The sequence below is a fragment of the Telmatherina bonti genome (assembly GCF_933228915.1).
Source record: "Telmatherina bonti genome assembly, chromosome: 5".
In the NCBI taxonomy this organism is placed as follows: domain Eukaryota; kingdom Metazoa; phylum Chordata; class Actinopteri; order Atheriniformes; family Telmatherinidae; genus Telmatherina; species Telmatherina bonti.
Window position 1 is genome coordinate 32,459,181 of NC_136623.1, and position 144,179 is coordinate 32,603,359.

General features: G+C 39.9%; 1 protein-coding gene across 1 annotated transcript; it reads left to right on the forward strand.

The window, feature by feature from the left end:
* Positions 1–8,262: 8,262 nt before the first annotated feature.
* Positions 8,263–117,719, forward strand: me1 (malic enzyme 1, NADP(+)-dependent, cytosolic). Its single transcript, XM_079239986.1, has 14 exons — positions 8,263–8,581; positions 52,378–52,511; positions 55,907–56,056; positions 87,822–87,897; positions 93,978–94,139; positions 101,016–101,119; positions 113,003–113,112; positions 115,521–115,618; positions 115,954–116,067; positions 116,255–116,360; positions 116,538–116,680; positions 116,781–116,954; positions 117,033–117,131; positions 117,221–117,719. The coding sequence occupies exons 1-14, from the start codon at positions 8,453–8,455 to the stop codon at positions 117,386–117,388; spliced, it is 1,767 nt and encodes a 588-aa protein (XP_079096112.1). The 5' UTR covers positions 8,263–8,452; the 3' UTR covers positions 117,389–117,719.
* The last annotated feature ends 26,460 nt before the right edge of the window (positions 117,720–144,179 follow it).

Sequence of the window (144,179 nt, forward strand, 5' to 3'; positions counted from 1 at the left end):
TTCATAAGCTTCTTCTCCCGGCTCCCCTCCTCCCCCTCCAGCAGCGCATACCTGACAGCCACACCCTGCATATAAATAGCATGTTAGGATGAAAAAACAAAGTAATGAAGAAGAAACTCAGAATGCAATCATGGCTGAGAAAACACAGGAAGGATTTCCCAATCCAGCTCGGTTTATTTGCTTCCTCCTGCTAAACAGCCGAAAAAGAGGAAATCGTTGGTGGAAATGTTGCGCCCTCCACTCCGACAGTTTGGGAGAGGTAAGTGGTTATTTCTTAGTAAAATAAAGAAAGACGATGTCTTCACTTCGTTTCACTTTTATTAAGAAGAACACGTCATCACTGTGCGACCGTACAACACAATTCCCTGCTGGTGAAAAACGATCAGGTATACAATCATCAAACTCCTACCGAATTGTAAATATTTGCACACATTACTGATACCTTTTCTACTGTATTGAATGTTCCCAGTTGTGGCCATTATCAACAATGCAGTTATAAAATATACATTTTTAACCTCTTAACTCCTGCCTATCCACCATCAACTTTTTCAAATGTGTACAACACATAAAATGCTTTTACAGTCTGTAACCTGTCACAGGAAAAGGTGCGTTTAAAAAAGCCCTGGATTACTCAAGGAGCAGAACCAGAGGGGAGGAGCCAATACAGGGGGAGGAGCCAAGACAGGGCGCCACTTTCAAATTTAGCTAACTCCCCAACATTACCTACCCCAGCTTTAAGTTTATTAGTTTGTTAAAGGGGTTCATGTTGTTAAACTTGTAAAAGCATAATTTTAGCCTTATAAATGATAGTTTAATCAATATTTTCATGTGTGTCCAAAACTCTTTGCCCATCATTTTTGTTTTATTTGCAAAATAAATAAAAATATAAAGAAACCAGCCCTGGGATGGACTGGCGAGCTGTCCAGGGTGTACCCTGCCTGTCGCCCAAAGCCAGCTGGGATAGGCTCCAGCTTCCCCGCAACCCTGAATTGGATTAAGCGGTTTAGAAAATGAATGAATGAATGAATAAAGAAACCAGAACTTTCTGTCAACTGATATGTTCATTATATCTTGATATTAGGTCACAGATTACAGCTTGTGTGTGTGCTGTAGGTCAGTTTGACAACGATCCTTAACACTCTCTGATGCTGATTAGATTGTCATTAACCTTAAAAAACCCACCGATAGTAAGGGCGCTATTAAAGTCTTATCTTGCTGTAGTTTGGCTGATAAACCATTTTCTTCAGAAAGAAATCTTTCAGCAGTATTCAGCATCGTTTCACCACATCTAACAGACTGAGCAGAAGCAAAGGGCCACTTCCTGGATTCTGTTTCATTTGGTGATTTCTGTTCTGCTTTCACAAAAAAAAAAAAAAAAAACGCTGCAGAATGGATTAAGGTGAAAACTGAAGCAATCAGCTCCATAAGTCCAGCGGGAAGGACACTCCAGACTGAAAGCAAAGACGAGGACATGATCAGGGCAGCAGCAGGAGGACAGACAAGTCCTGCTTTATGTGCAACAGATGAAAAAGCTTGAGTCATACCGCTCTCAGTGGCTTTTGAAGATTAGTAGGTAGGCACAGATTTGCAGATAGAGCTTTGTACGTCATCAACACCAGAAGGCAAACAGGAATCGCATGCAGGGAATCGCTGATTGTGGCATTTTTAAGTCTGACCCAGACTTTCCACAGCTCAAGGAGAACAGCCCTTAGAAACATGAAACAGCTCTTGAGCCAAATGTTCTTCTCTTAAAGGTGACATTTTGTGCACTTTATTCCCAATCTGAAACTATTCTCTGACATCACAAATGAATTTCGAAGCCCGGCTTTGATCAAATGGACCCTTAATTTGAGAGCAAACTAAAAATGTAGCATAATTTACTGTTTAACAAACAGTATCTGTTTAATCCTTACAGATAATAGGCTTGCAGAAGCTCAGTCAGCTAAAGCAGAACCACTCAGAAGACTGAGTGGTTGTACGTTACTGCACTGTCCTGCAAATAAGGACAGAATCACCTGATGTTGGTGGACAGTCCACTGGCTTCAGGCCAGGCCTTGATTTAACCTGGACTTTTCGCTTGTTTTTAAGTTTCCTTGAGCTGTTTCTCAGGATGTGGCAGGTGAAAGAGCGGACAAACGTTTTTTTTTTGTTTGTTTGTGTTTTTATTGAATACCCCCTGGTTTATTGGGTTGATCAGGAGCGCCTGATTGTAATTTACCTATGCTCTTGTTTCTTTGTTGTATTATTCAAATTACTTTCCCTTGTTACAGAAATAAAGATTTTTTTGTCTGGATTATGCATCTGGCTCCTGGTCGACTCAGCCAAAATGAACTCGGTACATTTGCAAAGTGACGGTTCAGTTTTGAGATGTTCCTGTTTCACTTCTCAGGGTTTGTTGTCCTAACAGACAAAAGTTCGATTCTACCCTAAGCCAAATGTAAGTTTTTATACATACAGTGTCTGAAACATTTTGCATCACTTTATGGCAGAAACTTGTTCAAAAAATTGTTAAATACAGTATGATGTATGTCTTTTGTCCAGCAAATAGCAGCTAAAAAGCAGAAAATTACATAATAATAATAATAATAATACTGGCATGTCATGTGGTAATAAATGGTGAATAACCTTGTCACTTTATTTTTTTACATTTTATTAAAATGCCAAATAAAAACCCTGTATTAAAGAAATAGGTACTTCTTTTACCATCTTGTCATGGGTTGGACTTTAAAGGGTTAAAACTGAAAGCTAGTATTGAAATCATAGACTGTATATAAAAGATAGGCGGAGCCACTGTAACATCACTGAAAAGCTGAATTGACACAGTAGGCGGTTCCTGTCATCACCATCTTACCAGCATCACAGGTTTCATCTATCCTGGAAATTACATATATGGGCAAAGAGGTGGAGCTAAGAGGGGGGCTGTGAGCATCATGGTGGATGATTGACATCTAGCAAACTCCAATCTGCCTGTAGCTAAGAGCTAACCTCGATATAACGGGAGCTAACCAGCTAACAGAAGTAAGTGGGCTCAAGCTAAGTTACGCTGCTAACCTGCTAAAAACTGTTGTACTACATTCCTATCTTGATGTGGGGGATTGGGTACCTTTCAATCAAAAGGACTAACCCCTAATTATGCCAAATTTTGAGATGAAATTATTTCTAAATGGAGGAGTTACAAAAAAAATCTCTCTCCCCACAGTGTCATGAAGGTAAATCTGACCTATTAAATCTAAAATGGATTTTTATACCTGGCTGTAACCATGTTTATTTCTGCAGTGAAGTTGGCCTTTTTAACATGGGAGTCTATGGAGATTTGCTCGGTTTTGGAGCCCCTAGTGGATGAAGGGGGAACTGCAGTTTTATACACTTCCACATGAGTTTCACTTTTTACCGTCCATCTTTTATATACAGTCTATGATTGAAATGAGGTGACGAAGATGCAGAAGTAGTGCTTGAGTAATGTGCTTGTGCTGGCTGTTTTTCTGATGGGTTTCTTAACTCTCTAACTCTCATCGGTCTTGTTGCTTTATAAGGTAGAAGTCATTGTTCCCAACATGGCGAGAAGCATCTCGGCTGTGTTGATGTTGTTACCAGGCCGTTCCCACTTCCAACTTATCACTTCAACAAGGATATAACTTACAGTTGTGGGATATGTAAAAATGTCAAAGCTTTTTTTAAAAAAAATATTGAATACCATGTTTTCAAAACCTAAACAAAAATATCTTATTTTGTATCTAAACAAGTCCTTCTAATGTATGAAGTATTACATTAGTAGATTGATGGAAGTCAGAGTAAAGAAACTTGTCTGATGTCTCCTCTTTTAGTGATGCTGCTCCTTGTGGCTTTTAAACAACACCTCAGAAATAAAGTGTCAAACTGAATTAAAATTAAATGAATCCCATGTTACAGGAGGTGTGTGTGTGTGTGTGTGTGTGTGTGGCGGGGGGGGGGGGGGGGGGGGGGGGTCTATTCCTTTCCCCTCTGACCACTCTTCCTCATATTTTCCTGTCACTTGACACCATGAAAAGAAACCTGCCAACATGCAGCAGTTTCTTGTTTTTTTTTTTTTTTTTTTTTTTTTTTTTACATATATTCCTTCATTTAAAATCTGTGACAGGTTCATGTTTACCATTATGTACCATAACTTTTCCTTTGAACAGCACTCAACAGGCATTTGGGACCTGAGGAGATTAATGGTTGAACCTTTTGCCTGTGAGGCCTTGTCACTGATGTACAGAGATTTCTCCAGATTCTCTGAATCTTTTGATGATATTATGGACTGTAGATGATGAAATCCCTGATGTCCTTGCAAGTGTATGTTGTTGTTAAACTGCTGGACTGTTTGTGCACGCAGTTGTTGGGTGCACCTTGTCACTTTTATACCCAATCATGATGTGCACCTGTTTCCAATGAACCTGTTCACCCGTAAAATGTTCCAGAAATTCCTTGAGTTTCTCGGCCTTTTGTTGGCGCTGTCCCAGCTCATTTGGGAACACATTACAGGCATCAAAAACAAAATGAGTAAATATATGCAAAATAAATAAATATATAAATACAGTTAATCAGGTTGAACAATAAATATCTTGTCTTCATGGTGTGTTGAGTTCGATAAAGGTTTAAAAAGATTTGCAAGTCATTGTATTGTGTTTTATTTACATGTTACACTACAGTATGTCCCAACATCACTGGAACTGGTAGAGTCTAAAACACCTGCAAAAGCGTGTCAGGATGGGTCTTGGAGGAAATAAGATTGTGTTGTTTAGACTAAAGAGACTTGTATTTGGGCAACCTATAGGTAATTTTATCATGATTTTGGTAAAACCTCATAAATTATTTTGTAAGAAGCAATTATGTATAAAAGCTGTAAAGTCAGAAGTGAATGCTTTCATGAATACTTGGTTTCCTAAACACTTATTGCTTGTTAGTTTATGAAGAACTTGGCACAAAAATGGTTTGTGTTGAATGAAATGAGCAATTAACACATCACAAACAGAGACAAACAGTTTATTGATAACAATAATCACTTTTTTAAGAGCTTGACTTTTCTCTCATGGTTTCAGTACAAGCTTATTACAACATGACAAGCAGGTGGGAGACTTCCTCAACAACCTCCAGCTGTTCCTACGCTGGGATCACCTTCCGAGGGCGGGTTCTCCCCCAACCTTTATGCATTCCTCATGCCATCCCACTGCCCACTGGCATCCAACCTGACCCTCAAAATAACCTCCAGCCTCTGACACAGAACCAGATGTCAGATGTTGGTCATATAGATTAACTCTTCCAACACAGCGAGTGAGCCTGATAAACAGGGTGGCTGAGGGGGGGGTATATGTGGAAAGACTGATCAATATCAACCACTGACCCCTGAGATACAGCTGCTGTCGGTGTGTATTTTGCAGGATTCAGGACAATAACCGCTTTCAGGTTTGTTTGTTGGCTTCAACATACTAAACTTCAGTACGTGGCTGCTGAGTTTCTGTACAAGTTTCTGGAGAAAAATTTGTTTTTCTAAGTTTTATCTGCACTTCTTTCAGAGATATATGCATCAATACCAGCTCCACGCCACATTCATGAAGGCCAAACAAAACAACAAAACTCAATTTATGAGTGTTCAACTCGAGGATAGCACAATCGCCTCTCTCCTCTGAGCTTGTCAGGCTTACACGACGAATCAAGTGGAGTCAGTTGGGTTCATTCAGCCCCTCTGTCAGAAGAATCACGCCATGCAAACACGACATGACACCATATGAACCTCAGAAGAAGAAAAATGAAATGTTTTGATTTGTCAGACAACATGGAAAGTTTCCACTGAGCTGCAGCAAGTTCTCGTTTTCTTTTCTAATTTGTGTCGGAGAGTTTTATCTTCAGTGTGCACATGGGTCAACAAAGCATGGCTGGGTTTTGTTCTTTCCCATTGCAAGGATAAAAAAAACCCTCTTAGACATTTAACATTTGTTGAACATTTTTTCTTAGGCGGTTTTTCAGAGCTGTCGTTTGACTTTCCCAGTCTTTTATCCCACCTGTCACAACTTTTCAAAAACATATTAAAATAAAAAATGACAGATACACTAAATAACACACAACAAAACGATGGTGGACTTTTAGAAAAGTAAAAGAACTTGACAACATGAAACAGGGAAAAGGTCACGTCTAAAGGTTAACAAAGCTCAGAAAAGATGCAACGTGAGCGTGAAAGTAAAAAAGAACACTGATACTGAAGTTTCAAGAGTGTTTCTTCTTTTATATTACATGACTTCATCCACCATATAAAGCCAAGTTGGATGGTCATATCTTATCAGACAAGAAGAAAACAAGAAGCTTCACAAGCTGAAACAATGCAAGTGAGCTGGGAACGTAAACATCCATCTTCTGTGATTCCAACCTGCTGGGATGACATCATCGTACTGGACAACCATGTCCGCCTTTCAGAGGCGCTCCCAAATTATGACTAGCAAACTGTAATGTTAATAAGGACGCTCGAAACCTGTTATCACTGACAGGTAAAGCCTTTACTTTTAACCTCAGGCAATGAAAAGCGAAGCCTATGTGGAAGTGGAAAATATTACAGTTCCCCCTTCATCCACTAGGGGCTGCAAACCAGAGCGAATCCCCATAGACCCCCATGTTAAAAAGACTAACTTCACAGCAGAAATAAACATGTTTACATCAGAAATAAACATGTTTACAGCCTGGTACAAAAAACATTTTTGGTTTAATAGGTCAGGTTTGCCTTCATGACAACTGTGGGGGGAGTGAATTTTTTTCTAACTCCTCCATTTAAAAGTAATTTAATCTTGAAATTCATCATATTTAGGGGCGTGTCTTTTTGATTGACAGGTACTTGATCTCCTGCTTTAATTGAGAAGAACGTAGAAGAGTTTGAATTAAATGTAAAAGTGTTAAATAAAGCCTCAGTGTGTTTTTAATAAAGCAACATGGTGGTGTAGTGGTGAGCACAGTCACCTCAAAGTAAGAAGATTTACAGTTTGAACCTCTGATGTGGAGCATGTTCTACCCATGTATGCATGGGTTCTCTATGGGAACTCCAGCTTTCCGAAAATATTCATGTTGGGTAAATTTATATTTCCAAATTTTCCCTATGTGTGAGTGGTTCTTTGTGTCTCTGTGATGGTCGCAACCTGTTCAGGGTGCACCTGCTTCCCACCTGACAGGGGTCAGCCTTCAACCTTCCTGCCAACCTTATTATAATAAGCAGGTATAGAAGAAACAATGGATGTATGTTAATTTTTTTCTTCATAAATCTTTCCATCCATGTTGCAGATTCCGTTGATATGAACACATAATTGTGATATAATGAAAAATATTCTGTTACTTAAAGTTTACAGGTTTGTACTAGTATTTTATATACATTATTTTAGCATCTTTTGAATATATTTATAACACAGCATAACATGTGAAGTTGCTATTTCTATCTCAGAGTCTGAACAAAGGGGAAAAAAAGTACATGTGCATTTATTTAACTTTATGACCTTTCAAAGTTTTCAACATTCTTTTCAGCTGTTACTTTTGAGATAAGTGTGTGTATCAGTGTGGCCATCTTTTACACTCTCAGCACATGCGCAGTCCTCCACAGACAAGACAAGTCATGCAACATGCATTTTGGCCTACTTCTTTTTCTCTGCAAGCACAATGAATGAGGATAAACAGACCAGGAAACAATTAAAAAATGACTAATTACTCATTGAAAAGTTGATTAGATTTAACATGAAGTTGAAAATCCCTGCTCAGAAAGTGCAGATCTGGAGAATGTTATGAATGTAATCTCATCAGTTTGAAGCTGTATGAGCTGACGGGTAGAATAACCTTTCTCCCACTCCAAAAATGCTACGTGGGGTGTTCCTTCCAGACTTCACTGCTGTCTACAGTTGCAACACTCTGTAACAGTGTAAAGGCTGGAGGTTGGCCTTGGCTTCACATGTCCTCTCCCCTGTCACACCACACACACTCAGCATGTTGTAAAATGACCTTAGCTACAGTGTGTGTGGTAAGAAAAGCAATGACTCAATATAAACATGGAGAAAAATTTAAGTATGAGCTTTTTAAAACCTGTTTTGCCTAAAGCGTTTCCTAAAAATGCTATAATTGCCTGCTGTTATCATAAAATGTGTATTTTATTAACTGCTGTTGCTCAACTTAATTGTTGTTGTGTATTTTTCCTGTTTCTGTCTACAAAAATGATACTAATAAAGTTTTCCATCTGTTGTGTTTTTGTATCTGTTGCACTGTTAGGTCACACCACACAAGCTGTCACTTTGCTCATATCCTGACCTCCAGTGAGTTACAGAGAAACAGCTTCGCTGATAAGGACACTCAGACTCTTCTTAAAGTCCACGCGCGACCAGAGCTGGATCTGCGCGCATCCACTTGTTGCGTTCAGGAACAACTCCCCAGAGTCGCTCTATTTAAAGAGGCAACAACACCGGCAAACAACATGGCACACGGGCTTGTCAGGCGAGAGTCAGTGGAAACGGAGATGCACAAGTCCGAAGACAAAGGGAAAATGTTCGTTTACACCAAGAAGAGGGGCTACGATGTGACCAGAAACCCCCACCTGAACAAGGTGCGCGCGCTCACACGTTTGTGTCAGTTTAACGTTTGTTTCAGTGTAATGGGGCTGACAAGTAAGCTGCTGCCTTCAAGTGCTGTAGGAATTATTAAAACTTTAGTCAAAGCTTAACGGTCATCCGTAATTATTAACTTTATATGATTTATAAAGAGTGTATTTTCTTATGATATCACTAGTCACGATCTTTAGCTAACTTTCAGTGGGTGTAGAGTATTTTTAATGTCTAAACTACAATTAAAACATTTACTTTTACGCGGCTTGACTGCAAATGTAAACGTTCCAGCTTAGTGATATTAGCTACAGCTATAGGAACTTGTTACTTGTACCCACAACCACAAACAGACTCCGTGTTTAGTTCAATATTTATAACATTTATCGTGTTTTAATCAGTTCGGTTCGTGTTAGTTTCAGACATGGACGTTTTACAGAGTCGTGGAGTAACAAGTGAACGTTACATCAGCCAGGACGTTTAGGTATCAGCTTTAGACGCGGTTATATTTAGCATTTAAAGAGACCCAACGCTGCTGCCACACACACTCACACACACTTAGAGTGTGTTATTTAACTTAATCTTCAGCTGCTTTGCTTTAATAATATAACTTAATTCAGAATGTGTTAACATTATTCTGTTGTAATGTTTTGCTTCCTTCTCTTTCTAAAAGAGGAGCAGTGTTCTAGTCAAAGTTGCTTAATCATGCAATAAATAATGCTGACTAGCTTCCTTCTGAATCATAAGACTCTATTATTGAAGACAAAATGTCACAGGGTTGAAGTTTTTTATGCTAACTGCAATAATTGATCTTTGCTGTTGCCTTTGGCTGTTGTGTTTATTCCAGAACCGTTGATAAATCCATTGCAATGACTGTCTGGTGGCTTTTGGGTCTTTCCAGTATTTTCTCCTGGTTTAGTGGTGGAATGGGGCCCCAAAACAGAGGTCAGGCTGTGGCCACGTCTCTATCCATGGTGCTGACTGACCCTCAAAAAAGCTGACTTAATTCAGGTTCACTCTGAGGTCAAGAGTGGCCAGAAACACAGGTCCTGCTGCTTTTTGTCACTGTCATTTTCAAAATACCCCGAATCCCACCTCCCAACCACCCACCAGCTGTTTTCTGGTCTCTCATTGGCTGCTTGTGTTTTTACAGGAGGCTACAGCTAAAAATGAACAACTATTTGTCCATTCATTCCCAAAGAATACGTACAGTATATATTCAGAATGAACGCTGGTCAGCAGTGATAAAGGTTGCAGTCCGTTGTAGTCAGCAGAAAGAGCTTCCAGTCTGAGCTGATAAGTCAGATAGTGGACTTCAAACAGGTCATTATCAGTAGAGTGATGGGTGGCGAGCTGTTGGCTGTACAAAGGTTTTGAAATGAAACTAAACTCTACTTTAACCCTGGAACATAAACTAGAGTAACACTGAAAAGATTACTATACTTCATTTTATGCTTAGTCATGCTTAGTTTTATTACTCAAGGCTTGTAGTGTAAGAATCTGCAGCATGAATGTTGCAACATCCTCTGTAACAGCCAGTGTGATTTCACTCTTTGTTCAACAATGACACATCCTGAAGAACCTGCACAAACTGATGGTTGTTTAACCAGCAAAAGTCACAAGAGTGAAGTGGAAGCAGGGGTGTAGTCCAGGGGATACGCGGGTATATGGAGCATACTCATTTCTTTTTCAGTCAGCATTGAGTATACCAACTTCTAAACCCCCTGTGATGCTGCTCATACAACTACAAACGTCCGTACACATGTAGCTACATCACCCAGCAGCTCAGCTAAGGTTACCAGTATGCTGCACTGGTGCAGTTAGCTGTGTTAGCTTTAGCCTGAACATAGACATAATGAAGATATATGTATATATGTCTATGAGCCTGTCTCTCACTAGTCTGTGTGCCAGTATTAGTTTACTATTTCATAATGTGAAATTACAATGAGCAAAAATACTGATGGATTTTTGGGGTGAACTAAATAGAGTTGTCTTCCATGTCACTTTTTCTGAAACAGTGTTTTTCTGGGCTACTTTTTTTCTGTTTTTAAAGAAAGGGGCAAAAAAAAAAAAAAAATGAGAGTATGATATACACAAGAAGTTGTTATATACCAATATACCAATATGTATATAATATACTATACACCAACTTCTTGAGGGACCACTAAGCCACTGAGCATCACATAGCGCAGGGTTCAGGGTCTGTGCCTCCAGCTGGGATTTCAGGCTCTAGGCCTGCAGGTTTTAGGTGTTTTCCAGCTCAATCCCATTTCTATTTAATGGATCCAAAAGGTTGTTAAAATCTACATAATGACTAGTTAACTTGAGGCATTTGAAGCAGGAAAACTTAAACCTGCAGGACAGCAGTCCTCCAGGATAGAAGTGTGACATCCCCAGACTAGAATCCCTTTTTTTTTTTTACTGGTCTTTGTTATCCCAGTTAACAGTTTCACCTGGTCTCTGCAGCCCCTACATCTCCTGTCTGCTTGTTCCAGTCCCTGCTAACAGGTTTTAGTTGCCTAAATCTTCTAGGAATGTTGTTTTTTTGCTTCTAAGTTTTGGTTACAATGAAGTTTTCTCTGATATCAGTTCAGCAGCTTTTAGTTGCATGTTTGGTTCTGCTAATTTCTCTGAAAGTCCACAAAGTGGGACATTTGGGAAACCTTTACTGTGTATTTACTGCGTCGTAACGTGGTCCAGCTACAACAGCAAAACTGCAGCACGGCTCAACATCATCCCAGCAGGCCACATCCTGCAAACCTCAAAGTTAGAGTTGAATTTTATGTAGTTTTTTTTTCCATCTAAATAGTCTTAATTTACAGTAATGTATTTGTTTTCATTGTAACCTGATGTTTAGACTAAGAGATAGTGTGGAGGCGTACAGCTGCTGCACTTTGACATGGCTCAGTAAATTGTTTGTTTATATCTCAATTTACAGCTTGGGGCCCTGAAGGGACCCAGTTCACAACAGGAGTCTCATACAGACCTATAGACCTAAACTCACTTCTGAGCAGCTACTAAGGGGTGTTACAGAACATTTTTTAACTTTTTAATCAAAATGTGCATCGAGCTGGACCTAAAACATTAAACTCTGGTGTCTGAAGACTGACGCATTACACTACTGTTCATACCCCCCTCCTCCCCCTTTCCTCTTTTCCCTTTCTCCTCTTCTCCTTCAGAGTGGCGTGAAAAAGAGTGAATGTTATGAGAGGCACGGTTCTTTGTTGTTTTACAAGGTGGCTTTTCATCTCACTGTAAAGCTGCGTCTCCTAAATGAGCTCACAGTTTGTGTTGTTACTTTGTTTTGGAATAAAACGGCGTTTTAATAAGATTGATCATGCAAGTCCAAAAGCGTTTATAAGGAGACAGAGGAGGAGCTTGCTGTGTCTGTTTCTGCTCAGCACAGTTAGTAATGTGACAAAAAAATAAAATAAAACAGTATATTGGCGATTTTTTTCTTTTGCTTTACAAGGACACAAGTCGCAGTTTTCGGGCTGCACCCAGTGAACTTAAACACTTTCAACAGTCAGCCAAAGTGACCCCAAACACAGGCTTCTTCAGACACACAGGTGAGAGTAACAGCAGGAAAAAAAGGTTTCTTATGCAGCCAGGTGAACCCTCCACTGTCAGACCTATACATGAACCGGGGGCAAGGAAATTGGAGGAGAAGGTAGGAAATGACTGCTAAGCGCGTTAGTGGCCAGGCACAGGCGGGCTGTTGTGGTGCAGGCAGTGGCACATTGTCGCCCTCCCCCCTGATTTCAGCCAGCCCAGGGGGATGAAGTGTGTTTACCCCTCTCAGCTGGTCCACTTCACCCCTTACAGGGGCCATACACAGCACAACCTGCTAATTGATGCTGAGGGATGCAGCGCTGAAAGCAGCCTGTCCTCACATCCACAGGCTGCCATTGCCCTTTAATCTCCCTCCGCGTGCACATGCGTCCGTGTTGCAGACGTACGAGCACACACACTCGCCTTACTCCCTCTTTCCCGAGGTGGAACCGGATATTATAGGTGTGTTTTGCGTGTGCTCGCCGTGCAATAAAGAGATGAAGTGGGGTAGGAGGTGTAGAAAGGGTTCTCTGTGGTGGTGAGCAGAGCGTTGGCTTTGCTCCACAGAAGTCCTCTGTCCTTCAGCTTGATCACACCTTAATGAGGCATCTGTGTGCATCTCGGCTCGCAGTCCGTCGCTCTGACGCTCGGTTCCACCAAAAACAACAACAACAACAACTTTAAAAAAAAAAAAAAAAAAAAAACCTTCGTAGCGCCCAATCAGGGATGCAGTTTCACCTCCAACACTGAGCTGCCGGTGTGTCGGTGGCCACAGATGCCCATTCACTGGATCAGTCGGGGAAAGCAGCTGGAACAAGTGCAGTGTGTCGCCGAAGCCGGGGAGAATGAGACCTGCACCTTGCCGTCTTTTACTGCGCAGTTTCACACAACTGTCTGACTTTCTTTTAATAATAGTGAGAAATTGTGCTGACATTCAAACTTATAGTCCTAAATCCAATCCAAAACCTTCACTGATCCTCTTGATTTTGTTTATTGAGGTCCATAAAAATCTGTGTTGCTTCAGTCTGAGAATGATACTGAAATGGAGCGCTCCTGTCCAGACAGCGCTGCAGATAAAACCACAGACTTCACAGAGGACATTACAAAATAAAACACTGAAATGAAGAATCTTTGCTTCTGGCAAGCAGCGAGTTGCAGTGAACGTTGTTGTGCATTCAGGATGTGCTGGTATGCCTGATGGCGGCGATCCTGATAACCCTCAGTAGCAACTGGTAGTTATTATATCTGCTCTGGTTTGGCTGCTTCATTTAGAGTTTTGCTCACATATTTGGTATTTTTCTGCTATTAGGTTTTCATCCTCTTTTAGATTAGACTGATAATATTGATGTTCTTGTGTTACTCCTCCTTGTTGCTCTGACAACAGCAAAGTGTGGACAAAGTTTGATTTATATACATTCATGACATGAATCCTCAGCGCTCACATGTATCGGTGCTGGAAAAACATTGCAGCAATGCCTCATATGTGCTGGAAGCCAAAGTTTTTCTGGGTGCAAGTATTTTTATTTTACATTTATCACTTCTGGAGCTCCCTGACTCTTCTCCAGTGTTCAGTCAACATGTTATATCCAAGGAGGAAATCCTCTGTTTGTGTTGAAGGAGCAGTGCTTTAGAATTATTTAAGTGTACCTTTAGTTGACAAAAACAGGAACAAACACAAAGCTCTTAATGATACCAGTTCTGACAAATGACATGTTGTATCCTGTGAATCCCCAAAAGCCTTGCAGTCTTATACTTTCTGTAGGCCTATTTCCATTCTTTATTTGGAAAAGTTGTAATAAAATCAAATTTAGTCTTTAGATTTGTGAAGTATTTATGACTAATTTAATGACAAAAACCCGTATTTGCCCTCTGTAATGAGAATGAAGTGAGGGGATTGGCAGTATACCCATGCATGATGAACAGAATAAAGAACTAGAGGTATTTGGAGCAACAGGGGGGGCTAACTTAGAAAAGCAAAATCTTCAGTAACTGTAAGTTATTTTTCCAGGACAAGGAATGCTTGCTGCATGTCAGCTATCTATACAATAGATCAGGGGTAGGCAACTCCGGTCCTCGAGTGCCACAGTCCTGCAGATGTTAGGAGTTCCCCTGATGCAACACACCTGATTCAAATCAATGGCTAATTAGACTGGTGCAGTTTGATGTCAAGCTCTGCACAAGCAATAGATGGATTAAATTTGGATTAGATGAGATTCATTATAAAGATAGGCAGATTATTAGATGCTAGTGGGCTAATTATTTATCTACACTAGCAGTTATTAAGTCTGGCAAATAAATATCTTGACAAGAATACAAGAATTTATATTTATATATGTTCCTTGTAGCATAAAGCTAATGAACTGGATGTATGTTTGGACCGATATGTTCTTCATTAAATAAAGGTAATTCAAAGATTTTAAAGATTCAAAACATCTCTTGTTACATGTAGAGAGACAGAGAGACTATACAACAAGTTAAACTATGCAACGTTAGTGTCAAGATAAAAACAAACCAGTGTTAGTTTTGATCTTAATTATGTAAGAGTCAGTCATTTCCTAAAAAGCAGATTTTTTATTGGACAGGTTTTTAGGGTACTGCCAGCAGAACAGATCATTAGCAAATGAAAAAAGAGACACATTTCTTCACATATTTTCTTCTAGTACAGTGGTTCTCAAACTGGGGGTCACGACCTCAATGGGGGTCATCAGATCATTATAAAAATCACATACATCAAATAAATCTGGGATTTTCACCAAGACTGTCAAAATTAAACCATCCATGCAGAGAAATATAAAGTGAAATTAATCCCTTAATGTTTTAACACAATGAAAATAAAAACAAAACAACAAAACAAGCAAACAAAGTAATCAAACATGTCATATCAAAAACCTGATTTGGTCATTATCTCTGTGAGAGGAGCTCGTTGTTGGCATGTAGATGCTAGACACAGTGATGAACTAAAAACTCCATCCTCATTCATGAATATTCTGCCAGTTTTCCAGCCTTACAATAAGAGGACGGCTGCAAGTTGACCCATCTGATATATAACACACCTACTCAGCCATCGCATCGGCGTAGCGAACATCTGTGTGTTATCTGGGAGGTCATGGCTGAAAACGGAGAACTGTTCTAGTAGACAGTAAACAGCTTGCAAAACGCCAATGAAGACCTTTAAATTCCAGTTAAATAGTCTTTAATGTGCAGAAAACATTAGCATCATTGCTAGTTAACCTTTATATGTCAATCTGTTATGATATGTCTGATTATTGAGCTTTGCAAAAAGGGATTCATACCATTATAGATCAGATAGCAGGTGTTCCAGGCAGGTGACATTGCAGTGTGTGTCTGTGTGTCTGTGTAAAACTTATGTGAGATTAAACAGAATTAATCCAGGTTGTCAAATTACAAGTTTTTTGTTTAACTGGGTGGTGAAAATGGCACCAGTCCATCTCTGTTCAGGCCTATCGGAGAACATCTGGACTGCTGGACGAGGACGGCCACGGAGCTCAATCCATGTGTCCATCACAGATAGATCTGGGCTTTGCCAGGTGTGGCCAGGTGTTTCAGGTTGACCACACACATTACCGTTGACCAGACATTCCTCTGATAGACTGGAGTGGATCGACCAGACAGATAGAAAATGCGCCCTTGTTCCCCTCCAGTGCTCAGCCTCCTAACCCAGGCTGTACACACACACATACACACATGCATTTTTTTCTTTGTTAACCTGCAGCAACGTAGGTGATTTTATTTGAGGTGGAATTTGATCATACACTCAGCTCAGCTGTCTGCACTCCCACACACACACACACACACACACACACACACACACACACACACACACACACACACACACACACACACACACACTTACTCATCTGATGCAGTGTTTATTCAGCTGCAGGACCTTCCACATAGTCCTCCCTCTTCACATCACCTTTGTGCTTTTTTTTTTTTTGGTAAGATTGGTCCTCATTCATGTGAATACAACGGAGAAGCCATTAGCTTGTCCCAGACAGAATGAAGGAGACTGTCTCAGGCTCATTACCTGCCTATGAAGCTCATCTCAAGAATCCCACCACTTTCAAGCTGGCCTCGGCTTCTCCTCCTCCTCAATGCTGCTTTTGTCTGTTATATTGCAGCAGTGGAGCCCATGTCATGTCCTCACAGGGCAACATAGAAACAACTTCTAACAAGTTCTTCTTTTTTGTGTTTTTTCCACAGCTCTATAATATAAATGGCAGAAATTTAAGGATTTCCAGCATCTGCTGACAATGGGAAACAGTTGAATTTGGTTGAAATCCAATTAAATGTCAAATATGGCCACATATCTTCCAAATGAAGTGCAGGAATTGGAGAATGAATGGTTTTAAACTGTAATGACCATCAGATTGTAATGTGTAGTGTTAATGGATGTCAGTGGGGCATCTTTGTCCACAAAGGTCACCAGCAGGAATATCTGATATTAAATAAAAAATACTTAAATAACCAAATAAATTCTGCTGCTGATCTTTGACATATCCAATACACTACTAAAACACAACCACTTTAACTCTCTTACAAATAATAGTTCATGTTTTGTAGTTTTTTTGTTTAATGAATGGTTAATCATTCATGTATTAAAACTGCATTTAAAGTCTTACAATGGTTTAAGGTTTGGTCGTTTTGATCAGGTCTGAAGTTCATGTGATTTATGAAAAACACAGATAATGATTAAGATGCATGATGATTTTTCTGGTACGTATGCATCTTTGCAACAAAGGTCCCCAGAGTATCTGACACATCATAAAACACACAAATGCAATCAAATTAGCATGTTTTGCTAATCTTTGACATGTTTGAGACTAATCCCCACCAAACACTCATCATTCTAATATTTTCATTCATTCATTTTCTATACCACTTCGTCACATTAAGGGTTAATGGGGAAGCTGGAGCCAGTCCCAGCAGGCATCGGGCGACAGGCAGGGTACGCCCTGGACAGGTCGCCAGTCCATTACAGAGTCACAGACAAAATAATTTAGCTTTTGTTTATTTTGTAATAAATAAGAAAGACCAAAGTGGAATTTAATGAATAAAAGAATATTTGGCAGTTATGAGCTGGTTTGAAGTGGCTTAAAGTTTTATGAAAAAAAGTTAGAAAAATATTAATGTATAATGATTTTATAGCCGTTTTCATGCGTGGACATTTTTGGTTGGGAATTGAAGGTCTCCAAAAGGCACAAAATGCATCAACAAAGTGAACAATAATTTCAAGAGAAAAATAAACTCAACTATAATGAAGAGTTATTTCCATAATGCATTTCACTGAAATGATCAACCATGCACACGCATTGGTCATTGCCATTCAGTCAACTCCCTCTGTAGAAGAAGGTATTTATTGGTACAGCCTCAATCTGTGTTGATAGAAATATATTACCCATGTAGTTATACCTGCTTACTGTAGGTGCTGCTCTGTAGCTGCAAGGCTACGTGCTGCTAAGTAAACAGTAATGGCTATGGCAAATGGCTGTACTGATATCTTGTTTTAGTCAAGCTGACCACTTAAATGGGTTTTACACTTTGTGTCGCATTACACACACACTCTCATACAGTCCATCTATTGATATATACTAAGAGCTTATTCATCTCTCGCACACGTTCATGCCCGAGCAGACATTTAAGGAGGCAACTTGGAGTTTAATGTCTTGTTCAGAAGCATCGATCCACTGATTGTCTGTTCGGTAGACTGCCAGCCACCGAGAAGAGATAGACATAGAGCGGTACTGGGGAGATAGAGCTGTCATTTGCTAATCAGAGAGCATGTAGGATCTTCTGTATTGATCCATCTTGATAACGATATTGAGCTGGTTATTACTGTGAATTTAGAACGTGAACTAATAAAAGGTTTTTCCTTTCCTCTCACAAACTCCTGAAAAGTTTCACGTTGTATTAAACAATGGTTCAGAATTTTTACGAAATCCAAATGACTTCCACATCACTGATGTATTGGGACCTTATTTGTCAACTACTTGAAAGTTTCAAGCTCAGCTCTGTCATTGGATTTCAGTGTAGCTACAATCATTCTTTGTGATGCTTCTGCTGAGTTCCTTTCAGCATAGAACTGCATTACTGCCAACTAGTGGACTGGAGTGAACTAAGGAATACACTACCAGCTCTGTAGATTGATCGACTGCATTATTATTAGGGTCCGAGCCATACGAAGTATGGCAAGGCCCTATTGTTATTGAAATGTTTATTCTCCTCGTTCTCAGCACAACTCGGCCATTTTTGACCCCCTTAGACCCCGTGAAAAGTTGCGAAAATTGGCACATACCTCAGTTCCGGTGAAAATAGCGATATTCTGGGGTCCGCATGCACGCCAATGCAAAAATGCCTCGACAGCGCCCCCTAGAAACGCCAAAATATGGCCCGTAGAATGGGGTCTCAAAGGTTTAGTTTGACGTAGGACGACGTAATTCGGTACACATGTCTATCACCTCAAGACAACCAAAAAAGTCAATCGTAGACCTGTTGTCATGGCAACAGGCTGTCCGCCATCTTGGCGTTTACGACCATATTTTTGCCCGTTTTTGTCAATTTAGGCGCATCGCATTTGAACGAACTAGTCTGAGGGGATTCATGCGATTGGCTCCACATTCACCATGGAGCTTCATGACAAGATGGGGACAAAAAGTTATTCAAATCTTTTTGATAGGAGAAAGTGTGTTACCGTGGCAACCCATGGAAAAAAGCGTTCTCGCCATGAAACACGGTTCACTCATATCTTCGCAGAAATACATCCGATCGGAACCAAAATTAAAATAATTCATCTTTGGTAGGTCCTTCACGCATTGTAATATGTATTGTGGGGGGGGCGCATTTTTTGGGGGGGGCCCTAGGGGCGCAATAGTCTACTTTGAGCTAGGGCTACGAAATTTGGCACACATGTATAAGTAATCAAGACGAGCAAAAAACTCAATTCAGAACCTGTTACCATGGCAACGGTGTGTCCGCCATCTTGAAAAAAAATCCTCCTCGCCATGAAACACGGTTTACTCATATCTTCGCAGAAATACATCCGATCTGCACCAAAGTGGAAAGCATTCATATTTGGTAGGCCCTTAACATATTTTAATATGTATTGTGGGGGTGGCACATTTTTTTTTGGGGGGGGGGGCCCTAGGGGCCCGATTGTCTACTTTGACGTAGGGCTACAAAATTCGGCACACATGTGTAACATCCCAAGACAAGCTAAAAAGCCAATTAAACACATGTTGCCATGGTAACGGGCTGTCCGCCATCTTGGCGTTTACACACATTCTTTTCTCAATATGTGAATTGTATTTCTCTATTAAAATGAACTGTCTCTGCGGGTCCTTCACATGTAGCATTAGGAGAACCAGGACTCGGGTGGAGGGTTCGGCATGAGGCGAGGACAGGATGGATGCCGCTTGCGGCTTTAATTATTATTATTATTATTATTATTTTACGTGCTTTTTCTGGGCATATGTGAATGACAGCCATTATGTTCAGTTGCATATTTGTGGTTTTACTGAAGTGTGCCTTTTTTTTGTTGCATTTTAAGGAATGTTAAAGATAAGTCACAGACACCTGTAGCATCAGCAGTGCCCATCCTTCCCAGTACTGTCCTGACCGTGGTCAGTGATGCCAAAGCACCACTAGCCAGGAGTGCACATTTGAATCCAGTGCTTCTGAGATTGCTGATTGCTTTGGACATTTTCCCAGCAACACTCAGGCTCCTAAGGGACCTGGACTGTGCAGCATGAAAAGGGCTACCTCAAGGGAACGGCTGCCTCCACCCACTTTAAGGCTGCCCTCCTTAAGTCAACAGCAGCTCAGTTTTCAAGGCTATTTGACCAACAGGCATGTCTGTGCATTCACAAGTTGACACCTCTTGATTTAAGGAGCCCCTCGTTGGGATATTTGCTTGAGATGAGGAATTTAAGAAGATCCATTGGTTGGTCTTAGAAGTCAGTGTTGTTAGGTGGAGGTCATGACTTATGAAGTGAGGAGTGAGGCGGATGCAGAGTTTGCCAGCTTGCTATGAGTGGAGATTTGGTCAAGTAACCCAGTGCTGGAGTCAAGCATCTTCTTTAAAGTTTTAAAGACCTTAAAGGTGTCAGAGGATCTTCACAGAGGACATTTGGTCAACATAGAAGTGGTTTGGAAGCTAAAAATCTGTGTTTGATTGTAGAGCAGGTGCAACATCTTCAAGACTTTCATATTTTTTTTTCAAATTACAAAGAAAAAAACCCCCAGCAAATTTTAGCATTTGTTGGTTTCCCCACCCTCCACCACTATCCCCCACCCATTTCCCCCTTTTTTAAATAACACTTGCAGTATAGGGGTTTTTGTGACTAATTTCTAAGCTCTAAACTTTTAACACACGTTAATGACTTTATCAGTCATTTAACGCTATCTTTAACAAATCTGTCACTTTTGTGTTAAATGCTTCACGTGCCTCTTTCCGGCATGCCAGTGAAAGTGACAGGAAGTGCCATGGCTTGTGTGGGATATTTGATGTGTGCATGAGACCAGAGAACATATCATTGTGTGGAGTCACAGTTTTCTGATGCATCCTGTCAGCATAATTTCACACAAGTTTATCACACAAGCTTGCCAAGTGTGCAGTGGTTCAGTAGGACATGATGTTTGTGGATAGAAGCATAGTGAAATGTGACTTTTTTTACATGTTTAAGCTTACTGAGCATCAGTTTTTTATTCATGACACAACAGTAACAGGATAGTTTTTGTCGCCTTTGGTCAAGAGCCCGTCATGTAATTTCAATGCATAGGGAAATGTTTGGAAACTACATATTGCCAATTCTTCAGTGGTGAATTTGTTATTGTGATATTTCAGTAGGCATCTGGAGATGATGTGAGCTTTGTGACATGGTGCATCATCCTGCTGGAAGTATCCACCAGAAGATGCTACACTGTGCTCAGAAAGGGATGGACATGGTCAGCAGCAATACTTGCTTGGTGTATAAATGATAAGTTGGCACTTAGGGGCTCAAAGTGTGGTAAGAAAATATCCTACACCCCCAAAAACACCCTTAGATGTTTCTACAAGGCAAGATGGATCCTTGTTTTCATGTGTTTTCCAGCAAATTCTGATCCTCTGAATGTGGAGCTAAGACAAAGAGTCATCAGACTTGGAAACATTTTTCCATCTTCTATTGTTCAGTTTAGGTGAGGCTGTGGTAATAGTAGCCCCAGTTTTCTGTTGTTAGCTGACCTGAGTGGCACATCTGCTTTAAGGTTGAAGTAGTGTGCATTCAGAACTGGTATTCTGCAGAACTTGGTTGGAACTATAGACTGTATATAAAAAGATGGATGGATTAGCCGGTTAACAACATGACTTTGCTTTAGCCCGCTTACCTCCGTTAGCTGGTTAGCTCCTATTATCTCCGGGTTAGCTCGATTAGCTCTTAGCTACAGGCAGCTTGGAATTTGCTAAATGTCAATCATTCACCTCCACGCCCACAGCCCGCCTCTCTTTGCCCATATTTGTATTTTCCGGGAGAGCCGACATGCATGCCCCTGCCAATATGGCGATGGTAGGAACCGCCCACCAAGCTTCAGTTCAGCTGTTCAGAAAACCTATGGGTAATGTCATGGAGGCTACATCCATCTTTTTATATACAGTTTATGGTTGGAACCAGAGGCTGTTTGACTTATTGTTTCTGTAGAAGCCATGTTTTCTTTTAGCCCACGCATCATTAGCTCAAAGAAGTACATTTAGTAAACAGAACCAAGCTATTGACAACCAGTAACTGCATTGTGGATGTTAATGGCTACACTTGCCCTTTTACCATCTCCAAACAGTCACATATCACCTTTAACATCCGCAAGGCATTTTCATCCAGACAACTTCAGTGGTGCTGCTCTGTCCTGATAGATAGATAGATAGATAGATAGATAGATAGATAGATAGATATGAGGTGATGTCATATCTATTTCTACCTTCATCACTCATTCTGCTGTCAGCATGCTATTTCTCATCATGTTTATCTGACAGTATTATTAACCACACCGTGCAGAAATGTTTCTGAAGAAAAAACACCAGTTATCTTACTGATTAGTGCATTTGGCCCTCTGACCACAGTTTTGACTGCTAATGACTGAATTCAGGAATGAGAGAGAAAAGGCAGAACTTACATGGCACATTTGTTGGGAAAAGCTTAGTCAGGCTGTAAGATCCTGGGGAGAGACTGATTGGAGCTGATGTATGCTCTTTCTCTTCCTCCTAAGAGGAAAGGATGGATTTAACAGGTATTATTGCCAGGACAATCCTCTTGAGCCCTGCTGTGGTTGCCACTCTAGCAGGAAACAGATGGGGGGCATCTGGCCTTTGCTGGGAGAATCTACATGCTTTGGACACAATAGAGAGACCTGCATCTGAGGCCAGCTTCACAATGACAACAAACATACTGGGAATTAAAAATTGGGCCTACGTGGACCTAACGTATCACTGAAATTACTTCATTACATGTCATTTATGTCAAACATTTATGCGTCTTTATGACAGCTATCTTACAGTAGACTCTACACAGTAGAGTTTGTCAGATTTCCACCACTGAGACCAACTAATCTGATCATAACATTAACACATTGATGCTAATCTGAAATGCGAATGGTTCATTTTGCACGCCTCATAAGACCTCCATGGCCTGCACATTCCTGAAGTGATCCTCCTTCCTTTTTATGGTGCATGAACAACCTATGAATGTAAAGATTAGGAACGGGCAATAAATTCTTACCATCCTGTAGCAAACGCCGTGCAATAGCAGCTGAGAGGGTCAGAGCACTGACACATGATCTCCTGCATATCAGTGAGATTTGACTGCCATCGCACGTTTATATAAATTAATTTGCAGGTCTGCCTTTAAGTAAAAAAAAAAAAAAAAAAAAAATCAAAATTCTGGAATTGTTTTTGTCTCAAATCTTGTATTGAACAGCCCATATGTTTGGTGCTTCATACAGGTGGTCTGGTTGTCCTCATCCTGGTGCTTTTATTGGGCTCAGTGAGGTGTAATGCTAGTTTCTGACCACCAATGGTGTGCAGAAAGCCTGATGATACTTTGAAGTGTGCATGTTGCAAATGGAGAAAATGAGGGACATTATAAGTTGCGCAACCACAGCCAACATCCACTGAAGCTCCTGTTCCTGTTGTCATGAAGCCACTTTCCTCCCTAAATCACACATGTTAATCATGAAGGTAGCAGGCCAATGATGTGCTTTCATGGTAAAAAAAAATCTGCTGTGTACCGTCCAAATTCAGGAGGAGATAAGGTGTGTTTTAATTAATCTGTACGCCTCGACAGGACTAATGGGTGTCATTGTTGTGGAATTTCACTTAAAGAGAGAAACCTCCTGAATTTACGCATTTTAGACCAGCCTGCAGGCAGCTCTGCAGCGTTTCATGACTCCCCTCATATGCCAAGTGGACACACATGCTTCCTCTCTTTTTCTCTCCCATGCTCATGCGAATGCATTCACGTGCATTCATGCAAACAAGTATGCTCATAAAAACACATTTACACCAGGTTGTGCAAACTTTTCCATTCATCAGTGCTACACCTGTTAGCACAAGGCAGAGCCAATAAAAAGCCTCCTGCTTACTCTCTGTGGACAATTAGGCTTTTCATTTATTGTCAGGGTTTGTGCTTTTTTCTACGAGGAGAAATAAAAGACTCACATCTTGAACTTTAGCTGTCATATTGCTGCCTTGAACCTTTTTACCTCCTCCTGTGCTTTCCGTTTAACTCCTATGTTCCCATTTGCTTTGACTGAAATATATCAAAACACATGTCCCACACAACAGGCTTTCAGCAAACGGTGTATATTCTTCTAACTTTACAGCCGTTTTGCTAAGCATTTGTCAGTCTGTCTGGCTTCCAGTGGACATATGCTTACCGTGTGTGAGTATATTTGCTCCCCTTACTCAGCGAAATAATCTGCAATTTTCTCCCAGCTCCACTTTCAGGGGAATCTCGGGACTTTTTACATTTTTTTTCTCAAAAGAAAGCCAGACAGATTATTATAGTTTTTGAGTTTGTCCCTGAAGGTAAAAGCCCAGCCATGACTGTAACAGAAGGATGTTTATTTGTGGAGAGTGGGTCGCAGATCGCTGTACGGCTGGATGGAGAAATGATGAGCAGAGTCATAGTATATCATCAGGGGAATTGTATCATCAGTGCAACTAGCGTATGACAGAGTTTCAGCCTGACATTTTCAGAGATTTAAACCTCTTGTTGCAGTTTTCTGTTTTCTAGTCAACATTTTCAGAGATTCGGACATGGCATTGTTGTCCCACCACATCAGTTAGCAAGAAACTTTAAAACTATGTAATGTAACAGCCATCCCACCCGCAGTGACCCCCCCACCCTGTTGCAGACAAAGCTTCTGGTGGACTAGGAATGGACCAGACCACAAAGAACTTTTGTCTTTTTTTTTGTCGCCTTGAGAGCAAGAAAAAACATCTCACTATGTACTAATGTATATACATGAACACCTGGTTTCACTTCTACTACAGGCTTGTACTTTAAATACTCACATTTTAAAATCAGATGGTATGATCTACAAACCAGAATAAAAACAATCCCAGCCCAATTCTGAAACATGAATAGTGACACTTTTTACACTGCATGATGAGTTTAAAAAAACAAAAGCATTTATATGTGATATTTATAGCACATGCTAATTCTGGTTCATGTTGACATGTGGTATGACGCCGAGACGCTGCCCCGCTCATATTTCTCTCAGCAGACACAGCAGGACAAGTGTGTGTCAGGATAAATGGCTTTCTAATATTGCTGCTGTTTCCACTTGATTGATGATGCCTATGGAATTTATATGGTGTAGGACGTCTGCTTCGGCCATGTGGAACAATGAGCACTGTGATGCCACCAGACGTGCTTCCTCAGAAAGCGTAGGCCCAACATGTCGCTGGTTTCAGGTTCGCCTCAAGCACATTCAAAGCAGACTGTATGTAGTCTTCTGTAAATGGCAACCCTGATACTTCCCTTTTGCCTGAGTTATATCCCATCATTCAGTGCAACAACATTAATACTCTCTCTGCTGTACTTTTGAAGCCTTTCTTGTAGAAATAAGAGCGTTCAACAGTTGGAGAAAGTTTTTCTCTGAAGAGGACCAACATTTCTGGAGAGAGTTAAAAGAGGATGGACCATTAGTCTCAGCATTAGAGTCATTATTTGTGTTGGACAGGAATGAGAGCGGCGCTCACCACTGTATGGATTCATGGCTGTTGTGTTGTGCAGTTTAAACTGAGGACTAGTGTGAACGCGTACTGGCACACCCCAGCTTGAAACAATAGCTGCATGCACTCCCTCTTTTTCTCTTCTTTTTATCACTCATTCAACATTTAACCACTTATTCTCATGTAATTTATAAAAGAGCACCTGTGAACACACCATAGGTCATTGAGCCCGTCCTGTTCAGCTCTGCCTGCTGCATAACGACTGCACCACAGAGACTGAACACCTGGTTACACTCAGATTCTGTCAATTTCAGTGTGAGCGTGAACAAATTGTCTCTGATGGCCAAAACTAATGCTTAAGTTTAAGATACTAATGATAAATACTTTTAAGAAATAAGAGAATTAATTATTATTATGAAAGATACACACCATGCTGACTCAAACAAGGGACATCATGCGACTGATATTTTGAATGGGGGGACATGAAGTGCTGCTTTTACAATTTGCTGGGGTGCATGGAACAACTATGGAGCAGATTAACAAGTTTTAAATTATATTAGGCATTGCAAAAACTGTAAAATATATTGAATAAAAATATAATTAGCATATTCTGCTGATTTATACTGTAAGACCTTTTAGGAAGACCTGTTCAACTACTTATTAACACTAAGAGATAATCCCCTGCAGACATGGTCCAGATGAGTCAAACTGAGCACCAGAATGAGGAAGGAAGCGGATTTAAGGACTTCGAACGTGGCATGGTTGTTGGCGCCGGAAAGGCTTGTTTGTGTTTCAGAAACTGATGATCTACTGGGATTTTCACATACATCCATCAAAGAATGGTTTGAAACATAGAAAATATCCATTGAGCAGCAGTTTTCTGGATTTAAATGTCTTGTTGGTGTTAGAGGGGAGTGGAAAGACTGGTTGGAGATGATAGAAATGCAACAGTAAATTAAAGAAAAACCCTTCTTCCTATCAACATTTGCAGAATACCATTTCTGAATGCACACAGGCTGCCTGAGTGCTGTTGCTGACCAACTCCATCCCTTTATGGCCTTCCAGCAGGACGATGCACCGTGTCACAAATCTGCAGAGCAGCTTTGGGATGTTATGGAACGGGACACTGTGTGATGGTTTTAGCATAAAATACATATCAAGTTGCCAGTAAATGTATGATCACCTACAGAACTTCTCAGGTAGTGAGTAAAGGAGGGTTTTTACACTTGTGGGGTGTCAGCGTCAGGTTGGGCCTGTGTAGTGATGCAGATGGAGTTTTATTTACACAAGCGTATATGAGGGTAACCAGAGCTTCTCTCACCAAATGTGGGACAAAGACTATGAAAATGTGGGACAATGTGTGATTCCACTCTTTCATGACAAAGTGCTTCAAAAAAGAAACTTTAAAATCTGCTCTTCGATAATAAAATTACTATCCAAACATAACCAATCTGTCACCATATTTTTTTAAATTGAAATTCAAGTTCTCTGACAAATGGGAACAGTAAAAGCTTGCATACTATTTCCTTGTCCCTTTCACGTTATCAAGAATCAAACAGAATTAGCAGTTGAGGCTTCCTCTGAGTAGCCTCTTGGATTTTTGGTGCCGTTTCATGTCATATTCTCCGCCGTGTGACACGGAAAAATGACTCTGACAAACATCACAAAATACCCTCACAGTCTCCTCGAACAGGTTTAACCCAGGAGTATATGCTTTATATGCTGAATATTCATCTTTGTTAGTGGGTGCATCCCAGATGTGCATTAAGTCCCACCTCCTAGTTTGATTGACATGAGTGCAACTCAGATCAGCAGGCGGTGTGATGCGACCGCCATCAAATATTTTGCCACACACAATTAGTAAAAGCCTGTTTTGTTTTGTTTGTTGTTTTTTCCTTCACAAAAGTGAAAACTTGTTGTAACAATGCGGGACAGCGCCCCGTTTTGTGGGATGTGTGAAAAGTAATAGAAATGCGGGACTATCCCTCACAAAGTGTGACATCTGGCCACCCTAGCGTAAACTAGTGTAGGGTCTGCAGACGGCAGTGGGGCGGGTTTGTGTTTTTTTGTGTGGCTTGCTTCAGTCCTGGCAAATATTTTGTTTAAAAAAAAAAACAATAGCAGCCTATGGCATTCATTCAGCCATGGACATATATACATACATACACATATATACATACATATATGGTATATGTATATGCAAACATCCAGACCCAAACGTCCGGAAAAACATAACAAAATTCTGCCCATCAGAAGGTATTACGTCTGCGTAGCTGCCTTTGCGTAGTCAGGATCCACGTCGGGTCTGAAGAGATGCGTGTCAAATTTCTGCAAACTTCTTGAAGCCTATGGCGGTCACATCGGTTGCAGAGGTTTAAGGTTTGTGGCAGTTACGACAGGTAGGCGGTTGCGCTGTTTGCAGCATAACCAACCTGATGCAGATGCTGCATGCATATAAACCGTCCTTAACTGTTACACTGGTTCACCATGCAAAGACACCTGACCTGATGATTATCTACATGGAAGAGCCAGAGTATCCAGAAGGAACCCACGCATACATAGAGGGAATATGCAAACTCCAGACAGAAAGTTCACTGTTCAAACCTCCCCCCCAGGCCAGTGACCTTCTTGCTGTGAGGTCACTAACCACGATACCACCATACACCCCTAATATCTAAACATTCATTCATTCATTTTCTGAACCGCTTATTCCAATTCAGGGTCGCGGGGAAGCTGGAGCCTATCCCAGCTGGCTTTGGGCGACAGGCAGGGTACACCCTGGACAGCTCGCCAGTCCATCGCAGGGCCACACAGAGAGACAAACAACCACACTCACGCTCACACTCACACTCACTCCTAGGGGCAATTTAGAGTGACCAATTAACCTATCATGCATGTCTTTTGGATGGTGGGAGGAAGCCGGAGTACCCGGAGAGAACCCACGCATACACGGGGAGAACATGCAAACTCCACACAGAAAGGCCACCGACCAAACCAGCCAAGGATCGAACCAGCGACCTTCTTGCTGTGAGGCCACAGTGCTAACCACTGCGCCACCGTGCAGCCATATCTAAACATATTTATAAAAAAAAAAAAAAAAAACTCAATATGACAAGATAGAGGTTATGACAAGGAGATAATCCCACACTAAATCTAGACTAAATGTTGAGTAAAATCTTTCACTTCATAGTTGATCTATTATTATCAGAATACTTCCATTTATTTGCAGGAAATTACGTGTGACAACAGAAAGCTTACTGTCTCTGGGGTGCGTGTAACAACATGGTCCATACTTATAGACTTGAGTCATAATAAAACTCGTCTGCCTCTTTTGACTCAGTAAATGCTGCTCCTCTCTCCTCCTTAAAATTCCCCTTCCTCTCTTCTCCACATCTCTCATCTATAGGCCCTCATCAGTCCATTTACAAAGCTGTTGAATCGCATCTATGCCGCCATGCTCTAGTACCTCTCAGCTCTCCAAAAGTTGACTTAACAGCAACAAAAATGTCATGTTTTGCAGTAATCTGTGAGGGGGATGTCCAAACCCTCTGTACAAACACAGATACAGCAGATACAAGGTGTAGCAGGACACCTCTGAGGAGCAGATGGGAGTTAGAGCGTCTCTCCCCACCAGCCTGAGAAACCGTAACGTTGTTCTGGTGGTTCTCAAGCCTCCAGTAGAAGTCTCTTGGGCTTTCCCACTTAACATCCATGTCTCCAGTTCAGAAGCATTTCTGGATATTTGAAGTCATCTTAAAACTATGCATGTTTATTTCCATGAGACAAAACAGAAACTCTGGTTGTTTTCAGCTCTTATGCTAAAAAGTCAACTTTCTCTTGTTTTTGGTAGTAAATGAGTTCACCTTCTGATGCGAGCGGGGTCTCTGTAGGAAAATAAGGAAGTTATAGAACAACTTTAGAAGATTTTCCTGTGAAACTGCATGATTATTGCATGTTCTGGCATGCTAGTGGACTGCTATTCCTTTTCTGACTCGTTCCCTCTATGCATCTAAGTTGTAAAGAAAACAAACATATGCAACATCAATAACAATCATTAATGACTAATTAGCCCAGCAGGTCTTCAGTGAGGTGTCAGTAACACAGTTTCTAGTTAAATAACCACATAAATACGAAGCATTGAAAATCTTGACAGAGTAGCAAATTACTGCATTTCAGCTGCAAAAAAAATCTGGCTGGATGAATCAAATGGAAAGTTTTCATCATAGTTTGCTGATAACCTGGATTTATTTTCTGTCTAATCAGGCCTGATTTGCACGGATGACGCAGCCTCCAGCGCTGTACGCCGGATTTCTCTCTCTGTCACGACGTGGCAGCACCAGAGGCAGTCTGAGCTCATTGTACTGGTGGGGAGAAGTTTGGGAGTTTTGTTGTTATATAACAACACTGGTCAGCTGGCTGACTGAGGACTTAGGGAGCTGTGAGTATTGGCCTGGTCGGGCTTACCCATTACGTCCACTCAGCCAGTCACCACACCGACCAGACGCCAGTTTGATCAGTTTGTCTTTTCCCTGATAGAGTCCTCCGTCCATCCTCCCACTTTTTTCCCTCTCTCTCTTCTGGTCATTTCTTTCTAATGTAATTCCTCTCTGCGCTTTTTCTCTCATCTTTTGGATCAAGCTCTATCCTCTAATCCCAGCTATGATAACTGTGGGATGAATCTGTCATTCTCTCTCTTAGCCACACCAGCTGTTTTCATAGTGTCTAGACACACATGCCGCTATTGATAAAACAAGAGGATGGCACGGCGCATTGCTGCACGATGAGGACATCATGGGGTGTGGTTCTTCTCTTGCTGCAGGATATGTATACCCACTGCTTTTCTTTCTTTCTCTGGATCAGTGTTTAGGGCAACTTTGTGAGGCCTTTATGCATTTATGAAGCTTCAGACAGTGCACCTATAAGTATTCATCTCTCTGCAGAAGCATATGGCAGCGTGTGTGTGTAAGAATCCTTACTTCTATCCCCATTAGCATCTCTGTTTTTGTATTGTGTGCAAGTATTTAGAAAAGCTGCAGCCGTGATGGAGGCACAAAGGCGAGTGACTCAGTCTTTCCTCCAGCTGTTAACCAGAGCCTCCCCCAGTGCAGGTCACCCCGAGCCAAACCAGTCAACTCATCAGGAAGCTTCCTGTGATAGCAAGTTTCTGATTCAGTTTCTGTTGACTCAATATTCACCAGCCTCCTTCACGTACTTTGGTTTCCTGGGGGCACGTGTTGTGTTCAGGGTCAAGTATACGTATGTATATCTGAACCCTCAAAGCACGAAGCTTCTTTGTTTCATGTTTGCATCTTTATATTTAAACAATATCCAATCAAACTGATGATCTACACTCATATGTTTAACAGAGGTGCTGCCGTATCTGCTGCATATGCAGTGCAGTGTGTGAGAACACGTGGCAGTAATAGCGAGGTAGAGTTGATGGTGGTGTTTATGGGAAGAACCTCAGCAGTCCAATGTTCCCTGTTTGGTCAGCTGCAGAGGAGCTGCTGCTGGTTTGAGGAGCGCTGACTTCACCAGAAGAAATGAATCCAGATCCGTGGGTTAAGTGTAACAGCACTGTGGGGGAAGTCAAACACAGGCGATGACCTTCTCACAGCTGTGCTAAATGTTACTGAAACGTTACTTCTCCGCAGAGGAATTTCAGGTTTTCTGAAAGTTCACTGGCAAATGATGAAGAAAAGCTTTTTTTTTTCTTTAGTTGTTATTTTCCCTGCAAGTTGTGACATTATACAAAATACTTACTGCTGCAGACTTTCAGACATAATGTAGAATTTCCTGACTTTTCTCATGGCTTGCAGGAGGAGCCTCCTGTATGAAGCTGGAATAAAAGCTCCAGGTGTGAGATTTCATTTGTCAGCTATCAGATGAACGTTTTACATGCAGCAGATTGAAGAGCTGAACTTCCACAACCTAGCCAAAACACAACCTTATAGACTTTACTAGTATTTATTATAAATAACGGGGTTCTTGATCCTAACTTTCACTCTGTTTTTGTATTTACGTGCATCAACAATGCTGAGTTCAAATGTTTTTTTAAATGAAAGGTGTTTTATGTGTACACAAAAACAAATGAGGGTAAACAGTATTCAGCTAACTATCACTATACATCAGTTTTGCCCATTAGTTTAACTGAAACTTGTTATACAAGAAGGCTGCATTGTGTACTGCTTTTGTTGTGTCTCTTTTGAAAGGAAAGCCCTCTCCCTCTCATACAACCTTGAATAGACAAGTTCTCTGTGGCCACACACGACTCTGCCAGGCTGTATCTCAGCGCCAAGCATTTGAGGCCTGTCCCTGTTAATGATCCGCAGCTTTTGTCTTCACGTCGCGTCTGAAACTGCAGATGAGAGAGATTCAATGGAAACAGGCTTTTCTACCATGTTAGGCTCAGGTCTCTCTCAGAAGGGGCTTTAATTCCCAACCAAAGGTCATTTACATCCACAATCTCATAAAAACAGGTGGGATGAGGAATCATTCATCAGATTTGACAAAGGTTTCTTAGGAAATGGAATTTGTGTTTGGAAACTAAGTGGCTCTAAGACTAAAAATTTTGTCCTCTTGTCTCATCTGGTAATCTCAGAAACTTAACCAGAAATGTTTTTTTTCTTTCAGGAAGCTGCCAAGGTTTTGAATGATTGAATTTATGTGTTAGTCTTTCTGTGTCGCTGAGGGGAAAGATGAGACACCATTCATTGTGAGGGTCATTTACTTCACTGTCCCATGTGATGTCCTAGATTATTTCTTCAGATCATTTGAAAAGTTGAAGCAAATTCAGTAATTCTTGACTCATTTAACTCGTTATAATTGACAGATAAGTGGGAGGATTTACCAACATGCTAGTTTAGAAAAATGTTGGGAAACTGTGTAAATAAAAACAGAATGTTATGATTTGCAAATCACATTAAATCATGTTTTCTCTGGTCCCTTGCCAAATTTAATCAGCGATGACATGTTTAGCCGCATGTCATCTTTCAACCGCTGGTTGTCTAGGTGGTGTCCCGATAACGTGGGTTTTATAGATAATTGGAGCGCTTTTTGGGGAAAGCCTGGTCTTATTAGGAGAGATAACATCCATCCCATGTTGGATGGAGCCGCTCTCTTATCTAGCAGTATGGACTCTTTTATTAGTCAGCTAAATTGACAACTCAGGGTTGGGACCAGGAGGCAGAATTGTAGTCCTACACACTTTTCTACAGCTTCCCACCTGCCGCCGCCCACCCAAAACCCCATTCCGACCTTATACAACTCCCCAGCAGTAAGAATTAAACAACACAAAAACACTTTTGGGGTTAATCGTGAAAACCCCATAAAAAAACAAACAAACTATAGATCTAATAAAATCTGAAAATAAGACAAAGTGTGGCCTACTGAATATTAGATCCCTCCCAAATAAGTCTTTATTAGTCAATGACTTGATAGGTGATCACCACGTTGATTTATTCTGTCTTACGGAAACCTGGTTACAGCAAGAGAATTATGTTAGTATTAATGAAGCTACGCCAGCTAACTATTTAAACTTTCACATTCCTAGAACTACAGGCAGAGGAGGAGGGGTTGCAGCTATTTTTCAGTTAGAATTTTTAATTAATCCTAAGCACAAAACTAACTATAAATCCCTTGAATTCCTGACATTAAATTTATCTAATCCAAAATGGAATTCAGAGAAACTGCTCCTTTTAGCATTAGTGTATCGCCCACCCGGACCTTACTCCCGAGTTTCTGACCGAATTCTCTGATCTCTTGTCTGAGTTAGTGCTGACTACTGATAAGGTCATTGTACTAGGTGATTTTAATATTCATGTTGATGATGAAAATGATAGTTTAAACATTTCCTTTAGCTCTATTCTAAACTCAATTGTGTTTTCACAAAATGTCAATGGAGCCACTCACTCTCATGGTCATACTCTTGATCTTGTTCTAACATATGGTATTGAGACTAACAAGCTCAAAGTATTTCCTCAAAACCCTGTCTTGTCCGATCACTTCTTATTAACCTTTGAATTCACTTTATTTGATTACTCACTGACCAAAAATAAATTCTACTATAGCAGATGTTTATCAGACAATAATATTACAAAATTTAAACAATCAATTGAATCAATTTTTTCACCTCTACCATGTGTTAGCATGACTGAGAGTCCCCCTTTAAGCCTTACTCCTGCTCAGATTAATCAACATGCTGATACTATAACAGCTTCAATGCGTACAACCTTGGATAATGTTGCTCCCCTAAAGAAGAAGAAATTAGGTAAGATTATGAAGGCTCCCTGGTTTAATTCCCAGCTTCGAGCTCTAAAACAGGCATCAAGGCGTTTGGAAAACAGATGGCGTTCATCAGGACTAGAGGAGTCTCACTTAACCTGGAAAGAAAGTTTAATCGTATACAAAAAAGCCTTACGTATGGCAAGAACAGCTTATTATTCATCATTGATAGAGGAAAACAAAAACAACCTTCGGTTTCTTTTCAGCACTGTAGCTAGGCTTACTAGGAGCCGGAGCGCTGTGGAGCCATGTATTCCTTTCTCACTTAGCTGTGATGATTTCATGTATTTTTTCAGGAATAAAATTGATACTATGAGAGATCAAATTCACAATATTTTTCCTTCTACCTATAATGTTGAGCCTGTTGTGGTCTCCGAAGCATCCTTAGAACCAGGATCTGACTTGTGTCTAAATAGTTTCTGTACGGTCCAACCCTCTGAATTAACTAAAATAATAGCTTCATCTAAACCATCCACCTGTATCGTAGACCCTCTCCCAACGAGCCTCTTTAAGGACATTTTCCCTTTAATTAATACATCACTACTAAATCTTATCAATATGTCTTTAGTGACAGGATATGTACCACAATTATTTAAAACTGCTGTAATCAAGCCTTTACTTAAAAAGCAATCTCTGGATCCAGAGGTGATAGCAAATTATAGACCTATATCTAACCTCCCGTTTATGTCCAAAATTCTGGAGAAAATAGTTTCCGCTCAGCTACATGCCCACCTGAGCAGAAATAATTTATGCGAGGAGTTTCAGTCAGGATTTAGAGCTCATCATAGCACTGAGACGGCATTGGTGAAAGTTACTAATGACCTTCTTATGGCCTCAGACAAAGGACTTGTGTCCGTACTTATCTTGCTTGATCTTAGTGCTGCATTTGATACAGTCGATCATAACATTCTGTTACAAAGACTAGAACAGGTGATTGGAATTACAGGTACAGCGTTAAGATGGTTTAAATCATATTTATCTGATAAACTTTCATTGTTATGCAGATGATACTCAAATATACTTATCCTTTAAACCAGATGAAACAAATCAGCCCAATAGGCTACAAAATTGTCTCATAGACATAAAGACTTGGATGTCTAGAAATTTTCTCCTCTTAAACTCAGATAAGACTAAAGTAATTGTTGTTGGATCTGAAAAACTCAGAGCTAAATTTTCCGGTTTTGTAATGAACCTGGATGGCATTACTTTAGCTTCCAGTGCTACAGTGAGAAACCTTGGAGTAATATTTGACTTAAACCTGTCCTTTGGCCCACATATTAAGCAGGTTACTAAAACAGCCTTCTTTCATTTACGTAATATAGCCAAAATTAGGGACATTCTGTCTCAGAGTGATGCAGAAAAACTGGTTCACGCTTTTGTTACTTCGAGACTAGATTACTGTAACTCTCTATTACTGGGCTGTCCTACATATGCCCTGAAAAGCCTTCAGCTGATCCAGAATTCTGCAGCCAGAGTCCTGACCAGAACCAGCAGGAGAGATCATATTTCTCCAGTTTTAGCCTCTCTTCATTGGCTGCCTGTTGAATCTAGAATAGAATTTAAAATCCTTCTCCTTACATATAAAGCCCTCCACAACCAGGCACCACTATATATCAAAGACCTCATAGTTCCTTATATACCAAGCAGAGTACTTCGTTCGCAGACTGCAGGCTTACTTGTGGTTCCTAGAGTCTCAAAGAGCCGAGCAGGAGGCAGAGCCTTTGGTTATCAGGCCCCTCTCTTATGGAATAAGCTCCCATTTAGTGTTAGGGAAGCAGACACCCTCCCCACCTTTAAGACTAGGCTGAAGACTTATCTTTTTGATAAGTCTTATAGCTAGGGATGGTTAGCATCCCTTAGTTATGCTGCTATAGGTTTAGACTGCTGAGGGGCATTTCCTGATACACTGAGCTTCTTTCTCTTTATCTCTCTGATTTATGCCCCCCCCCAAATAACAGTGTTGCATCATTAACATGTATGTCTCCTGTCTCAGCAGGTCTCCCTGGCCGGGAGTAGCAGTTCCTGTTGTCTGTTGTCTTTCTGTCCTCTTCCCCCCACACAGCAGAGGCAGATGGCTGCCTGTACTTGAGCCGGGTTCTGCCGGAGGTTTCCTTCCTGTTAAAAGGGAGTTTTTTCCTTCCCACTGTCGCCAGTGTGCTTGCTCAGGATGGGAGATTGAGTTGGACTCAACTCAATCTGTTGGTTTCCTTATATAGGCTATTATGAATTGGCCTTCATTATGTTTTCCCCTCTGTCTGTAAAGCGTCTTGAGATGGCATTGCCGTGATTTGACGCTATATAAATAAAGTGGAATTGAATTGAATTGAGTTTTATTTTCAAGAGAAAATATCGTGTAAAAACTGAGATTTTACCATTTTTACCATTTTGAATTTGATGATGGCAACATGATTGGAAAAGGCTGATACAACAGCATGATTTCACAGTGAACTGTAAACAGAGTGATTTCTGGAACTGTTTTTGAACCTACACTGGGATTTTTAGTAGAGAATCACGTCTGTCTTTAATGTAACTGACCACTCAAAGATCACAACTATCCAGCTTTAACCTTTTCGCACAGAGATTCCTTCTGATTCTCTGAATCTTTTCATAATATAATAAACTGCGTATGGTTAGATTTTCAAAGTTTTGGAAATTTAACAATTAAAAACATTTTTCCAACATTTTTCTTTAATTAATCTACAGTGTGTGACAGCTTGGTTTACGTCAACCCATCTTGACATCTCAGAGGCACTGCCTCTATGAAATGCTGCTTTTACACCCCCCATGTTATTGACCTGTTTCCAGTTGTTCGACTCGTGTTATGTTTTTATCAACGTTTATCTATTTGTTGTTTGTTTGTGTTTAAGATAACTCAAAAGATTATTGATGGATTGTTGTGAAATGTTCAGGAGTGGTTGAAAATGTGAAAAGGAAGAACTGATTTCATTTTGGTGCTGATCCGGATCACTGTTTGGATCCAGGAGATTTGTTGGTGGAGGTTTGCGCTCTTCGAGTGCTTTTCTAGTTTTAAATTTTTGCCACTTATTTTTTCAGCCTTTTGTTTTCCCTGTTCCAATTTTTTTAGACATGTTTCGGCCAATAAATTTCAACTAATCAAATATTTTTCATGGAATCGTAAAATGTCTTCAGTTTTACCTTCTGATTTGTTGTTTTTATTCTATTAGCAATAAAACATAGGTGTAATTCTAGTATTTTGAGTTTTGTAAATAGGGGTTGTGATTTTGAGCACCCAAGTGAAGTCCTTTCTCCATTGTGGATGAGGTACTTTGGGCTACTTTTAGGGCTCTGAAACCTTCAATGTCCCTCATGTGGTTCAGATTTGAGATAAGCAGCATCGTTGGTTATTATTGTCAGTATTTTCTCTCCTCTTCACAGCTTAATTGCTATATTTACATGGGAGTTTTAATTCCAGTTTATTTCCGAATAAAAATTATATCCGCGTTAAACTGATGAAAAATGACAATGTAAACACTTAATTCCTAATGCAAATTTCTATTCAGAATTAAACTTGTAAGTGTCTGGTTTATTCCCATTTTAATTCTGAACTATTTAATTCCTCTGTCATGTAAACCTTAATTTCGCTCTAAGTTAATTCTGGTCATTCTGAGCATGCTTGTTACCTTGTCCTGTCCCGATGACGCTGTTTTACCTCCCGTGTTTGGTGGTCTATCTTTCTTCTTCTTCTCAGTTGCTGCAGAAAGTGAAGTAGTATGCTAGTGTTCAATTCAATTCAATTCAATTCAATTCAATTCAATTCAATTCAACTTTATTTATATATTGCCACTTCACAACAATGTTGTCACAGGGCACTTTACATACACGAATCAACATACACATCATTTCAAGCTGGTACTTCAAATTCACAATAAAAATAGCGGCGAAACTGTTTACTCATTATGTAGTTTTTACAAGTTACGACTGAAAAGACGAGAAGCAGGGAGCCAACTTTGTTTTTTTCCAGTATATGTCATACTTTACGTGCACCCTCTGTCCAATCAGAACCCTTCCCAACCCGCCGCTCTAAAGAGGAATTAAGTGAGAACGTGTTTTTTTTTATGTAAACCTTCATTTGAAATTATTATTTTAATGTAAACTCACAGGAAAATACGTTAATTCCAAATGATTTAATTCTGAATCATTAATTCTGAATTAAAAAACTTAATGTAACCGCTGTTCATCGTATTCTTGCTTGATATCATTAACAAATCAAACACCGACTGGATTCTGAATTATCAGGACGAAGGTGAAAGCTTTGAAGCTTTTAGGTCAGCTTTGCTCTTTAGGGCTTCATCTCACACATTAACAGCTTCAGCAGAGCCCCTAAAGGACACATCTGTTTTCATAAACTAGCAAGGACTCTCTGACCTTTGTGGCGTTTTTTTTGTCAGACTGCTGAATGTAACTTCTTATTTCAGTGAGTTTTATCGCTCATGTTTGTTATTTGTCAGCGCGTGTTGTAAGAAACACCATCAGATAGGCTTCATACTTTCCACACAGAGAGTGAAACATGTCAATATCATGGCAGAAAAGTGTGTGAGAAAGATTGAAGGATGGTGTTATGTAGGTGATAAGAGGCCCCTTTTCTCTGGTGGCATTGAGGAATTTCTGTAAAGCAGGGAGAGGCCTTACTATCAACCCCTTGAAACGCTTGCTGTTGGTTGTGTGGCTGCGGACGTGGAAAATTAAAAGGTTGAGCTAGCAGAATGTTGAAGTTTTCTAAATGTTCACGCTGAAAAGCTGCTGCTTTGAACTTCCTGGAAAGAGCCAAAAGGCATTTTATCAGTTTCAAAGAGTTTGCTCTTTGATCAGTCTTGTTTGGCCATCTGGTAAACTAATTAGCTGTTTCCTCTCTCTGCTGACTGCTTTGGGGTGGGCATGGCAGCAGCCTGAGGTTCAGCCTGGCACTGCCCAGTGGGGAGATTACAGGTTTAGGTGCCTACACTGACTTCTGGAACACCAGGCTGCGGGCATCGCATGTGTTGGGACAGGGTGCAGGCACTTCAGATGTGGTCAGGGCCATGTGGAACCTTTCTTGGGTTTATCCTACCCAGCCCAGTTTAGGTCTCTTCATGGGAAAGAGCATGTTTTACAGCAGTCAAACAGTCTGAACCCTGTATTCAGACAAACAAACAGCGGGATGGTTTATGTGTTATACTTGAGTGTGTATCCGTTTTTGTGAGGTTTAGGCTTTGGGTGTTTGGTAGAGATGTATGTTTGCCACCATAATTTGGTTTTAAAGAACATATACTAAAAAACACAGCCAAGAAAAATGTTGATTTGTTCTACTTACAATCTCTGTTGCATTTTCTGCCCAGTTAAGGTCTTACTTCTTATTGGCAGCCAATTGGGGTTTTAGGGAGAATTAACAACCTGGCAGAGCAACATGCCGTATATGGATGAAAAGTTATAAATATTGCCAACTATGATGAAAAAATCTGGCTGGATGTGCTGTTTTAATTTGTTTGTAAGACATTTTATCAGCATTTAGATGAAGGGCGTTCCCTGTTTGAACTCTGTGTAGTTACTGCAGAGGAAGATTGGAAGGATGAATGTTTCATTTTGTTAATCTTGAATCCAGATTTCTTTCAGTGTTCGCACTGGCTTGAGATGAAACAGCTTCCCTCTGCGCTTTGGGAGGAAGACAGACTGACATGTTGACTGAAAGACAAATTGACCTTGGAGTTAAAGAGATTGGCCGTTCTATTTAAATGCTGAGAACGGGAGCATTGCAAAGCCAATATTCAAGTAAAACATCAATGAATTGTTAAAATGATGTCAGCAGTTCCCACGCTTTCCAGGCTGAACTTTCTGAACCGTGCAATGCTAATCTCATTTTTTGTAAACCTCCCTTAACCCCCCCCCCCACCACCACCACCCAACCCGATCTGCCCCTGTCCCTTTCTTCCTCAGTGACTGCGGTCCAGCTCTGACCTCAGCAGCCATGTCCTTAATCAAAAATGCACTCTATAGCGCAGGATTTCCCCCTCTGGACAGCCACCAACCTATCTGCTCTTTGTAAGGAATGTTAATGGGTTATTTGGGGCCAAACTCTATGGATGGGATCTGTTTTATATATGCAGCACGAAGCCTTTTGGTAATTATCCTAAATGAAGCATGGCACATTTTCATGCCTGCTTTCATTTACATTTCAGAGCCATGATAAATTGAGCGGTATATAGATTTAATCTCTACACTGGTCTGCACTGCTGGACTACTCGTGTATTTTGATGCCTTTTGTGCCCATTTCTGTCATGGGAAACGTCAACTCGCTGCCAAACAAGTGAGATGAACTGGAGGCGCTTATGAGGAACCAACGGATTTGCAGGAGCGCAATTTGATTTGTCTCTCTGATTCCTGGCTGAATGACACACTGGACTCATGTGTGGATTTACCCGGCTTCATGGCTGCATGAGTACATAGAGATCTGAAGAGGAGCTGGAGGTGGAGACTAGGGGTGGGAAAATCTAATAAAAAAATCAAGTATCTGATATTTTTTTCTTCACAATTTTAAAATTGATTTTTTTTTTTTTGTTAGAAAAATCAATTTTTGGCCTTTTTTAAAAATTGTTTTTATTGATATTTTTACTTGTCTTATCGGGTATTATAGCAGCAGAATTATGGTCTGGTTACTATGTTGTTTTTTCTTAATTGAAATCAAGGAAAATTACAAAAAAAAATGTACAAAACTTTTTTTTGCTTGTTTTTAATCTACAAAAATCAGCAATATCGAATTAAAGAATCGCAATTTAAATCAAATCGGCACCCAAAAAATCTGAATCCAATCAGGACAAAAGCATATCTTCACAGCCCTAGTGGAGACGTTATCCTACTTTTTAATCAGAGATGGGTAAACCCCTGGAACATGACTGCTAAGGAGAAAGTATGCTGTCCAGACACTAGACTGCTTTCAGCTGGTTTCCAAGCGTACGATACGCCACAGGAACGCCCATAGGGCGTCATCATTGTTGTTTTCATTCACCGAGAGCAGCACCTTCAGTTACGTGTGACATCATACATGATGCAGTTGCTAGGATACAGAGCCAGCACCCAGATGCTTTCATAGTGATCATGAGGGATTTCAATCACGCCTCTCCATCCTCCTGCCTGTCCCACTTGCTTATGTGAACTGTCCAACACGTGGAGATAAGAAACTAGATCTGTTCTATGCCAACCTGAAGGAACCGTACAGGCCTGGACCTCTTCCACCACTGGGCAGGTCTGATCACAGACTAGTCTAGCTACAATCCACGTACAAACCTTGAGTACAGAAGCTTCCAGATCTTTCATGGTCACCAGAGCCAAGGGATGCACTGAAAGACTGCCTTGATTGCATAGTGGATGTACTGAGGAGCAGAAAGACGGGAGAGTCGACACCATTATAGACTACATCACTCTCTGTAGGGATCCTCTGATTCTGTTGAGCTGCTATCCAATAAACCCTGGATCACCAGTGACATCAAGGGCCTTCTGAACCAGAAGACGACGCGTGTGTGCAACCAGAGCTTAAAAGGACTCTGAGGCATACTAAGATGGAGGACAAGAGGAAGGTAGGAAGACAGCTGGAAAATAAAAGCACTAGTGAGGTGTGATGAAAGTCATCACTGGTAACAAAACCGAAGAACTGTCAGTCTGTGGGAGATGACGTAGACAAAGCCAACTTCTTCAACCAGTCAGGTTTGACATTAGCGCCTCCTCTACATCTGCTTCCTCCATGTTTACAGATGCTTCCTCCACTTCCACCTCTGCAGCTGCTTACTCCACCTCCGTGGCTGGACCCTTCACCTCTGCCTCCCCTGCTCAGCTGCTCCACCGCCTCTGTAACGGACAGCGACACCTACGCAGGACAACTAGCTGTCCCTCCTCAGAGCCTCTGCAATATGAGCCTTCAGATGGAAAAACGTATTGGTGCTGTAGAAGACCTCCCCTCTCATACCAGGACTCAGAATTGACATCTCACATGAGGAAGACCTCAGAGAGACTCCTTGTCATGAAACTGCAGGTTGCTGAGGATCTGGACCCCCTGCAGTTTGCATACCAGGAACATTTAAAGTTGAAGAAGTGTTCTTTTAGATGTTGCACCAGGCATACCTGGATGTATCTGGTTCTTATGATCATGAATGCAGAACTAATAGTCTTGCCACATACATAGGTTTTCAGACGATACAGCTGTGGGATGTGTAAGTGGCAGACAGGAGGTGGGTAGCCGGGACCTTGTGGAGGCTGTCACAGACTGAAGTAGATAGAACCTTCTTTTCCTTTTAATTCATTTATTCATTTATTACTAAGTTTAATGGCGATGGAAACATACGTTTCTTTATTAGTCGTAGGTTTTTATGTTTTTGTTTTCCTGGGCATAATCAGCCGGCGGGCAAAATGCTGCGGTCCGCAGGCAGCACATGCGATGGATGAGTCAATATCCCCCCGAGCTTGTCTGACAACTCATGAATTGACTGCGGTGGCTGGTGTTCACTCCTCCCTATCAGCAGACATGCAAGCTAAGTGTTTTGTTGCACGGTGAGGATGCAAAAGCCTGGCAACTTTTCATACCTGACAAACCTTGATACGGCTGAGTAAAATGAAAAACATAATCCAGTAACTCGTACCGTACAGTCTGAGTTTGCGTAGGAACATGCAGTCTTGTTGTAGGAGACAAAACAAACATTTAGCATGGACTTTTCAGCTGCTACACGTTAACAGAACTTGTTGTCTTTTGTCTCGGAGGCTTTTAGTTCTCAGTTTTTAGACACATGTTGCAGATTTACTTTTCTTCTCCTCTTTTTATCCGTTTAAAGAGTCAGTTGTAGCAGGAAGAATGTTCAAGGCTGCTCCAACTTTCTTTGCTAAATTGTACATCTTTGAGGACAGACAGTCAACAGTAGCCTTCACTTTGATTTATGTAGATTTTACACACTCAAAAACAGTCATGTTAATACAACACAAACCCTACAGTTAAATTCCAAGAACAACAACAAAAAAACACTGATCCTATGTAATTAACTGTGAATATAAATTAAAAGAGTGATTGTTAAGTTCTCTGAATACCTTTAACAAAACTGTATTGTTCTTCTGTGAAGTCAGATGTTTTTTTTTTTTTACCAAACACAAAATCCTTCTGTATTCATGCCCACAAGCATATGTGTGTGTTCAGTTAAAGCCATTTCGCGTGCTTAAACTAGTGCTTAACTAAGATAAATGCACACTTTCTTTAACTCCTCTCAAGTGGTAAATCTGCAGTGAGGAATGAAAATCAATTCTGAAAAGCCTGAGAGCAGGAAAAGCTCTTGAAAAAAGAAATGTAAACACAGAATTGTGTGGGCCAATTACAGCGAGGCTTGTGTGCAAATCTGTGCAGCTAATAGGTGCAATGAGGGAACCGTCTGTCCCAGAGGAAGGAGAAGCCCGCTTGAGTAAAGACTGTTTGCTTTAGAAAGTTCCTGCTTCTTAAAGAAATTAATACCCAGTGTTGATTTGTATCAGAAGTGGCTATTCTACTTTCCGTAAGCCGACACAGAACGCAACGCGTTTCTGAGAGAATCTCAGTTAATGAAAGAGCAGCGTGAGTCTGTTTTTACAGCCTCACATTAAGCCTTGTGTATTTTAAGACTCCTTTCTTCCATCCCTCGCGGTCAGCTGCTGCGGACTGCACAGCGGCGGTGGCCCAGCTGCTGTTCCAAACAAACCAGTCTGATGTGAACATTCGGCTTTCTGGAAAATGAAAAAATATCATTTTTGACAATTGAGGAAGGTTGTAATTGAGAGCTGCTTGTGTCTATTTGAGGTCCCTTAAGTACAGACTGTATCAAGGCTCGTCTAACAGCGGACAGATCTGGACTCGTGTTTGACTGATGGCTTTTTTCAGCCTTATATTCAGCACTGTCAGCTAAATTACTAAGATGGGTTATGTCAACTGGGATGTTACACGGTGTTAGCTTGTGTAATTACACCGCTTACAGCGCTTCCTGCTCGCTTGTTCTGCAGACAGTTAAAGGAAACAGAAAACTCTTTTTTTCTTTCAAATGTGTCACCAAAGGAAAAAAAAACACATTTTGTTTCCTTCCCTTTCATTCTCTTAATAATTATTGAGGTTAAATCTCAAATCAGCACCTGGAAGCTGACTAGTCTTTTTTTATTAAGAAAAGAATGCAAGCATGAGACTTGGAGTAGTGTCTGTGGTCAAAGCTATTTTTTCCAGGGAGCTAAAATATCTAGGACACAGTATTCTTATTTGCAAACCAAAACAGAGACGTTAATAGCCCAGTTTAGTTTCTGTGTCGTGCCCAGCAGCAGCAGCTGTGGCTGGCATGGAGAGGCTGAGGGTCGCTGAGCTTTTATGGAAAGGCAAGACTGGAAAGGAACAGCGTGTCATGCCTCAGTTACAGACAAGAGTAGAGAAAGCTCTTCCAGTTTCAATATAGTCCCAATGTGGAAGCTTTTTGGAACCATTTTTTGTATCCTTTAAAATATTTTCAGGAACCTTTCTGCAGATGAATGAGGGATTTGAGTGACATATCAGATGATAATCTGACTTTAGAGATGATTTCATGAAAAAGGATGAGAGCTTTAAATGTTTTATTGAAGTTGAGATGTTACATCAGGAGGAGTAACACCTAAAGAAGGGAGTAACCCAACCTCAGAAGAAAACAAGGAGGAGACGGTCCAGAGTTGGGTACATTTATTATTGATTAAAGCACCAAATGGCCATTAGCGTAAGGTAGAGCCAAGGCCAACATAACAAACAAAAAATCCCTCTAAGTACAAAGTAAAAGAACAGCTTACTTATCCACCAAACAAAAGAGTATAAATCTACAAATAATCTACTCTAATGTAACATAAACCAGAGAAAAGAACCCCATTTGAAAAACAAAATGGCATTTCTCCCCTTCAAAGCCAATCCCGACAAACTAAAGATCATACCAAACGACACTAACAGACAACCCAAAAAATTAATCTAAGCTTACGCACAACAAAAAACAAGGAGTGAACAAAAAACCTGATGTGCAGATCCTTTGTAGGCCACTCCCAGATCCCAGGAATACCTGGAAAGGTAGCACAATGCACATGAGGGAAGCCCATTCCTGTAACAGAGGGAAGGAGGATGTGAAATAGGCATCTGGCGTGGTGTTGGAACAAGCCAATCAATCAATCAATCAAATTTTATTTATAAAGCGCTTTACAACAACCTTAGTTGACCAAAGTGCTGAACAAAGATAAAAACAAGTAAAAATATAAAATAGCAGTTCATTCACATGTAAAAATCTCAACAGCCAAAGGCTGATCTAAACAGATGAGTCTTTAGCCTGGCCTTAAACAGAGGCAGGTCCATGATGGAGCGTAACTCCAGAGGCAGAGAGTTCCAGAGTTTGGGCCCTGCCACTGCGAAGGCCCGATCGCCCCACTGTTTACACCTAGACCGAGGGACCACCAGGAGGTGCTGATCAGAGGAGCGCAGGGCTGGCGGGCGTGACTCCGTAACGGGCGCCTGTGCCGCCGTGAGGTGGGCTGGGCGGGGTCCCGGGCTCCGGTGCCCGGGGTTGTCCCCTGTCTCTTGGGGGTGGGGGGTCGGCTTGTGCCGGGGGGGGGGGGGCTGGGCTGACCTGGACCTGCCGCTGCGGCGGCGGGCAGGTACGTGCTCTGGTGCCTGGTTGCGACCCTGGGACTTGTTGAGTGGGGGGTGTTTGATAGTGTGGATGGGATGTGAGTGTGTATGGAGGGATGTGTGTAGGGGGTGTGCGTTGAGGACTGGTGGCGGTACATAGGTATGTGGATGTGTGTGGGTGGGGAAGTGTGATGATGCGTGTGTGGGGGGGGTGTCGTGGTGTCTGTGGGGGGGGGTAGTGCCGTGTGTGTAGGGGAGTGGGGTGATGCGTGTATGTGGGGAGTGGCGGTGGTGCATGTATACGGGTGTGTGTGTGGGGGGGGGGAGGAGGGGGGAGGGGGGGCGTGCTGTCTGTGTGTGTGTGGGGGGGGGGGGCAGGGGTGTATGTATGGGGGAGTGGGTGGTGCATGTGTGTGGTAGGTTGGTGGATAAGTGTAGATATGATGGATGGGAGTGGGGGAGATTTGGATGTGACGTTGGGGTCAGGAGGATGGTTTTAAGGGTGGGCTGAACGGGTGGCTGGGTGGACCTGAATGTGTCTGGAAGTGTGTGTGTGTGTGTGGCTGTAGGTGTGTGCTGAGACAGTGTGAAGTGCCGATGTGTGGACAAGGGGGGACTTCATGTCCCCAGGTGGGGGTGTCCTCTGTGAGTGAGGGGGCGGTGGACAATCGGTCTGGGATTCCCCTTCTGCCGCCCCGCCTCCTCTTTGTCCTCGTGCCCCCCTTCTGCATGTGGTGGGTTGGTCCCCTCTTGGGTCGGTGATGACTCTCTGGTTAGAGTCGCCGAAGGCTCTGGTTACGGGGATGGCTGTCCCCGGCTTGTCCTGGTCCTTGGGGGGCCCTGGGAGTAGGGGGCATGCCCAGTGCCGCGAGCGGCTCACCTTCTGGAGGAAAGCTCACTTTCCTCCAGACTTAAATCCCTCAACCCCTCTTCCTCCCCGCTCCCCATCACACACAGGCAGGGTATTGGGAGGTGTGCACGTGGCGCTGGGTGGTGAGAAAGGCCATCAAGGTGGTTTTGATCGCTGCACCCAGCCTCGGCTCACCTCCCAGTTTTAATTACACTTAGACACCAAACACCAAAACACTGACGACTCACATGATTAGGGGGAAGAGCATGCGGTGTATGGTGGGCGGGGCTGCTTAGGTGGTCCCTCTCCCAACACCGCGTGGCACTTCCCTCAGTTTTAATTGCAACTAATACATACTTCACAATCAGTCATAAGCGGGGGGGAGGCAGGGACGATAGGGTCTTCTCATGCCCCTGCTCTCGGGGCTTTACTGGGGGGGGGGGGGGGGGGGTACGGGTGGGGGAAGAGTGCCGTCCATTAGGCCTAAGTCTGGGCTGGCCTGGCTGTAGGAGGGTTGTCGCCGGCCCTGGGGGGGTGCTGGGTCGGCTGCATCTGTGGGGTGGTGGGGGGGACGCTGGGAGTGGTGGGCGGTAATTATGGGGGCCCTGATCGGGGCCATCCTGTCCTCTGCCCCCTCTGAGGTATCTCACATGGGACATGATGGAGGGGTGAGGTGAGGATGTGTGGGAGTGGGTGTATGGGGTTACAGATGGATGGTGGGATGGCTGGGGGGGGATTAGGGTTGGGGATATAGGTGGGTAGGGGATAGGGATGTGTGAGGATGAGTAGATGTGTGTGTGGAGGGGTATGTTGGCGCGTGGGTTGTATTGGGGTGTGCCTGTGTTGGAGGAGTGAGGGGGTGTGTGTGTGTGTGTGTGTGTGTGTGTGTAGGGGGGGTGTATATGCGGAATGGGATGTGTGAGTGAGGGTGAAGTTTGGAGGGGGGCTATGGGTGGTGGAGGGGTGTTTGGTGGGGCATGTGTGGTTGGGTAGAAGTAGAGGGATGGGGTGGCGGGGTGTGAGCGTGTGTGGGGGGGGGTGAGCGTGTGTGGGGGCGGGGGCGATTGGGGTTCGTGTGACTTGGTATGGGTGAGTAAGTAGAGGTGGGGTGGGGTTGTATATGTGATGGATGATGTGCATGGATTGCAGAGGGTTGTGTGGATGGGGGTTGAGAGGGGAGTGCGTGTTGGTGGGGGGGGGGTATGCATGTATATGTGTGAGGGGAGTGCGTGTTGGGGGGGGGGGGGGGGGGGGGGGTATGCATGTATATGTGTGTGTGGTTTGGTGGTGGGGGGGTGGTGTCCTGTACCCGGGGGCGCGGCTGGTGCGCTGGGGTGCGACCTGGCTGCCGCTGGGTGGCGGTCTGGGGATCCTGGTCCTCCGTCGGTGTGGGCTGTGCCCTCTGCCTGCGGGGGCGGGGGGCTGCTCACGGGCTCTTGGGGCCCTGGGGCCTGCGCTCTGTCTGCCCTAGGTGGCCGGTGCCCGGCGGGATCGGCCCTTGCCGGCCTGGGCCTGCTGGGGCCTGTTCCCCCTGACTGCGGGGGACTCTGGTTGGGGACCTCCTTCGCCACCTCCTGGGCAGATGCATGGCTGGCTCTGGAGTGGGGGGGTTGGGATCTGTACCTGGGGGTGACTGTCGGTTACCCGGGTCTCTGGGTTCTCCTGGCCTTCCTCTAGCTGTAGGCGGGCGGGGTCACATTGGCATGATCACTCTTCTCTAAACACGTTCCACTCTGAATGTTCTGCATGAATGTTCTGCATGTGTCACAGTCACTGAGTCATCCAGCAAGTTTATTCACTAACAGCAGGTGCCTCTCTTTCTGTCTTTTTGACTTAACTTGCTAGTTTCTGGTCCTCATGATTGTCAACGGTTTTGTTCTCCACGAATCTAGAGTTGGCTTGTGTGGGTGTATATATTTATGTGTGTGGGTGGGTATGTGTGTGTACTTATGTGTATGTGTATGTATGTATGTGTATGGATATGTATATATGTATGCATATGTGTGAGTGTATGTGTATGTGTGTGTATGTGTATGTGTATATGTATGTGTATGTATGAGTATGTATATGTGTATATATGTATATATATATATATATATATATATATATATATATATATATATGTGTGTATGTATGTGTATATGTATGTATGTATATCTATCTTTATGTATGCATGTATGTGTACATGTGTGTGTATGCATGTGTATGTATGTGTATATGTATGTATGTATATCTATCTTTATGTATGCATGTATGTGTACATGTGTGTGTATGCATGTGTATGTATGTGTATATGTATGTATGTATGTATATATGTATATATATAATGTATGTGCGAGTGTATATACATATATATGTAGGTGGGTATGTATGTGCATATACATGTATGCATTGATCTCTTTCTTTTGTTTTTTTTTTGTTTTTTTATGTTCTCTTTTCTGTTCTCTTTCTGCCCCTTTCCTGTCCTTTCCGGTCGGGTCCAGCAGCATAAACTCTGTAATACAAGCTATTATCCAAAACAAATTGAAAAATAAAATAAGAATCAAGAAATACAAGGGGATCATTACATCTACAAAAGTTCCCCTTGGCAAAATAAATTTGCTCAGCAGAACACAGCATCCAGAACATCAGTCTGCTTGCTTAAATGCTGGACAAGACAAAAAAAAAAAAAAAAAAAAAAAAAAAAAAAAGAAAAAAAAAAGAGGAGCGCAGGGCTCTGCTGGGCTGGTGAGGAGTCAGGAGGTCACAAAGGTACGGAGGTGCAAGGCCATGGATGGAGCAGAAAACAAACAGAAGGATTTTGAATTGAATTCTGAACTGAACCGGGAGCCAGTGTAAAGAGAACAGTACTGGGGAGATATGGTCATGTTTGCGTGTGTTGGTGAGAAGGCGGGCAGCTGCATTCTGCACAAGCTGTAGACGGTGCAGAGAAGCCTGGCTGAGTCCAATGTAGAGGGCGTTGCAATAGTCCAAACGTGAACTGATGAATGCGTGGATGGCTGTTTCAAGGTCTTGACGAGTGAGAAAGGATCTGATTTTGGCCAACTGGCGAAGCTGAAAAAAGCTTGCCCTGACCACAGAGTCTATTTGTTTATTGAGTCTGAGATTATTGTCCAACGTCACTCCAAGGTTCCTAACTGTCTGACTGAGATGGTCAGGCAGTTGAAAAGTTTGAAAGCCAGGATAACAAGCCAGAGAGGGAAGATGAAGAGGGGTAAGGGATGAGGAGGAGGGTTGACGAGAGATAAGAAAGGCAGGCAGGAGAAAAGAAGGGTAGACGAAAGGGTTGAAAACGGAGACAGTTGGGGTCACCAGAATGAAACAGAGTTGAGGAAGCAGAGTGAGAATAAGAAAACTCGCCGGCTGATTGGAGGTGTGGTTGAGACGTGGCCCTGCTCCCAAACCTGACTTAACTTTACTTGTTTCTTTGCTTACAAACAGAAAAACTGTGACTTCAACCAACTATTAAAGACCAAAACCCTTTATCTCTTAAAAAGGCCTGATTTTACACAATATTTTATGGCCAAATCATTTTCAGCTGACGTTATGATAATATTATTGTTTTATTGCAACACCTCCAGTCTTCATCCTCAGATTTTTATTTTTAGCAGAAGTACAGATTTCCTGAATCCTTTTTTCATAACGTTGTTCTGCTTGCTGCACATCTTCTGTTCATAAAAAGCACATCTCCATCGCTTTTATTACGTCACATAGGGCCGATTAGGACTCTCACTCACCGCCACCTCTCCCTGGTTTCACTTTAAAGTGTGTTTCCTGTCCTGTTTGGAAAAACATCCCATGCCAAAGGTGACTGCTTGGGGTGACAACCTCAGGGTTACGCTGCACGTGTGCGAGCTTTTCAGTATTCCCCTTCACAGACTAGGAGCGAGATAAAAGCCAAAGCAGAGGTCAGGGCAGCGTATGTGGGCTTGTGAAGCGGACATCACACCAGATTCTGAGCAAGCAGCGGCTTCTCGGCAACAAGGGAGCACTGAGAGCAAAACTCAGAAGACGTTTGACAGCCACCTCCGTAGGAATGTTTGAACACAAAGGATTGGTGAATGTTTCCTTTAATACCTACTGCTTCAAAGGTTGAACTAAATGGTGATATTGTGACATCACTAATCAATCAGCAGGAAATCTCTGTTTTAGTCTTTTTAAATAAAGTATATATCATATTTTGTGTGTAATATACCTGCCTGCCCAGTGCAGTCAGAGCACCATGACTTTCATTGCTGTAAATCTGCTCAAATGAAAAGAAATGGACAATAATTTGAAATAAACGCAAGGAGGTATAAATGCCACATCAGTCTGGTCTGAGACCTCTGAGAAGATTCATTAAGAAAATTCCATAATATGAGTCACGTCGACCTCTCGGACCTGCAGAGAGCCAAGTTAAACAAGTTGGTGCGTGCCTCTCTGAGTATGTTTACACGCTCGGGAGAATGCCTGTTATGAGGCGTATTGTGGTGTTGAACATACAGTGCATACCAGAGCACTTGAAAAATGTCCCACAAGTTTTTATTTATTAGCCTCGATGTGAAGTTACACAATTCCCACAGAACCCTTCAGAATGACAAAGTTAAAACAAGTTGGTGGAGTGTGTAGATGATTTATCAGAAATAGGCAGGAGCGTAGTGTGTGTTCATGTAGTTTTGAATCCTTTATACATGTAATGAGCTCCGCTGCTTCCTGCTCTTATCAGCAAAGGAAACACCTTCCTCCATGAAGTCTCCCTAATCAGAGGTGATTGTGTGTGTCAGACAGGTTATGGCAGTGGTTTCCAAACTGGGGGGGCCCAGAGTTATCACAGGGGGGCGCGACAGGGCTAAATAAAACTTGGGAGTTTTTACACTGGATGAATTTGTATAAGTACTTAGGAAATTATTATAAATGTACAAGAGAGACTTCAAGTAATAACTATGATGGAGCAAATCTGTCCCTGCTTGACCAGTAATAATAATAACCAATGGTGGGTGAGAATGAGACCACAGTCTTTTCATGTACCAAAATATTATCATCTAATATAATGAACTATGAAGCCAAACAGTTTAAAACACTGCTTGGGGACTTTTCATCCTGAACACAAAGAAAAGCCTGCAGGTTACTTTAGAAAATTAACTATCCAGCCGTCATATATAGCAAAGTTGTTTTACTAAAGCAGCTTCGTCTCATAGAAAACTCCACTCAACTAAAGTAGTTTGTAGAGATTCCTGGTTTAAAATGTTTCACTCTAAAGCAGAAGAATACATAACACTGACACTGTTTTAATTATAGTTATCTACAATACAGCCCCTAAAACTAAAGACGCATTTCTTAGTATGTTTCTTCGGTTCATGTGACGGGAGGGGAGGGGCTCGACATTATTGTTGTCAATGAAAAAAGGGGCCCTGCAGGAAAAAGTTTGAAAACCAGTGGGTTATGGGATGGAAATAAAGCTGTTAAATGTAGTGGTTATGTTTACCACTGCATTTAAATCTCTATTAAACGTAGCCTCACTTATCACAGAAATATACAAAATCTCATCATCAGTTTGCAAAGCCTGAGGTTAGGGTGGGGTCCATAGAAATCACCAAAACGTAGAAACCAGCCATAATCTGGTCCTGGAGCCGGTCATGAGACATGAAAATGGAAGTGAACAGATCATCGTCACCCATCCTGGTTTAACTTAGATGGTTCTGTCAAAGGGGAGAACTCCCAAAGAGACGATGTACAGAGTCGGGTGTGAACCACCACACCACACTGTGCAACCCAGACAAATATGAAGCATACATAACATTCCTAGAATTGTGGCTGTAAGTAATTAACCTGCATGCTAACGTAAGTTACCACCGTTGTGAGGTATTATTGAACTCCACATTATTAAAAGACATAATTCAGTTTTGTTATTTCCCTTTTTTGTGGTTTTTGTCCCATGACTCCAGTTGTGCCTGTACATCCAGAAAGCAGCATTCTTTAACCTGTGCAGCTTGTACATGTATGGCTATCCCACTTTTCTCACAAGTACACTAGAATTTGGGCTGACTCAGACCTTACAGATGTCCATGTAAACACTCGTTGACTTCAGGCTTTGACACAAAAATAACTAATGAAAACATCAGCAGAGGTCAAAACAAAAACATCTTTATTAGAAACTGAGGAGAGTCAGAGCTTGATGCTATCTACAGCAAGATGTTTTTTTTTGTTTTTTTTTTGCCCATTCAGGACATCCCTGTATGTTTTGTTTTGATGCTTTATGACGGAAATTGACAGTAATTATTGTGTCTGCTTGCAGGGAATGGCTTTCTCCCTGGAGGAGCGTCTCCAGCTGGGAATCCACGGCCTGCTGCCTCCCTGCTTTATCAGTCAAGATGTCCAGCTGCTCCGAGTGCTGAAGAACTATGATATGAAGAAGGATGACCTGGATAGGTGAGACTCGTGCACGAAGACAGCCAGAAATCTCCTCATGGTGTATCTACAGTGACTTAATACTTTATCATCCATCAGAGTTAAGTTTCGGCTCCGTGCATGGAAAGGGATTGCACATCTGGAAGCTTTCAACACACTCCAGGCAGATTAGCTATCAACCGTCAGAGATCTGCCTCCATCTCCTAACATCACAGATTTTACTCTACAAATCTGCTCACTGTTCCCCTTTTTCCTCATTTTTCCATCTCCTCTCCTTTTCCTTTGTGTTTATAATGTCCTCAGTGACCAAATAAAAGGTTCACTTAACATTTACATGCTAACTTGTAGCTGCTAGCATTACACCATGACTGTAGAAAACAACCTTTCAGTGTGATATCATGAACTTGTTTCAGCCTCCATCTCTCAGACATTCAGGCGTGACAGATGAGTGATTTTTGCCAATAAGAAGGGGATTGAAGTCAACAGGAACTGGACTCCATCCTAATGGCTGCCTCTCTTTTTCAAGCATAGCAATCTCACAGCATCAACATCTAAAAACAGCCGTGTCCATTCCCATGCCCCGTTGATGTCACAGACAATCTGTCTGTTGGCTTTAAGCATGTTCCAGCTTTGGGCTTTTTGGTTGCCACTTTTCAGCCCCGTTCTGCTGACAGTCTGTTTCCAACTCTTTATCCTTCCTTTGCACTTACTGACGGATGCTATCATTTTTACCACATTTTTCACCAAAGATGTCTCTCTGTCATGTCTTTATTTCAGTAGATTTGATCCTGGTTTTCAACTTTTATGACAATGGGGAGGTAAACAGCATGGCAAGAACATGCGTTCATGGTCCAGGCTGATGAAGTGGCTTAAATACCTGCTGTGACTGTAACATTAACAGAGGAAGTGGTGGTTCGAAGGCTTTGCCAACTAAAATACTGCAGCATATAAAGCTGTACAACTAAAAGAAAAGTTCACATCCAATAAGGCTGTTATAAAACAGAAACTGGTTTACAAATCAGCCTGACAGAGAGTGTTGGTGGACCATTTTTTCTAAGATCGTTTAAGAAAGAGCTAGACGAAGTTCCTACTAGGTCACATGGAAAAAATGTGCTTCTAAGTTCCTCTTTCCTGGGTGAGTGTCCACACCTTGATAGGCAAGAATGAATACAGACAGATTCTGTAATGTTTAGTAGCATAAAACCTTAATTACAGTTGTGTGTTTAGTGCCTAACATAAGTTGCATATGTCACAGAAAATATGTCGAGTCAGTATTTTTTAGATTCCGCATATTTGTTTGCTTTCATGCAGACTTCAGTGTGTTTTTATCTGTAGAATCAGGCTCCAAAATCACATCACAACACATTTTTATCATCTGAACCAAATGTTGAACATACCAACCACTTGCATGTAAAAAATAGATCAAATACATTACACATGATTCCATAACATGAACATATCAATAACTGTATTTAGAAGTGTAATTGTTTGTTCAGTAAATACATTTTTAAAAAAAAAGAAGATTTTGATTTTAGCAGGTTAATTAGCAGATCCTGTGCTTGGCAGTAATCTTTAGGTATCCCATGTAAATTCCTTTTGCTTTATCTCTATTTTTGTATCTGTCTCTGTCTACCATTCTCAATTTAATTTAGCCAAATGACACAATATGACCAGGCAACATTAAAAGAAAAAAAGGGACTAAAAGAAACTGTATTCCTCACACCAGTGGTTTCCAACATATTTTCCCTGATGACCTCCTCCTGCATGCAACTTCTCAAAAGCTCTTAAAACAAAAACTCATCCCTCTGTGGGCGTTGGCTTAATTTAAATCTGAAAAGGAAAAGCCCTGGGGACCCCCTGTGTTTGTTGGAGGACAGAGTTAAACAAACTAAAAAGAAATGTCTCAAGGTTAGGGTTTTTTCCCCGTTCTTTTGGTCCTTCTCAACACTTTGAATTTAAGACATGCAGATGCACTTTGATCATATGGCCTGTGTTTATAATGAGATAAGTTCCTTTTGGCATTATTTTGGCAAATAATAAACAGCTTGATTACCTTGATATCATCCTGCACACTTAAACTGCTCTTCTGATATATTGCATCTTAAAATATCTTGAGATGAGATATGCACTGTCCATCTTTCCATAAGAAAGGTGGACAGAGCCTCCAGAACAGAACAACTGCGGTTTTTAGCTGGTTAACAGTGTGACTTGGCTTTAACCCACTTACCTCCACTAGCTGGTTAGCTCCTGTAACTCTGGGTTCGCTCGGTTAGCTCATAGCTACAGGCATGTTGGAGTTCGCCAGATGACAGTCAACCATGACACACTCACAGCCCTCCTCTCAGCTCTACCTTTGCCAATTTTTGTATTTTTCGGGAGAGACAACACGCGATGCTGGCAAGAGGGCGATGGTAGGAACCGCCTACCAAGCTTCAATTCAGCTCTTCAGAACCTACAGATGATGTCACAGAGACTCTGGCCATCTTTCTATATGCAGTCTGTTAGGGGTTGGGAAAATCGAATTTAAAAAAAATTGAATATCTGGATTTTTTTTTTTTTTTTAATAAAAACATTTTTTTTTCATATAAATAAAAATAATCCTTTATAAAATTTTTGTCTTTTTTTAAAAATTGTTTTTCTTGATATTCATAGTTGTCTTCTTGGGAATTATAGCAGCAGAATGAAGGTCTGGCTACTGTGTTTTTATTTTACTAATTGAAATCAAGAAAAATGACGAGCCAAAAAGGTTTGGTGCATTTTTTTTGTTTTGATTTTAGTCTACAAAAATCATCAATATCGAGGAATTGTGAGAATTGCAATTTTAATCGAATCGGCACCCAAATAATGAGAATCAAATCGGGATGAAAGCATATCATCACAGCCCTACAGTCTATGGCCCGAGGCTGAGAAACCACACTATACAACTTTTACATTCGGAAAGCTGCCTGACGTTGCATGAGTTTCACCTCATGCTGTAAAAAGAATCGGGCTATTTTGAAAGTCACTGATTCGTCAAATAATTGTAAGAAGATTAAAAGAGAGAAAAGTACAAAACAAGAGTCATTGTTAAATCATCTTTTGCTGGCTGGAGAGAGCTAACAGGTCAGGTTGGAAGCAAGATGGATGCCGAATTAGCTGTTGGTTGGGGGTGTGCGACGGGAAAAATGACAAAAGTTCTGTAGTGTGTCTTTAAAGCTTTATTTCATACAGTAGTCTAGTTTAATTGCTCCCAGACTGATGATTTCATACTTTACTATATACTATATACAACTACTGGTTGTCTTCTCTACTTTTTCATCGTCTACATGCTCAGTGTCTCTTACATTTAGGATTTAGCGCTAACCTTCAGAAGCAGCTACTATCCAGCAGATCCTCATGACAGTAAAGATCAACATGCTGTGTTTTGTCATTTCCAGATACGTGTTCTTGATGGCGCTCCAGGATCGTAATGAGAAGCTCTTCTATCGGATGATAACCTCAGATGTGGAGAGGTTTATGCCCATCATTTATACCCCCACTGTGGGCTTGGCCTGTCAGCAGTATGGCCTCATTTTTAGAAGACCAAGGTGAGTCAGTCCCCACACTTTATTCTCTATAATGAAATATTTAATGGCACCTTCTCCAAAAAAGAAACACAGTTCACAATTGTTTCACATTGTTTTACCTCTTAGTTTCAGCCCATTCAATCATCTACCACTTAGTTATGTCAAGTTATTAGGTGCTTTGGTATTGCCTATTTTCATGTGTTGTTCTGCTTGTTCTGCTGACTGTGTGGCATCATTATTCCTCTGCTTCGGCAGCCCTTCCTCATGCAGAGTCCACTGAGACGAAGTGGCTAATCAAAGGTTGTCACGGTGACAAAAAAGTGCCACGAAATCCCTCCGAGTCAAAATATAGCAAACATTTTGTTATGTTTCTGGCAGGTGGAAAAAGTGATATTTATAAGCTAAGTTCAGTATAAACCATGGTGTTTTCCACGTGTAAGACTCAAACATCCACTCGAGAAATCCATCCATTCATCCCATCCATTTTCTGCTGCCTATCTGGGGTTCGGTCGCTGGCACAGCAGACTAAGCAGGGAAACCCAGACTCATTGGGGGATCCTGAGGCGTTCCCAGGCCAGCCAATAGATATAATCCCTCCAGCTTTGTCCTGGGTCTTCACCAGGGTCCAAAAAAGGAAAAAATTAGAAGACTCTCCAGGCCTTTTTATGCTCCAACATAGGAGACAGATGGACAGTTTCATCTGTCTCCTATGTCGGTCGCACACATAATTTTGTCCATTTTCAAAGGGCTTAGCTATGAGTCACTTGACACAGAAAACAGAGCAATACCATCGTATTTCATGGGGGCAGTGTTGAGTTGTGTAGCTGACATGTAACCAGAGAAAGGAACAATTCCCAGAAGAAGAGAAAAAAGGAATAAGATCCAGAAACTGCCAAATAAAAATCAACAGGAGAAGAAGATGCAGAAGAGGTTGGGAAGAAAAGGAAGGTCCCAAGGGTCCTGAATGTCTACTTTGACGTAGGACAATGAAATTGGGCACACATATGTAACACCCCAAGACAAGCAAAAAACTAAATGAAACATGTGTTGCCATGGCAACAGGGTGTCCACCATATTGCCTTTTACGCCCATTTAATCAATTTATAACCATTGTATTTGAACAAACTAGTCAGAGGGGATTTACTGCGATTGACCCTGAATTCGGCAGGAAGCTTCTTGACGATGTGGAGATTAAAAGTTATTCAAATCTTTCTAATAGGAGAAAACATGTTACCTTGGAAGCCGAAAAAAAAGCCTTCTTCCCATGAAACACGGTTTACTCATATCTCTGCGGAAACACATGCAATCTTCACCAAAATTGAAATCATTCATATTTGTTAGGTCCTTTGAAGATTGTATTATTTATTGTGGGGGGGGGGGGGGGACGGACGGACATCAGTGGGGGGGCAACACAAGGGTCACAAACATTTACTTTGACATAAGACATCGAAATTTGGCACACATGTGTAACAACCCACGATGAGCAAAAAGGTCCATTAAGCAAGTGTTGCCATGGCAACGGGATGTCCGCCACTGTTGCCCATTGGATGCCCATGCTTTCACTTCATGCGGATTGTATATCTCTGTAGAAATACATTGAATCTGCACAAAGTTAAAAGCATTCATAATTGTTTGGTAGTTAACCTGTTGCATGGGTGGGGGGGTGGCGGTCTTCGGCATGAGGCTCGGATCCGATGGATGCCGCTTGCCACTTTAATTTTACTGGCCTTCTTCACCTTCAGTCGTCCAGTTTTAGAAAAACTTGATAATTAGCTCCACAGATTCCTTATCAACCAAGTTATTTGCACTACAGTGGAAGTACACTTATAAATTTGCTGAAACACTGCAAAAAATACATTTACTTCTGACCACTGTGGTGTACTTTGTGGAAAAAAACTGTTATACTAATTTTTGCCAGGATATCGTTCCTACAACAATAAAGCTTAGTTTTCAAAAAGCCATTAAAGTTTCATGACTTGCATGATTGGTTTCAGGCATGTTAAATAATGTGATTTTTTTTCAGAATCCAACTCAAGAAATCATAGTTTGTCAGTTTGTTTAGAGTATTGAATTACTTTACAGTACTGTCACACCCAGACTCTGCGTTCTTTTCCTCCCTGACAACCTTTGCACTAATTTCAAAACTTGGTTTTTGAGTCATACGGGCCTATTAATCTTCTAACTGCCTGAATATCCCCACTATGCCAAAGACTGAGTTCTGCTTTATTCTACAGCAATGACATATAACAAGTGTTAGAGTTACAGAATATACAGCTTGGTGGGTAAAAATAAGCTTGGTGGGTTGTTTTGGCAAAACTTACAGATCTATTTTGGCCTTCCCATTAGGCATGTAAATCCAAAAGCCATGAAGGTCACCGAGCAGGCTACAAAGTTTCATATGAGCTGAGGTGTTGCAACAAAACCAGAAAGTCAAGGACTGTTGAGTCGTGTGTGTGTGTGATGTTTGATCACACACACATGTGTGTGTGTGATCAAACTAATCCTGGAAGATGCTCTTTCAGCTGGAGTTTGGTTAACTTAGCTCATCACAAACCGCTGAAAGTGTTGAATTCAACTCAGCCTTCACCTTGAATCTAGCTCCAGTCCAAACTAACACACTTACTGGTTTCCTCTGTTTCTCCACTGTAAACACACTCTCTCCATCTCTCTCTCTTACACACACACACACACACACACACACACACACACACAGACACACCTCTTTTGGTGTGTTTTCCCTCAAATAACTTCATGATGTCTTTCTCAATCTGACAGCATAAACTCCCTCGAGCGGCTACCAGTAGATAGATATGATAGTGCTGTCATTTCAAGTGCTGCATTCAGGGCCACATTTTGTTTTACTTGGATTCTCCTCCCTGATTTAAACCTTACTCAGGTGGTCTCAAGTGTTGGGTTTGTTTTACTACAATTACCCTCTCCCTTAAACGAGTTATAGGATAAATATTGGCAACTGTCATGCTTAATATAAGTGAAGAATTTTTGTTAGCCAGCAAAAACATGCTAAAGGGGAAGTGAACTTTGGCAGTTAGCATGCTATGCTAACGATGCTATGCTAACTTTCTGACAACTAAAGTTTCAAATACATCACTGAGATGACAACACTTTTATAGATTATGAATATGTTCCTTATAAATTCACAATGCAAGAACAGGCTTGTGTTGCTTCATGCTAATTTCATTAAATGTGTCTACTTGGGTGATTTTCATTAGCTGTGAATTGATGACTTGCCTAATTATGTCCTAGTAGTTTTATTATAAATGCTTTCCATTTGTACATTTAGGATGCTTGGCAACCTGAATTCTCCCATGCGTATGACTTAGTTACCAAACTGTTATTTCTCCCATGACTGTGGAACTCAGTGGAAAATATTCCTATTTTCTCTCACCAAGCAGGCTGGAGGAGTCATTTTATACTCTCCCTCTGTCTCACAGTGATGTGGGCCAGATGCTGCTGCCAGGGCCCACAACTTTGAGGAAATCTGGGGGTTGGTTAGCAGAAAGCAGCGGGGATAACGCTGACTTTCCTCCAGAGATAAGAGTTTTCAGCCAGGTTGTTTCCCGCTGCAGGCCATGTCCAGGAGAAAAGCCACCATAGAGTTAAATCTGCATTTATGACATTTTTATGACGTTTTCTCTGCAGATTTTAGCTATCCCAGTACTAATGCTCTTCTGATGAAGTCATCTGACTTTTGTGCAAAAACATGAAATGGATAAAGACCCCCACAGCACAAAACATGGCGGTGTAGGTACCAGATCTGCTCAGGGTCCTGCACCTACCGATGACATTGCGGTATATGATTGGCTGGACGTTTGGTACACAATTGTGGTTGGTACGTACAACTTATGGAAGTAGCTTTTCAGCAAAGTGGTATTGTAGCTCTTTTTTGTAGGATATACGGACAATGTTTATAAAGAAATCCATCATTACCGATTGAACAAAACTTACCATAGCCTGACCATCACTTCTAAAATTCCTGAGAGCAGAATCATTTGGAAGGCATCAGGAAATTACACAACTTAAAAAAAACAATGTGATTTAACATTAATGCTAGCAACTCCTGTTTAGTTCATAATTCCAATAGTTATTCACAAGCAGAAATATCTATTGATAAATTAGAGCCCACGTTCTTCTCATTACACTCTTATTGAGCGTGATATAGTGTGATGTCATCGGCAGGCGCAGCCAGAGCAGATCTGACTGCCCGAACAGACATGGTACCCACACCCGTCCTGTGATAAATGGCTGCATTTCCTTTTTGCAAAAATTCACTTTTTCATTTTTAACAAACTTCTGTTTTTAAGGCTTTTACATGAAAGATGTTGTTAAGCAAATATTTGTATAGTTATTTAACAAAAGCAGTGAAAAAACCCAAAACCCAGTGAAACTAAGTGTTAAATTATGAACGCTGTCTAGTTCAACCGTTGTCTAAACTTTCACCTGCCCTTCTGTACAATTTAGTTTTTTATCTATCTCCCTCTTTGTTATTAAATCAGGATTTGTATTCTTCCCCCTGCCTGGACTAACTTTCACTGACAAACACAATCCATCATCTCCAAGTACTATGTGTTGTGAAGTTTTTGAAGAACTTCATGCTCGTTGATTTACATTGACATAATGACTGAGAGCACTGCCGACAGAAGGTTTAAAGCAGCCTTAAGGCAGCTCCTCCTCTGAGGAAACTTTAATACCCTGAAAAAATCTGCAACAAGTCAGTTGTCAACCAGAAAGCCGAAATGTAAATATTCTCTCCTCTTGTGCCTCCGTCTTTTAGTCCGCTGTGTAACATCTCCAAATCCCCAAATGCACAAGAGTTTATGAAAGTGTCAGTGATTAATGGCATCTATTATAGAGCTAATTTGCAAACACAGTTAAGGTTAGTGTGAGGGTTAACAAAGTATGGCTGCAGTGTTTATCTCCATTCCCTCTACAGCAGAAATCAATACACTACTTCTGTAATCTGAAAGCAGTTTTGTTCACTTCATTACCAGATGGTCGAATTTTGCCCATCCCCATGGCAGCCGTACTGCTGCGGGACATGTCTTTCCTGATACGTGCAGGTCAGCGCTGTCAAATCATCATAACTCACATTTATTGGCTGGTTTCGTCTGGACTGATATTTTGTGTTCTATAAGATACTAAAGTAACGTTTATGGATGATACCTGCTAATGTTTAATTAAAGCTAAATGTTTTGGGTCAATGGAAATTTCAGTGCAGCAAAGGAAGAAGCTAAATTTAGTGTGACTTTATTTATTTTAAATCCAGTTCCACCTGTTCCATATATATATATATATATATATATATATATATATATATATATATATATATATATATATATATATATATATATATATATATATATATATATATGTATATATGTATATATATATATGTATATATGTATATATATATATTTGTAGAGTTGCCAGGTAGGTTGTTTACAAACTGTACAATAAAAATACATGTTTTTCCAGACACAATGAATGATCGTGATTAATAACCGGGATTATAATATTGATCAACATAATCGTAAATATTATTTTGGTCATAATTGTGCAGTCCTACTCAGAAGATTATTTTTTCCCATTTGAAATTATATCTGCTGCGATGGACTGGCAACCTGTCCAGGGTGTGACCCGCCTGTCGCTCCCTGAATGCTGGGATAGGCTCCAGCTTTCCAAAAAACCCTAAATTACTCTCAGCTGTATAGAAATGGGATGAATATATAATTATATCCACATCTTAGATAGTAAAATACATATCATATATCACATGTAAAAGATCAAGCTGCCCATCTTTGATCTTGGAAGGTCACCTTGTGTCTCTTACTTCTGCTTTGGAGTTTGAAATACTGTCCTGTCTCTATGCGCTCGTCTTCAGAAATCCTCTTAATGGATTACTGATGCCATTCTGTGTACATGCTCGCTTATGTGTGTGTGTGAATGTGTGCAGGTTTGTCTCTGGACCACCATCGCAGCAGATTAGGTCTCTAAGCACCAGCTCTCAAGTATAAAGACTCTGTGTGGAAGCACCAGCCTTTCCTTGTCTTGCTTGATGTGACCAGCTAATCTTCCTGTTGGAAACTAAACAGTCCAACACCGGGCTCCGTATGCGGGGCCAAAGGCCAAGCGCCATTTAGTGTCAAAACACTTCTGATTCACTGATCTTCAGATTAAGCAAAGGCAGCAAGGCAGAGCCAGAGAAAGGAGCACATTCACATCATAAGAAGATTAGTGGACATGCTTACTTTTATTGGTTTGTTTGCCCTCAGCAGACACCAGTCTTTAGTAAAAGTCAGTCTGTCTTCATCTGTTTGTTTTTACCATAAATATGAGCTGCGTACTATGTTAGAAACTTGAAAAGAATCCCCAGTGATAAATGACAATATTCAGCAGGAGAAAAGTTATCATGAAACTATTTTAATCCACGTGAAGCATCAAAATGACCTAATAGTACTTCCTTGTCATGTTAAAATCTGCTCATTCGAGGAGCTTTCTGGGTGAGTGAAATGCACAAATCCATCTTACTGATGGAGATTTATGATCTTCAGTGTCCGATAAGTGGATTCCTGGTGGAGCGTGAGGTAGGCTAGCTCTTCCAGCTGCCTGTCAGGACCTGGAAAATAAAACACAGGCATTCTGAAAAGCCCCAGAGACAGCTTAGGGTGAGGACAAGGTGCTTTCTGTTTCTTCTGTCAGTCAGATGTCAGCTGTATGTCAGCTACATGTTTTAAATATGGGTGGGAATCCATAAAAAAAATTAATCTAATTAATTACAGGTGTTGTAATTAAATTATTTTGATTAATTGCATTTTATTCGCATAATGAAATTTGCCCTAAAAAGGTACTTTTTAAAATTAAAATTAATTATAAGGGATGCTTAAATCAAATAATAGTAAAACAGATTAATATAATAAAATTAAACTCTATTAATGTCTGCATTTAATGCATTTAACTTGAAAAACAGTAAAAAGAGAATAGAAAATATCCCTGGCCAAAACAAAGTTAAAGTGTAATTTCAAATATTTTAACTAACTCCAGTTATTTTCTAATTAAAATTTCATAACATGTTCCAGTAATTTTAACTTTTGAAATGTTCATGATCTTCATTATTAGACATTAATATCCGACAGGAAACCAGGAGGGATCACTTTAGGAAAACTTCAGTCTGATCTTGGAGCAGAGAGGGGATCATCTCCTGCTCTGACTGCATCCTGACAGGGTAGAGTGGGAGAGGGAGGGCAGAGAGGGGGCTTCACAGCTGCTGCTAACGGAGAACAGAAAACTACACGTTCTTTTATTGTTACTCACCAGGAGTCCTCATACCACCAGAAAAATATGCTAGGATTGTTGATGCTCACTTTGTCTTTAAATAGATACTATGAAGGGTCTGAAACGTTGCTAAATACAGCGCCAATGCCGCTAACAGGTACCATGTGCATCAGTGGAATCGTGTAAACCCAGACATTGTGCTCTGACAAAGGATCCGCGATTAATAGTGTCAATGATTAATGGTTGTCTCTGTAATTATTTATTCATAATTAACTCGTTAAAGTCCCACCTCTAGTTTTAAAGAACAAAAATGTTCACGGTAAAAATTCTTAAAATTTTTTATATATAATCCTTTTGTCATGATTTTTTGGGCTTTGATTCTGTTTTATTTCTCTTTATTTTGTGCTGTTTTTGAGTCTTGTTTTGTGGGTTCTTGTCTTATTTTGTGGAGTGTTGCCTTTTTATGTTAAGTCCTCTTTACTTCCTGTTTAGTGCACACCTGGTCTTACTTTGCTGATTTCTCCACCTTCTCCTTGTTTAGTTTGGTCCCCTCAGTTTTCGTCAGTTCTCTGCCAGGTCTGTATTACGTCGTCCTTCAGTTTGGGTTGTTTCCTGTTTGATTCATTAGGTCTGTTTGGTGTTATTATAACCTGCTCTAGCATTGCCTTTTATTGTGGACCAGTAGTTATCCGACGCCTTTACGGTCCAACGTTTTGGGTCTTGTCCCCAAACTCACACCTTTTAATCTTTAGTTTTTCTCGACCTGCTAGAGTTTTGTATCTGGTAAATGTGTTTTGTAGGTTCGCAGTAATATGACTGAGGTGCAAAAGAACGGTTACAAGCATAACTTTAATTTATTTACATTTTGTCACATTAAAGAACCAAAGCATCCTGAATCATTTCCTAAAGCTATGAGACAAAAGAATTAATATGCGAATGTGAAGGAACTTCATGAGGAAGGACCTTGCTGCAACTCTAACTGAGGTTCAAGGAATTATTCCTGGAAGAGAAAGAAGAGAAGGGACAGAAAGGGGGGAAAAAAACCAAAAGATTAGAAAAGGAATAAGTGAGCAATGTGAGAGGTACAGAGGCAGCAGAGGAAAGGAAGAACAAGAAGATTAGGAAGAAAGGAGAAAGGTTGATGGAAGGAAAAAGAAGGGAGTAAGGTATGAGTAGGTTGGATGGAGAGAGGCTGGCAGGAAAATGAAAAGCTGGACAAAAAGACAGTGAATGGGAGTGATGTGGGTGTCAAACTGGCTGGTATCCAGCAGGGTTTTGGTGTTTCCCTGCTACAACACACTTGATTCAAATCAAATGGATCCAACAGCTTTTTGTCAACCTATTCATCATTTCAGTCAGGTGTGTTGGAGCATGGAGACTACAAAAACCTGCAGGATACTGCCCTTTAGGACTGGAGTTTGACACCTGTAGATGGTGAGAACAGGAAGGGGACAAGACAACAAGACAAACAGGAAGTTGATCAAGTGAAACAAGTATAAGACGGCTCAGGTGATCAGAGGGGTGTTGAGGTGTGACCTCTGTCCCGAAGCTTAGTTAGTACGCTAACTCCATCTAAGTAAAAGCTTCAAACAGGTGTGTTATGGGTTTGGTGCTGCGCTACATCCTTTGGGGCAGATTGCATGTGGGGGGACTTTTTATGGACTTTCTAGACAACAGCTGCACAACAGAGGATAAAATCTTCTTACGTTAATGCTTTGAAACTTTGGCATTACACAATGAAATTACACAATTTGAACTAAGTTTTGTTTAAAATCTGAGTAAAATTTGCTTTTCAGATATTTCAACTTCTTAATTTTTTTAACTGTTTGAAACGGTAATGGACGGTGAGCTTGGTCTCAAATGAAACATGAAAATTTGCTTCTGTGCTCATTCTTTAAAAAAATAATTATGTTTCCCATATCTTTTTCGCTCAATGTGTATATTCCATTATTATGTCACACATGAGCCAAACCAGGTTTGTGTGTTGCCTCAAGGGGACTTGGCACAGCAGCCATGAAAAGGATAATTTCATTGGATACCTTGTTAGAATATTCGTATTCATGAAGCCATCATTTTCAATGCCTTACCATGAGCATATTGTTAACCATGCTTGATTAACCTTAACCATCTTTAAGCTACCTACGCTTAACAAAGCAGTTTTTAACGTGTAAAACGTCCAACAGCAACTGAATGGGGGAAAAAAAAATCTCACAAAACTCTCACAAAAAAAAAACAAAACCATCTCTGTCCACATAAAAATGCATAGACACAACTGAAATCTGACAATGCTCCTCATGAAACCAGCGTGGTTAAATGCACGGACTGAATTTCCAAGCTGGTATTAATAAAGCCGAATTAGCACGTCAGACCTTCTAACCTTACAAAATGCTCATTTGCATGGACTTTAAAGTTGCATGTATTAATCCATCATTCACGACTTTAACCTCTAAATGTGGACTGTTTGCTCCTTTTAAAAACATAATGTGTTGCAACAGATGTTTTGTGACGGATTCATAAAATGTGGTGGCACTTTTTTCTTCTATGTAGTTTTCTTTTTTTTTATCCCTAATGTCCAGTAAAATGTGGACAAAAGTGGCATAAAAAAAAAAACTTATAAAAATATATATAAATTAAATCTGAATAAAATAAAAATGTTTTTGTGACATTTTTTAAGAATAATTGGGAAGACATTTTTACAGAATAATATGTGTATGAATGTATATATTATACATATTTTATATCTAATGTCTGTGTTATTAAAAAAACATAAAATCCTATTTTTGCATCAGTGTCATGAAGACAGTAACGGTACTTCTTTACAGCTACAGACAGGACTCGAGAGCCTGTTCTTTAATTAAATCTGAGGGTGAGATGCAGGAAGTTGAGGGGTCTAATGAAAGGCGTTCACTGAAGGGACACACAAAGTCTTTCCACTTTGCAAATGAGTGGTTTTTAGGCCGTTATATTCCGCATTTCAGGCCCACACACAGTGTATCGCTAACGACGTCTGAGAGAAACCTTTTTATTTGAATAAAAGAAATCCGAGACAAGTAGAAAACACTTTCTCCTTCTTCTGTAACCATAGTTGAGTGTTTTTTACTGAGAAGCAATGAAAATGCAGAGAGGAGTACGTTTGGCGTTACTGACTTAGTGATGAACGTGGCAAACATTTGGAAGTAATTTGAAGGCTTTGTCGTGAGCAATATGGAGCTCATGTCCGAGGAGGTTTTTGAGCCAGTGAAAGCAAAGACAGTTCAGGGCGCAGCAAAGCAAACTCCTGTTTTCCTGCAGGATCTCTTAGCATAATAAATGATGTATCATTTAATGCTCTGTTTAAATCCACAGCAGGGTTGCGATTCACTGTGTAAACATGGACAGTAATCAAACTAAATATATGTTTTCATAAGCTGTCTACTCTAAGACTACCTGGCTGAATTGTCTGTGACCTGCAGTTTTAGGGGCCACTGCAGAGTCATATGGCTGTATCTCTCCATGAGTAATGTCGCCTGCCTAGACATCCAGGTGGTTGGACTTTGCCTTGAAGAAAATCCATTTTCCTCCATTGTGCCTTTTAGAAACATCCATAAAATCCCAGCAAACTCATTTATTTAAGGGATTTTTATTTCGGGATCAGCAAGCTTAAAAGCCTTCCTGGCAGCTTTTGCACACGTTCAGTATATTAGTTTGTCTTCATACTCATGTTGGTCTAAATCCAGTCAGGGTCTGTTAGCTCAGATCCCAGCTTTGTTAAATAATCTGCTGTCAGACAGATTAACATAAAAAGGGCAATGACAATGCACAAACTCTTAACAATGTCCATCAGATTATAATAAACACAGGCAGGATGCTGCAGGTGAATGACATGCAGAAATAAAGCAACATGAGGTGAAAATTGTACTGAAGTTACAGTAAGAACGTTTAGCAAGAGGCAGTGGAAACTGTCCTCAGTTTGTTGTTGTTATTATTACGTATTTTTTTATGGAGCTGGCCTTTTTTTTAAACATTTCTCCATGCACCTACTTTAAAGGTGGGTTAGGTAATCTTGAAGTGGTTCCTCGTCCTGATAGTAGTCTATACATTCTGTAATCATGAACAATAGGAAATATAGTTAGACCCCTCGGTTTACTGTAAATCTGTAAAAACTCTGACCAATCAAAACATTTGGGCCAGATTGAAGTTGTTCATTTCTTATATTTTGCAAGCTTCTTCTCCCGGCTCCCCGGCTCCCCTCCTCCCCCTCCCGCAGCGGCAAACATGGCTGAGAAAAAGCAGGAAGGCTCTGCTGACTGGACAAACTAAGGTGAAAAGGATCCATTTAAAAATAAATAAATATGCAGCGTTACTGTGACAGTAACCCAATGTAATATTTACTTTGATAACATAAGATTTTTGGATTAGAAACTGACTAAATGTTGTGTTTAAATATACTAATTATGAAAAAATATTATGTAACTTAGACTTATTTTGACAAGATTCGAACTTTGAATAAAGCTTGACTCAAAAGTCATTGTGTTCATCTACTGGATAAAACAATAAATTTTCTATTATTAATGGTATTATTGATGTGAGCAGTGGTTCCAGTCCTGCCCAGCCCTGAAGAGGTTTGCTCTCTGCGGGCCGGTCCCAAGCCCGGATAAATGTAGAGGGTTTCATCAGGAAGGGCATCCGTTGTAAAATATGTAGCAATTCACCTGAGCAAAACAAAACAACAACATAGATGTGAGCAAACTTATATATATATATATACATAACAAAAATAATTTAATTTATTAATTGTGACTCCATAAATATTTAATAAATTAATAAATCAATGAACTTTTGAACAGATACATTTTAAGATGACATCTATTTTGTCTTAATGAGTAATTTTCTTTCATTTTTAATCATCTTTTTACATCTGTTGTGCATTTTCTTATTGAGAAATATGGATTTAAAATTGCAATGCAGTAATTCTGGTATTAATCTTTGAACTTTCTTCAGACTGATGCACAAAAAGTCTGTTTGTTTCCATATTTATAAGAGATTTATGATCCATAGAGACATAAAATACTAAAATTCAGTGAGCGTGCTTGTACAAGGGTTTTAGCACAAACACTTACGGCAAATGTGCAAATCGGCTGCATTTTGTCTTTATTGGGAAAGCACTTCCGAGCTACATAGGAAATAATGTAATGAATGACATGTAGTAAAATCTGCATAGACTCATCTGCCAATGGACCTTTACAACATAGTCTGTGCATTCATCTCTGCTGGTTTCTGTCTGGTCTTGCAGCTCATAACAGTGAATCAGAAGTCTTTTACTAGCCTTCTGTCTGCCAACTCAGAGCCAAGCTAACTTCTACAGAGGCATGCAACTCCATAATATGTCATAAAATGAACTTTTCTACTTTCCCAAATACATATGTTTCCTTTTTTCTTATTTTCATAAAGTGATCCAACTTGAACTTTACTGGAGTTGCTGAATGATGCATTAATGCAAGACTCTCCATCTGCACTAAGGACTAAATTATAGAGTGCAGTCCTGTTTGGCTGCTATTCCAACAGTCTTTACTGATCAAATTTTGGTGAGCAGAAGTAATATTTTACCAGCCCACACTGGAAAATACGACTTGTTGATTATCCCTTCAAGCTTTTCTGATATTCTCTGTGAATCACATACAGTCTGGTTTGTAGTTTTAAAGCAAACCCTGCAGAGTTTCAGCAGCATGGAGCAGAAAATTTATCCAGCACATGTCACTCAGGTTGGCCATAAGGTCAGATCTCCTCTGATGGCTTTAACGTGGACAAGAGGACAAAGTTACAGGGACAGGGGTTCAAAACCGCGATCGTACACAGTGTCGGTCACACAGGTGTTGAATGGATGAAGCTTATTACCTTCCTGTCTCTGCAAAAGTGGTAGAACTATAAAACTAAAGCAATAGAGGTTAAATACGATGTCTTATGGAATATTCCAGTGTTTACAAATGTTAGCCACTTCCACCTCTTGTACCAGCGCGCTCTGTAGATTTTAACAATGTTATCTTTTCCAATTACTGCTCCAGGTGCCCTATAAATCGCAACACCGCTATATCATGTTTTTATTACACCTGTCAAGGCTGAAATGTGTGTTGTGCTTGGATGTCAAAATGCATGTCGGCAGTGGCTTTTTCAAAGGAATCGTATGAGCTTTGCCATTTCCTCAGTGGAGTCGTTTCACGCCAATGTGCTAAAAACACCCAAGTCTTTTCCGACATGGAGGTGCCATATGGTCATATTTAATGAAATATAGTACAAATACTGCAGAGTATGTAGAATGTAATGGGGTCACTGATCAGATCTCCATGTTGGTTCCTGTGAAAAATCACTTGGGATATCCTTTTCATGCGATTTTTACCACTCAAGATAAAAGTGATGTGTTGCTCATGAATGGCTTGAAGAGCTGATTCTTTGTAGTGAATGAGAAAGAGCAATTCAGACAAGATCATATGACTATGTAAAGAAGGAGGGACATCGAAGGCAGGGAGTGTAGTGGACCAGGTACACAGGGCCTGATTTAAATGATGTGCCAGGATAAAAATGGAGAATTAAAGGATTTAAAGGTTCTTAATGTTCAGACTGGCCTTAATTTACAAGGTTTTCTCGATGCAGGCTTGCATTCAATTTATTATCTAAACTTTTGATAAAAAGATTGAACAGAATTATATTTACTAATGGAAAAAAACTTCTTACAAACATCATACAGGCGGTCCTTGGTTTGCGACAGAGTTTCCTTCCTACACCCAGCGTAACCCCAAATTCCACACAAGTCAGATTTTCACCCTTAAATGCCCTTTAAATACCTCCTTAATCACCAAAAACCTATCTAAATACACATATTATACATCATATTGGTGGAATAACAGTACAGGCAATTAAAATAGACATTTCAAATAAAATAAAATATACATGCACAGAGGCGTCATCCTCTGCGTCACGCATCGTAAGAGCTTATACAGAACCTCGTAACTTCAAAACTTGCTGTAAAAGACCACCTTTAGTTACATTAGACTAAACTAGAAGCTCTGACTAAATGAAGAGCCATCTGGGAACCAAAAGAACCAAGTCAACAGAGCCAAATCTTTGAAAACACGCTAGATTTTCCATCCAGATAATAGTTTCCATATTAGGTAAATGTATAGAAATGTTCCATACCAGTGCTGTCACGAACAAGGCATTTCACACTGGGAAAAATTGGCTGGGTACTTTCTGACGTCCATGTAGCTTCATCCTGAACTGAGCGGAAACTGTAAATCAGTTTTAGTCCGTCCTGATTGGCTTTTCACCAAACTCTGCCGTTCTCATTTCCTTCTGATTCCGGTGGATATCTGGCATAAAACATAAGACATGATGTGACCCGCTGCTTCCTTAGATACAAATATGCGGCTGCACTATGACTGCAGTGATGAAGCGGTTTGGACTGTGAATTAGTGAGGAAGATGAAGCTTGACAGCTTGTGGTGACAGAGTCCAGCTGTCTGTTTGATTCACTATGATGCCTGTTTTTCCAGGTGTAGCACCGTTTGCATCCAGATGCAACTTCATGTTTTGTTTGTAATATGTTTGTGAGGTTTTGTTTTTCATTTTTGTTTTGCTGTTGATATTTAGTTGTTCTTGTTGTATAAAGCCATTTGTGCTGCTCTTTTGCATGAAAAGTGCTATATAAATACAACTTTCATTGATTGATTGTTCAATGAGTAGCCAAACTGTAAATGAGGGACTCTTTCTGTCCATAAATTCAAAAAATATGGTAAAAAGAAGGATAATCTGTTGTTGGACATGCTGTAAATTGAGATGAAATACAGCAGAACAAAATAACTTTAATGGCATCTACCATCTTGAATCAGTAGTCGAAGGTTCTGCTTCAGGTTTGCAGGATCAGAACCCTGTTTTTTGTTCTGTAGGAGTACTCTGTGTACTCTGCCCTTTACTTTTACCCTCATGTCAAAATGTTTCAGTTTGATGATAACTTGCATGCAAAAGAAATTAAAATGCATATAAATTTGTCCACAAAGGTATAGAAAAACTATAAAAAAAATAAGGGTTCTCAGACTGCAGCTTCTATAACAGAAACAGTCATTTTTTTTCTTTCTGAATTACTTTATTTGGCTCGTGTGGGAAGTTCAAGCAGCAGTAAAGGCACCAACCAGCCAGATTTCTACACTACTGAGCGTTAAAACATCCTTTTCTCTGTAAATCTTTAGTTAGTTGAGCACATTCCTAATACTAATCTAAGCTAGCATTCAAACAACTTTACAAAGATATTTTATTCAAACTAAAGCAATTTATTTATGCAGTAGTGTTAAAACCCCGGCTGAATTATTATGTTCCATATTTTTCACTTATTTCTGGGAGCTTTAAAAGATTTAAAAGGTTATGATTCTTATAAAGTGTCAGAAACTCCTTAATTCAGATTAGAGCTAAATCGATGCATTTCTCTCTCCCATGGATGTAGTACCAGTCAAAAGTTTGGACACACTTTCCCATTAGATTTGTTGCCACTTATTTATCACTTTTAGAAGCTTCTGTGTTTTATTAGATTATGTGCTGATTAGTGTTTGGCAGCTTCATCATAGTCATTTTTGCCAGTGGTTGCAAAGATTTGTAGTCTCACCACAGATTTGGCCCCATTTCAGATTCTCTGTCTATTTAATTTTTAAAAAGCTAATAATTATTGATCATCAGCTTTTTTTTTTTTTTTAACTTGCATTGTCATTCAGAGTCTTACATCAAATTTCAGGCATGTCACCAGCAGCAATGGTAAGGCCATTTTTATTTGCACCGTTACAAGCATGTAAAGACGTCAAACAGTCATATCAACAGGTCATGAACTCGTCTTGTGCCTATATTAGAGATTATTGCAACATCCAAATACAAATGAAATGGGAAATTAAACCACGTCATACTTATTCCGTTTGACTTCAACTGTGCAGAAAGGTGAATTCTGCTGACAAAAAAATAACAATAAGAGAAATTCAGTTCAATTGCGTGGTATTTAACCCAGTGGACATTATTTGTCGAGTAACATTTAAACTTTTTTATCCACTGTCAAAGCACGCGGTGTCTAACGGAGCCAAAGCATATATGTGTGTAATTTCTCAGCTGCATGATATTAATACAATACAGTCTCTATAGGAATCAACCCAATACACACAGAACGCTTTGTTGGCTGGAAGAAGGCAGGATATGCTTATTTTTCCAAGTTTAATATATTTAACATATCTCAGCCAATCTGCTGCAGTATTTATTCAGTCTGCAAACTGCTGCTGCTTACAGTGATTTATTTCTACATTAAAAAACATCAATCTTTATTTGTTGAACTAAATCCTATTTGATCCTAGCTGATATAATGAAGTACCAACATTTAAACAGCGCCTTGTAAATATACATGACATGATTAACAAGAATGTGTTTTGGCTGAAGCTCACTGGAAGTCTGAAGGCTGAAACCGTCCCAGTGTTTCATAGCTGTCATATTCCCCCTTTTGCATCTGCGCTCTGGTTGAGGTCAAGTTTTTCAACACAAAGTGTTGCTTATATAACAGACTTCTTGGTGTCATCGTTAATTATGATTTATATGTTTAGATCCATTTTTCATTGTTTATTTTATTCATATCGTAGTTTTGCTTATTTATTTTGTCTGTATGTGTATTTTTGTACCATTTCTATCGTATCTGTTTCTTTTCAGATTAAATAATTATTAGATAAATAAATAAATAGAAGAAAATATTTAATTAATCCCCAAAGGAGAAATAATTAAATATAGCAATATTAAGAATGTAAAAAATTGATCCAGTTTGAAGTGGTTACTTTGGATGGTTATTATACATATCTGAGATGATGTTTATTGCAAGGTTTTCAATATATCTAAAGAAATATATTCTTTCAGTCTTCCTTCACATGGTGTGAACATTTAAAAACTCAACATACATGCAGTTTCTTTTTTTTGTTAAACAAACTTTTTTTTTTTCGAGGCCACAAACCAGATGTGGCCAAAATCCGATTTTTTTTTTTGCCTTGAAGGAACTTGGGTGAGATTCTTGAACAGGAAGTCAGATGGAATCTGATACTTTAACATCTGAGCCACTTTTTATACAGTTTTAAAGTCGATACAATACTGATCTTTTGGAAAGTGACTCTGGTCTGCACAGCCAAGTGGCCCCTATCGTAACTCATGCGATGATAGCCTCACTCTGTGTCGACACAGCAACAGAATTGTGCAATTAGCGGGAGAACAACTACGGAGCAAAAATGAAAGACAGGTAAACAGTGGAGGGACAAGTAAATGAAAAAGTATTTGGAGACTTGAGAGGTCGTACTGTAAACAGTCAGTTTATAAAAATATTTCACGTGAAATGGCCGATAGGGAACTCAGAAGGACCTGGCTTCAATGGCCTCCATGGTAACCGATCTTCTGCAGATGTGTGTGTCTTCAGGGCCATAATTTACTGAGGATAGACATGGTCATGTGAACAGCCTCACAAAAAGATCAGAACTGATCACTAAGACCTTGTCCAGCTGGGTTTTTGTAAAAACCAAATATCTTCCCACCTCCAGCCAGTAAAAAAGAAATGAGTCCACCCAACTTTGTTTTTAAAAAACAAATCCATCCACATTTATCCGCATAACCACTATGTTAAGCACATTTATAATCAGATCAACCTTTCAGTAGCGCTGTAATCCTTTCCAATCAGAACAACCTTTCATCTTACCATTTCACTTCCATAAAACACGCCTCAAACATGATATGGTGAGGTGGTGGAAAATAACTATCCTTAATCTTGTCCGTTGCCTTTGGTCGTCTATGTGGAGCGGTACTTTTTTTTAAAAAAATTTTTTTTATTATTCATAGTTTAAGTATCCAAAATATGTGTGTGTGTGTGTGTCTGTGGCGCCGTACTGATGGCAGTGGAAAACCAACACAAAGCGCCTGGACAGTGGATAACGCTAACACAGTGTTGACGATGTCCATTCTGTTGAAAACAAGGGTCGCTCATGTGATGTCACGGTGTTATTTTGTCGCAGATGGTGACGTTTCAAAACCTAAAACTCTAGTTATATATGCCAACTTGCAGATGTGCAAATGGAGAATTCACAAATGGTCACTTTGGTGGGAGGTTTGTAAAAGAATTGTTTTTTATGACATAAACCTGCGTTTTGGTGTGAATGCCGGGCCAAGTCGGAGAAAATATCTTTGTTTTGTGAGATTCACTGCTGCATGTGGACTAGGCCTAACACCTGTAATGTGAACGTAGCCTAAAAGTCTGATGAGCTCTCATTGCCGTCGCTGAGTTTTGCTTCGCGGTTTTGTTGAAATATGTAGAAATTTTTATTTTGCAAGTTTATCCCCTGCTATATTCTTTTCAAGTTTACTTCCTGTTCCCAACTCATCTGGATTTATTGCCTGTTTGCTTCATGAACTCCTCATTTAGTTTGTTCTCCTCTGTACATGAACACTTTGGTTTCTTATGTTCATCACCAGTTCATCGTGTGTGTCAGTCCAGCCGACTGGACTCTGGTGCTCCTCAGTCCTGCATGTGTGTCCTCCACATGTCTCCTGCATCCAGTCCATGACAACTTAGGAATAGTTACAGTGCTTTTTATTTTTTGCTATTGGATATGAATGGAAGTGATTGTGTTAACGCAGGATGTGATGTAATCTCATAATTGCGGTGTCCTGAATCAAAGTTGTGTCGTGGCAGAATTTAGCTCGCAAACATAAAATGATTGCCCACTGAAATGATTCAACTCGAGCTTATTTACACTCCTAATATATATGACAATGACAGTATAATATATCTTATATCAGACTGTAAATTCTGCAACATTATCAATGTATTTCTTTGTACTGAAATGTGCAGATCTCCAGTCTTTACTGTCTTTGCTTTGTCATCACTGATTTTCTGGTCATTATGGATGATCTCGCTGTTGTTTTGGTGTGAACTGGCTAGCTAACTAGCCGTTTAGGACTTTGACTGACCCCGACAGGAATGGGACTTTAGCTTTTGACTTATTTTGATCCATTTTCATAATGAGGGACCCAGCTTCTCCCCTCCTACTTTTACCAATTACTGATTTCTGTGTCCAGCTTTCCATAAGTCTCAGCTCCAGTTTCAGTTTCCCTGTTAGACAATTGGAAAAAAATGTCGCATTCAGGGTATCCTCACATTAACAGCTACAACGGTATAGACAAATAATAATATTCAACAAAAAGGTCATTTAAAGCTAAATTGTTTACAATAAAAAACAGATTTGTTCCAGATGTTTCTTGCATATAAGTGTAAATCTAAAGAATACCAGTCACCTTCCAGCCTACCTAAACGGCTTAAACTACACAATGTGGATAAATTTATGTAACATATTTAACATTTACCGACAGTATGCTGTAAAATCTAATACTCTCACAGTTAATTTCTCACATAGCGCCATAAATTATGAGGTATCTCCTCACTTGCAGACCATGAAGAAGCTGATACTGGAAAAGTACTTCTCCAGCTGTTTCACAGTGGACACTAGCAGCTAGCCCGCCATTGCCGCAGCCGTCACTAAAAGGAAATCCACATTTTTCTCTTCAGTGTCGCTGAAAATACAACGGACCATAAATTACAATCGTTCCATTCACAAGTTCAGTGATCTACAATAACCTCTTGTCTCCTGTCATCACTGAGTTTGATGTCTATTTCCTATTAAAAAAAAATCTGTTTAATTCTTAGATGATGTAGGTTTTTCCATGTATCTGATGCCGGATCAAACCGCTGTTGCCAACACGGAGCAGCATTTGCACACAACTTTGCAGGCACAGTGTGACCAGCTCCCTCTGAACGTTAGCGTCCCACACCCAACGTCACAGCCATGCCTCAAATGTCAGAATGTGTGTGTAAAGGCAAATGAATGGAAAAGCTGGATGCAGATGGATGAAACCTCATCTAATAGCCAGCTGGGTTCATCAGGTCCGCTCCTCTGATTCCTTTAGCAGGGCCTTCGTGCTGGAACGGACCTTTCCCTGCTGTTTCGTGCCCTAGGACGACTGTGAAAGTCACTCGGTGAGAAACTGGACATCCTTGGCAGTCTCTGATTTACCTGGACTTCTGTAAGAAATGATAGGTTATGAAAGCCCCGTGGTTGCTGTTGTCATCACCTGCATGTCTTCCTGCGTTCCATGATTTTTATATACTGCCTCGAAGCGATGAAAGGCCAATCATTTGTTAAACTTTATTCACTTTGGCCATGAATTCCCCAGAGCTGCCGCCTTGTCCAAGTCTGGAAAGGCTTCTCAGAGGAAGATTAGTTCGTGTGGATATCTTCAGTGGGCTGTGGTGGAATTAGGTGGGGGCACGTTCTGGTTGTCTGAGGCCAAGAACTGGAACTGCTCTTCGATTGTGTTCATAAGAAAAAAAGAAAGAAAAGTGGGTGATTGGTGCAGTGTGCTGAATACTCATTATATGATGGAATCCTATAAAGTCTGAGTGCACCATGGAGGATGGGAGGCAGAGGAGGAGGAAGAAGAGTGCATTGTCTTTGAGCAGGGTGTGAAAGTGAAGCAAACTTTTAACTGTTTATGTTATATTTCCAGACGACTAGAGCTCTGGGTTGACGGTTTCTTCCTGCTTTGATAAATTCCTCGGGGGGGAAAAGCCACACATAGCACTCCCTTCAGGCATAAAGCAACTTTTTCTCCTGACTGAACATTAATGAAGAGGCTTATGTGTGCTTAAACAGAGGTGGAGTGACTGACTGTGGGCTAAATAATTGCCTTGAGCTGATGCGAAATTATTCATCCACTGTCAAACATGGTTGTTCTTGTTTCCTTTATTGCCGTTTCACATTTACAGAGTGCTTTTGTCTCTTTCCAGAGTTCAGTTGCATATTTAGTTTCACAGATGATCATCTTTTCCATTGCAAAATGTTATTTTTAATGTGAACAGACTTTGTGTCAGCTCAGACTGCAACATGGACATGGTTATTGATTGGCACTGCCAGAGTTATGTTCTCACAGTTTTGTTTTTTTTTGTTTTTTTTTTGTCATTTCTTTGGCTGACAGAGTTGCAACCAGAGTGTGTTATTTGTAATGCTAACAGTTTCACTCCTTTTGGCCTCAGTTACCTGACTGCCTGAAAAATTACTGGTGGGAAGAAAACCAAAAGTATGCTTTTAGTTTCAAAGATATGAATTGCCCTCCTGTTTCCTCGCTAGTGCAAAAACGAAAAAGAAGCATTTTATCTTGAAGTAGAGTAAGCTACAAGACAGAAAATAATAAAATAAAAGTCTCTTTCCATGGAAAGCCATTAACTTATTCAATATCTTGCAGGAAAGGAGGCAAAAAAGTTGAAACCAGCAGACTCAGTGCTTAAATATTGTGCTGTCAGTTCATTTCTACAGCTTGTGGTTGAATACCACATCCAGGCATACAGATCATTCTGTCTCCTTACGAGTCCTCCTCATGTCTGCGTGCACGTCTGGGTCTAAGCACTTTAGATGATGCTGCACTTACCTCATACAGTAGGATGATGAGACAAATCCAATGTTCAGTCCAGATTAAAACAGCAAGAAGTATTCCCAACACTTTAATCTTCAGATTGAATCCATTATTGACATGTTTATTTAACTTTGTGCGAAAAAAATAAAGCTTCATAAACTGATCCTGAGGTTAAATTAAAGTGTCGGTAGTTGTTCTGCTTCGTTTTCTGTGCAAATAGGGAAACATAGAGATGTAAACATAGACTGAAAAGGAAATGTTTCTTCAGTAAGGTAATTAAATCAAATTTAACGAAGCTTAACACTAGTATAGCTGCACAATAGGTTAGATGCACAAGGATACATTTTCTCTTCTAATTTACAAAACCAGTAAATGTTACTTAAACTTACTGTTTACTGTTTATACATTTGACTAACTGAAATCATTGGGTTTTTATGCAGAATATGACAGTAAACTGTTGGATCCATTTGTCTTAGACCAGGTGTGTTGGAGCAGGAAAACATCTAAAACCTGCAGGACTGCTCCCCAGACCAAAGTTTGACATCCCTGCTCTAATGGATGCCTTTTTTACTCGTCACACAGTTGTGCTCATGACTACTCGGGTTTGCATATTCTTCAAACATATTTATAGCTCATATCTGGCTGGTTATATCACCCATGGGTACATTTTGCAAAAAAGTGTAGAATTTGCTATTTTTATTGTGTTTGAACTCTTTGCCATTGTTTGTAACCATGTGAACCCCAACAAAGTGTCCAGCTGATGAATCAGTTCTAATGAAATTCTACATATTTATCTCTTATTATTGGAAACAGCATGTTTTCCTTTCTGTGTGAGCCTGCTGAACTTCCCAACTTTAATAAAATGATATCTCAAATATCCCAGCAGCTGGTCTGGCAGAGGGATCCAGTGTGTTAATTTTGGAGAAACTCTCCTGTTTGAACCCGTTTTCAAAAGCCACAGATCTCCATGTGGGAGTTCTCCCACTGAATAAATGTGTTGCTTTTTGCCGTCAGACATAGACTGTGTCTTAGATTTGCTTTTGCTCTTATGTACCACAAGGTTTATTCTCTGCTAGATCCCACATGTTAATGGATGCCCAGTTCATGTTCTCAGCACAAATCTTATCTGATCGTGTACCCAACATCAAATGGAGAACTTCTGTTTACTGTTTAAATCACTGAAGCGGTGACAGTGTCTTCAGATAACATCATACAGAGAGCTAAATCCATCTCCCTATCGCTCAGTCGCTGAGCAGTTACCACCATACCCACATCTAAGAGCTTCACACGCCTTGCATAACTGTTCTGGTTACTTTCCTGTCAGGAGTCGGCGAGTCAGTGCTGTCAAGCAGCTTTGCATTAATGAGCGAGTCATTAGTCCAACAGCAACAGGTTTCTGGGCCCAGTGACAGCTGGGTACCGGCTGAAACTATACATCCAAGCTCAGACTCATGGATTCATGTCAGCCCATCAAGCCAGAAAATTCCCTTTAAAAAAAAATGTCCACTTTGGCTATTTGTCTTCCCCAATGAAACAAACGTTTCACTTTTTCAGACCCATCAGGTAAAGGTTTGTGTTGCTTTTAGGCCAGTATCTGGGTCAGAACTTTAACACAAAACCTCCGCTTTAAGAATCCGTGAACAATGGCAGGATGGTGAAATAGAGAGTGACAACAGACAGCTTGGTTTTACCGAACGAAAGGTTTTTTGAAAGTTTATTTCAATATGTCCAATACAATGAAAATAAAACCTACAAAAAAAACCCAAAAAAACAAAAGTGACTTAAAATTAAAGAAACAACAAACCAGAGATACTCGAAAAGGAGTGGGCAGAAGTAAAAAAAAAAAACTTATTAAACCCCACCCCTTTTGCCCACAGTGTTTACCACATATTCATGTACACATACATAAATATGTTCAATAATATTTCAAAATTTTTAACTGTTCTTTACATCTGCACATAAAGAGACAAATAAACAAACAACAAAAATATATACAGCATTGTCAGTGACCCTTGCTAAATATTAACTCTCTTCTGCAGCCATGTACCTGGCAAATATTATGGTTTTATACAGTTTTCTGAATTGTATCATATTTTGACACTGCTTCAACCCTTGATCTAACCCATTCCATAAGTTTACCCCTCGTACTGAAACACAGAATCCCTCAGTGTTGTCCTCACCCTGTGTGTCTTTAAGTTAAATTTATCCCTGAGATTACAAACCTCTTCGTTTTCCCAAAACAGTGTTTGAATGCTAATAATTTTTGCACAAGTTTTGCAACTTCGGCTGTATAAATAAAGCCACGCAGTAATTAAACAACTTACCTTCTTCATTTAGTTTGACTCTGTCTTCCTGTGAGCAGAGTCAAACTGCTAGAAGTTGGCTCCATTTAGCTCCAATTAGACCTTTTCAAACAAACTTAGAAAATCAGGGAGAAAATCCTTTGTTGCCGTTTTCATCAGGAGACGCACCAACCATGAAAACCTGTCTGTCGCCTGAGATTTGGTCCTTAATCAGTTAAAGAAATCTCATACTGCATGACTGTGACCTTTAACCATGCTCTTCTAAGTGATGTGTGTTCATTTCTTCAGTTGGAGCTTATATGTCTTGCTTACGGAGGGCACCCAGCACTGTGAGGATTCACTTTATTTAGTTTGGGGGAAGAATGGCGACTGGTGGTGTTTTGTGTTTATAGGGGTCAAAGATGGGAGCCTACTTTCTTTGTTGGGCTCAGAGTGCGTTTTGGGGTCATGCAGTAGAAAGCAGCCTTTCCTTCTGAAGGTCCCCAGAAGGTCCCTGGGGTGTGGTTTGTGTCATGCTGCAGGTCAGCGCTTGTGCTGTTTCAGGTCATCAGGCTGGTCTCTGTTTTCTTGCCACAATCTATTGCTAGAAGAGCTTGACATGGCAGCTAATGGCTTTGTGATCCTCCTCTCATCTAGAAAATTCAGAGCTTGCTATTCATTTTGGTTATTTCAGCAGCGGAGAGACTCAGGCACACATACGCACACACAAATACGTTGTATCTAACAAAAGTACAGACATGTGGAAGAAAATATTTCTGTCAGAGTGGAGGTACTTGTGTGGCATCTCTTTATATCTGGCTGTTCTGAAAAGGTTTTTAGAGAAGCAAAAATGTGAAAAATAAATAGGAATTGTGATTCTAATAAAAAATAATTAGTGCATAAATAAATAAACACATTGATTCAGCTGTAACACTAGAAATGAAACATATATACAATATACATTTATGCTGAGTTGTAAGTCATGATAGTGTGCTTAAAAGATTTTTTAGATAGTAAAAAAAAGTGATAACTAAAATCAAACTTTATTTATTATATAACTTCTCTGTCTCTTCGGACTGCGTCATGTAGTGGCGCGGCCCGGAGTTACATGACCTTTTTTCCCTCGACCGCCCTATAATCCTGATGTATCGCTGTTCTTATCTGTTATAAGGCGGCGCCGGTAAAACTGACTGCGTGGCCTAGGCTTTAGCTTGGTTCTGTATTCTTCTTTTGTCTTTAATGTTACATGTCTGTATGTCAAACCTTGGACGAGCTGGCTTGAACCTTGAATTTTCCCACGGGGATGAATAAAGTATCTTTGATTGATTGATTTTCATCCAACCAGCAACACAAAATGCTTTAATAACAAAAAATATTTCTGCTTATCAAAATACAACAAAGCTTCACACACCAAAGTAAATAACATGGCAATAGGGTATGTGCCCGACTCATTGATGACACATTTCTGCTAGATTTTCTGCCAGTCCAGCCACTTCTGGTAACAACGTGAAGCAGGCTATTTACACTGTACTGGAACTTACAGGATACATTTTCCTTACTCTCAAAGTGTGGGGGGGGGCTTCTGGCTTTTCTTCGTGGATATTTTGCTTCCAGCCCTAACTATTATTTCTCCTGTATCAGGATCTTTGTTTGACTCTGACATTGGAAATAATGTTTAAGTACCATGTAAAAAAAATACACTAAACATATATCAGAAGCTCACAGTCAAAATCATTTAAACACAATCGTGTTATTACTGTAATAATGCTATTGCTAACGCTAGTGCAAATGCTAACACAATCTCAGGTTTTACCTTCATACTACATAAAGTAGCTGATTACGTAAAGCTGGAATCCTTTGCTTCTCTTACTCGAGGGTGCTGTTGTTGATGCTTGAATGAAACGACTTACATCATTAATCATTATCTTGGGCAGATCTGAGAGTGACCACATAAAGAACGCCATTGCTACTGTTAAGTGAATCGGAAGTAGACATACTGGCTGAATTAAAATGCAGAAGTAGACGCGGCATATGGACTATTTAAAAACACACACCACATAATAATCTCCTTCACACACAGTCTCACATGCAAACACACTTAATAAAATCCATTAACGTCCTCCCACTCTACATGAACATGAACTCCCATCCTTAGTTTCTGTTTATTTAATGGATCTAGATTCAAATTTGTAAATAGAAATAAACATTGAAATGTAAACTGCTCATTTTGCAGTGTGGAAGTGTTAAATCATTAAAGCTGTGATAGTGACATAAGATAACATCTCACAAAGAGCTAAGTCTGTCTCACTACTGCTCAGTGCAGTTACCACCAAACCAGGTACTTCACATTTCCTTTCAGAGGTACTTCTTCTCACCTTAAACTTCCATTTGAATGGCAGCAGACTGCATTTTAAATGAAAGTTAATGGGTTATGTGAAGCACCTCTGAATGGTTTGTGTGTCAGGAAGAGGTCAGAACACTCAGTTGGGAGAACCAGGAAGGATTTCTGACACAGGATCCAAGTTTAATCCTCCTGAGAACAGGTCCACATGTGAGCAAATCTTCTCCCACTACAAACAACTCATAGTACTTTCAAACAGGCACAGTTCTGGTTCTGGTAGCTCCATTCTCGAGGCTCAGAACCGCGGTTTGTTCTGTTGACCTGGCCTTACGTTGGTTTAACAAGAACCAATGTGGGAATGTGTAAGTAAATGTAAACAGCTTGGATTAAACTCATACAAATTGATGGTTTAAATCAGGTTCCATTAGGTTCCATTATAACAAACAGTTTTCCACAATGAACTACAGACTAATTTGGTTAGAGAGGTGGGTTCGGATCAGGACGACTCAGTTTTGAGTCCCCAAAACAAGGTTTATCTGTATAGCACAGTTCAGAGAGCTTTACAGAGACATTAAAACGTCAGAAAAGGAGAATCATAAAGTAAAATTAAAAACAAATGAGAAAGAAAAGAACATTACAAAGAAACTATTAAAAACTTGATCAAGTTGAAAAATTGCAGCTTAAAGATCCTTTCCATAACTTTTTAATCTTAAAATTCTGCGTCCCAGACTTGTTCTTTACCCAGCAGCGTCCCAAGGCTGAGAGACCGCGCTAACTGGAACATTTACATCCGCGAAGCGACATGACGTTTTGCTTCGCGGTAAAATAATGAACTGGCTGTTTTGAATACGCTGACAAAGAAACTCAAGAAGATTAAAACAGATAAAGAAAAGGGTAAGATCATCTTTTGCTGGCTAAAGAGAGCTAACAGGTCGGGTATAATGCAAGATGGCTGCCAAATTAGCCGCCGATACTGTGTGACGGGGAAAATAGCAAAAGTTCTGTAGCGTGTCTTTAAATGAAACAGTGCAGGTTATAACTTTCCAATAAAAACTACTGAAATGCAGCTGAGAACAGGCAGGTCTTTGACCTGGATGTAAATAAACTGAGGATACATTCACATCAGCCTTTTTGATCTGAATCCGAGTCCGTTTGCTCGGAAACTCCACTTCGTCTGGGTGAATGAGAATGTGCCAAACTAATTCTGATTCAGGTCAAACAAGCGAACTCGGTCCGCCTACAAACGCAGGCCTCAGCCCGTTTCAAGCGGACCAAATAAAGGAAGTGGACTACAAAAAAAAGTCACTTCCTGCATTTGACATAGCATTGCATTGTGGGTAAATACAAAGCAATGGCGTTAACAGTCCTCTGCCTCATCTGTTGTTCATACTGCGTCCATTGTTGCAGTGTATTTCTGCAGTATACTTGCATAAGACAAAATAAAAGAAAAAAACAGCAATAGTTTTGTCTCCATGTTTAACTCGCAAGAGGAGGAAATGGAGTTTTCTTCTTCTTGTTCTCTCTTTTGCTAGATATTAGTGCAGCGCCACCTTTGGTGAGAATGGGGACATATTATTCTAATGATTTGTCTCATTTGATCAAATTGCAGCATGAACGCAATCTCAGTCCACATGGATACACCCCCCCTACAACTGAGCCGATTCCTCAGTCAGACCGAGACTAGTGGACTATCCTGATGTGAATGTACACAGTGTTTCAGCTGATCTGAGGCTTTCTGGGAGTTTGTTCCAGACATGTGGAGCAATGAAGCTGAATGCAGCTTCTCCAATGTCTGTTTCTGACTCTGGACATGGAAAACAGATTGGATCCAGAAGAGGTCTCTGGTGTATTTTAGTCCTAAACCATTCAGAGCTTCATAGACCAGCAACAGAACTTTAAAGACCACGGACAGGCAGTCAGTGTACAGACCTCAGAACTGGACTGTTGTGGTCCACCTTTTTATCTTAAAGAGGTGAATCACTGTGACCCCACAAAAAGGATTTGCTAAAAATGTAACTTTTACCTACAGAGGTACTGGCCTGCTGACAGGAGTCTGACACGACTGTAAGAGAAGCAAAAGGATGCTTTGTTTTCTTTTTATTTACATCATTTTAAATGTTTTAGAAATGTTCCAGTACATGTTCTGTTTTTTTCTTTTATTTCGGGCCTAATGTTTTCATACCAAACATGCCATCATTAAAGTTGTCGTATACTTTTCCTTTCTTTGCAAAAATCTTTCACATGAAAGATCCTTATCTTTATAGCAGTGATGATTGATTTTTTAAAAAAACATGATATCTGCATCACTGTGTATTATATCTTCTAGTCTGAGTTTAGTCCTTCTTAAACTGACTTGACAGGGTGAAAGGGTCATGAGCTCGACAGCTGCCCTGAAAATACAGAGTGCCAGAGAGTGAGAACTGGGGGATGGAAAAGTGAACTTAGATGTTTTCAGTAACCTTCTAGTTGACTGAAATTAGGAGCTTCTACCAGTCTGCCTGTCTGAGTGGATCTATCATACAAAGCTGTTTTCCAGCAGTCATATTGTGGGGTCAGCCTGTCAGGTCTGATGCCCCTGTTTCCTCTAAAATACTTCATAATTCTGCAGCTGGCAGTGACTTGTCCTCTGGTTTCGATTTCAACACACAGCAGCCCTTACAGCTGGGGACATTTCTGGACTTTTATTGGTTTATCCGTGCTGCATTTTCTACCAGCACTTACTCTCTTTTTTAGCACAGATGTGCTGTGTAGATATGCAGATGCACGCCATTATAATGATGAAGTGTGAAGATGGCTACATGCCACGGCTGTGGCCGAGTGACCTGCATATGAACTGCAGAGTAAGCTGCACTGGAGGGAAGAGATCGTTTACAACCGACTCATGCTCACTTTCCTTGTCGTAGATCACTTCATCCTACTTTCTCTTTTATGTCTGTTGTTATAAATCAGAGTGAAAGCTGGAGATTAGAGCCAAGATTAGAGATTTTAGATCTACATATAATGAACCTACTAAATTAAATTAAATAACACAAATTATTTTTTTAGAAACATATTCTTTAAACTTGTTTATTTGAAGATTGTTTTAAAAATATAAAGAAAATGTTACACGCTCAGAAAATAAAGTACCTCATTGTACCTTTAAGGGTTTAAAGGATTTACACTGGGGTGACTACCCTCGAAGGTACTGCTGTTGGGAACTTGTGAACTTGTCTTTAATTTCGGGCCTCTTCCTGACGCGGCTGAACACAGCAGTCATCAAGCCTCTGGTAAAAGGGACCTAGACAAGACCCAACACCTGCAGGTTGATCTCAAATCCTCAAATCTTCCATTTTTGAGAAGGATCATAGAGAAATCTGTTTTTCATTAGCTACATGATTATTTTTTAACCAAAACAATAACTATGATGTCTACCAGTCAGGTTTGAGACAGCACCATAGCACTGAGACTGCTCTGACCAAAGGTATTAATGACATATGTTTGCAGACAATAGAAAAATATCTGTCTCAGTTTTAATGGACCTCATTTAATACAGTTAACAACAATATATTACAATAGCGACCAAAAAGCTGGTTCAGAATGTACTTAGAGAACAGAAAGTGCTTTGTGTCAATAGGTAACTTTACATCTGAGCAGACATCTACATGCTTCAAATGGCACAGGTCATTCAGAATAAAAACATTAGTTACCATAGCTGTGTAGATGATGCACAGATTTATATTATAATGTCACCAGGAGAACGAAGCCCTGTACATGAGCTTGGTAAATGCACTGAGGAGATTAATGACTGAATGTGCCTAAACTTTCTTCAGCAAATGAAAAACAAAACTGAGGTGAGTGTCTTCGGAGCCAAAGAGAAACAATTAAAGGTCACTGCAGAGCTTCATTTTATACACCTGAAAACCACCAACCAGGCCAGAAATCTGGGTGTTGTGTTAAAAAAAACAAATTAAGGCGGTAACAAAGACACCTTAAGAATAAACCAAGTGTAAAAGATCTGATGTCACATCAGGCCCTGAAGAAACTAGTCCATGCTTTCATATTTAGTTGGCTTGGTCACTGTAACCGTGTCCTAACAGTGTCTGACCACATTATTTGCTCTTGACGTGACAAGACTCTGGACGCTACTGTTAACATCAGCTGTTACAGATTCCACCTGTTTTTAGGTTTAGTTGCACTGTAATGTAGTGAACAGAGACATTTTACCGTCCTTAAAACTGAAGCCTTCAGCAAAGGAACAATCAACTTCAAAAAGGCTCTTCAGTGTGTGAGCCCTGCCTAATCAATTAGGGAGTGGGGGGGGGGGGGGGGGGGGGGGTTTACATAGTTTACCTTGGAGAGCTAAAATGTCAAGCGCTGGGGCCATTGACACTGTTTGCCATGTGTGACCTCCTCTACCATTTAACAGGAGTCATGTGGTTGTGGCACTGACTGATCAGCTGTTCTTCTCACCCGCAAACTCACTAAAGCTTCGCTTTCTGCTTCAGTAAGTTGAAGCATTCTCAGTTACTTTAACCAAAGCCACATGGTGTCTTTACCTCCTTCACATCCAGTCTTCTGGTAAATATCGTCCTCAGTACAACATCAGCTGGGTTGAAATCATACCTCTTCCCTGATTTATCACAACATTTTATGTGACACTTTTATGTCCTTTTCTTCGTGTTATTGTATATTTTCTTTAAATATACATTGTCTTGAGATGTTTTTGTTTGACATCTCTCTCAACCAGTGCCCACCTGGGACAGATATGTTCTTTAAGAGCAGATTCCAACATAAAATGATGTTTTTACTGTTAATGAGACATGGAGGAGGTGTTGCCTGCGATGGTATAACCACACATGTGCATTTGATAGGAAAGATGCCGCATCTGGACCTCACACACTGAAATGATCTCTTTATCCCGGAATTGTCTTGGAGCAAAAGAAACTCATGCCAGTGAGAAAAGAAAAGGAAACTGGGCAGTAATACTGGGATCAATTATTATTTGTAAAAGCTTCTTAGGGTCCAAAGGTAAATCCTAGTAGAGGCTTTGAGCTCTGGCTTACCATAAAAGTCCCAGGTGTCATCAGTATTCAGTAAAGTTTGGGTCAAAAGTGAGACTAAAAAGAAAAAATAGCTTAGCTCCATTCTCTGCTCTGAGCTGTTTTTACTTCAAATCTTAGATGAAAATATTTCAAAGCATAAAGTGTTGATGTGTTTCTATTGTTTTGCCAAGAATATTTTCATGGCTTTTTGCTCTGATAATAATTCTAACACAAAAGCTGCAACATAAGTAGAGACGCTAAACATGACCCATGTATGATAACTGAAATATCTATAATTGTCTAAAACATAGCAAGTTTTCTGAGTTTATTCAAATTCAAGTTTGTGTGTTTGTCTTTCTTCAGGGGGCTGTTCATCACTATTCATGACCGGGGTCACATTGCTTCAATCCTCCAAAACTGGCCAGAAAAGGACATCAAGGTAAACAGCTGTACTGTGGTTATTTCTGAGTAGCTTTGTGTGACAAAGAGGCGTTGTCACCATAGACTGTATAAGAAAGATGGACGGAGCCTCCAGCTGTTAAAAGTGAAGTCTATGCGGAAGTGCATAAAGTTGCAGTTCCTCCTTCATCCACTAGGGGCTCCAAAACAGAGCAAATCCCCATTGACTCCCATGTTAAAAAGGCCAGTTTCTCATTTATATTTAACTTTTTAGATTCATAGTTTAATTACTATGATCTAAAGTTGGCTTGTATGTGTATGTATATGTGTTAATACTGGCAAGTGCGTAAATGTTTGTACGTATGTATGTGTGTGTATGTGTGTGCATAGAGGTGTGTGTGTGTATATGTATGTATGTGTATATGTATATGTGTACATATGTATATATATGTATATATATATATATATATATATATATATATATATATATATATATATATATATGTGTGTGTGTGTGTGTGTGTGTGTATATGTATGTGTATATATGTATGTGTGTGTGTGTGTGTGTATATGTATGTGTATGTATGTATGCGGGTGTATGTGTGTGTATATGTATGTGTGTATATGTATGTGTGTGTGTATGTATACATCTGTAGGTTGTTTTCTTTCTTTTTGTTTTTGGGTTATTTTTTAGGGGGGGTTTTTTTGTTTGTTTGTTTGTTTTTCTCTCCCTTTTCTCTCCCTTTTATCTCTTTCACTTTTCTTATGAGGTGTTTTTTCTCCTTTCTCTTTCTGTCTTTCGTCTGTCCTCTCTGGTCCAGCAGTACAAACTCTACAATTCAAACAACAATACAAAATAAATATAGACATAAAATAAAAATTCAGAAAGTCAAGGGGATCATTATATATGTAAAGCTTCCCTTGGCAGAGAAAATTTGCTCAGCAGAACACAGCATCCAGACCATCATTCTGCTTGCCTAAATGCTGGACAAGACAAAAAAAGGAAAAAAAAAAGGCCAACTTCACAGAAGAAATAAACATGTTTACAGCCTAGTACAAAAATCCATTTTAGGTTTAATAGGTCAGGTTTACCTTCATGACAACTATGTTAATTTTTTTCTAACTTGCCCCTTTAAAAGTAATTTAATCTCGAAGTTCAGTATATTTAGGGGTATGTCCTTTTGATTGACGGGTACCGGACTTCAAGCTTCAAGTAAGAAGAAGGCAGAACAACTGCAGTTTTTAGCCGGTTAACAATGTGACTTAGCTTTAGCCCGCTTACCTCTGTTAGCTGGTTAGCTCCTGTTATCTCGGGGTTAGCTCGGTTAGCTCTTAGCTACAGAAAGCTCGGAGTTCGCTCAATGTCAATCATCCACCATTACACTCACAGCCCCCCTCTCAGCTCCACCTCTTTGCCCATATTTGTATTTTCCGGGTGAGACGACGCGCATGCCTCTGCCAAGATGGTGATGGTAGGAACTGCCCACCAAGCTTCAGTTTATTTTGTCCTATGTAATGATGAATATCATGATATTGGGGTTGCTCAAATGTGTATCCTTTTTGTGTGTACATCTGTTCTGGAGAACAAATAGAATGTAAGAAAAATACTATTATCTGTAGTAGCTGGGAAGCTTCCTGTTCGGGGACGAGCTTAAACTTTATCAGGAGCTCATTCGGCGCTAAACGTTGTGGACAGTCGGTTGGATTGAATCTGGCAAAGCTGGCAATTAGAGAACCATTGGTGAGAAACCGCTGTAAATATTGTCCAAATTGTAAATGTTGTACATATTTGACAGGATTACTGTATGTATTGCTCCAATGTGTAGCACTTTTTAATAAACCACCTCAACGGCGCCACCACTGCACCATCCTGCCTTACAAAGAGCACAGAACCCCATGACACTTTCTGAATGCATTTTTAGAAATAAAATAAAGAAAAAAACTGTTTTACTAAGAGGAAGGACAAACTATGGGTCAAAACTCAAAATATTGGCTTCACATACATTTATAGGACTTTCAGTCCCATTGGGATTCAAATTTGACCCTCTAAAACCAAACCTATGTATAACTGGGGAAAAGTCTTTTTTATTTAGCCCTTTAGCAAATTGTGGGTTAAAAATTATTCATTCTTAAAATTATTTATTTAATTATTTAATTAGTTAGTTAGTTAGTTTTAGATATTTACCATTTATTATGTGATAGTCAACATTATTGCATTGTAGTCTTCTGCTTGCTCCAGTGGGGACAAGAGACGAGTGTCAGATTTTGTACACAAAGTTTTGAGCAAAGTTTTTATCATAAAGTGAAGCAAAATGTCTCAGAAACTGACTGGATCAAATATGACAAGTTTGGTTTTATATGATTATGACCATGTCCGCTTAAAGACGAGTTAAAGTGTGTCCATTAATTTTTTTTTTTTGCTTTTTTGTCACCATCTGCATATTTTCGTCACGTGAAACTGGTGTTTTAGGAGTGTAAAAACCCAAACTAAAAAAAAAAAAACACAGCTTCCACTCATTGAATGTGGGTCAGAATAAGCTATACAAAATTTTAGCACATGTCTCTTCAACCAAAAATAAACAATTAATGAAAAAAAGCCACCAAATGTGCATCATCATCCACCTGGGTTTAGTAAAGCCAGTGTGCTCTGGTAATGAAGCACTTCATGTCTATCCAACTTTGACTTTTCCTGCAAAATGTAATTAATAAAATGTGTCTGAGAAACACCACAGAGCAAGTTATTTGTTCCTAATTTAAAAAAGAGTAAGAATACTCAATGAAAACAGGTCGGGAACTGCTGGTCTAAATCAATTTAAGAAAAAAGTAAATCACTGAAGTATGCAATCAGTTCAGTATTGTGTGTGGCGTGTTTGGGTGTGTAGTGCTGTGCAAATAAACCAAGAACAAATCAACCAAAGCTCCACTGAAACAAGTAAATGGACAAGAGAGAGAAAGGGACTTCTGAGGGACATTAACACACAGGTGAGCAAACACACATTTTTCCAGTGTTGAGTTTTCCTCAATCGGTCAAAAAGTGAAGTGAAAGAGAGCTTAAGCAGCTTATTCTTTGTCTAAGATGTGCCAAATTAGCCCCTAGCAGGCATTGTTCAACTTTTCCATGGTGACATACACAAGAGACTGAAAGAAACCTGGAGAACGGCTGAATAGTCCAGAAAATACTCCCCAATCCACTTATCTTAAGCATTTTTCCTTGACCTCACTGGAAAGTGTTATGTGTTTTAGAAAAAGTGGTTGAAAACGTTCTCGAAGACAAAGGAAAAGACAAACCTGCTGCAAGGAGAAATGACCAAACACACACCTAAATGTAATAAATTTCTGCTGCACTAAAGCAGCAGATGTTGCTTCTTACATCCTAAACTTGTAAAGTTCAGTCAGGAAGGAATTGTGGAACAGAATTATCTCCTTCCTCTTTACCCTTTATGGGGCAAGTCGCTATTTTTGATCACTTCGTTTTCTTTCATATTCAGCATGAAACCTTATTTTGTTGTTGTTAATGTAACAACAGAATAGAGGTCTTGGTACATACCAAAGGGACAATTTTAAATAAAAATTTCTCATTTCAAGTTGTTTCATTGAGTGCCCTATAAAGGGTTGAAAGATGAAATGAAAGATGTTCATTGTTTCCTCTGTTATAATTGAAACATTTAGGCTAGTTTTATTAGCATATAGAGAATTCAGCCAACTCCTATCATAGCTGCCACTCAGATTTTTCTGGGTCATTTCACTTGATTAGCAAAACTAGAGTCTGAGAGCACTTTCAGTGATAACATCTGCATATATAGAAGCATTCTTGGCCCCTCTGTTGCAGTGGAATGAGGGATCCACTACAAGAGTGGGGCCAGTTTACATTTTGTTGTTCTTTGTGTTTTTTTGGTTTTTTTTTACAAAAAAAAGTGTCTGCCCAATTAAAGCATCTACAAGCAGACACAGCTGCCATTAATATGTTTTAAATATCCTTGAATTCTTGCAATGAGGCCAGTTCATAAAGATTCTGGGATTTTTACACCTGACCATGAGCAGCATTTTTTTCCACTTCCTATCATCCCAGAAAGATGTAATTATCCAATGCTGATCCAACACAGCCCTGTGGGAAAAGTACTACTCTTTCTTATAGTGTTGCCCTTATTGATGACCAATTCTACACGCTGCATGCATTCAGCATTCTTGCATCCTGTCTCTTCACTGAGCTCTCTCCAGTCAGTAAAAGTCTTGTTTCATCTTTTGTTTTGTCACTTTCTCCATCTTTCCCTTTATCCTCTAATGATGTCCTCTTGCGTTTCTTTGCTGAATCAGCATGGTACACATTCAAAAAGGTCAAGGCCACACTGTGCTGGAAACCAAAGTGCAGCCGTCACATGACGCCATGAGCTGGAAAATGAATTTGTGAATTTTCTCAGTCCCAGGATGCAGCAGAGGGATGATGGATGCAGGAATGTGCAGTGTCACTGTGCAATGAAAACAAGCCAGAAGCAGAAAGGTTTTAGGTCAGAAACTTGGTATGCATTCACACCAGGATATTCCAGGGGATTTGGCATGATTGAGCTGGTAACCACGAAAATGTTAGCCCCTTCATTTGACTTGGTTTGCTTTCACACTGCACTTTACTTTACTCAAGTGGACCAGCCCGCTGCAACCAAGTCATACAGTTCCACGTGGGCCGGGTCCCCGGTTTTTTGTGGACTGGAGTTCATGCCAGATTCTGAATACACATTCCCACCTCTCTAAATGAACTGGGCTATTCTTGCAAGTGGACCAGGATTTAAAGCAGACTAAGCAGTGCCACTGTTGCTGTTGTAGCTTCTGCTGATGTCACTGTGAATGCATTTGTTATGTATTTTATTCTGCATGTAGTGTAGCTTTGTGTGCTTCTATTAGCAGTGAGAACAGATTTGATCAGTTTTTTTCTTAATACTATTCATAAGATGCATCTTAAGGCATATCAAACAAGATTTCAGGACATGCTACCATAATAATTTTGCTTAGTCAAGGCCTACTGTACCTGGTTATTGAACAATATTGACAGCATTAAATAAATTACAGCATTTATTGTTGTTGTTGCATCACTGTACGAACAAATCTAGACAATTTGTGTTGAAGCATTAAAGTGTTCAAATATTGTATAGCATATGCCGATGACCCCCATTTATTGACTCTGGGATCTGGAAGCATTAATCCAGTTATCTTTTTGACAATGCAAGATTACAGTATAATGAGCTAATTTTTCAAAAAGCTGAACTATCTCTTTAATTTTGAGCCGAGTTCAAATATGTGCAAGTCATAATCTGTCCATATTTAGGATGACGACACTAGCAGGCATTCCTGGCATGTCAAATATACCTGCAGCCTCTGCCACCTGTTCACAGCTGTCAACAACAAGGCATTTACTGTACCTCAGTGCTGATAGTGCTGCTTATTCTCAGGGTGGTCTTATCATAAACTCTCCTAGCATGTCCTACTTTCAACGTTTCAGGAGGGAGAGGGCAAAAACGGGAGCCAAAGTAGTCATCCAATAACAAACCCTGGCAGATTCTGTCACATATAATAAGGGAGAGAAAAGCGAACTATTAAAAGTGTTTTAAAGTTTTGATCAGGGAAAGTAATTAATGACTCTCTTAGTGTGTTAAAATGTGGGAAAAACACAGCTTTAAAAGTTTTGGCCAACGTTTTTTGCGTCACACTGAAGACGGAAAAAGAAAAGACTCCAGACTTAGGAACATTTGACTCTTATAATAATGTTAAGTGTTACTCAACTTATTTGTTTCATTTCTTTACAGTCAGCTCATAGGAGGAACTTATAATATCTTCACTGATAAATCTGATTGATGATTAGAAAACCAGAAGGGTGGGAGTGCCTGGCTTACACAGAGCAAAAACACACACTTTTTAGTATTCGAACAGACTTGCAAAACCATGAATTGAGGCAGGTTTTGCTTCTTATTTAGCCTATAGTTAAATTAAATATATTTTACAATGACAAATGGGACATAAATATTGCTTCCATTTCTTCTGATCAACGTTTAGTGTGACCTTAGTTAATTGATGAATAAATCCTTCAAATTTCCAGTTTATTACTGTACTGATAATTCTATCGATTGGCAGGCCGTGTGCGTAACGGATGGAGAGAGAATCCTGGGGCTGGGAGACCTGGGCTGTAATGGCATGGGCATCCCAGTTGGCAAGCTGGCGCTCTACACAGCATGTGGCGGTATGCCACCACAACAGTGCCTGCCTGTCTTGCTGGATGTGGGCACAGATAATGAGGTAAGAGCTGTACTCTGAATATAAATGTCTATTCACAGAATGCTAAGTAGCTTAAGTTGGTTGCATTACTTCCATCAACAGCTGAAAGGAAGATTTAACCATGTATAGCACTCTGTAATACTCTGTATCTTCCCAGCTTGATGTGTGATGTTCTGGATTAGCCAGAATATTTTCTGACTAGTAAAGGTTGTTATGGAAAAAGATTCAGTGTTTATGATATGCAAGCTAAAAGCTAACATCTGCATGCTAGCAGTAGAATAACAACTGCTGCATTCTGGTTAAACTTCTTTGTTTACCATGTTTTTATACTAGTATCTGATCACAACTTTTAAATAGAGAGAGGATAAACTGAACAATTTTCAAGCCTTCAGGTGAATATTGTTATGTTATATATTTTGTGGGAGGAGAAGACTTATGCCTACTGACTTATTATCTGTGTATCAATGAAATTATGTTACTGGTTGTTTCCAGTCTGGGTTGAAAAAAAAAAAAAAACTGATATGACTGTGCTGCATCTCGCCAATACAACATCCCAGATATTTACGGGCATTTAGGTAATCCATGAAGAACAGCAAACTCCATTTTCCATCAGTGCAGGGGTTGCTTTTACTTTTTTATTCCTACTGGATTATACCCACTTAAAATGTAGACAGTACTGCCACCAGCTAGCAATGCAATGTAGCCATGTTTTTTTTTTTAGCTTTGAATCAGTCAGTGGATATAATTAAGTTTTAGTTTTTTTCCCCTAAAACCTGCTTATTTTCATTTAAAAGAAAAGCTATTTGTGTGCATAGATACCCATACCCATATGACGGTTCATACTGCTCTGTAAGAAATAAGAGGGAACTATGTATGTACACAACCACTGGCACCATGAAAACCTATAGAATGACTAGATTATTTGTTGGGATCCATTAAAAATTATATTCATTTGCAATACTGTCAGAATCCATGATTAAAAAGCTTCTGACGTACAAATTTAATTAGGAAAAAGTAAACATTTCCTTTTTCCTCATTGTTTTTATGTACAGTTTTTCTTCTGTTCTTCTGGTCTAGCGAAGTGAACAAAGTGTGACTGTATTTAAGAATTCCCCCACATGTTCCCAATCCATAAAGCCAGAGGTGATTAATTTAGCCCACGCTGTCATGGGACTGAGTGGACTGTTTTTTTTTTTTAGGCAGAATTGAGTGTTATCCACCCCAACCAGTTAGGTGTTGCTTTAGAAGTCAGCAAAGAAACTAAAACAAATTTACACTTTACAACCAGGAAACACCCTTTACATAAGTGAGGTAAGCAACTCCATTGATGGCTGCCAGTTGGGAAAGCACCTCTCTCTCTGCCAGCCTGTGAGAGTAGCAGCCAGCTGAGCTGGACTCATTAATTAATAGTTCCCATCCACTACGGCAGCCTCGCTGAAAGATGATCCAAACTCTGGACAGGGCAGCGTGTGTCCGTAGCCTTACACATGCTAAGAATAGCTTGCTCATTGCTATATATACTGAGCTCCTAGGCCTCTGCCAAGGGTGTAGCAGCTTCAGATCCAACACACAGCTCCAGCAGTCAGAGGCTGCCCTCCAATTTCCAAGGTCGCCTTCAGATGACTCAGTCTCCTGAGTCCAGTTCAGCTCCAGGCAGATGTCTCAGTGGATTAATGGTGAGAGATGTTGCAGATGTTAGATGGCTTTAAAAATGAACTTCATCAACATAACAGTTATATCACAGAAATAAACTGGAAGAATGATTAAAGTGGGCACAAACTTGAGGCTATGCAGAGGATACGCTCTGAGAGCAGTTACCCACCTCATCCAATGGTTTAAGCTTTCTGAAGAAATCTCCTGCATTTCAACAAGAGTAATACCGCTGCATTCCCTGGAAGCTCATAAAAGATATCACATTTCTATCATTACACAACTTAGTCCTTTTAATACAATTTAAACATGATTAGAACTGAATTTATCTCTGCCAACTACTCCTCCTTAGCTTTTGTCCTTTATGGGCCTACTTACAGTAATGTGCTTCTACCTTTTGATCTCTTCCTGTATGGACTTCTCCATACTAAGTTTCCTCACTGAATCCCTGGCTCAGTTTGGTTTTACTCAGCTTTACTTTAGGTTTAGTTTCAGTGCACAGCAATCGTTTTAGATATTTATGGGCATCACAACAAAACTTTAACAAGCACGTCTTTGATTCAAGCCTACATGCATCTCAAGTGTACTGCTTTTCAAAAGAAACATTTGTGTGTGTTTAAGAACATAACTTTAGGGTGAAACATCCATTGATGATAAACCTGTCATGATTGCAGAGACTGCAACGTGAATTAAAACTAAGCTTTTTGAACACAGTTTTCATGTTTGTTTAGTAAGTTTGGTCTTAAAACCAGGTATTTTGCTTTTTCTTTTTTTTTTTTAGGAAATCTTGTCTAAAAAAAACAAATTGTTATCTTGGTCTTCTCAGAATAAGAGAATATAAGCTTTGATGCAGGAGGGTTTATATTAAAAGTACTATCCATGAGTAGTGGGGTCATGAGTATGTTAATGAAATGATACTGTAGATTTTTCCTAAATGTGTTATTCTACAGGGATGCAATTAGATGCAATGGGACAAAACGGGCTAGATGTGTGCGTGCACATGTGGTTGTTCTGGATCAGCTTCATGGGAGGCAGGTTTACTGCCCTGATGGTAACCCACTTCACTCTGCAGTCCTGACTGAGGCATGGAGGGAGGATTGGTAGCAGTAGCTCCAGCTAATTATTAAAATTACTCTTATTATGGGATTATATTTGTCCTTGAGTGGGTTTAGAGGTAGGGAGTAAGACAAGCATACATCCAAATAGCCTAGCAAGCAGATCCCACGACCCAGACATACTTTTGTTTTTTTGGTGTTGTTTTAGCTTTTTATTCAAACCAAAAGTTCAAGATTTTGGGAAACATGAGTTGTTTTATTTGTTGCAATGAGACGGATAACTGATGGCAACACAACATCTCATATAAGTTCAGGAAATATAAACCAAGTGCTAAAAGTCAGTTAGCTTTGCTAGCAAAGCCATGACATTGACTTTAACTAAATCTGCTCACAAAGAGCTTTTGAGACAGTGTTTTATTATATATCGTGCTTGTTAGAAATGTTTGGCTTTTCTTCATTCACAGTTCTTGTGCTAAGCTAAATTAAGCTAAGCTAACTAGGTTTTAACTGTATATTCATATTAATTATGCAAACGTGAGAGAAGCCTCTGGTTTTACTTCACATCTAGCTTACATCTTAAAATGATAATGAAAAATAGATAAATAAACATCTGTATCAACTCATGAGCAGACTTTGTAGTAAAGTTGTCATTTTTTCCTGCCAGGTGATTTGAAATTAAATGGAAAACACTTCCGCAGGGAAATTGTAATATTAGCAGTGACATTTCTCCACCTAAACTTGTCTCTTCTTTGTCTCTTTTTCATAACAATAGTACAAATAAACAGCACAGTCAATGAAATACACACAGCATGGATTAAAGGAAACACGTTTTTCTAGCGTCGTGGTGTCACAGCATCACTATGTTCCTGAACTGTGGCTTTCTCTGTATGTTTGATGATGTCTACCTCAACACAATACACTGACTCATGCTGAAATGAGTGTGTGATGTCATCCTGGACAATGTGCTGTCTGTGTGTGTCCTGGGTGGGCTATCACACATTCATCGCTCGGTGTTATTGATCTTCTGTCTTCTTTCCTAAAGCTAATTTTAGTCACAGTGACTGCAGTGTATGACGCTATGTAAAACAATTGAATTTTACTTTTTTTTAAATTAAAATCTATAACAATTTTTAAACATTTGTTTGGGCATCTGTGGCATCGACTGCACAACCACACATGAGGACTAATCCCTTCTGAGAGAGGGGGCGCTGCACAACACAAAGGATAGCCTGGTCAATCAATAGGAGATAATCTGGGACAGAAAGACGACTCATGTCAACAGTTCAGCACAGTGTCAATGAGGTCAAACCATTTAAAATCTCTCAGGGCTTCTTCTCTTTCAGCTTACAAAGCAGTTCAGCCACAGTCTCTAAATTAACCAAGTGCCTTTTTTTCCCCCCTCATACTTCTGCATCATTCTCTGTTCCCACCAAAAACTCCCTCTGACATGACACCACTTCTCTGTGGAGCCCATAAAGATGTGTTTGGCTTGTTTTGGTTAAAACCTGGCAAACTCCTGCCTATCCGTATTCACTAAAGATTTGCCAGGAAATGAGTTGTCAACTTCAAATAAATGTTGCCTTAAATATGCCTTTTGAGCTGTTCTTGGACAACCTTAATTCTGACCATGCCATGGAGGGATGGCGTCTTCCATGTCCAAGCCACGCTCGTCTCAGCAACACCCTCTAATTATCCATCTCCAGGAGAAAATGTCTTCTCTCTGCAATACAGTGCAATGCTGCGGATCAGGTCATCAACCTTTGGGATCAATTTGTATGAGTGATTGAATATAAAAAGCAGGCACCACTTTTAGATTTACATTAGGCTTCCACTGGCTGTCATGTCTTCACAGCCTACATCCTGTGTAGAGCAGATGCACCATGAGGAGCTAAAGGAAGTCTCTCAGGGCCAGATGGGATTTGCTACCACCTTTTAATTTTTTTTTCTTAGGCTTTTCATTTTTGCAGTGGCTTTTCATCACTTTTTCCTTAATTCTTCTATCTCTATGTCCCTTGTTCATGTCAAACCAATACGATGTGACAAAGTTGGTCCTCGAGGGCCGCTATCCTGCAGGTTTTCGATGTATCTCTGTTCCAACACACCTGGCTTCCATTAAATGGATCCAACAGCCAATGAAGGTCTGCACAATGAGAGATTAGTTTGAGTCAGGTGTGTTGGAGTGGGGATACATGGAAAACCTGTAGGATTATGTCCCTCGAGGACCTGAGCTCGACACATCTGCCGTAGACTGAGATTGCCTTTTGATGGCTGTTTTACTGATAAAAAAAAAAAGAAACTTTCCCAAAAGCCATGTCGTCTGGTCTTTTACTCTCATATTTCAGCATAGTATTATCTAGAGCTGCATAAAAATGATAGCCTTAATTTAATCATATATGTATTATAGATAGTTATAGATAATTGTACAGATTGGTGTGATGCAACATGTCAAGAGGTTTCTGTCAGAGCCATCAGATGCTCACAGAAGATATCTAAGGTCTGCACACACAGGCGTGAGGAAAATCCGCACATTATGTTTATACCGCCTGCTTTAAAAAAAAAGAAACAAAACAGCGAACAGACACAATCATACAATGACTGAGAGGCTCTGTTATATTTTAAAATTTTAAGTAAACGGGTATGTTTTTTTCAACAACATTTAATTGTGGGACTGCTTTGTTAGATTGATTCTTCTAAAAGTCATAAATACTGTCAAAGTCTTGAAGCAGTTTTCATTTCATTGTATTTTATTTCTACTGGGGAGACTTTGTTGTGATCTTTTAAATCGATCTTCAGCAAAAAGTTATTTCTAAACTTTCCATTAAATATTGTAATTGTATTATTATTTTATTTTATTCACTCTTTTCCAGTTCAGTGTTTGTACCTGACCATTTTCAGACAAATGCTTTTTTTTCACTCATGATGGTGTAGTGGTTAGCACTGCAGTCGCCTCAGATGGGGGGGTTAAACAGTAGCACGTGGAGTTTGCATGTTTTTCCCATGTATGGGTGGGTTCTCTACGGGTACGCCGGCTTCCGCCCACCTACAAGACCTGTATATTATGTTAATAGATATGGTTACTTGATCACCTATCACATGTTAGTCACTTTGGATAAAAGCAGCTACAAAATATGAATAGAATAAACTAGAATAGAATAGAATAGAATAGAATAGAATAGAACAGAACATAATTGTTTATAAGCTATGTAACCATTTAGATTTCACCCACTGAAATACAAGGAATTGACTCATTTAAACCACAAAATAGTTTTATTTTAATATTTGAAGATGTTAAATTTCTTTATAACATGGTGACTTCAGTCTTTATTAGTGACCACGAGTTAAATGTTTACTTTTCTTCTCATTTACATGTTGAATGTCTATCTTGAAGAAGTCTGTGTGACATAACCTGATCTTTCTACTTCATGAGGTTCTATGGTATCATGCAGATAGAGAGGCATTTTGTAGTCCCATGAAGTTACCAAACTTGGTCCTTGGCTTGATAAAGAGTTAACACTGACCTATGAATCATTCAAGCATAAAATGTAAACAAACTAATGAGCCAGCGTCATGTCGACACATCAGGGACAGCTCAGCCGAGAGCATTTTATATGTCTACAGGCACACAGTCTGTTCTCATTTCTGAAAAATGGCAATTACAATACAGTTTCCAGACATAAAATAAACCTGAAAAGAAATTTTGTACCAGCAACGTGATTCCCAGATTGCTGTTATCTGAAAACTTGGCATGTCTCTTCACAGTGTTCAGTGTTGGACATTTGAGAAAACTGCAAAGTAAGAAGGCCCAAAAATCACTTACAGCAGATGAACACGCTCTAAAAAGGATGTCCTTAAGAAATAAGATAAAAATTCTAATAGAAACCTGATACAGAACCCGAGTGATAAATCTGACCATGCAGTTGATCCACATGCTGTTCACTGAAGCCTCTTCATTAACGGTCTCCATGGAAATATGGATGTGAAGAAGCCATTCTGAAGGAACTCATCTGGAAATCAGTGGTAGCAGGTCTAATGAAGGATGAATCCTCCTCAGACCTCAACATTGTGCTGTACTGCATTACTATTCATATTTGCATGTAGAATAAAATCACCTGTTTTCTATTTCATAGTAAATGAGATGGTTCAGGAGGGTTGTGTTGTTCTGACCTCTGCCTCTATCTGCGTCTTGTTTCAGGCACTGCTGAAAGACCCCCTCTACATTGGTCTGAGGCACAAGAGAGTGCGAGGCCAAGCTTATGACGACCTGCTAGATGAATTTATGAAGGCCGTGTCAGACAGGTATAATCCCACTGACTTCAGTTTTTCATTTGATCACTTCCTTTATTCTGTCTGCTTTCATCATTTTGGTCTCTTAAAAGAAAAATGTTAAGCAGTTTAACATGGCCAGTGCGTGCAACGTAATGTAGTCACATTTTGTGGGATTACAGGTCTGGAATTTAACTCTGGCTCATTTTAACCTCTTTAAATTTTGGGTGCTATGAAATATTGATCAGCTCTCAATCAAAATTGACTTAGTTTGAAAGCGTAAACGTAATTCCCTTTCTGATCCACAGACACTGAGTTTGCTGTTTTTGGGGTGAATATTAACAGATGCTTTTTGTAAACAGGAAATAGATGAATAAAATGATTAAAAAAATAGTTTTTAAAAATGTGCTCATGAGGGTTTGGTTTTTTTTTTTTGTTTACTATACTAATCTGTTCGATAACAAGCATTCGATCATATCACCCCCAATCAAAGATAATACATAGGTGATCTTGACAATATCATGTTGACATGTTGACATGGAGGGATCCCAAACTTACTAACACACACACACACACACACACAGACTCATGGAGCTAGTTAAGCCTCATCCCAACCCAGAGAGTGCAGAGAGAGAGAGAGTCTGGGTCTGGGCCCCCTCCAGCTGGCAACAGGAAGCCATGGTTCTAATAACCGGGTAGCTTCCCAACTACAGAGAGCAGCAATGCCTCTTTTTCCCCACAGGAGCCAGATTGGTGGAAAATGAACAATTATGGGCTCAGAGAGTCAATGAATGATTACAGTTCTGCAGTCTTTCAAGTAATATTCATGTTTAGTTTTCTAAGAAACGAAACACTGACTCATCATCAATGAGCAGAAGAGAAGCGATTTTCTTTTTTAGTCCAGCATTTAAAAATACTTCTCAGTTCAAGGCGAATGGTTAGTGATGCAATGTGGTATTGGATTCCATCCTGGCCTCCCATCTCTACAAGAGTCCTGTTGGAGAATAAGCAAAGCTTTAAATTTAGCCAGAAATGAAAGAAATGACCTTACGATAAAGTTCCACAGGCACCCTGCACTTTTTTTTTTTTTTTTTTTTACTTCTGCCACAATTCAGCCAACCAAATCTCTAATGTATTTTTGTTGGCGTGTGCATCGCTCTGTAACAATCCCAGATGGAGGTGGGACGAACCCGTGACTTTAAATCAAGCGTGAATAATCCTTTAGCTCTTGTTCTAGTCTCAGTATTTACATTTTTCAGCACCAAGGACTGGAGGTCGTTTCTATTTTCAGCTGTGCGAGCTGAGTTATTACCAAGTCAACACAACTAACCATCTGCGTCTGTGCTGCATCCTGATGCATGTTGTTCATTGTCCAACTCTTACTCACCACTTTTACACCTCATACTGTGGGCTACTAACCATCTGAAGAACTTTGCTGGGATCAAGGCAATTATTAATTTATTATTCCGCGATTGTCTTTCACGGAAAATTTGCTCGTGCTTCATTATCTTGTACTCTTCTATCTAGTAGGGTGCAGATTATTTTGGACCCACTCATATTCCCTACAGACATGTAGGCATGACAATCCATCCCTCAGGATCTGGGTCACAGGCACGACTGTATGCAGAACAGCCCAGAAATTCCTTTCCCAAGCTTCTTTTTCCAAATGGGACAAACCAAGGTGATACCAGGCCTACTGGGAAATCTAGGGCAGATTCACATCAGCCTTTTTGATCTGAATCCGAGTCCGTTTGCTCAGAAAGTCTGCTTCGTTTGGGGAAATGTGAATGCGCCAAGTTAATTCTGATTATGATCAAACAAGTGGACTCGGTCCACCTACAAGCATAGGTCTTGGTCCGTTTCAAGCCGACCAAATACAGGAAGCGGACTACAAAAAAAGTCACTTCCTGCATTTAGTGTAGCATTGCATTGTGGGTAAATACATAGCGATCATGTTAGGAGTCCTCTGCCTCGTCTGTTGTTCATGCTGCATCCATTGTTGCAGTTTTTTTCTACAGTATACTTGCATAAGACACAAAAGTTTCATCTCCATGTTTAACTCACAACAGAGTTTTCTTCTTCACGTTGGTTTTGTCTTCTCTTTTACTAAATACTAGTGCAGCGCCACCTTTGGTGAAAATGGAAATATATTATTCTAATGATTTGGCTACTTTGAAAGTGCAATGTGAACGCAATCTCGGTCTGATTGGATACACCCACCTACAACTGAACCGAGTCCCCAATCGGACCAAGTCTAGCAGACTCTGCTGATGTTAATGCACCCTAAATCTCCCCTGTTTGTCCTGAGTTTCCCCCAGAGCATCCTCCTGGTCTCACATGTCTGAATCATCTCATCTGAGAGATGTCTCGTTGGCATCCTGACCAGATGCCTGAACCTGATCAATTGATTCCTTTCAGTGCAGAGGAGCAGCTTTTCTATTCTGAGCGCCTTCTGAAACCAAGCTTGTCATCCTATCTCTCAGGATGAGTTCATCTTTCAAAGGAAACCCAGTGGAATGTGTGACCTTGTTATTTCAGTCTCTAGCAACAGTTCATGACCATATACAAATGTATTTTAGATTTTTTATTTCATTCTGGTCTATAGCAGACTGGTGCAAAGTCTTCATCACTGCAGATCCTGCACTCCATGACAAACATGTCCCATGCATGTCGGAGGCCACTGTTAATGAAGCCAATGAGATCACACCATCTGGACCACTAAAAAGTCCAACACTTGTGTTTAAGTCTGACTTGTTAATAGAAACTCAAACCTGGCAATGACGTCCTAGAGGTCACACACACTGCAGCATAGTCACATGCCATCTCCAAGTCCATGACGCATGTGAGCACTGGTTAAACTAGTTCAAATTAAACTCCCCTAGACCAGTATCCTTGAGAGACTGGTCCATTATTCCATTACCAGTATTAGAAACAGTGTTTTGTCTCCAGAATCTGAAGTTATACCAAAAACTCACCTCTCCTCTCAAGCATCCTGGCAAAAAGCCTACCGAAGTCTTCCTACTGTGCCTTTTTCTGCCACTTCCATCTCAGTGAAACATTACATACACATCTGGCTGTTCGAATGATGTAAAAGAGGACATTCTTCACAACAGCTGTCTTCTCACACTGCAGAATGGTCCAGTCTACAATCACAAGTTTCCATAGAAACTAGACCGGGTTCAGCATGGAGACTTACTGGTCTTTATAGACTAATACATCCAGTCCACCTGCCTATTCTGACACCTCTCCAGTGATTTATGTGCATCATACTTGAGATAAAGAGGAGTTTGGTCTTCAGTCGCTTTTGATGTCAGTAATCACCGTATACCAGATGATGAAAGATGTTTTTAATATGTTTCCAACATGTCTAATCAGAGCTGTCTAGTTGCTGGGTATGTCCTGACCCAGTAATCTAGCTACAGCAACACAGTGGTGTGGTGGTTAACAGAGTGGCCTCACAGCAAGGAAGTCGCTGGTTTGAGCCTCAGCTTGAGGGAGGTTTGCACATTGGTCTTTCTGTGTCGAGTTTGCATGTTCTTCCTGCGTACGCGTGGGTTCTCTCTGGGTACTCCCACCCACAAGACATTAGGTTAGTTGATCACTTATCACATTTAAGTTATTTTGGAAACAAATGTCTCCCAAGTGACTGCAGAACCACTTAGTCTTCTTCAACGTCACTCAGGTCCTTTCTGCTGCCAGTTTCCATTTCTAAGACTTTGCCAATCACTTATTGCCAAAGACTGCATGTCGTTTGAATGTTGTGGCTAATCATTCGAGTTTGTTCAGAAATATTTACACGTTAATGCTCCTGAACTGCTCATTTCCAAAAGATTTCATGAACAGACTTTTGGATGACTTCCATGCTTGTCTGGGAAGTCTACAAACACTGCAGGAATGCCTATTTAAAGGAAAATCTTGGCACTGAAGATGTGGTCCAAGCTTACAGACCGACGCTCAGATGGATAGATGGATAGAAGAATGGATGCAGCGACAGAGGAGGAGAAAGAATGCAGAACGTGTCTTTGTTTAATGACGGCTCAGGGATTTGAGAAATAATGTGTGCTGAGAGATGCTGGCTCTCTGGAGAATGAGAGTGGGCTGGGGATTCATTAAGGTCTCAGCCACAAAGCCCCATAGGGACGGAGCCAATACACAACCTGTGTGTGTACACACACAAATATATGCACATAGATTCAACAGCTGTGTTTGGACAAAGCACCCTTGTTTGGGACCTTTATTGTTATCCTCCCTGACTCCTTATAGTCATCCTGAATGCCCCCAAACTAAATGAACCCTTGTACCTCTTCTGCTTTTAGTCCCCCCCCCCCTCAGCAATGAACACATATATGACATCCTCATACGTCCTCTCTGCTGGAATTTCAGGTTTCATGAATCCAGATCATGTTTCCTGAAAGAACTGGGTTACTTGTTAAATCTTCAGTGCTACAGACAAAACACCCAATGTCTGAGTTATTCCACACGTGAATATGAGGAATGTCTGTATTTTCATATCTTACGCCTTTATATGAAACACCAGCAATAATGTCTGAAGCCATTTCTAATAAATTAGTCTGGTTCAGTTCAAGAAACCTTATAAGTGCAGCTTCAATCTGGAAAGTCTCTTTGCTTCTGTTTGGAGTATCATTGTGGTCAATCATAAATCACAGTAAAATAAAAGTTAAAAGCTCAACGTGGTGCCGTGTTGTTCTCATAGTGGCTCAGATTGGTTTGACAGCCCTGTAGGAGGGAAGGTTTGGCTGTTGTCTTCCCCGCTTCTCTGGTCTGTTTGCGTCCCATAGAGATCCTGTTGTTGAAATCGATCAAAAGTTGGCTTTTATATGATAATTTATATTGTATAAGTGAATGATGAATGAAACAGGTTTTCAGGGCCCTTTAAGTAGGTGCTGAAAAGCTTTTACTCAGTGAAGGTTTTTATGAAATGATAAAATGGCTTTAAAACAGCTATTTTATTTCTGTGATAATAGCTGCTTTCTTATTTTTATTAAGTAACATTTCTAGATTACTGCAACTTTCTGTGTTTAGTTTTATGGGATTCAAGGATTTGTAACTCAGTTTGTCACAAACAATAAATAAATAAAGTCCAAACAAAAAAAAAAAAATCTATATTTAGCTGCGCCAAGGAGGTTATGTTTTTAACTGTGCTTATCTATTTCTCTGTTTGTGTTCAAGATAACTCAAAAAATTATGGACAGATTTTCATGAAATTTTCAAGAGTTGTTGGAAATGTGAAAAAGAAGAACTGATTTAATTTTTTTATGCTGATCTGGATCACCATTTGGATCCAGGAATTTATTTCAGAACTGTGGCCCTCGGCGGGGGTTTGTGCTCTCCGAGTGCTTTTCTGATGTTTTTACTGGTATTTATCTGTTTGTTTGTTTGTTTGTTTGATCCGGATCACCGTTTGAATCCAGAAACTTTTAAAAAGATTGTTTAACATTATGAGATAGGGCCATTTTCAACATTTGTGCACGTAATTCCAATAAAAATGGTCAGAGCGCTTCAGAAAAAATTACAAGACAAGCTTCAAACAGGTTGTAAAATAATATATAAGACTGATCCAGGTAAAGGAATTATTCGGAATTTCCATCATCGGAAGAGAGCAGATAATTACAATGGGGAGAACTGTGGCTCTTGGTGGAGGTTTGCGTTCCCCAAGTGCTTTTGTAGTCTTCAAAATGCATCTTTATGCATTTGATGGTATTTTAATCATGCCATTGTGAGAATTATTTCTAGTCTGCAAACTCTATGTGTTCAAATAGATGTGAGCCATAATGGATTAGGTGATTCTCACCTTTGTGTTTTTAAATATTTTGTTGATCAAGCAGATCCAACAGTCAAGCTCTTGCAGGCGATGGGAATGCTACTGCTAAAAAAAGACAGATTTGGTCAGGGACCATGTGGACCTAGTGTGCTCAGCTAACTTCAGACAGTAATTGGAGATTTGGTGTGCCTGTGTGCTGAAAACTTCTACTCAGTGTGGTATGAACATGCTCAGATAGCATGTAAAGTTGGTATTCAGAGGTATCCAACTGGGGAATATCACTGTCAGACTATGTTCTGCTGGAAGGACAAAGTGAAGCTTTTAGAAAAGTACAATGTGCTTACAGCCCTTTTCACACAGTTAAAAAAAATCCACCTGCTAAAATCTGTTTTTTGAGTGTAATTAGAAAGATTTTACTCACCATTCAGTGTGGGATTAAATGTCTGCAGTAGCAGCGGAGTTATTATCTGCTTACTACGTCACTGATATGAACAAAACCTGGATGTGCTTGCAAATTCTGACTGTAGATTCTGTGATCTGGATGACAATAGTAGGTAAAGCTCACATTTTATTAACATAGAAACACTTTGCAGGCCATCACATCTAACATAAAGGTTCTCAAATGCAAGGTATCTGATTTCTTCTAGATTCCTTCTAATTACACTTTTTTCAGATGAGTTTACATTCACCTCACATCCAGGCAGTTATTGATAAACTTCGGTGGGAAAAAATGAGGCCGTTTGTCCATGTTGGAGCTTCATATCTTGGTTTCAATCAAATGAGGTCCAACATTATGTATCATGAAAGTTTTCTGGAGATAATGTTGTCTGGCCTCGTTGGTTAGCATCTCCCTGTAAATCCTCCCTGTTTTCTGTGGCAGCACTCCGTGTCCCAACTCACAATATCAGAGTGGAATAAACTATGGTTTGCACTGAGACAGATACCAACATGGTGCTCTGGAAGGATCTCAGTGCAAAGGGGTAGGAGTTTCTAAGCTGTGTTTTTCAGATTCTGCCTTTCTCTGACTCCCAGAAAACATGGTTCACATAATAAAAAGATATTTCACCTGACTTTAGCTGGGTTGTCATGGATCTCAGAAACTGTGTTTCAAACTGACCAGTAGGATGCAGCGTAATGCCTCCCTTCACCTGCCAATGGTTTGGGAACTTCCTCTCAAAAGAAATGGTATGCTAGGTTTGCTTGTCAGAGAACATGTGGGTGTGGACCCCAATTGCAGGGGCGGTTGGTAGGATGCTGAATCAAGACGTTTTAATCCAAAAAAGTTAAAGTCCAAAAACAGGGTTGACCAGGCAAACAAACACAAGAAGCAAAAACAGTGGGCCAGCAACCAGAACTGAAACTAAGGGCTAAGGCACAGGTGTAATGAATCAACTAACTGAGTCCAGGTGAACCTAATGAACGGGAAATCGAAACAGAAAACCAGAGAGGAGCAAACTAAACAAGGAAAACTACAAAATAAAACAGGAAAACTGGGACTAAAAAGACACAAAAAGTCCAAACCATGACATTGGTGTAAAATCGGCATGTGTGATAGTGCCAACTGTACGGTGGATTCACATAAATACACACCAAATCTCAGATATCACCTGGTGTTGCTAATATTATAACTACTGCATTGGGCAGCTCTTTTTCTTTAAATCACTGTTTGAAGAAAAGTATATAAAATGAAAATATCTTAACAACCTGTGTTCCTCCTTCAAAGTTTAATTAAGCTCCAAATCGTTCTTGGATTTATTGACGGACAGTGTCTTCAACTTCACTTAGAAGATCCTTAATTGCCCCAATTATGGCGTCAGAACTAACATATAAACAAACATATAAAATGAAAGGCCTAATTGGCATTACAGTTACATGAAATTTACATGATGAACCAGTTCACAATTAAAGTCAAGTAAAAACTGTACGTTATTGGCTGCACTAACTTCAAGGGAATAAAGATATCCACAGCTTCTTCTAAGAATCAAGGACTTATTTTCTTTTTTTTGGCACATTCTTGTAACTTGTCTCTTGCAGACATTGCACATACAGCGCCTCATGTGGCGCTTGGAGTGCATCAATAAACTATATCCCCCGAGAAACAATGTGGATAAGTGGAACTAAAAATTGTTCCCCCTTTCTTTTATACATTTTCATCCAAATAAACAACATACTATTTTACATGGATTTACTGAAAAAATAATTTATTGAACATTTTATGAACCACTACTTGGACTTGTTACATTGTCCAACCCAATGTGAAAATTATAAACTGAATTTATGACAGTTGCCTCTGGAGGCAGCTACAGCCTGGGTTATGGTTCGAGGAGGAAGAGTTTACGCAGAGTTTTCATCCTTAACCAGATTTAGCTTTTTGTTTCATTTTGAATGTTTTCCCCACCAAAACTTATTTGATCCCAGACCTCTCTGAACAGAAACACTAAACAAAGAGATGGAAAATTATCTCACTTCCTGTTTTTAGATGGCAGCGATTCACACTGAGGGATACAAAGTCACCCTGTTTTATGTTACAGATAAGTTTAGAGTTTCAAGACTTGCCAACAAATCAATCCATGACATTTCAATATTTAAGTGTAAATGCAAAGGCGACAAATAAATATACAGCTGGTAATCAGGAATCTATATTATCTGTGGAAACAAAACATAAAGGGTTAAATATATTAGAAACAAATACAAATATTAATTGTTTTGGTATTTTGTTCTCCTTTCTTAGCTTGTTGTTTGTTGTGACCCAGTTAAGTCCTCTCAAGTAAATACTGAAAACAATATTTATTTAAAAAGTAAACAGATATTTGCTTCTCAAAACCAGTTTATTTCTGACTAAACTCACCATTTCATTTATTTACTCATTCCAGTGTTCTTGTCCAGCTCTGGGTTTTCCTGCTTGCACTAAAGGGCAGTAAATAATTGCACATATTTTAGGTGTTACTGGCTCTGTTGATTTTCACCAATTCAAAACATCCTCAGGCACAGGATCCATATTAGGTCTTTCCACTTGAAACATCTGCATTTAGTTTATTACAGTTACTGTTGACTTTATGTGAGAACAATCTGCATCTTCTTGTTTTGCTTTTGAGAGGCTGATGCATTTTTCAGAGCTCCGTCAGGGATATGGCGAGTGTGTTTATCTGACCTGGCTTGCCTGAGTTAATGCCCTTCGTAGGGTTGGAAGGGAACGAAAACACACCTCCATGCAGGCGAAGGACACTAAACCAAAAATCACCTTCGACTTTTTGTTCTTGGCAAAGCACGCACACATTGTTAAAAGCACTACCTTTGTCTTTATCGGTGGAGGCTTCAGACCAAAGCTCTTTCCACAGTGGGGAGATGCTCCCAGTCACTCTGCAGTTTGTGGTCATTGGAGAGCCACAAATATACATCTGTTTGCTTCAGCCATTCTCAGATGCATGTCAGATGTCTTTGAAAACATCGTTCAGGCCACCAAATCCTTTTTTTTTTTTACCGTACGATGAGAATAGTTGCAGAACGTGAATGCGAATGGGATTTTCATCTTCCAGAGGGCTGCATTCCCAAATCCACTCTGCATCATCATTTTAGCTTGATGTGAACTGATGTGACCTCTCAAGCAGCAAGCTTGCACCAAATAATACCAGAGGGCGCTGTGTCGGTGGTTGGGCAGTGTCTCGTCTATCCTCGCTTGTCGCCCTTCTCCGTCTCCCGAAGCCCAAACACAATGAAAAGTTTATAGCTCCCTTTTTGGCCTCATTACTCCTCCTCTTCACAGTCTCTCAGTGCTTCATTGCTCCTCACTCCCTGATAGAAAACACATTTCTCTCCTCAGCTCTGCCCCGTGCTGGCGGTAAGTCAGCCTCGCTGTCAGCGTCTGCATCAGGGCATCGTTGTCATGCTGTGTGTCGCAGGGAGGGATAAACACTGACCCTGCGATGGCACTCTCACATCAGGACATAAACTTTTATTACACCTGAACTCGGTTTGTTTCTTAGCTTCCGCTCAGCTCCATCCTCCTCTTCCTCCTCCTCACTGAAAACCTAAGCAGTTTAGCAGGCTGTGTAACAAGTGGGAAACAGCTTTACTGAGTTGTACAAAAACACTGCGAACACGGATGGTTTTCCTTCTAGGTTACAAGGGACACAGTAGAGACACAGAAGGGAAGGAAAGTAAAAAGACAGTGACAGGAAGGAGAAAGAATGAAAAGAACTTGAGCTGGTAAAACCAAAGCGTTGAAAAGGGACTTAAGATCCTCACGACACCTCTTGCTGTTATTAGGTTAGCTTCCAGGGCTGCAAGTGCTGGGAGCTGCTCGCTCTGTTTTCTCGGTCTGTCCCCAATTTCCTCCATCACACAGTGAAACATAAGCTCTGTTTTTTTTTACTACAGTTTTCACACAACCTCATCCTGTCCTCACATTGTTTTATTGTGGTAAAATAAACTTAATTCATGTCAGAAGGGCTACCTGCACATTCATAGTCAATCGAGATCGGCATTTTTATTAGTGATGACTCATAAACTCCCCTCACACAAACACTGTGAAAACAGATTGGTTCATTTACATCATAAATGAGGGAAGGTGGTGACTTCCAAGCATTCATATAATTTAACAGCTGATGAAATTAGCTTCCAGTTTTATTGCTTTTCTGCTTAGAGATTCAAGATATATTTCATTCCTGCTTAAAGATTTTACTTGCCTTTTGTCAACTATTGCTGTTCTGCACCTAAATGTTTTCATTACTGTTGTTAATGGCAAAGCGGCCGCTCCACCTCTCCAAAAATCTCCCAGTGCTGGTCAACTGTTGATAAAGTAGTCATTATTGAATGTGTGTGTGTGTGTGTAAAATATCCTAAAAAGTACAAAAGCAGACATGCCTTCTCTAGCAGTATGCCTCGTTACCATGGTAACTACAAAAAATGAAGGCGCAGCTTGTTGCAGTAAAGTTTTTGTTCTGAGTTTTATTATTTTAGAAGGTTTTTTTTTTTTCTGTTCCAGTCTAACCAAAGAGATGAAATTACATGGTCCCATATGGGAAACTAACCCTAATCTCCTGGGTTAAAGTCCTGTGTTGGAATAATGCCACCAGTGTATCAGCTCTTCCCAAAAAAGATGAACCTAGTTGGTCCATTTTGTGGTGCATATTTGCAGTGTTTCTGTAAACACTCGTGCATGTGGTTTGGTAATGTGCTCTGAAATGCAGCTGAAGAAAGTTGCAGTTGTTCAGAGTAAACCGACTAAAGGAGACAGAATTATATGAGGTCGGTGATATGAGAACAAGTTTTTAATAAGAGCTTATTCTCATGTTGTTTTATGCAGAAATTCTCACAGAATGCTGAGTATTATGAAAAGCTAAAAGCGGACATTTCTGCTGTGACGGTTCTGCAACAATCCTCAGTATTGTCTTTGTGTTAGCTTCGCAGACCTTGTTTCCTTTTCCAACAGCTTAAAAAACCTTTTTGTTGTCATAGCGACAGCAGCCATCGGTTTGTAAACATCCAGTAAATTCCTGAACAGAAGTCCCATCTGCTGAAAGGTTTGGGAATCTGGGAATTGTCACTGCTAAATATAATTTACAGACTTGTAATGTTGTTTTTATTTTAGTTGTGTGATGTTGTTGGAGGAGCTTGTAGGAAGTGACTCCTGTGTTGGTGTGTTGACTGAATGTGATAGGTGGTCTGAGCAACAGATTGTAAAACCGAGTACTGCTGGTTTACTGGGTTGGCTCTGTTCCTTTCCTTCAAATGAGTTGTTTGTGTGATTCTGCTCCTTTATGAGATGCTTGACCTCCCTCATTGAAACGCTCAGGGAGGCGATGTCTTAAAATGGAAGGAAACAGTCGTGTTCGTCACGACAAATTTCTGTAGCTTTAATTGTGATTGTAGACAAACATTTTTATGAAAAGAAACATTTGTCTACATTAGATATGAGTTGTGCATCCAAAATGCTGAATTCAGTGCATAGTTACCAACCCCTCCCTTCCTGTAGCCCTGCGCTATAATGTGTAGTGTCAGAGCCCCCCCATCAGGCCTGAAGTAAAGTTTGTGAAAGCAGCACATTCCTTCCAGATGTGTGTGTGTGTGTGTGTGTGTGTGTGTGTGTTTCGCTGTTTGTTTAACCATAGTAAATGCAGCTCCTCTGTTTGCAGGTACGGCATGGACTGTCTGATTCAGTTCGAGGACTTTGCAAACGTCAACGCTTTCAGGCTGCTGAGCAAGTACCGCAACATGTACTGCACCTTCAATGATGACATCCAAGGTAATTTATGAAAACAAGCAGATTGATGTGAATTTTTTTTCCTCAGAACAGCCTTACCAATCTGGTTTCTCGTTACGGAATCCCAAACCAATCACTCTTTTATTATTTTAGACTTCGCTCGGCCCTCAAGACACTTAATACCCAGTGGGGATCCAACTTAAAAACCCCATCCAATTGTTGATCTAATTTTAAGTTCCCCTAGAAAGATTGTATCCTTTATTTACTCATTTACTCTTTATATTGTCATTTAAAATCTTCTGATAATACAATCAAAGAATGGCAAAAAGATATGAACAATGTGCAGACACATTAACTGGGACTCTGTTTGAGAGAATGTTATAAATTCCTCTAAAAACCCCAACCATCAGTTCATCCATTTTAATACATGACCCCACAGAAAAGATACCTGATGGGGCTAGCTCTTCATCCATACTGCACGCTCTGCTCAGCTGGTTCAGTTGGCACTTTATTGCATTCTCTATGGGGCTGCCCAGAAGTGCTTTTTGTTTTGGAGTAAGGTAGTAAACATTGTTTCCCAACTAACAGGTGCTGACTTCCCCACAGACCCTTCATTGCTTCTTATCCTGGACAATTCAAGAGTCCCAATCAAGCAGAAACAATGTAAACTGTGGTTGGCTTGCATGACTGCAGCTAAAAACTTAATAGTCCAGAGGTGGCTGCCTCCCTATGACCTCTCAATAAAACATCTGTTGTACACCCTGTTGAATATTTTGGACCTGGAATTATCTTCAGCTAGTGCTCGTACTAACCATGCTAGTTTGTCTACTATTCAAACCTGGTTAGAAGGAATAGATAGGGTTAAGAGGCTTCTTAAAGCTGTCTGAATAATATATTATTTAATCCTTCCTTGTTGGCTCATCTCCTTGACACTAAAAATGTAGATCTTTAATGTGTTGGTTGGGATTTGTGCTAAAGCTTTACTTTTAAATGACAAATAAATAACTTAGGTGGAAGGGTGGCCATCTAGTACCCTGAAGGTCGGTGGATAAATTCCTGTCTTCCCCAGCAGTAAAAATATGACGAGAAAAGTGTTACATGAGTCCATGTGTCATTCACCAGACACTCCCAGGCCACTTTATTAGGTCCATTTTAATAGGACTGGACTGGACCACTTTTTCCTTCAGAACTGCTTTAATTCTTGGTGTCATTGACTTTTGGAAACATTCCTCAGAGATTTTGCTCCATGTTGACATGAAGCATCACACAGTTGCTGCTCATCTATGATGAGAATCTCCCATTCCACCACATCCCAAAGCTGCTCTGCTGGGTATAGATCTGGTGACTGTGGAGGCCGTTGGAGGACAGTGAACTCATCGTCATGGTGGACATGATGTGAGCTTTTTGACATGCTGCATCATCCTGCTGGAAGTTTCCACCATAAGAAACTACACTGTGCTTATAAAGGGAAGGACATGGTCAGCAGCAACACTCAGGTAGGCCGTGCCGGTTAAACCATGTTATGTTGGTACTAAGGGGCCCAAAGTGTGACAAGAAAATATCCTTCCCACCATCACACCACCAGCAGCCTGAGCTGTTGATCCAAGGCAGAGTGGATTCTTAAGATCTAAGTCTGACCCTGCCATCTGAATGTAGAGCTGAAATCAGATTAGGCATGTTTTTATCAATACATTAGAAAACCGGTGTGGTCTTCTGCTGCTGTAGCCCATCTGCTTCAAGGTTGGACTTGTGTGTTGTGAGATGTTATTCTGCATACCGGTTGGATGGTTGGAACCAATGCTTATTTGAGTTACGGTTGCATGTCTGTAATCCCCAGCTCATTCTCCTCTGACCTCTGACACCAAAAGGTATTTTGACCCAGACAACTGCTGCGCACTGTTTAGTTTTCCTTTCCAGATCATTCTCTGTAAACTCTAGAGTTGGTTGTGTGTGAAAATCCCAGCAGACCAGCAACCATGTTGCATTCAAAGTCACTTAAATCTCACATTCTGATGCTCAGTTTGATCTTCAGCAAGTCATCTTGACCATGCCGACATGACAAAATGGATTTAGTTGGTTGTGATTGGCTGATTTGATATTTGTGTTAAAACCAATATGAAATTTTATTGTAATGAAGTGACTGTAAGTTCTTGACAAGAAGCGACTGGACTGTGGTGTTATATGGTTCAGTTTTCCACTTAGATCACACAAAGACCCGCCAGTCACACTAGACTTCAGTTCAGCTCTGATCACTGTTTATTGTTTATTATTGTGTCTTTATCTAAATCACACCAGACTATTTTCCTCAAGTCATGGAAGCAGCACTATTTTACATCTACATCCTTTCAGATCCATTCTCCTGTTGCTTTTGAGTGTTAAACTAAGCTAAAGTATCGTAAACCTGTGAAGACCGTCAGTAAACGCAGGTTTTCCTCTGCTTCATCGTTCAGGGACTGCTTCAGTGGCAGTAGCCGGACTCCTAGCTGCCCTTCGTATCACCAAAACCAAAATGAGAGACCATACCATTGTGTTTCAAGGAGCAGGAGAGGTAAATGGAGCACAAAATTATACCATATACTCAGTTAAAAGGGCTTCTATTAGTCTTTTTTTTTTTTTTTTTTTTTTTTTGTATTTTCTGCTTACAAAAACAGTGGTGTTTAATGGGAAAAAATAGACTAAAAATACTAATAGTTTCCAAAGAGGTTTGTTCCCTTTTGGGGCACACAGATGTAACTTTAGTGTAATTACACAGGATTTTTCTGTTTATCGCTATTAGGAGTGAGATTTAAGTTAGATTCCTTCCAAAGCCAAAGCTGCCAAACCAGGTGTAATGGTGCCACTGGCAGCTCCAGTGTCATGCCGCTTTTCCTGTCTCGTTCCCAGGCAGCGATGGGGATTGCAGAGCTGATCACTATGGCCATGGAGAAGGAGGGACTCACAAAGGAAGCGAGCTTGAAAAAAATCTGGATGGTCGATTCAAAGGGTCTTATTGTCAAGGTGTTTTTCTCAGCCTGCAAATGCTACACCGCACCTCCATATTAATCTGCTGTATTCTGACTAGAGCCGAACATAATAGACAATCTGCTTTATGTTTTATTTGTTACAAACTGCCCTGTATTTAGGGAAGGTACAACAGACCATTTAAACTCATCCATGATTTTGTAATGAGTAATGTTTTCTTTAGGGTCGGGACCACCTGACTCACGAGAAAGAGCGTTTTGCCCATGAGCATCCTCAGATGAAGAGACTGGAGGATGTGGTCAGGGAACTGAAACCCACAGCTATCATTGGTAAAAGTTAAATTTTTTTTATGTCGTTTTTGTTTTTTTCCACAAGTATTTCAGGTCCTATAATAATAACTAAAGATAATAAACAGAATGTTTGAGTTAAAAACTCTTAAAAAAGCTGAGCGAGCTTCTAAAGAAGTCACACGAGATGGTCAGTGCAGTAATGAACTTCTGCCTCAGGTGTTGCAGCTGTTGCCGGTGCCTTCTCTGAGCAGATCATCAGGGACATGGCCTCCTTTAATGAACGACCCATCATCTTTGCCCTCAGCAACCCGACCAGCAAAGCTGAATGTACTGCTGAGCAGTGCTACACCATCACAGAGGTGCTCACAGTCACGTTTCAAACATTGCTGTGACTGATTTCATCACTCTGTGGTGAAAACATGAGTCAGCAGAGTTTAGCTGAACTGCTCTGTGCTGCAGGGACGTGGCATCTTCGCCAGTGGCAGCCCGTTTGACCCCGTCACCCTGCCTGATGGGAGGACATTCTACCCTGGTCAGGGCAACAATGCCTACATCTTCCCTGGTGTGGGTCTGGGTGTCATAGCCTGCGCCTTGAGACATATTCCTGAGGAAATCTTCCTGACTGCAGCAGAAGTAAAGACACCAACAATATTAAAAATCAAAGTCCCAAATGATTTCCCTACTGCAGCACAAGTGTGTTTTGTTTCACAGGCTCTTGCTCTCCTGGTGACGGAGAAGGACCTGGCAGAGGGAAGGCTCTATCCTCCTCTCAGCTTCATCAGGGAAGTCTCTTTCAAACTGGCTGTCAAGGTGAGCCCTCAGTGCTCAGCCATAACACACTGATGTCAGGTCTTGTGACACAACAAGAAATATCATTTCCAAAAACCTGTGTGTTGCAGATCATGGAGTACGCTTATGAGCACAAACTGGCCACTCTTCACCCTGAGCCGTCCGACAAAGAAGCATACGTTCACTCACTCTCCTTTAGCACTGACTACGACGAGTTTGCTGTTGACTCATACAACTGGCCAGAGGACTGTATGAATGTGCAGTCGTGTAAACTTTAATGTTCTGGACAGAGATCACATGAGGTAACCACTGATGTGCAATATTATTATTGTCGAGTTTTTCTCTCTGATATGTTTCCTTTAAATAAATGGCAACAACTCAGGTAAATTTATCTCCAATTAAAGAGTGGAAAAGTCTAAAATACTGACAGGAGGTTAAGTAAAGAAACAAGAGCAGTTTGCAAAAACCTGCAAAGTATTGCACCAGTGGTTATTATCACATCATTTTACAATGGGTTATTTTTAATTGTACTGTAATAACCAGTTACTTTATGACTGTGTCAGCTGAAATCCAAAAAACACTTTGTCAAATAAAATGATTTTGATTAAAGATTGTCTCGTCTAATTATTGCATATCTTATCTCTAATAAGAATGTCTTTAAGTATTGTCTTTATGGGCACAATTAGTACTCATATTTTAGGCTCCCAGTGGCATGACTATTGTTATTTTTGTATGTATGTGTGTTGTATATTTCTTATTCATAGTGAAAAACTACTACTGCATGCTACATGTGTGATGTGTTGGCTCCATCCAGAGGCCAGTTTATGCCAACAGGCTGCTCAAAGTATGGTTAATCATATCTGTGTTCATTCATATGTTTGTATATCAATTTAGCTTTTGACTATATAAGATTTTGACAAGAAGCTAATATTTTAGGTTTACTGAAAAAGCAACAGAGAAAACTAAAAAGCAGTAACATTATGAGACAAGACCCTAAAAAGCAGCAGGTGAATCAAACTGTTTCAGGTTCCAGCTGTATTTCTGTATTTTATGTGGATGTTTTTGATAAATTAATCAATAACTATGTAGACAGTGAGTACCAGAGGCCTCTGGATCGCTAACTGTCCCAGATGTCCCAGTCTGAAGCCAATAGATAAAGTAAGAAAACAGACCAGTCAGGATCCAGTGCTAAGCGTCCCACCCGGGGCAAAATACGGAGAGACAGTCATTTGTTTCTCCCACTTTCTATAAAGCCTAACATTAACCCAGGGGCAGCCACTGCTCCGCCCTGGTGATCAATATGTCTCAATGTCAACACCATCTAGTTATCAGTTTAGCTGTCTGGGGCATAAATGGTATCACTCCAGTGAATTAATGGCTAAATTTCTATTGGTAATTTGTGCATCAGAGACATCGTTATTTAAGATAGTTTTTTTTTGTTTTTTTTTTTTTTTTTAACTGTACTTGTTAAATTGTAGTAACAATGCAAACACTTAAATTTAGCATGTTAACTATTTTTATATTAGTAACATAGTTATGTCACAGTTTAGCTACACTGTTTACAATGTGAAATGCATTCACATAGAGGTCATTCCTTTTAGCTTTTTAGCTAACTTTAAACTGCTAATACCTTTCGAAAAGCATAACATTTAACTGTTATTTATTTGTTTTTTTTATTTCACTAATAAAGACTTTTGGTGAAAAAGTGTTACTTAAAAATCTTAGTCCATAATATTTTGTAGCTAACTATCCAACATTTGTAGCAAACAAGCAGCTTTTTTATACATAGCTTGTTAGCTAGGTATATCCGCAATTACTGTAGATACTATTAATAACTATCTGTTACTTTTAGCTTTTTTTCTACTTTTCATCAAATATTTAAATGGTTTCCAGTTATATTTAGCTCAGTCCATAAATGCTAACTCTGCATGCTATGTTTATGAGTTTTTTCTAGCTTGCTATTTTGGCTTTTTATGAGTTAGTTGGAGTTTGTTTGTTTGTTTTTTCTTTAATTAGGCTTCTTCTGTGGGTGGCCTGTTCGAGGGATTTAATTTGCACATTTTGTGTCAGGTATTATTGCTAATATAAGGATACATATATTCAAAAATACATTGTTCTCTGATTGTTTTTGTCCTCTCTGCTGAAACCGATTTTAACCACAGTAATTCCACAATAATCTCCACAATAAACTGGTGTGTGCCTGGCGTGTTTCCACCAAATACAGCAGCCCCCTGTGGCATGTTGCAGGTCTCGGGGGGGGGGGGGGGCTGCACGGCTGGCAGCTGTAACCTTACATCCTTTTGACCTTGTTTACAGTCACATTAAATGGCACCTTGCTAAGACCTTTTAATCAATCCCAATCAGTTAAAACTGCCCAAAGGGAAATTTATGTGTCTGTTTACCCATCCCCCCAATGGCCTGTTTGTAATTTGCCTTTCCTGGCTGCACACCCACCATGCTGCACAACCAGTCAGCACAAGGTTTATTCCATTCAGGACCCACAATTTGACTTTATTTATTTATTATCTAGCTTAGGCTTACATTTTAACAAATGCGTTGTGACTATTTGCAATTTATACGGCCTGATGGCTTATGTTGATTCTGTGAAACTATAGTGGAAGTAAAATATTTCAGGCCAGCATGTGACACCAGCAGCTCAGATACAGCACATCCACCAGTAAGCCCCTCACAGCGAGCTGCTAATATAAACCAGCAGAGGGCTCTCTAATCTTCTGTATGAGCACAGATCAGTAAAAGGTTTTAAAGGCCACTACTGTGCAGCTATTATCAGTTTCCCACACCAGTAATTACATCTGCTGCAACTGAAGCTGCAAAGCCATAAATACTAAAAACTATTGAATAATACTCGACTATTTTAGCAAAGTCTTCACATCCAGTGTTTCTGCTTTAGGTCTTCCAGGATATATAATGCATTACAGCCAGAGGCGACGATGGCTACCTCTTTTAAGTGGATAAGATTATGTGTAATTATCCTTGTATTTCTTACATCAACCATCTTTACATTTAGATATTGTCACTGCTGTTAAAGTACCTATTTTTCATTAATATTGTGCAACATTTATGAAAGTTAGTGCAAGTTATGGCAGCGATTTGCCTGTGGAAGTTCAGCTGTGAGCTTACAAATAAAGTAGATTTATCAAGTAAGAATTCAAAGAAGATGGAAATGTTTCTTTTCTATTAAAAAGGACCTTGAATTATTTGTAATGTAAGTGCATTAAACTCTGTGGCGACACACAGAGCTGCAGGCCTTGACAACTAAGGAAAGTTTATATTCCAGCTACCTAATGTTAGCCTTTTCAATTGTAAAGCCTTGCTGTCATCAACTGGGCAACAGTATATATTTCAAGGTTTTTCTATGCCGCTTATTCCTTTTACTCACAAAGAGAAATATTAACCAGAGCTGAAGGTGGCTGCCTGAACAGTTGAAATGTATTGATTGCAGAGCACAACCAGTAAATGTGAAAGGAATTGCGCCAACATGTAACTTACCAATGCTCCTTTGAAATAAACATTTTCATAATGTGAAAAACTCACCTCACAGCAGCACTATTAGAAGCTGAACTAGCATCCCTCAACTCTGCTTCTCATTAAAGACTTGACAACTCTATCAGCTTTGTAAAAGCCACCATGTCAGATGAGAAGTGCATTGTAAACACAGCGAGGATATTTTGCCTCTTCATTTTTAATGTTAAACATATTTGTCATTAGTTTTATTTATAATGTGAATAATCCCTTTCAACTTTATCTTATACCACTAGATACTTTAACAATCAGAAAATTATGAGTCTTTTCAGGCGGACAATCAAAAATATCCTCTAATAATATTTTTATCATGCTAGAACTGAAAAGATACTTGAACTACTAATCATAATTTTCTGTTTTTGTCTTAACTGTGACTCAGAGAGGCATAACGTGAAACTCCTTTCTATGTGCATTTTATTAGCCTTCACCTCCATCTCTAGTTACCATCTGCAGCTTGATATTCAAGCAATGGGGAATTAACCTTCTGGGACCAAGAATGCTCCCTTCAATTTGACTTTATTTATATAGCGTTAAATCACGGCAATGCCATCTCAAGACGCTTTAAAAAAAAAAAAAAAACATAATGAAAGCCAATTCATAATAGCCTATATAAGGAAACCAACAGATTGAGTTGGAAGTTCCAAGTCAATCTCCCATCCTGAGCAAGCACACTGGCGACAGTAGGAAGGAAATCATCACAGTATGTTATGTATAACATTTGACTTAACAGAAGTCTTGGTCGTATTTGTGAGGTAAGCGAGCACAAGTTGCCACACAGAGTGACCTTTCTTTCCTCAGCAAATTCAGCAGCCTGCCTGGCTGGTGGTAGACTGAATGAGGACTATTATTAAGAAACCACCTCTGCTCAGCAGCTTCCCACTGTTCGTTCATCCTCATGACTTATGCTGTGAGTAATTCAGAGTGACGTCTCTGTCTCACAGATAGTTCGTGAGGCCCGCACATCGCACAGGTTTTAGCCTGAAAGGCAGTGGTGGGCGCAGGTTTTCAACAGCCTGTTGTTTCTCGGGCGGGTACCACGCGCAGATACCAAGCAGGAGCTCCAACGCCTTGACAACTTTTCCATAATTAGACGAGGCCCTGCACTTAGCATGGGGGATTCTTGCACTAAAATCTAATATGACATGTGTGATCACGACCCAAAGTCGTGTTTAATTAATTTTTGTTGCAATGCAGGGCGAGCAGACATCATTCCCTGCAGCTGTCATGAGAGAAAAATTGCATCCTGCTAAAATAGGCCAACCAATCTTATGTGCTTTTAGTCTTTGACTTAAAGTAAGATAAACAGGTGGAAGGTCCGTTTTTTTTTTTTTAGTACGAAGACACTGTTCACCTATTTAAAACGCAAGATTAGAAAAAAAGCAGCATGTTTGAACCTACTCGAGTTGAGCTTCTCTGTGGTATGTTGCCTTTAGCTGTTCAGCATGTCTTTGCCGCCTTTTGAATGTCGGCACATGCTAGCCAGACTTGTGCTTATTATTCCCCTGCAAGCTCCAGATGGATCAACACATGCTGAAAATATGACATCAAGACATTTGCATGTGACCTAAATCATTCATTTCTGCTTCACCATGCAAACAAGACAGTCCAAAGACTTAAATTATTATATGACCTTCATACTTTTTAGCTGTGTGTATACACGCACATTAAGGTGTGCTGAGGGAAGGTGGGTGGAAAGCGATTTGAGTGGTCAAGATGACTGTTTACCATTAGCATTTATATTTTTACTCTAAATTCACACATTTATACTCTAAACAAATCTGTAAATATACTTGCACTTCCAGTTCAATCCATTCATCTATTTTTTTAAACACCAATTCAGGGTGACGGGTAAGCTGGAGCCTATCCCAGCAGTCATTGGGCGATAGGCGGGGTACATCCTGGACAGGTCGCCAGTCCACAGTTCAATCCATGTCAGTAAAATTTTTATATTTGTTTAAATTAGAGCCATTTGTGATTCATTTCAGTTCAGCTTTGGGTTTATTTGTATCATACCAATTCAAAACAAAGTCATCTTTGGGCATTTTACAGACTTTCACTTCAAGCCAATTCATTGTGTTTCAATTAAAACAAATCCACATTAGGTCAGTTAATAATAACTCTGCTTATAAAGCCAGATTTTAATAACTAAGGAAAAAACAATGGTTTTCATTGGATGTAGTCTGCGACTCAGTGCCCCATCCAGATATAAGTGACGCACTCTCTGTCACTGGGGTGCCCGAGTCTGGTCCTCAAGATCTACTATCCTGCAACTTTTAAATGCAACCCTTCTCCAACACTCTTAAATTATATGGCTCACTTCCCTTAATCACCGTGCACAGGCCTGGTAACAAGCAGTTCATTGGATTCAGGTGTGTTGGAGAAGGGAAGCATCTAAAATTTGCAGGGCGGTGGACCAGACTTGGGCACCCCTGCTCTATCATATTAAAGGGGGTTTGACAAAATTCATGGTCAATATAAAAAAAAAAGTTCAGTATATAATTAAAAACTGTGTTTGTATTCATATATTCTAACTTTACTAAAATAATTGTTGTTTTTATTCTCTCAGAATGAGACAGATGCATGGAGTAGAAATGGGTCACATGGCAGCTGCCATAGTTGTGCCACCATTTTTACTACGGTGTCTCCGAATGGACAAACTACTCTGTGTGTGAAGAGTTTGAGGTTTAAAACTGCTGTTGTGTTTGATAGGTGCTTGATCACTTTTCGGGATAAGTAACTCATTAAAAAAGCACAAAGAAGACAACAGTACACCTCTACTTCATTTTGAAGTAGTTAGAAATGCAGTCATCACTGCACATGAGGACACTTGATCCACTTGCAGATGAAAACATATTTATAGCTGAAAGAATTTTGGCCACCTAAGGCCACCGTCCATTCACAACAGTGCTTTGCAAAGTCATTTCGATGCCCATCTTTGGTTTTTGTGTGTTAATCATTTACTAATCTGGTCATGAGTCTAAAAGTAGCCACATGTTGGAAAACAAGTTGTTTAGACTGGACAAAACAGAATAAACATGTCTATAATTAACTGTATTACATTACGTAACATAACGTCTGCATACGTGTGTGGCCTTTTTTTGTTGCAGCTGTTCAAAGTAATTCAATTAGTGTGTTTTTATATTTCATGCATGCCTATTTCCAGCAAGCATGAACCTGCTCCAAAACAAACAGTACTTATCAACAAAGAAAGGTAAGCCCACCATCACACTTGATGCACTCATGACCAGTAAGAGAGCATTGATGTTAAGGCTGAACGCACTCTGCAGCACACTATTGGCTGAAATTACATTCAGCATGCATGAGTTTTAAGATATTAACATGCATGTTTTTGCGACAATAGCCTTTGCAATTGTTCTCTCGATCTTCATTAATTCTGTAATTGTTTGCCGCCAGTGATTTTCTGCCAAGTTTTGTAAACATCAAAGCATTTCCCCCTTTTCTCTGAAACCAGACATAACCCATTAAATTTACATGCATATTGCATCTTGAGCTCAATAAGTTGCCTAATTAATTGTAAGAGGCAACAACAGCTTCTGGTTGTTGTGGGTATAAAAAGTAGTTTGTTCCTTCTGTTGCTTGTGTGTTTATGTTGCCCGTCCTCATGCATGTATGAGTGTGTCACCAAATGAGGGCGGTGAGGAACATCTGATGGTAATGCAGCCTCCAGTACTCTCCTTGCCCATTAATAGCCAGGTTCCCTTTGATGTGGTCAATGTGAGCGAGGTGGTCTGGTTTTCTGTTTCCTCAGCAGTTGTGGCATGTAAATCCGCCTGCTGTGTTATCTCCACAACTGCTCAAGTGTCCACCTGAGTCCACCCACCAGATGGATAAATAAATGAAGCTCCTGTCTGTGACATTCCTGCAATCCAGAATCAGTTTAGTTCAACTTATTCATATTGTGCCAATTCACAACAAAAACATCTCAACATACTTTTAGAGTCCAATTCAGTAAAATTAATTATAATGGGTTACATGACCCACATTATTTCAGTATCTTTATGATGGCCATGTGATGGACTGATAACCTGCTCTGGCATTACCCCGCCTCGCTGGATTGGGCCACAACCTCCTGTGACCCCCTGTAGTGGAATAAGCAGGTATAGAAGATAGATGGATGGATAATAACTCTGTTCATTCAAGCTAGTTTATAAAAGATAATTGCCATGCTAAGAAAACCAATAGATTGCTTTGAATCTTCTCTTGAGTAAAATTAAATTTCATCCTGGATGTCCCAGGAAGCCACTGAAAAGAAGCTAAAGTTGGAGAGAAAAATTGCTCATCCTCATCAGAACCTTCGCTGTAGCATTTTGGATCAGCTGGAGGCTTTTCGGAGCATTTTTCTGGGACAGAACAGTTATAAGGAATTTCAGTCTATTGTGGTGCAGTTTCCTCCTAACAGGAACTGGAAAGCTTGTGTCCAGTTAGAGCTGTGTTAAAAGCACTTGGACCAGTATATTTATGGGTGAGATTGGTATATTTGCAATTTGGTGATTTTAGTGGACATTACAGCTTCACCAAATACAATGTCACTCAATGAAGAAGTATACCTCAGTGATAAACAGTATATAAAAATCCTACGGCATGACTGTAGAAATAAAATATTGTAAGTGGAAAAATCTGGCATTGTTTTATCTAATACTTCATGCATCGGAGGGTTAAATCTTAAAGCTCTGAACCAACAGAAAGATCCAGAAGCTGCCTACTGGGTCTCCTGTTATCGCCATACACAGTAGGAATAACACGGAGAAAAGATGAGTTCCAACAATCAGCAGGGATGTACGATGTGTACCTGCACAAGAACACACAGTGTGCCAATGCAAACGAGGGTGGTAGCGTCTGGTCCTCCGCATTACTGCAGCAAAATTTGGTACCAACCTAATTTAGTTTTGCTCGTCTGTTCTCTGTTACCATTACATGAATTCCATGCTCCATGGATGGTTTTATGTCTTGTGATTGGTCCAGATGTGAGCTTAGGGATGTTTTTGTCTGTGTTCTGTGTAAGGAGAACTGCTGTAGAAGTATTGGCCTTTGACTCCTCACTGATTCTGCAGGTTATAGTTTCCAGGCTTTTGTAATAAACCTTTTTATTATGTATCAAGCCGGTGTCTGGAGCTCTTTGTAGCCATGTTTTCCACATCACCTGCCTCAAGCAATATACTTCAAAAGTATTATATACATTTACATTACCAAAGAGGATCTGAGACCCGTACTGCAAGCCAGATGTAGATGTTTCTCATCACAAAGCTAATTCATTTATGATGTATTACCATGGCAACTTAAGGTGGAAGACATAAAAAATCTGCACATGTGAAAGCATCTCCTTACCATGCAGTTCTCTTTGAAAATGAATAAATATTAAAGATTTCAGTCAGTTCACAGACAATGAGAGAGTTTATGTTAACATCGCTGAAGTTCAGATTTTAATTACGCTGTTTGGCTTTCACTTCATGACAGATATGTCATTAGAAGAAACTGATAAATGATCACTTTAAAACCAATTTTTTCTCAACTTTTAATAATGTAAAAACCCTGTTTTATTTATTAAAATAATCTGTAAATTGGCAGATTTTTCCTTTTGTCAAATGAGTCAAATAGCAACAGTTGGTATAAAAGAGCACAAAGATGGGAAGATTTGCACACCATCACACCACCAGCAGCTTGACCAGTTATGAGTAAGGATGGATCCATGTTTTCATGTTGTTTCCGCCAAATTCTGACCCTTCTGTCTGAATGTGGAGCTGGAATGGACACTCATCAGACCAGTCATGTTTTTCCATCTTGTGTGAAAATCCCAGCAGATATGCAGCCTTTGAAACACTCAGACCAACAACCATGTCACATTCAGTCACTGTAATGCTCTTCCTTCCTCATTGCTCAGATTGAACTTCCTTCATCTTGACCACGTCTACCTGACTGAATGCATTGAGTTTTTGCTGTGTGGCTGATTAGATATTTACGTTATCAAGCAATTGAACAGGTGTACCTAATAAAGTTGCCAGTTTTTTGTATCTTAAAAATACTGCTGTGTCGTGACAGATTGTTAAATTTCCATGTGAGCCCATGGAAACATTTACGGAGCAAATGCGTGATTAAGACTTTAACAACTTTATAAATGTTTATTTTTCTCGTGCAGTTATCTGATTCTTAGCATGCTGTGATGTTTCCACTGCTGTGACCACGTGACAGCGTTGATGCTCCAGACATATTTACATCAACAGCCTCCACTCTACGCCAGGACAAAAGGGCTGTTTAAGGGGGAAGGATGGTTGGCGTTAAAACTCTATTTAAATAACTGACTGCTGGTTTAAATTCTGACTTCTACAGTCTTTCCTACAAACCTTTCACTATTTACATTCTTACATAATTCCACAAGAACTTACAATAATCACCTCCTGTTTGTTTTACACTTAAAAGTGAGATTTGACACTGAACATAGAATACACAGCAAAAGAAAACTAGATACTGCTACAGACTACTCAATTTTGTTAATAATGATGATATTGTACATTTTATTTACTAGTTATTTTTTATCTGCAGCACTTTGAAGATGTTCTGTTTTTAAACTGTGCTTTATAAATAAAGTGAATGGATGGATGGATGGATGGATGGATGGATGGATGAACAGACGTATGGATGAATGGGTGGAGGGACAGACTGATGAAATTTAATACTGATTGTTTCTGTCATTTGACATACTGTTACCAGACACAAAGCAACTGCAACAACGGCCTGGACTATGAAGGTAATTCATGTTGGATGAGTTAAAAATCTGTATGTAATCATTTCTGCTGAGACTTGGCTACAGATATGTATTATTCTCCATTGAAAAGCAGAATTAAGGGGAAAAAACACTTTTAATCTGAATTCTTTTTTTGACCCTTTAACAAAACAAAAAATAATAATGAAAATAAAAATGACATTATTTACTGTTTATTACAACATATTGTAAAAAAGAAGATATCCACCAGTGGGCAGAAAACAAGTATCAGCTTGTGTACAACAGCTGGAGATTTTACCATAAAACAAATTTACCATAAAGTGACAATAAAAAAAGGTCTCAGAAAATGTATGACTTGAATATGATACATACAGTATTATAGTTAAGCTTTAAACCACGCCTTCAGTATGTGCTTTTGAGTTAATAGCTGCTTTGGAGAGGATGAACAATCAACAGTATTTGCCTCAGAGCCCCATTCTTGGCCACTTCACATCAGCAGTCTGGGTTCAGCCAGTCTGGATTCTGTGGTCAATCCAACCACCACGTACTTGGTGGTGACTTAACTGGTTCCAGCATGATATCCCAATGCCCCTTATAAATGAAGAGTGACCAGTCTTTTACATCATCCCTGCAGGTCTGATAAAATGATGGCACAATGGGAAATAAAGGAAGCCATTTAAAATGATCAAATAGATTAATCATTATCAGAACAGCAAAATTCTCAAAACACATCCTGCAAAAATCATTTTAAACCCCAAAGTGTGTGAAAATGTTCATTTGTTGTGCAAGCTGCAGAATATTTCACCATCCTGCATGTAGAGAGCACCTGATCAGCTCTTGACCTTGTGAGCTCTCTGTGCTATCCTTCTCTGCAGAACCAGAATCTCATGAAAACACTCAGAGAAAGGGCCACAGGTCAGATTATTTCATAAACACAAACAAATATAAGCAGAATAGATCAGTCAATGAAAACTGCAGACAACGCTGGCTGAGTGTTTGTACCCCGTCTTAGTAAAATCACACAAGTGTGTTCATCCGCTGCAGGCTACATATAGGTGGATAGCTAATTATCCTTTGTTGGTACGCACAATGGCCTGGAGGCCAGGCCGCGCTGGCCCAACAACCTCAGTCACAATACCTGTAAACACTAACTAATTGCAAACCTAGCTGGCATGATTATATTGTATCACAATGGCAAAGCTGATGAATAGGAAGGTGGGCTTTATTTGTTGAATGGTGAGAGCATCTTTCAGATATGGATCATATTGGAGTTGTTCTGAAGCCACAGGTGCTTTCATTAAGGCTATGTTTAAATGGGAGTGTATTCACACTACTAACTTTCCATACACAATGATAATATTGTTATGTATCAACTCTCTACAACATCGTTTCCCTAAAATCAGCCTCAGATTCTAACCTATTTGTCTTCTACAGTACAAAAAGTGTGGAAATGTCCTCCCAAGTCACCACGTCTCCATCTGTCCGTAACCTCCACTCAGCCGCTTCTCTAATGTGATGAGAGAGACCAAAGTCTAAAAAAAGAGCTTTGCATTGCTCGCGCTTCATTGCATGCGCCCTACGTAACAGTAATCCAACCAGATAAAAGACAAGCCGGCAAGTTTTGCCGGATATTCCAGCCGCTGCGTGCCCACCACAAATTCACTAGTTCCCTGTCAACCCGTTAGCGCTTATTAGCAGCTGATGTCCTGTCCTGATGTCAGCCACTTCATCCTTTAGACGCTGTCTTTATGTGATTTGTAAAATTAGACACAGAAATGTGCCTCTGTTTCCTCTCATGAGCTCAGCTGTGTCCCAACCACCCCCCCCCGCCCTTCACCCTCATACTCAGCTTTCTTCTCTCTTAGTGGATTCCACAATTGTTTTGATTTGTGCTTGTTTGTACAGACGGCCTGCGTTCTGAGCCGCTGGCTGGTTACTGTAGCATCACGTGTCTCGTAGATGCATCCGCTCGGTTGTTGAGCTTAACAGACAAGCTGTCCTGAAGGTCACAGTGGTGAACAATCATTAAAGTGGAGAAGCAAAGGTAACTGTCTCATATGAAACATATGCAATCAGCACTTTCTGCAAAAGGATGAGAACATTTTCCTGTCTAACATAAAGTTAATTTGCATTGTGGAAGTAATGGAGACCTTATAAATTCATGACATACCAAAACTCACTTATAAAATCTCCAAATAATCCTTTTTGTTGGAGTATCTCCTGTATTGTGCTGCACTATTTCTCTGTGTGACAAGGTAAAAATGTCAGTGGTCGTAAATCTCTTTATTGGAAAGAAAACAGGATGACAATAACACCAGGTTGAGCGATTGCAAGACTCTTCAGATTCTGCTTCACAAAAAATGCTTTTTATTTTCAGAGGCCACCGGGTGGTGTGGTGGTCAACACCGTCCCCTCGCAGCATGAAGGTTCCTAGTTTCAATCTCAGCTTTGACCTTCCTGTAATGAGTTTACATGATCTCGCCGTGCATTCCTGCCTTCCTCCCATAGTTCAAGAACATGCGTGCTAGGTTAGTCAGTCTGTAGTTATGACAGTATTTAAATAACTATATAAATGTCATAATCTTGAATCCTCTGTCAGATAATGGGAGTTATATGTATATAGATGTCTCCTATTACATTTACATTAAAGCACCAAACTGGAAGTGGACTTAAAATCATCAGTTTTTCACAGCCAACAAGAAGAGCTGGTGTTCGCTGTGGGTCATATACAGATAGAAAAGAACAGAGCAGCCTGTTCTCATCGGCCACAAGGTTCTCGAAGGGAACGAAGCTCATTGTCATACTTGAGTAGCTTCGACTGTCGACCAGTTTATTCACAAAGTCACGATGCTCATGGTGACGCGTGATAAACTAAACCCAACTAATCAACCCCTCGACTTAAGTCTCCTCTTTTCTTAAGTCTTCTCTTTTTCTCCACAACACAGTGATGAAACAACAAAGTGTGTTCAGTGAGAGGCTTCTTCAGGTCCGATGCCAGACTGAAAGATACAGAAGATCATTCCTGCCAGCAGCCAGCAGCCTCCGGAACAAGACCTCCTCAAATTAATTATTATTATATACTACAATATTGAATTTCCCTTTGGGGATTAATAAAGTATTTTTCATTTCATTTCATTTCCACCAACTTAAATCTGATCGCTCTAACATCACAACAATGCTGAATGAATCCTGAACATAAAATCTTCCTTTAGCTAATCAGATCACTCGCATTTTCTGTCCTCGTTTGTGTCTCCGTCTCTTTCAGTCACTTCTCTTCCTCAGTTAAGCCGCTCAGCTCAGTCACACGCAGCCTCGTTCTTGTAGGGATGCATTCCAGATGTTTTTCAGTCCAGATCTTCACCCAGAGAGCTGTGGTCATCATGTGACCATCATGTGTTTAAGCTTGCTGGTCTTTCTGGGTCAGTCAGAGTCTCCCAGCCCCTCTCTGCCGCCGCTGTTGGAGCTCCCTGAGGCCGTTGAAGCTGGTCAGTGGATCCACATGACTCGAGGCTATGGGTAAACTCAGGCAGGTCTCGGACCCAGAGGTGCCACCTCTGATTTGTAGTTCTGCGGTCTGAAGAGCCTCTGTGATGGACCTGGATGTGATCGGATCCGAGTAGCACTAATCCAGTGGGCTGGTTGGGGCGGGTTGGGACTCTGGTGTCCCATTAAGTTTAGCCTAGAGGATCATAAGGTTACAGTTTCAAGAGTCTGGACTCGCCCTGCGTAACGTGAGCTGAAGGTCCAGAGTGCAGAGATATTCATAAGACGAGCAATGAGCAGAGGAGCTATTAAACTGCCACACAGGGAAAGAGGTAGTTTGGAAGTAATGCTTGATATCTGCAAGTTGTAAAGACTTTCACCACTGTGTGTCCTCGTCTACAAATGTCATCAAACTCAAAGTATCAACATGTATTCGAAGCATTTTTCTGCGTAATATTATAAATACAGGACAAATTTATTTGTAGTGTTGCATGTTGTCCATTAAAATTACATTTCATCAGTTATAATTCATCATATGTCGACATATAGAGTAAATCTGATGTTGCTGAGGTTTTGAAGCGCCAGCACACGTCCCTAGCATAGTCCTCCAGAGAGAGGAAAATCATGGCAGGTGTGTACCGTACACAAGCTCAGAGAATATCTGATCATTCCTGCATTCTTATGGTGCAACCTTTAAAGACAAACCTATACCCTGCAGGCATCGATGCTCAAATTAAAGCTGATGTAATCAGACTCGATTATGTCCTTGGGAAACGTCCCTTTTTTTTTTTCTTCTTTTCTATCTGAGCGTTCAGCTACATGTTATTAATTGGGTCCCATCGCAGCCCTCTTTATTGAACGTGACACTCAAAACAGGCCTTGTCTTTACGTCTAACAATACCGAGGCCAGTTAAAGGGATGGGAAGGGAAAATAAAACGGAATAATTAAAATAAAATTACTGACCAGTTAATTAGGTTGTTCTGCTTAATTAACCAGCACACGTAGAAGTGTGAAAAATATCAGGCCCTGATCTTCAGATGAGACTTTTGGCTTTGTGACCCGTTTCCGCCTGCAGGGGGTTCGGCTTCTCACTGCCCAGTGCCCAACACACACAGACAACATGTACTAAACCACCAACAAATCAGTTTACAGGTTATTATCATTGCTCCTGCAGATGCACATTAGTGTTAATCTTTGTAAAGTGTTATTAAAATTTGCTTGTTTGCAGTTTGAAGAAAAAAATCCTGGTTTACACTTACATAAGATTTTTACACAAGATAATTTAATTTTTAATTTTTTTAAAAAGAAATTTTTTTATTATTTAAGAAACACAAAATACATTAAACATAATTTTTCCTTTTACTATTTAACATTTCCTTTTAAAATTTTCTATTTATTTTTTAAGTGAATAAGAATAAAAAATGCTTAGTATTGTACCTTTAACGTTTTTGCTTTTTGTCCGATGGACACATGCAACAGCAACTTTTGGGTCGTGACTCTTAAAGGGGGTTCGCGAGTAAACAAACGCTTCACATAGCAGAGTTCAGATCCAGCAGGTCTTCTCTGAGTTTGAGTCACCCTGTGGGGAATTTGTTAGTTTATTTATTCATTTTACAGTTTCTTTTTGAACATTTCTTTAAATAAGCAGTAAAGCCAAACAGTAAAATGAATAAATAAATAAGTAGATAAATAATTTGCAGGTGCAAGGTGGAGGTGGTGTATTAACTGGTGCTGTTTTGTCTGTTCGTCAGAAACACAATTAAAAAAAGTTACAAACAATTTTGATTAAATTTTCAGGAAATTTCAGAAGTGGAATAAAGAACAAGTTGTTAGATTTTGGGGATGATCTGGATCAAAGCCTGAATCCAGGATTTTTTTTTAAAAAAGGATTCTTCACTGTGGGGAGATGAGGGGAAACTTTGTTGGTGCTCCTGGCATTAATTTACAATGAACAACCTGCAGATTCACCACTTATCTTCACAACAAGTTGACACATTGTGAGTGTAAATAGTTTTACTACTGTTTAAGGCAGGGGTCTCCCACTCCGGTCCTCATAAGCTACCACCTTGCAAGGTAGCTGTGTTTCCCTGATACAACACACTTGATTCAAATGAAAAGCCTCTCCAACAACTTGTTGTCATTTTCTGTGCCTGCCTGTTAATGAGCCGCTGGTTTTGGTCATGTGTATCACTAAAACCTGCAGGATGGTTGCTCACTTGGACCGGAGTTGGAGACCCCTGGTTTAAGGAGTCACTCTAAATGGCTGATGTGATACAATTGATCAGTTCTGTTTCAGCGACATACTGAATCATAGTTTGGTCAAAACTTTGCTAAACACCCTTTTGTTAATAATCTGATTGTTTTTTTTATGTAGATCATGTTGGACACAAGTCATTATTACATTGCAATTTTTACAATTATTTTGACATGTCGCTTACAGTCAGGAATAGTTCTAGCAAACAACCTTAGGACAATCTAAAACACTATTTGTACGATTAAACCCGGTTATATAAAAGTTAACCTAAAAGCTTTTTTAATACTCACAAGTTCATCTTCAAAACCAACAAGTTTTCACATAGAAACCAAAATGTGAGTCAATGCTGAACAATAGCAACAAAAAAAGTAATTATACCTAAATTTTTCTAATTATATTTTGTTTTTATTATAAAAGCATTAAATTAAAACTGATAAAAGTTGCTTTTATAAAATCATACAGCTACTCTAACTGCACAATATTTTGATGGTGTTTTTATACAATATGTCACAGAAGTTTTTAGACTTAACATGGAGACTTGATTTATTTTAAATACCTGAACGTAGTAATAACATTTTTTACATTTTATTTCATTTTTCTTTCATTTATTCGTGATTGTGTGTGTTGTAATGCTGGCTATAATGTTGTTCAAACCCTAACCAAGTAGTTTACATGCCTAAACCTAACAAAGGACATTTTAATGATTAAACGTGAAATATAGCTGTGGATTTCTGTACAAAAAGGCAGCTGCAAAGGAGGTTTGTGCTGCCCCAGTGAATAGAAACATCTGGGACATCTGCATTCAAAGTGAGGTTCATTGAAGCTATTAAAGTGTGGTTCAGTAGAGGCATGGCCCTTTCTTCACCTGAATTTCTGATACTGATCATTTATTATATCATTTATTTACAAGGTTGTGTGCAAATTCTACAACTTCCATACAGTGCTCATATAAGCTACAGCATATTAGAACACTACACTATGTATAAGCTTTAAAATGCAAGTTTAATGAAGTCCTTGTGCTATTTGCTTTTGCTGGAGAGGAAAAGGAAAAGAACCTGCCATGAGAGCATAGTGGCACTTGTGCTACGCTCTGTTCCAGACATAACCGATCCTGTACGGCTCAGAGGTTATTGAAGGGATGGATTTTACGTGCTTCACTTCTTCCCAGTAATAATATATGATAAATATTTGGAGACAAGCAAATTACCCAAATCAAAATCTTTACTTTAAAGGAAAAGAAAGCATTAAGTTCTGCTGTTGATGTTGATCTTTTCTATTTCCTCATGTCAAATGATTTTAGGACAAGAGAAGGTCTGCTGTGTTCCCCTGTCACAATTAGAGGTAGATTTTTTTTCTTTCTTTTTTTATTTGGACTTGTGTGAAGCACTTTGGGTTGTGATTTTCTTACCTGCAGCAGACGCACTCAGAGCAAGCGGGAACTTCTGGCGGTTTAAAGTGAAGCTCATTCAGAATCATCAAAAGTTGCAGTTCCCTCCTCATCCACTTGGAGCTCCAAAGGGACTCAATCCCCACAGAGTCCCAAGTTATAAAGACCAACTTTCATACACTATCCTAACCGCTTAGTCCAATGAAGGGTCGCAGGGAAGCTGAAGCCTATCCCAGCAGTCTTTGGGTAAAAGGCAGGGTACATCCTGGACAGCTCGCTAGTCCCTCACAGGGCCACACAGAGACAAACAACAACACACAATCACATCTATGGGCAATTTAGAGTAACCAATTAACCTAACATGCATGTCTTTGGGTGGTTGGAGGAAGCCGGAGTACCTGGAGAGAACCAGCAACCTTCTTGCTGTGAGGCCACAGTGCTAACCACTATGCCACCGTGCAGAACTAAAGACCAACTTCACAGCAGAAATAAACATGTTTACAGCCTGAATCAACCTTTTTAGCTTTAATAGGTCAGGTTTACCTTCATGAAAACTGTGGAGGGAGTGTTTTTTTTTTTTTTTGCTCATCAGTTTAGAAGTTATTTAATCCAGAAATCTGCATAATCTGCAAAATTGGGGGTGTGTCCTTATGATTGACAGGTACCCGATATCCAAGCCCAGCCATGTTTTTTAGCTGGCTAACAGCGTGACTTGGCTGTAGCCCTCCTTAAGGCATTTACTCACCCGGACCGATGCAAATAAATTAAATGAAACTGTGACTAATTCTGAGTTTAATTATGGAGGTTTCTGTGTATACACACCAAGTGCGATGCAAAATTGTGAATGAATCATTCATTGTTCATTATTATTCTAAAATAAACTTACAAGATGGAGTCCACATCAAGCCACAACAATACTGATGCTGCAAAAAGAAAAGACAAAAAGAGGTGCTGGGTTCATCCTGTTCTAGAAAAGAGAGGAGAACTTGGAGATTTTTTTTTGTTTAGTACTGGAGCTGAAGCTGGACCACGACCGCTTCAGGACAGAGTTTAGGACGTCCGAGGGACAGTCGAAGGATCTGCTTTAGCAGCGAGCTGCTTGCTTTAAGAAGCAGAGAAAAAATAATAAAGATTGTCGGCCATGGTGATACAAAGTTTGAATGAAATAGCAGCGACAAAGTGATACCTGCATGGCTCACAGCAGGTGATCTAATCAGTCAACTCTGATTGGTCGATTATTTATCTGATGAAAATACTGACGGTCCTCGAAACAAGTTTCATTTCTATGCCACAGCATAACCCGAAATTCTGCGTAAGTTGGATTTTTATCCTTAAAGACCCCATGTATCACTAAATAACTATCTAAATACACGTATTGTACATTATATTAATGAAAACACAGTACTAGCGATTAAAATAGATATTTCTATTAAAATAAAATAAATATACACGCACTGAATCTTTGTTTCAGAGATCTGCATCACACATCGTAAGAGCTTATACAGAACCTCGTAACTTTGAAACTTGCTCTACTTTTTTTATTGACATTTATTTAATCAGTGTCTTAAGTCAAAATGGCATAAATCGTATTAGGAAAAATCTACCTCAGTTTGAAAAGATAAAACTTGCAATATCGCTGGTCAGAACTTCGACACTGATGTGGATGTTCACATTGATTTGACACTGAATTAATAAAAAGTATTAAGATGTGAATTATTCTGATAAAATTTTGGAGTATGTGTGTAAAGACCTTTAGCTTTAGCCATTAGCTGGCTAGCTGCTGTTAGCTTTGGGTTAGCTCTGTTAACTCTTAGCTACAGGCAGGTCAGAGTTTCAAACCTTCACCTGGATGCTCACAACTCCCCTTTCAGCTCAGCTTTTTTTGCCAATTTTTGTATTTTCTGGGAGAAACAACGCACATGATGCTTCTGTTTGCGACTTTGGGAACCACCCGGTGAGTTTCACTTCAGCTTTTCAGAAACCTACTGTTGATGTCCGTCCATCTTTTACACAGTCACATGGCTCAGATGGCTGCCTGGAAAAGCAGATAAAATCTATTTCTAAAACAATCCAAACCTCTGAAATATTCGTTAAATCTATTTAGTCACTAGATTTTTTTCATGGCATCACTCTTGCATGTATTCACATGAAGTCATTGTAAATGCATAAAATGTATCCCACTCCAGGAAAAGTTCATTTAATATCATTATCTTTCATTTCAATATAAAAACAGATTAATTATAATAGTCTATGTTGTGAAAAGATCTGTAGTAAACACAACTGTCTTTGTCAGTCTGTACAAAATTATGTGAAGGTCAGGAATGCAATATTATAACATTTATGAAATTAAGGATATTTTAATTCAGTTCAGCTTATTGTATAGAGGGCATTCACAACAAAGTCATCACAGGGCACTTCACAGAAAAGTCCATTCATGCTAATTCATTAAGATCCAATCAGTATTCATCCCTATGATGCATGAATTATTAAAAATAAATGCCACATTTTTTCACATTTTACATCTTGTAGGGACTTTCATATTTTACATCAACACACATATACTGAGACACTTTTGTCTTTAATATTATTTGGCTTTTATTCATTCAATTCATTTTATCTATTCTATAGAAACATTGCTAAACTAGTACATTATCATATTTATATAATAGAAGTATTCTACAAAAATGTACAAGTATAATTTTTGTCCTGTTTATAACTGAGGTAAACTTGGTAACTGCAAGTATGTGTATATATATTTTATGGTTGTTTATTCTTAAGTGAGTGGTGTTAACAGCCCAGCTCAAAAGGCTGCAACCAAGAAGGGAGGCAGGCATAAAAGTGGGTGTTTACAAAGAAAAACTTTATTAAAGACACATAATCAAAATAGGAAATTAACCACAACACAACCAAAGCAGCCTAAACCAAAGTAAACCACCAAAGTAAATAACCCTGCACAAACCCAGGGTGATCTCCCAGCCCAAGCCACTTTTAACACGTGGCAAAGCACACCAGGCCCAGGTGTGGCTCATGCCACCGATTAGGACGGCACCTGCAAATGCTCAGAGACAAACAATTAAACAAAGTCAAAATAATGGTGGGGCCATCTAAGTGGCAGTGTGTTGGGTGACTCTCCTAACTGAAGTGGCAAAAGTGCAAATATACCATCTTCACTTATGAATATACTAGAAAACAGCCTTTAAAGAGATGTCCCCTGTAATGAACACGATGCATTAAAGGGTTAAACTAGCTCATTTTTAAAAAAAAATAGCCTGAAGAAAGCAACAGATTTTTTCAGGCTATTTCTTCAGGCAGATGCTGGTTTATTCATAGATTAAGTCACAACTCTGAATACTAAAGTTCACCAGTCTCAGTATCTCCTCCTCTCTGAAGATTACGGATTGAAGGATGCCAAGGAACAGTGGTGTGCAGTCAGGATAGGCAGTGCCTACCCAAGGCAAAAAGAATTTAATGGAATCACGCCATTTAAAAATTTTCACTTTCTTTTATAAATATTATCTTTAATATAATCTTGCAGGTGATAATTGTAGCCTGTAGTATCTTATCGATTTGAAACAGACGATATTTAGTGCGTATAGCTTAATAAAAGTTACTCAACAGCACCTCCTTCCGGCCAGGTAGAGAAACTGCACAACTCACCCTTGGGCTGGACGGCTGAGGCTGTACACACAGTCTTTTCCTCTCATATCATCTCAGTGGTGTGTTTGCGCAAATGCAATCCTTTTCCAATTCATACTTCATACAGGAGGTCCTCGGGTTACGCAGTTCTTGACAAAGAAATATCACTGATAACAATATTATTCTATTATGACACAAATATGATGCTAATATAATACCAATACAATACAGATTCAAAAGTGATATGATACAGATATGATACTGATACCATACTAATACATTTTGTCTGAAATTCCACAATCATTATATATATATTATTAGATTATAATCATAAAACACAGTACAAAGATTTTTGTCAAATAGAACACTTTAACAAACTGAACATCAGAACTGATCAATTTTAATTAAAACTTTCTTTGTTTGTGATGTTTGCATGCACTAAACACGTGTAAAATCACTGCAAATGCTAAAAAAAAAAAAAAGTACAAGCCTGATTTACTAACAGTGCGCACTGAGGGTTGAATTGCGAATCTCCATCCAGTCAGTAAGTCTGCCACAATGAATACACAATATGGGGCATTCACACACACTACTTTGCATGTTATGGAAGGAGAAAATGTAAATATATTAATTTAGCTACCACAATGTCTATGTAACCTATGTAACCTGAGAATGATGTTGTTAATAGAAACTACGTCTGTGTTTAGTCTGTGTTTAGTCTGTGTTTGTAATTTTGCAGACAGCTGTGGTTTCTGTCACAAGAAGGAGAGATTGAAACAAAGCAAGGAGATACAGAAAACATGTTTTTTACACTTGTGTCAATTTTTTTGGGATGAACCAGGAAACAATCATCAAAACATATCACTAATCCAGCATTACCATTTTGTATGTGTTGGAATAACTCAGGATGGATTTGGAGAGGTGTCACGAATTTCTACAAATTACACACAGGTTGGATCCCGCAATTATGTTTTTCATATGTGCTGAATCTTAATTATCAAGTATGACCACATGGTCACAGTTATTAGGTTTCCACACACTCTGCAGTCATTACCTGAGACTAAACGTTTATTTGTTTGTTTGTTTTTTAATATGTTCTTTTTTCGGTATTTGGAGTTCTTAGAGTAATGGGAGCAATTGATTGCGCTCGAGTGCAAAATATCTTGGATCAGTGCACGATTCTTTTATTTTCAAAAAACTGTTTTCTGTTCTCAGAGTTGCAGACTGGTGAGTTTTTAGATGACTGGCTTGTAGTGGGTCAGTTTATGAAATCCTTAGTAAAAATAAATAAGCCAACATTAGAAACAAGAGACTATCGCATTCATTCATGCTTTCTTTCTTTTTACACCCTACACCCCTACATGTTTTATTTAGATGTTTTATCATATGACAATTTTTCTTTTGTTCGCCTTTATATCGTCTTGATATAATCTTTTGATTTCATCCCCCATTGGCATTGTTTTACTGACATCATTTACTTTTTTATGAATTCGCTCCCATACAGTGTTTCTTTGTGTTTCAATCAAATTTCTTGGTTCTCGGCCATATTTTGTCTCCAAACTCACCATGCTGCAAACAATGTCACATGCAAAACCTGCATTTAAATTGGGAGTTTCAAACATGTTTACACCTGCTGCCCATTTATGCAATCCCTTTTGATAAATCGCCCACAAACCACGGTTCAGCCACGTGCAAAATTCTAGATTGCACACACAAATTACTACTTGTACATTGGAATCTTAGTAAATCTGCCCACAGTTGCTTAAGGAATGTAAAGTCACTGGTGCCAATCAGCTAAACAAAAGCAAAACCTGCAATAGTTGGCTTTCATTCACATTCTTTGGCTTGTTGCCTCTAAAGCCCAGTCCTACCAGTTCTCCATCCATTGTACTGAGTTTGCAGCACATTTTGTGGAACTTAGTTTATGGCAAACACATAATAAATAAGCAGGTCCCTTTATTGCATCTTGTGGTAGATTTTAGCCAGTTTTTGGTGTAGAAATGCGAACGTAAACAATGACAAAGCTGTGTTTAGCTTATTTAATGCGGGTAGAAGAAATTTCAAATATGAGCATCCTTATGATTCAGCTGTTTTATTTATTTACCTTTCAGAGTGCTGGTGTCTGTCTGAAGACACAGAAGGTAAGAAAACATTGTTAGTTTTTCGGTTGTGCGACTCTTGCAGTGCAGTGCATCATGAGACTCGCTGTGCAACACACTGGTAAAAAGTATCCAGGATGAATCTGACCAATCAGTATCATCACCATCTGGGTACTTACATGGGCATACCAACATTTGGTAAAACCATCCAAACTACAATGTAGTCTGTAGTTTGAAATCGTTTTTTTATTAAAAGTATAGCATTTAGCTTGGTTTGGAGGAATTCTCCATAATGAGAGCGCTCTGCCTGCTGTCAGTAAGACACTAACCACTCATAAACAATTTCCACAACCCCACCTAAAGAAATACTCCAAATACTAAATAAATACATTTTGTTTCCTTCTGTCTCAGAGTGAAGACCTGTAGAAGATGAAGTCAGCCATAACTGTAGCTCTTGCTTGTGAACAGCTTGTGTTGTGTAGTCATTCAAACAGACACGAGCAAAGCAGAAAAACATCATTCTGCATTGCATCCTTTTGCTTTTCTCTGTACCAGTTACCCATTTTCCTCTTCCCTTTTACCTGTAATGGTCGAGGAATTAACAGTATATCATTTAAGAGCTTTTTGTCTTCCCTGAGGGGACATTGAGAGTTCAGGTCTCACTTTTCTGTGAGAAGGCAGATTTGGCAGGACAGAGTGGCTGTTAGCTGTGCTGCATGATCAGTTAGAATCTCAGCACATGCACATGTTTGCACAAGCCTGCACAGTCCTGCATTCACATTGTCTCTTATGGTGCCTTAAATAAAAATTAGTGGAAGTTCATTTTACTGAAGTCTTACTGAGACTTGGCTAAACGGATTCACTCTTTGGCTTGTACATACAAAAATTCATTGGAACTGGTCATAAGTATGAATTCGCCCTTGCAGTAGTTTTCTCCAAGCTAATTCTGTTGTAACATAAACCTTGAAGTGTGGTGCGCTTTATTTGCAGTTAGATAAAGGAAGACTTTCATCCAAAGACCACAGTATGACCTCCCTCGTAGCTCTTGAATGGATTTATTCAAACAGGGAGAACTAGCAAGGCCAGCATATTTCTGTTGTTGCAAAAGTTCTTTGAGTGATCAGAAAAATAATCAGCTATAGCCCACTTTTCAGTTTCTTAATTCTTAAGACGATACAGCCAAACACTGTACAGTTGTTTCTGTTTTACGGTACATTTTAATGTTAATCCTCGCTTCTAATTGGGTCTTTTATGGAGCCAGTCTTTTAATATGGTTGTTTTACTAAACTTAGGAATTTCTTTAGGTAAATTGGTTAATAAAAATGGATTTTCCTTCAGAAAGTGAGGAATGAGTGAGAGTAGGGGGACTTGTTGTGTCTTAGGGACCCAATTTTTAGAGTGAAGCTTCACACGGTCCCTGTCTCTTTACTTTAAGCTGGAATGTATTATGATTTTGATAGTTTTTATTTAATCTTATTTCCCCTGTCTTGCTTTTATTGTTTTCGTTTTACATTATGCTTCCTATTTTCTAATGTTTTATTGTTTCTGTAAAGCCCTTTGGACCCTAATCCCTAACCCTAACCCTGTTGTTAAATTGTGCCAAATATTTATAGACTTATAGCCTTAAGCAGCATATTATCCCATATTTAACTGGTAGTGTACTACCAGTTAAATATTTAGACACTCTTTCCCATTAAATCCAATGGGAAAGTGTGTCCAAACTTTTGACTTGTACTGTATAAATAAACTTTTACCAGTATATGAACTCTACTTTTAAGAATAACATCGGCATTTGAGTTTATATAGATCATATTATTCAAATATTACATTGTTTTTGTGTAACTCACTCTATGAATAATGATAAATGAGATATAAGGTAGAAAAAAAATAGTTGAATTAGTTTGATTCCAAGGTGATGTAGCTATGGTGTGTGTATATATGTGAATGTTTGACTATTTAATTGCATTATATTTTAATGATAAAAAATTTTTTGAGAATTTAATAAAATTATTTAAATTATAAAATATACTGAATATCTTATAAAACTAATGTTGAAGCATAAAAATTTGAATGTATCCTTTTTAAAAGAAAAATCTATATTTTTAAATCCTGTAAGAAATAGGAAGAGTTTTAGTTGACGAGTCATGTGCACCAATAGCCTGCCAGGATTTATCATCAGGGCATCGCTATCGTCCAGTCACATCAACTACAGAGCCAATTAGACTGATGAGACACAGGTTGCAAAGCAGGTTAACGTTAGTCTCCACTGAAAAGCGTTGTCGTGTTTTAAAATTCCTGCAAGGGGGGGAAACTGGGTAGCCAATTACGGTAACAAGAACGCTTCCTCAGGAGTGCAATGGAAATAATGAAAGAGAAGCTTTCCGTAGTTCTGTTCTGCTTGATTTGGTTGCCTTGCTGGGGCCAAGATGTTCAAAAACAGCACTTATAGCCTTAAGCAGCATTATTAATTCATAATAAAAAAATAAAAATAAAAAAAAAAGAGAGTGAGAGAGAATGGGAGAGCATGAGATGAAGGAAGATTTTTCCTTAACGTGCACTTGAATCCAGTCCGATGCGCATTTGCACAGCGAGCATGTCTGTCTGAGTTCACAAGCCAATCCTCCCTCCAGGTTTGAAAACTGCTCTGGCCTCTTACAAACCCCAGGGCAAGGCATTCACATGGCGCGCCAACCCCATATTAGACACATATGGTGCCGAAACAGATTTAAGAAATAAGCTGTCATCAAATAATCAAATCATTCATGTTTCAGGGAGCAATAACGGAGGTATGTGAGCAGATATGTGCAGGACCTTTCCTAGTGGGATGCCTTTGTGTGGGCTTGGTGTGCCTGTGGACAAAGGCTTGTTGCTGTCTTCTCATGCCTCCATGAGCATTCAAACCAGATATTGAATGTTTTAAATCCTTTTTTCTTGGAAAAAAAACAGCAGTATAACAATAAATGAAATTAAAAATTGAATAAAACATTGATGTAAATTACATTTAGACACTGCTGCTGTTCAGCTTCATGTTGCTTCTATCCACCATGTCTAATTGCTGTTATTTTAAAGCTTTTTTTTTATGTCTGAATGTCATCTTTCTGTGCACTTTTAACCCCAAGCAATCATGCAACTATAGCCCAAATTACTAAAGGCTCAAATTAAATCCACCTGCTATAATATGGCAAAGGCAGCATTGAGACTGCAGTCAACATTCAAGACTTCAACTATGAGATGAGTGAATATTTTTAATCCATTCAGAAGTCGCTATACTAACACATTTTTTTCTTTCATAAGATGACTGCTGATCAATTCCCACTGGTCCAGATATAGTCACTCAAATTAATTAATTAGAGCCCAAACCAAGCAGTTGTTTGATATGATGCACACTATGCAAGCACTAGAAAAGACAAGCCGCACTCCCTGCACCCTGTCTGCACTCATCCCGTCAATGTCAGCAGATCGCAGCGTCCTCACTGAGAAAACAAGAGGAAAAGGGGAGAAAACAGAGAAGAACATGCACCACTCCGCCCACCAAACCCCAGGCTCTGCTTTTTTTAACCCTCGCCTCAGCTTCAGCCCATGCCCCGCCCGCCTCGCCTGCCCCGGCAACCCCCCCCGCTCTCCACCATCCGCATCGCCCACCCTCCACTTGCAACCCAAGGCCATGCGTCCAGGCTGTGTATGACAGTTCGCAACATCCCCCTGCCACAAATGTTTTCCCAAAGCATCCACTTCTGTGAGCCTATGAGCAGATTAAACCTCCCCACAAACCTCTGATGGAGTGGACCTCTCACTTTTTTTGAACGTGTCAACTATTTCTGGCTGGCTGGCCAGACACCACGTCCTGGCGATGTCTACTTCGTGTGCGCCGCTGTGTGTGTGCGTCTGGGCATGTGTGTGTTCGTACTTGCTTGTGTATACTTGAAT

Coding starts and splice junctions, on each gene's coding strand:
- me1 (XM_079239986.1), top strand. CDS start 8,453: ATGGCACACGGGCTTGTCAGGCGAGAGTCAGTGGAAACGGAGATGCAC. Junction 115,619..115,953: donor TGTTTCAAGGAGCAGGAGAG/GTAAATGGAGCA, acceptor TCTCGTTCCCAG/GCAGCGATGGGGATTGCAGA. Junction 116,361..116,537: donor GAAACCCACAGCTATCATTG/GTAAAAGTTAAA, acceptor CTTCTGCCTCAG/GTGTTGCAGCTGTTGCCGGT.